The 128,386-nt window shown below is 41.9% G+C and overlaps 1 protein-coding gene across 2 annotated transcripts; it reads right to left on the reverse strand.

Annotated features, from left to right (window-relative positions):
• Window positions 1-545: 545 nt before the first annotated feature.
• Window positions 546-51,461, reverse strand: CDC42EP3 (CDC42 effector protein 3). 2 transcript variants are annotated; one of them, XM_089529715.1, is made up of 3 exons: window positions 51,298-51,461; window positions 7,710-7,760; window positions 546-2,988 (listed from the first exon to the last, which is right to left on the reverse strand). In XM_089529715.1, exon 3 carries the CDS (start codon window positions 2,690-2,692, stop codon window positions 1,916-1,918), a length of 777 nt encoding a protein of 258 aa, XP_089385841.1. In that variant the 5' UTR covers window positions 2,693-2,988; window positions 7,710-7,760; window positions 51,298-51,461; the 3' UTR covers window positions 546-1,915. The 2 variants fall into 2 exon arrangements, with proteins under 2 accessions (XP_089385841.1, XP_089385842.1); XM_089529716.1 differs by lacking the exon at window positions 51,298-51,461 and adding an exon at window positions 9,514-9,613.
• Window positions 51,462-128,386: the final 76,925 nt, after the last annotated feature.

The following is a 128,386-nucleotide window of genomic DNA, read 5'->3' on the forward strand; positions in this document are numbered from 1 at the left end:
CAGAGTCATAGTCCAGTGCTCAAACCACTACACCATGCTGGCTTAACACCATGTTAAGACCTCCTAGATTGACTTCTCTTTTTGAAACACCATGAAGGAAAGAATCTTAAACCAAGATGGTTTTATGAAACTATCTGCTTTAATGTCTAATAGGGATGCGACACTTTATTTCAATAGAGGAAGAAGTAGATTTGTATGTTTCTATGTATGTGTACGAAGGTCTGCTTATGTCGTTGATAGCAAAACTTCTTGCCTACATTAGGAAGGGACAGCCTTTTCATGTAAAAATTCAATATTTTCATTGCAATGCATGTTGGGCTCCGAAAGAAGGAATTTTGCAATCTGTTGTCTTTCAAGCACAACTCTAGTATATACAGTTTGTGGCACAATGCAATAATCTTAATTAAAGTATGATGGTTATGCTCCTCTTGGCACCACTGAAGCATAAAGGCAAGTAAAATGAAAAAGTATGTGACCTTCAACTTCTTGAACTAAGTCTCTCTTTACAGTGTGCAATTCAATCACATAAACACAAGTTTCCACATTTATTTCTTTATTGTATTGCACAAAGTATCTACGCAATGCAGGAACATCTTTATAGTCCCTGAAATACCAACTGCTGCAGCACAATCTCCTATGAGCATTGAGAGTGCTGGGTACTTTCTCTTAAACCATAAAACCATAAAAACAATCCATTGCAAAATTTTAAGCATTTGTGTGTATGTCTGAATGAACAAAGCTAAGAGAACAAATACATAATTCTGCAAACACGCACAAATATACAGTTTATACAAAGGCTTTCCAAAAAATGGTCAAACAATAGCTTTCTGGTACAATCCTGTGTGTGTATGTGTGTGTGTGTGTGTGTTTAATGTATTTGATGTGCATAAAAACAAACAAGTTTGCCTTTCCATCTTTTTTAAACGGGGTTGTCCAAGACAGAATACATGTGAGAGGATTGAGCTTGAAAAAATTACTTTTTTGAATTACAACACCCAGAATCTCACTGGCCATGATGACTGGAACATCCAGGACATATAGTCCAAGGAAGCATTGTTTTCAAGCTTAAGGTAAAACCTCATACATGAAGCTCAAGTAACCTCAGTGGCATCAGTTTATATTGACCATGTATACTTCTCATAACAAATCATCATCAACAACAACAACAAAAAGCCATTCCCATCTGGGTACAGAGCTAAGCATTAATACTTATCAATAACAGTGCAGCCAGAATGAAGAATACTGCTTCTATTTTTTTAAAAAAACCAAAACCAACACACTATCATTCTGGGAAAGAGAGCAGTTCCAGATTAAGTAATATTGAACTAATTAACATTTAACCTTCACTTCATAAATCTGCTGCCTGGAACATATGGGATCCTTGAGAACCAAAAGATTTTTAAAAAATGAATTGAGTTACTGATCCTATCTTGCAGAATCTATCCAGATATTACAGTGGCAACATCCTCTTGGCTTCTATAAAACATTTAAATTAAGCTGAAAATTATGATGTTAAAATATGTCCTCATTATGAGACGTTTGCCATATTAAAAAACCATGGAAATTGTGTACAAAAATAGTTTTAAGTTATTTGTTTTTAGAAAACCTGTCAACTGCAAAGAGAGTTGATACACACACACACACAAAACATAATCCATCCAAAGTCAAGTGTATTTAAATCTCATTTGTTTTCAGTGGGTGAGGTTTAAACATTTACTTAGATCTCCCATTGAAACCAATGGACGTGCACCAATGTATCCCGAGAAGGAAGGCCTTCTGAGTTTATTCAGCCTTATTCCGTATGGAGTGTGTGTTAGATTACAGTCGCAATTGTTGTAGCTTTAGATGGAGGATGCCCATACATTTTCAGTTGTGTTTATGTTAATAACTGAGGTTATTTAAAGAGCAGTAAGTTCTATGATTTGTTTTTGTCCATTACACTGAGCACTTCATCCAAAAGTGAAGGTCCAAGATCAAGTTTCAAAGAAAGGAGAGGCTCTGCCAGATCTGAAAGGGAGTCATCTGGTTTAGGCTGAGACTGCTGAGTCTTGGTGAAATCACATGAAAGATGGCTGTGGTCAAATAATTCCTCTGCTTGCCATTCAGTGTATTGTTCTGAAAGGCTAGATGAATGACTGTCTCTTCCGTTAGTATAATGGGATGGTGGGGCATTCCGCTCCCATGTGATGGCATCTTTGTACATTTTCCCATTCTCCAAGTGTTTGCTTTTCTCCTGTAACTTTTCTTCCATTACAGGCTCACAGCTATGCCTGGGATTCCTTAATGGCCCCAAAGAGTCCTGCTTTGAATTAAATGTCACCGGTGACAACAAGGGCAGCATGAGGGCTTGAGAACCACCGATGGCAGGAAGTGATATGGCATTTTTGAGCACTGGAGAAGGCGTTTCGGTAAACACAGAGTCAGAGGTGCTGTTTGCCCGCAGGAATTCACTGTGGCCTTCACACTGGCTGGCAGTTTCTCCTTCATTCCCAGGTAAGAGCTCGTAATTTCCTTGCAAAAATGAGATGTCTCCAAATACATCGTGTTGCCCTTCTTTCCCGATATGGATTGTGTGTCGAAAATCCCCCAGAGGCGGGCTGATCATATCAGGAGACAAAATATCTCTCAGCTTGAATTTCTTCCCTTTCTTATTGTTGTCAGCTTTCAGGTAGATGGGGGTTTTGGCTGGCATACTTTGGCAGAGTTGGTTGGGGGAGAGTCTTTGTAAAAAAGAAAAAGGAGGGGGGGGGTGATCTAAAAATAGTCCAAGTCTGTGTTGTTCTTCTGTCAAAAATCCTTAGGTGTCATCTATGTCACATTATTGCCTCAGGCATCACTTGTAAATTCACACCACTGTGGCTACCTTCTGAGAAACAAAATTTTGCAAAGTAGAGAACTTTTAAACTTGTGTTTCCCCCTTGAAGTAAAGCAGCTGACCCTTTGCCAAGGCTGTGAGAATTGCTCACTTAATTCCAAGACCTTCGAAACCTGCATGACAAATAAAATAAGTTATTATTAACTGGCTGTTCATGGTTCATTCAATCTCATATTTGCAAAAACAATTAATAGTGCACTTGACAGTTCCAGCATGGAGATTAGCTCTATGATGTTGCTTCCCTTCATTAAACAGGATAAAAGGATCCATCCAACAACAGCTAACTAACCTTTTCCCTGACTTGGTACATTTTTGAAGCCAGAGCTCCTTAGACACGGTTGCCAAACACAACTCATTTAATAAGCTTCCTATCTTGGTTTCTTGCTTTCCATATTGTGTCAGTCATTTTCTATCTCAGTGCCAGGCAAAGCCCACACCTTTTGGACATTCCAGACACAGTTCTAAACATCTGTACCAAGAAACCCCTTCAACATTAAAAATAGAGGTTTATAAACATATCTCTGTAGTCCTCTGAAACCTGAAGCTGGAATATTTTTGGATGTGTAGTTTGAAAGATCAAAGCCCAAAATTGTTTTAACAGATGCCTACAAATTTGGGGGCTTATCTGGGCAATCAGTTCAAACAATGCCCTCACTTGCCCTTCCATCTCAGTTACATAATCTGGCAAGCCCTCACTTGCAAGCTGAATAGCGTGATATTCAGTCCACACAGAATGAGTTGGAGTGAGAATTATTTCATTGCAAGAGGAAAACAGTAAGGCTATTTTTAATAATTTCTCACATAGACTGTGTTCATCTTACTGCCACTGTCACCACTCTGATGTCCTCCAGGTGTGTTGGAGAAAATAATAATAATAATAATAATAATAATAATAATAATAATAATGTTTCCCGCCTCTTCTCAAGGCTGGGTATAGGGCATTAAAACACAATTAAAAATACATAAATCCACAGTTAAGATACAATACTATCATAATTCACTCATAAGAGTTCATATACATTCTGTTCCCCATGCTGTTCAACATTTACATGAAGCCGCTGGGTGAGATCATCCAGAGACATGGGGCAGGGTGTTATCAGTACGCTGATATTTGTTTCTCTATGTCTTGGGCTGTTTCAATGACCAAGGAAGGCATCTCCCCTCTGAATGACTGTCTGAGGTCAGTAATGGATTGGATGAGGGAAAATAGATTAATAATAATAATAAATTTATTTATATCCCGCCCCTTTGAGATCAATCGGGGCGGCTAACAGCAATAAAATACAATACATTGTACATCAAAATTCCCTCCCCTCCTTAAAAAATTATTAAATCAATTATAATTAAAACCAAAAAATTAACAATATTAACACATACACATTATTACAAGACAAAAACAAAACAGAACAAAACAAAACAAATAAAACAGAAAACTATGGTAGCATTTCCAGGGAGGACCTTGGAGACTCTCATGAGAAGAGGGTTCCTGAGGCCAGGGTTATCTATCCCGGAAAGGCCTGCTGGAAGAGCTCCGTCTTGACAGCCTTTTTAAAGCTGTCTAAAGATGTCAATTGACGGATCTCGTCCGGCAGGTCGTTCCATAATCTGGGGGCGACAACAGAAAAAGCCCTCTGGGAGGTAGCCGAAAGCCTAGATCTTTGAGGCTGCAGCAAATTCCTCCCAGAGGACCGGAGTGTGCGGGGAGGATTAGATGGGAGGAGGCAGTCCCTGAGATAGTTTGGACCCAAGCCATTTAGGGCTTTAAAGGTAATAACCAACACCTTGTACTGGGCCTGGAAACTAATAAGCAGCCAGTGGAGGGACTTTAATACCAGAGTAATATGGTCCCTCCTCAATGTTCCTGACACTACACTGGCCGCCATGTTCTGCAGTAACTGCAGTTTCTGAATCAAGCACAGGGGTAGCCCCATGTAGAGCGCATTACAGAAATCTAGACGTGAGGTTACCAGCGCGTGTACAACAGTCTCGAGATCCCTTACTTCCAGAAAAGGGCGCAGTTGGCGTATCAGCTGAAGCTGATAACAGGCGCTCTTGACTGTCACATTTACCTGATTTATCATCAGGAGCGACGAGTCAAAGAGCACCCCCAGACTGCGAACACAGTCACTAGAGGAGAGTGTGACCCCATCCAGGACTGGAGGTTGCAACCCAATTCTTGGTTTCGGGGCCGCTACCGTGAGCACCTCCGTCTTGTCTGGATTCAGTTTCAATCTGTTTTTCCTCATCCAGTCCATTATGCTTGGAGACATTCATTGAGAGAGGAGATGCCATTAGAATTCGAGGCCGACGAACAGGACACGGAGAAATAGATCTGGGTGTCATCCGTGTACTGATAACATCCAGCTCCATAACTCCGAATAATCTCACCCAGCAGCTTCATATAGATGTTAAATAACATCGGGGACAGTATAGCACCCTGTGGAACCCCACAGGTGAGCTCCCTTTTACTGGAGCAGCTGTCCCTGAGCAGCACTCTCTGGGATCTGCCCGAGAGGAAGGACCAGAACCACTGTAATGCAGTGCCTCCGATAGCTAACCCCCCCAGGCGGTCCAAGAGGATGCCGTGATCTATTGTGTCGAAAGCCGCTGAGAGGTCTAGGAGCACCAACAGGGTCACACTGCCCCTGTCAATGCTCAGACGCAGATCGTCGGTCAAGGCAACCATGGCAGTCTCAACCCCAAAGCCTGTCCTGAAGCCAGTTTGAAATGGGTCTAGATAATCGGTTTCATCCAAGACAGCTTGGAGTTGAAGAACAACCGCCCTCTCGATCACCTTGCTCAAAAATGGTAGCAAAGAGACTGGCCTGTAATTATTCATATCCAGGGGGTCAAGGGAAGGTTTTTTCAGAAGCGGCCTAACAGCCGCTTCCTTCAAACAAGATGGAATATGTCCTTCCCTGAAGGATGCATTGATGATATCCATAAGGAACGTCCTCAATGCATCCCCCCCCCATGGATTTAAGCTGAATCCAAACAAAACGGAGGTACCTGTGATAGGTAACCCAAATCCGGGTATGGAGATAAGCTCATCAGTCCTGGATGGGGTCACACTTCCCCTAAAGGACTGTGTTCGCAGCTTGTGGGTGCTCCTGGATTAGTTGCTTCAACTGTCGTCTCAGGTGGATGCGACGGCCAGGAGTGCCTGTTATCAGCTTTGGCTGATTCACCAGCTGCGACCCTACCTGGAGTCATGAGACCTAGATACGGTTGTACATGTGCTGGTAATCTATTGTCTCAACTTCTGCAGTGTGCTCTACATGGGACAACCCTTGTACTATGTTCGGAAGCTTCAACTAGTGCCAAATATGGCAGTTAGATTGGTCGCAGGAAAATCTAGGTTCAACCAAATTACACCTATCTTACAATCTTTACACTGGCTGCCTGTCAGCTTCCGGGCATAATATAAGGAGTTGGTTATTACCTATAAAGCCCTACATGGCTTGGGTCCAGCATACTTGAAGGAACGCCTCCTCCCATATAATCCTTCCCACACACTCAGGTCCTCCAGGAGGAACTTACCGCAGTCAGGAAAAAACTAGACTGGTGGTGACTTCCCGGAGGGCCTTTTCAGTTGCTGCTCCAAAAATCTGGAATGACCTACCGGAGGAGGTTCATCAGATCACATCTCTTGAAGCTTTTAAAAAGGTGATAAAACCGACCCTATTCCGGCAGGCCTTTCCAGACTAACCTCTCCTAAAGCAGAATCAACTGCCCATGTTAATCAGCCCCCCCCCATTGCTGTCATATTGCTGTCACTTCTTGCTGAGTTGTTTTAGCTGATGTTATTCCAGTTAAATGTTTTCATTGTTATCGTTTTATTGTTATTATTTTGTATTGATGCGGGGAGAGTAGAAGGGTGGGGGTTTTCGGGGACTGTTTCCTTATTTTTGTCTGTGACTTTGTATTTGAAATTTTCCTTGCTGTTGCTATATTGTTATAGCAACCAGCCAACCTGAATGTGTTTTTAAGAACTATGTGAATTTCAAAATGAAACAGCTACTTTCAAGCAAGGATTTCTGTGAAGTCCATGTATTTCTTAAGCAAAAATACATGCTAAGTTAAAAAAATAGAAGAAAGTGTTTTTCCTGAACTTCTAGGACCCAAGCAACATAATAAACCTACTGCAGACAGCATAAACCTGCTGAAAACAATTAAACGTAAGATAATTGTGACTAAAAAGTCCCAAGGAGTGAGATAAAATTATTCTGTGATGGTTTAGTAAAATATTTCATTTAACTTTTAAAAAAAGTTTGTGAATAAATAAATATATTTATATCAACTCAGGTTTATCTTTAACCTATCTTCTATGAAACAATTAAAACTTGTATTCCATTTAGGAGCATAATCCAAATTTTGCATCACATAGTACACATACTTTTTAAAGGATTGTAGCTCCAAGATGATTTTCTAGTTTCTGGATGCAGTATAAATAGAATTGCCAGACTAAAAACTGAAGAGGCTTTCTATAGTTTTAAGATTGTCCAGAAGAGCACATTTCAGCAGGTGATGCTTGGCAAACTACAGTTAACAATATCTGCTGAAATTTTCTCTTCTACACAACCAGTGAAAGTGCAGGAACTGTCTCCAGTTTTCACTCCTGAAATCCTATGTACAGAGGCCACATCATAAACTGAAGACTGCCTCCTAAATCAGAAATTCCCCCTAATTTGTTTTAAACCAGAAATTATAGAATTAATGCAACTAAAACTGGTGGAAGTCTGCTTAATTTTTTTAAAGATGGTACAGGTATGATATATTAGAAATTGTTCAATTGCAGTAATTTATATTTCACAATTAACAAAGAAAAACGTACCTTCTGTATCTTTGTAATCTAGCAGAAGATTCTGCAGAACAACACAGTTCTCTGAAAGAGAAGAGCAGAACAAACTAGATGTTACCTAGAAGATCATCTCTTTTATATTATATCCCTTCCCCTGAATAATCCAGACACTGGCTAATTTGAAATAATTTCATGTTAATCCTGAAACAACAGCCCTGAAGACACATGCATTGGAGTTACTGAATTTAATTGTATTAAAAAGGCTTCTTTCTCCCTTCAGTATCTTCTTTTACTCTAGTGAACACTAACACTGAATTTGTTTTTCTATTAAGCATTATTGTTATTCTACTGAATATTATTTGTTATTCTATTGTTTGGATTATTGAAGAAATGAACAATTCATACCTCAGTTCAACTGATTCTACTGACAGCAAAAAATCAACTGTTATCACAGATTTTTGGCTTATCTAAAATCATTTGATATGAATCCTAAAACTGTGACCCCCTTCCCACAAAGCTTGTATGTTGTTGTTGTGTACCTTCAAGAAAGATCGCACTTATGGTGACCCTAAGGTGAGCCTATCACTGGGTTTTCTGAGGCAGAGAGTGTGTGACTTGTCAAAGGTCACCCAATGAGTTTCCATTGCCAAACAAGGAATTGAACCCTGATCTCCAGAGTTGTAGTTCAATGCTGAAACATTCCGCTCCACACATCAATTAAATTGGATTTAAAAACCTTCCCAGTCCCAAGAATCTTTGTTACTATAAGAAGTAAAATGTTATAGAGAGAGCAAATCAACACTACAGTTCAGTTCAACTGATATCAGAATTTGTTCAATACAGAATTTGTCCCATCTGATATGCTTGAGTTAAATTTGGAGTGGTGGGCACTGATATTTGTTTATGTGCACTAAACCGACTGTATGTATTCCATCTAACTGGGGGCTTGCAATTGTTATCACAATTTGTAATAAAGATAAAATATTGGATTCTGCCACTTACAGACCAATTAGCCTTTCAAGCATCATTGGTAAATTATACAGTCCCCATCTGCTAGAGAAAATATCAAGCTGAATGGAGGAGGAAACTTTTTTGGAGGAGAAGCAATCAGGTTTTAGGTCAGGGTATTCTTCAGCTGAGGCAAAGGCAAACCCCCTCTGAACAAATCTTGCTAAAAACACCCCATAATTGGGTTGCCTTACAGTTATCATAAGTTGAAAATGACTTGAAAGCACACAACAACAACAAATTCACCAGTTAATCAGGGATGAATATTACAACATCTAGTAGAAATATACTCTTCCCTTGCTGTGGGGAGAGACTTTACAAAATTTTCACTGACTTCAAGTCTACATTTGACTACATTATGGTACAAATAAGAGGGCATCAACACTGAGTCGTGCCTGCTGATTCTTATTCTTATGACAAAATCTACCTACAAGTGAGATATAACAATAAAGGCCATTTTACTAGATCAGGGGTTGCCCAAATGCAGCCAGAGGCCCTTAGGACACCTATGTGTATCCTGTGGGACCCCCCAGATCCCCCTCAGACCCACCAGAACCCCCCCCCATTTTTTCCAGGCTGATTTTGGGGTGATTCTTTGCCCCCAAACAACTCCCATTTCCCCCAAATGCATAAAAAGACAACAGTTTGCACCCCTAACTTCCCACCCCTCCAAACCACTTCAGAACATAAAACAAAAGAAAAATTGGCTGGAAATGTTTCAGAAAATCTTGAATTCTTTGTGTATGCCACAAAATACTACCAAAGCAAATACAGCACAAAAAAGGTAAATTTTGAGACAGGCTCTATGTGTATTCAAAGAACTATTTACCTTGTTTTTCAAATCAACATATTTGAGCACTCCTGACTGTGTCAATGACTAAGGGTTTGTTTGTTTGCTCAATGCTCATTCTTCTCGTTTTAGTTTCAGCACGTTCCATGTTCCAGCGGATGCTTCTATGACCGAAAATTTTACTACTCCACCCACCCTTGGTGTATCTTTTGTTACTTCATGGATTGGATGAGAGTAGGAATTGTCAGTTCACAGCTCAGATTAGTTTAGTTAAACTGAAATCAAAGCTTGTGGGTTGATTTGAAAGCATCCCCTGGGAGTCATGAAACAATGATCCTAAAGATATACATCAGTCAATTAGATTAAAAAGGTTTCCCCACCTCACTTCAGTATATTTGTTAATCTGCAGATGGGACTGGTATTCAGCTGACATCACAGACTGTCAACTTTCCCCCTTAGTGTCATAATCAAAATGTTTAAAATCTAATGTCCAACTACAGGATACGTTGAGAAAGGAAAACATATTACAGTGGGCCCTTGGTATCCACTGAGGTTTGGCTATAAAAATCCATGAATGTTCAACTCCTATTAAATACAATGGAGAGTAAAATGGCGACGCTTATATAAAATGGCAAAACCAAGGTTGGCTTTTGGGAACTTATATATGTATTTGAATATTTTCAAGCTGTGGATGCTTGAATCCCTGGATAAAGAACCCGTGGATATAGAGGGCTGACTGTAATTCAATTTAGTTCAGTTTTTAGGTCCACATCTGTCCTCCTCTCAAGGCTATAAACAGAAATGGGATATTAAAATATCGAAAGGTTACCAAGAAAACAAATGGGTTTGATGGAAGAATTCAGTCTCAATAATGATGAAACTTCAGACAATCTTGATCAAAGATGGAAGAAACTGTGGCCTTTTAATATATAAAGTAAGAAGATGAATATCTGCTCTATTATGTAACTTGCTTTCGTTATCAAGAGAGAGCTTCTTAAATTTCTCAAATTTGCTAACATTCAAGTACAGCAGATACTTCCTTTTTGTATTCTGATAAGAAGCCAAAATGGTGTAGTGATTTGAGCATTGGACTATTAATCTGGAGAACAGGACTCGAATCTCTGCTTTGCTATGAAAACCCGCTGGGTGACACTGGACAAGTCATACTCTCTCAGCCTCAGAGGATGGCAATGAGAAAGCTCATCTGAAGAAACCTGCCAAGAAAATCCTGTGAAAGGTTAGCTTTAGGTTCACCAGAAGTCGGAATGACTTGAAGGCCCACAACAACAACAAACAACAACAACAACAACAACAACAAACCTATACTTTCTATTTTCTTGTGGCCATGACTAAAGAGAGGTGTGGTCCTTATTCTTCCAGTTACAATTTTGATATTTTTCATCAGTTGCTTCTTTGAGCTCACATGGTAAACTTACTATAAATACTGCATAAATTATACACCTGAACTTAATACATCATGCATCTGATGAAATAAACTGAAGATGATAAAAGCTCATGCTATTATACATGGTGCCATAGAATTTTTTGTTGGTTTTGCTGCTTGGGCTACCTCTTTAGAAACTGTAACCATAAGTTGATATTCCAGCACACACTGATAGTACAAATGGGCATTTCCTAGAAAACAGAGCCAAATATTATGAGTCACAATGATGTTATCAGAATGTTTGTACGATAGAAAGGATTTCATATATCATATAGCAGCTGACAGAATGAGCTATGAGCAGAAGAAACAAATTCTAATCTGGATTCAGCCATGAACCTCCTTGTTGTTGCCAGGCTGGCCTTCACATTAGGTTGAATGAGGTAAATGTTTCAGGCAACAGATTTTGGGTGACCATGAACATGCATTATATTTTTAGTTATTTAAGTTTTAAAAATTATATGGGATTTTTTACTGCCAAATGGGGAGAGTTGTTGTGGGATATTCTGCCTAACATGTCAAAATAACTTGGATGGATTTGGGTATGATGCAAATTGACTTGGGTGAATGGAGCCATTTGCAAACCTGCCTGAGGCAGCAAAATGTCTTGGGTCAGCCCAAGATGGCTATAAGTATAAAAGTAACAATACTAGTTCCCCCTGATATCTCTATTGCCTGTTTATTGGATTTATTACTTGATTTGATTGGATTATTGCAGAAATGGCCAGTTCAAACCTCAGTTCAATTCAGCCGATACCCACAATATTTTATCTTATTTGATATAATTTCATGTGAATCCTAAAACAATAACCCTGAAGACATGTGCACAAGTCACTTCATTTAAATGGATTAAAAAGGCTGCCCCTCTTCTCCAAGTACCATTGCTACCCTGTGGATTTGATTGTTGCTGGAATGACTAATTGACTTCTCAATTCCATTCATTGATAATACAAATGGTTTGCTGTTTTGAAATTATACCAAGTGAATCCCTGCAGGGCACATGCCTCATAGACACTTAATTTCACATCGTTTCAAAGGCTGCCCCCCTCCCCTGTGCATCTTTCTTGCTTTGTGGACTGGATTTATTGTTGTGTTCCTTCAAGTTGTTTCTAACCCTAAGGCAAATTTATCAGAAGGTTTTCTTGGACAAATTTGTTCAGATAGAGTCTGGTCTCCAGAGTCATAGTCCAACACTCAAACCACTACACCATTACATTTTTATAGATATGACCAATTCTCACCTCAGTTCCATTCAACTAGTATCACAAAAGGTTCAACATTTGGTTCACTTTGTAACCAGTGCTAAGGTTGATGCTTTTATTCTATTCTTCTTTGTGTAAATTAATAAAAACGTCTAACTCCCCTGTGAAGATGGTGGAACTGAGATGAAGCCCTCCTCTGCAAATACTAGAGCTTGCACTGGTTTATATATACGCAGAGAGATGACTTTTACACAGTCTTTCAGATAGCCTGGACTTAAACTGTGTAGGGATTTAAAGGTCAAAACCAGCACTTTGAATTCTGCCCAAATGGCCTAGCCTACAATGTATCTGTTTCAACACGGGAATCATATGATCCCTATACTCAGCCCCAGTCAACAAACTGGCTGCAACATTTTGCACCATTGAAGTTTCCGAATAGTTTCCAAAGGCAGCCTCAGGTAGAGCATGTTACATCAGCCCATATGGGATGTTTTAAGCATTCATATTCTTCTAATTGAAATGATACAGGATGTGATCACTTAATATTATAACTGATACAACACCAACAGCTTCAGATATTAATCAGGCACGCACATGCTACATTCCCTCTCCACCAGTCCCATTCTTTAATTTCAGATCAAAGAACCAACATTCTGAACCAAATTTCAGTAAAGTATTATTTCTAATTTAAATACTTTCACCCTAAAAAATTCGAGAAAAGAGATAATATTTACTTCATTAGATGCAATCGTAAAAGAATCAACATGCCTCAAATAGACCTTGGAGATAAGCAACATTCTGAGCATTTCATACTTTGCTGGAATTGAAAATCAGATTAGGATGCAATAGCATTGCTTCAGAACCTCAAAGGTGACAAATTGAAAGGTGTGAAATACCGGGATCAGTTATCACAGAGATAATTTCATTTTTATTAGGTGGCCTTAAAATCTTCAGAACAAAAGGAGGCATGGACACAGAAAGAGTCACAGATTAGCAGGTGAGTCACATTGTATTAGGAGTCATCAATTGTGTTAGGTTAAGCATGAAAGGAAGGAGGTTTCATCTGAAACACAGATCAGTTTTGGATTTCACATTTGAAGAAGGATATTGACAAGTTAATAGGATTAAGAACAGTGTCATAAAAAACATAATGTATTCATGGCTGTTAGTTGAACTGTATTGCTCTCCATTTCAGAACTTTTCCAAGGTAATCTTACAAAGATAAGGCAAACACATAGTACTAAGGCAGGCCATAACCTAGAAAATACATCTAAAAGAGGTCATGTTTGGCCAGTTTAAAATATTTATTACATGCTCCAGGCAAGGTTCAGCATTGGGAAATTCTAATGATTTCAGTGGGACTTGCTTCCAAGTAGCAATGCTTAAAATAGCTTTTAGTACTTTCTCAGATCTCCCTCGTTGTAATCCACAGGGTTGAGAAATCATTAACCCTCACTTATACCATAGCTTTAAAATGATGTTAGAAAGAAGAGGAAACATGATTATTCAGTGGAGCCATTCAAAGGTGTTTTATGGAGCACAGAGGTGGAATGATAAATACATTTACGTTAAGTGATTTAGGAAAACTTCTTAATGTTCCATCAGTTCAAGAAAGTGCAAATGGAAGCTCACAAGATCTCCTTCAAGCACATAGTTGAATCAGATGACCTGCTATATGCCCTCTTGCTCTGTATTTCTATTCTAAGTTAAATATATATTATAAGGGAAGCTTTATGGTGTAGTGGTTTGAGTGTTATAATAATAATAATAAATAAAAGTTTTATTTATATACCGCAGCCTTCCATAGATCAGGGCGGTGTACAACAGTGAAGAATACATAAATCAACAAATCGCGCGCAAACAGTGCATCAAAGAAACCATAAAAACAATGAAAAAGATAAAACCCCAGTTAGCCCTTCCTCATGGCCACGGAAGAGGAGGGAGGCCCTAAAAGATGTTCATGGGGGGAATGCTTGATGAAATAAGAAGGTCTTTAAATCCTTCTTAAATTGGGCCAGGGAGGTAGTCGAGCGGAGCTCAGCGGGCAGCGTATTCCAGAGGGCCGGGGCGGCGATGGAAAACGTCCGCTTAGTGACGGAAGAAAGCCTAGCCCCTGGCACCTTCAGGAGTTGCTGCCCAGATGTTCTGAGGGTGCGGGACGGAATATATGGGGAGAGGCGGTCCTTCAGGTATCCTGGACCCAAGCCATTTAGGGCTTTATAGGTAATTACCAACGCCTTATATTGAGCTCGGAAGCGAATAGGCAGCCAGTGAAGGTCTTTTAAAATCGGTGTTATATGGCTGGTCCTGGAAGCACCAGTGACCAGCCGGGCTGCCATATTCTGCACCAATTGTAGCTTCCGAGTTTGGTATAAGGGTTGCCCCATGTAGAGTACATTGCAAAAATCCAGTCTTGAGGTTACCAGAGCATGTACGATCGTTTCAAGGTCCCTCTGGGCCAGGTATGGGCGCAGCTGGCGAATCAGCCGAAGCTGATAACATGTGCTCCTGACCGTCGCACTCACCTGAGCAGTCAGGTGAAGCGACGAATCCAGAAGCACCCCCAGACTGCGCACGGAGTCCTTCACAGGGAGCGTGACCCCGTTCAGGACAGGTGGAACCACCACCATTCCTGGACCAGGGGAACCTATCACTAGTACCTCCGTTTTCTCTGGATTCAGCTTGAGTCGATTTTCCCTCATCCAGCCCATTACTGACTCAAGACAGGCCACGAGAGGAGAGACACCATCCCCAGTCACTGCATCAGTCGGAGACATAGAGAAAATAATTTGGGTGTCATCAGCGTACTGATAACCCCGCGCCCCATGTCTCCGGATGACCTCTCCCAGCGGTTTCATGTAAATGTTAAATAGCATGGGAGACAGAATGGCCCCTTGAGGGACCCCGGTTTTAAGGGGCCTCTCGTCGGAGCACACGTCTCCCAGCTGCACCATCTGGGACCTCCCAGAGAGGTAGGACCGGAACCACTGGAGCGCAGTGCCCCCGATTCCTACCTCCGCTAGGCGCCCCAGAAGGATACCATGGTCTATGGTATCGAAAGCCGCTGAGATGTCCAAGAGCACCAGCAGGGACACGCTTCCCCTGTCGATACCCAGACGGAGATCATCGACCAAGGCGACCATGGCCGTCTCAACCCCGTAACCCGCCCGGAAGCCAGTTTGAAATGGGTCTAGATAATCCGTTTCATCCAAGACCGCCTGAAGTTGGATTGCAACCGCCCTCTCGATCACCTTCCCCAAAAATGGCAGCAGCGAAACTGGCCGATAATTGTTATATACCAGGGGGTCGAGGGAGGGCTTTTTCAGAATAGGTTTTACAATGGCCAATTTGAGTTCTGATGGAAATTGGCCCTCCCTCAAAGATGTATTAATGATCCGGCGTAACAACGAAGTTACCGCCGGTCCCCCCTGGGCCGCTAGCCACGAGGGACAGGGATCGAGAGAGCAGGTCGTCTTCCGAACTCTTCCGAGGATCTTGTCCACATCATCGGTACTCACCAACTCAAATCGATCCAGTACAATAGAGTCCACGGAGGCTCTGGACACCTCTACCCTAGGTTTTGCTTGAATGTCGGCGTTAAGACCTTCGCTTATCCGAGAGGTTTTATCCGCAAAAAAGTCGTTAAATTGGTCACAGCAGGCCTTAGAAGGTTCAAGGATCTGGTTCAGGGAGGGGGGGAGCTGAGTTAGCTCCCTAACCACCCTGAACAACTCTGCTGGACGCGACTCTGCGGACGCAATGCGAGCACCATAGAACGAATTCTTTGCTGCTCGAATTGCCTCTCCGTAGTCCTCTAACAGTTGGTCTAGGAGAGCCTTGTCGTCTAAGCAAAGGTATTTCCGCCAACGGTACTCTAGCCGTCGCAGTACCCGCTTCCTTGCCCGGAGGTCTTCCGTATACCAAGGCTTACATTTGGAGGCGGGCCTGAGAGGGCGCTTAGGAGCGATACTGTGTATAGCCCTTGAAAGACCGGTATTCCAAATACCGGTGAGGGCATCAACAGAATCGCCGTCGCTACCAACCACGAGCCCCTCTAAGGCCTCTTGGAACCTTCCAGGTTCCATCAGCCTTCGAGGGTGGACCATCCGAATAGGTCCACCACCCCCGGGGGGGATCTGGGTAGAGACCTTGATTTTTGCCTCTACCAGGAAATGATCCGTCCATGACAAGGGGGAAATATTAACTATTTCCGCCCACGGATTTTCCGCATCCGAACAGAAGACCAAATCGAGAGTATTACCTGCACAATGTGTGGGACCCTGTATCAGCTGGGACAGGCCCATGGCTGCCATGGTTTCCATGAATTCCCGAGCCGCACCGGATGGAACATAGCTGGCCGCAAGAGGGATGTTGAGGTCGCCCAGGACAAGAAGCCTGGGCGTCTCCAACATCAGCTCTGCGACCAACTGTGTCAGCTCGTTAAGGGAGTCCGCTAATGCACGGGGTGGCCGATACACTAACAGAATCCCTAGACTGTCCCTAGCCTTTAGGGTCAGGTAGATACACTCAATATAGGACGTCTGTCGGATGTGGTTCCTGATGAGGGACACGGTGTTCCTATGTATCAAGGCCACACCCCCCCCGCCCACCTAACCTGCGCTGGTCCTTCACCGAGAACCCGGCAGGCAGGGCCTGAGCCCACACAGCATCCCCTTCAGGCCCTAGCCAGGTCTCGGTAATGCAAGCCAGGTCACATTTTGAGTCCTCCACAAGGTCGTGGAGGATGTGGGTCTTGTTGTTGATTGACCTGGCATTGCACAGGAGCAGTGACAGGGTTTGTGGCACGGTTGGAGCGACCCTCAGGTTCCTTTGGTTGGGAGGGGGACCGGAAGGAGGGATAGATATAATGCATCGATCCCTCCTTCCCCTGGAACGTAAGCCCCTTCTCCCACCGCCATACCTCCCCTTGCCCCACACTACCTCGATAGGAGCTCCGCTCAACACGATGTTATCCCTTCCCTCCCCAGCCTGTGCATTCCCCGCCACCAGTTCCTCCCCCCGTCCCACCGTGGCAATATAAAGAGCAGGGGTTAGCCACCCCAGGCATCCCCTGCTCTAAGGGCTCGAACCCAGCCTCCCTAACCCACCTAAAAAACGCAGCTACGCAGTTGCGCAGCTGCGCGCTTGCTCTCTGGGGAGCCGCAGATGGTAAGTCCTGGGCGGCTCCTCCGCGTGGGTGCGCAGCTGCGCAGTGTCCTCCAAACACGGAGGGCCGTCCGGCGGCACGGCGGTGGCCCCAGCAGCAGCAACACAGTCCTTGGGGGCGGGCAGAGGCGGGACGGAGGAGGAGGGCCAGACGCGTTGGATTTATCTAAGTCGCTCTCACCGACACGCCCCCTCCTCCGCCTTCCTCCAGGTGTTCCTGGCCCCCGGGAAGGGCGCTTGCTCTCTGGGGAGCCGCAGATGGTAAGTCCTGGGCGGCTCCTCCGCGTGGGTGCGCAGCTGCGCAGTGTCCTCCAAACACGGAGGGCCGTCCGGCGGCACGGCGGTGGCCCCAGCAGCAGCAACACAGTCCTTGGGGGCGGGCAGAGGCGGGACGGAGGAGGAGGGCCAGACGCGTTGGCTTTATCTAAGTCGCTCTCACCGACACGCCCCCTCCTCCGCCTTCCTCCAGGTGTTCCTGGCCCCCGGGAAGGGCGCTTGCTCTCTGGGGAGCCGCAGATGGTAAGTCCTGGGCGGCTCCTCCGCGTGGGTGCGCAGCTGCGCAGTGTCCTCCAAACACGGAGGGCCGTCCGGCGGCACGGCGGTGGCCCCAGCAGCAGCAACACAGTCCTTGGGGGCGGGCAGAGGCGGGACGGAGGAGGAGGGCCAGACGCGTTGGATTTATCTAAGTCGCTCTCACCGACACGCCCCCCTCCTCCGCCTTCCTCCAGGTGTTCCTGGCCCCCGGGAAGGGCGCTTGCTCTCTGGGGAGCCGCAGATGGTAAGTCCTGGGCGGCTCCTCCGCGTGGGTGCGCAGCTGCGCAGTGTCCTCCAAACACGGAGGGCCGTCCGGCGGCACGGCGGTGGCCCCAGCAGCAGCAACACAGTCCTTGGGGGCGGGCAGAGGCGGGACGGAGGAGGAGGGCCAGACGCGTTGGATTTATCTAAGTCGCTCTCACCGACACGCCCCCTCCTCCGCCTTCCTCCAGGTGTTCCTGGCCCCCGGGAAGGGCGCTTGCTCTCTGGGGAGCCGCAGATGGTAAGTCCTGGGCGGCTCCTCCGCGTGGGTGCGCAGCTGCGCAGTGTCCTCCAAACACGGAGGGCCGTCCGGCGGCACGGCGGTGGCCCCAGCAGCAGCAACACAGTCCTTGGGGGCGGGCAGAGGCGGGACGGAGGAGGAGGGCCAGACGCGTTGGATTTATCTAAGTCGCTCTCACCGACACGCCCCCTCCTCCGCCTTCCTCCAGGTGTTCCTGGCCCCCGGGAAGGGCGCTTGCTCTCTGGGGAGCCGCAGATGGTAAGTCCTGGGCGGCTCCTCCGCGTGGGTGCGCAGCTGCGCAGTGTCCTCCAAACACGGAGGGCCGTCCGGCGGCACGGCGGTGGCCCCAGCAGCAGCAACACAGTCCTTGGGGGCGGGCAGAGGCGGGACGGAGGAGGAGGGCCAGACGCGTTGGATTTATCTAAGTCGCTCTCACCGACACGCCCCCTCCTCCGCCTTCCTCCAGGTGTTCCTGGCCCCCGGGAAGGGCGCTTGCTCTCTGGGGAGCCGCAGATGGTATGTCCTGGGCGGCTCCTCCGCGTGGGTGCGCAGCTGCGCAGTGTCCTCCAAACACGGAGGGCCGTCCGGCGGCACGGCGGTGGCCCCAGCAGCAGCAACACAGTCCTTGGGGGCGGGCAGAGGCGGGACTATGACTCTGGAGGCTAGGGTACATGGCCATGGAATCGCATTGGGTGACGTAGGTTGAGCCACCCTCTCTCAGCCTCAGAGGATGGCAATGTCAAACCACCTCTGAAAACAACTTGACAAGAAAATCCCGTGATAGGTTCGCCTTAGGGCTGCCATAAATCAGAGACGGCCTGAAGGCATAGAGCAACAAATATATTTTAAAACATCAGTTTTTCAGACTCTTGTCCTTAAATAGGGCTGAGGCCAAAAATATATGGCATAAAGAAATATGAACTATTAATTTGATAGTGCAGACATTGGCTAATCGAGTATAGGAGATGGTGTTTTATACTAAAATCCTAAAATCTACCATCTGGAGCCTGGTGCAAAAGACACACACTTCATTCTAAAATCTTGATTCCAGTTGTTGATGAAAGGCTCCCTCCCCATATCAACTGCCATTGCTTTGGCCTCTGAGGAAGAGAAAAGTAGCCAGTATTTGCTGGACTTAATTCACTCCTCCACTGCCATCCCTTTTTCCTTGTGTTTCATATCTTTTTAGATTTTAAGGCTGAGGACAAGGAATTGTCAAATTAAAAGTCTGTAAGCCACTCTGGGAGCCTTTTTTGGCTGAGAGTGGGCTATAAATGTTCTAAATAAATAAAATAAATACATACACTAAGACTGAAAGAATTATATCTCCAGGAACAAGACTAGCGCTTGCTGTTTTTCCACACATCTATTTCTGGTTAATGCAAACTTAGCTTTCCTCACTGTAACAGTATAATGGAGATGGGAGTAATTTTGTTGCTGCCATTGCTTGTTAAACAATTGTGGATCATAAACCTTTGAGAGTATGTTTTTGGATAGTTTATATTATCCCTTGCTGTTTTAAATTGACTGAATCGTACGGAGATCTTTCAGTTAAACCAAATGTCCCATCTGGTTATCCCTGAGCTCATGTCCCACATACTGGTATACTGTCTTGCTCAAATAGCACTGAAAGATTTCTGTGCAACTTATTCTACTATGTGAGCTATTTTAAAACATGGTGAATGGAATATCAGTGTTGAGCCTTTTTGTTTCATTTGGACTTGTTTTGTTTTATTGGGAGGAAGATTCAAGCTCCACAGAGGACTTAAGTTTCATTCATTTATTCAGATTCAAATCCTGTCTTAAATTTGGAAAAATATGATTTTGTGGTACTTACTGATCCAACAGAAATATTTGTTCCACAACAAAATCCACTCTAAATATTTGCATAATAGTTACCAGCAACCCATTTGCCATGATGGACAGGAGGCTAAGACTGTAGGAGTTTTGTTTAAATCACTTTGGATGTAACCTTGTGTGGCAATGGCCAGTAACAGGACACCAATGTAGCATGAAATGGGTCTTTGTACTGTTATAAAAAACACCTGGACAATCTACATTTTGGACTACAAATCCCAGAATCTTCTGAGCAGTTCTCAAAAGTCATTCTTCTTCATGCCCCAGCTGAAACTACTAGAAGAAATAAACATCCAGTAGATTCAGGACACTGTTTATATATGTAGGAAAAGCCTAACAACTGGTTCACACATGCATACATGCTGGTGACTGGCAACAAAATGTGTGAGTTGCCTTCCTTAAAAATATTGCCTTTAAGCCGATTGTGATTTTTTCCTGTAGGGTTTGATCTGTAATGGTCATTTGATGATGCATATGAGGCCCTTTCTTAAGTTCAAGGCGTTGGAAACAACCATTTCAATACGAGACAGTATTATTAATGTGTATCTAGCTGATAAAGACACCACTGGAGTGTATAGGGCTTTCTAAAAACACACACACAGCAGGGAACATTACATATGGGAATTATTCTCTTTATGCATTAATTGTTATCATTCTAAACTAGGAGACAGCCATACAGGTTTTGTTGTAAAGTGACATGTGGTGCTTCAACATATTTCATCTCTGCTTGCAATGGTATATGCTTCTGCACCTTAGAAAAATTATATTAGCTGTATGGACCACATAGAAGGAAACAGAATAATAATAATAATAATAATAATAATAATAATAATTTACTTGTATCCCGCCTCTCCCTGTATTGGATCGAGGCGGGTAACAACATAAGAACAATAAAAATAAAACACAACAAACCACAAGTAAAAGCATAAGAAAACATATAAAATCCAATTCCCTATCTCCCTCCTACCTTAAAATAGCATTAAAAACGACAATTCCCAACTGGAGAATGAACATTCTGAGGAGGTCAATTTGGGAAGGCCTGCTGGAAGAGATCCGTTTTTATTGCCTTCTTAAAGGCCTCCAAAGATGTTAGATGGCAGATCTCTTCCAGCAGGTCATTCCAGACTTCTGGAACTGATGCATGTGGTGGTGTGGTGATGCGTGTGTGCCATTACTCCTTATGGGGCACACTGCCCCTTTTCCCAGCATGGTTTTCAGTGTATGCTGAAAGCCGCATAAGGCACACCCATGTATAAGGTGGGTGCACTGTAACACGTGGTGCTGGAAAGTACTTATCATAGAATCATAGAGCTGGAAGAGAACACAAGGGCCATCCAGTCCAACCCCTGCCAAGCACAACCAAAACATTCTCAACATGGAGCCCTGGTGGCGCAGTGGTTAAATGCCTGTACTGCAGCCATTCACTCAAAACCACAAGGTTGCGAGTTCAAGACCAGCAAAAGGGCCCAAGCTCGACTCAGGCTTGCATCCTTCCGAGGTCGCTAAAATGAGTACCCAGACTGTTGGGGGCAAATTAACTTACTTGCTAATTAGCTTACTTGCTGTTCACCGCTATGATCTTTGGAATAGCGGTATATAAATAAAACAAATTATTATTAATTATTATTAACAGATGGCCATCCAGCCCTTGTTTAAAAACCTCCAAAGGAGACTCCACCACACAGCCTCCTAAGTATTTCAATTAGTCCTCCTGTCTTTCTAACATTAATTTTATTTCATGTGTTTCTTGAGTGATCCTCTTGATGTTGAGAAACACATCCAAAAGGAAAGATGTGCCCAGAAAAACTAAATCTATCAAAATTTAAATGCATTAACCCCAGTGCTTGAAAACGTTACTTTTTTGCATCAGAACCCATCTACTTGAATTAAGTGTTGTTGTTGCTGTTGCTATTATGTGCTTTTAAATCAGGGTTGACCTATGGTTACTGTATGAATAAAAGGCCTCCAGCAAATTCTGTTAATAAAAGCTCAGTTCAGGTCTTGCAAACCCAGTATTGTAGCTTCTTTGCCTGAGTTGATCCACCTGTAACAGAGTCTTCCTCTTTTCCTACTGCCTTGTGATTTAACCAGTATTGTTGTCTTTTTCAAGGAGTCATGTTGTCTCATGAGACCTCCAAAGTACAATAGTCTTAGCTTAGTCATTTTGGCTTCTAGTGAGAGTTCAGGTTTGCTTTACCCTCTGGCACCATTCATTTGTCTTTTTGTCAGCCCATGCTATCCATAAAACTCTCCCCCAGCATCATATTTCAAATGAGTTGATCTTTTCCCCTGCTATCTTTCTTCACTATCCAGATGTCACATCCCTACACAGAAATCAGAAAGGCTGGGATATGGCATTCAATGATATATCTTTACACTTGAGCATCCTATCTAGTTCCTTCACAGCTTCCCTTCCAAGTCACAGTCTTCTTCCATACCTTAATCTTCTTAAGTAACCTGGCACAGCCCAAATCAGAGCTGCAGAACTGAATATGACTATAACACCCAGACTCCCAGCCAGCAATACCAGTTGTTATATACTGTAGTTATAATTACTATCATCAAATCATATTCATAACAAAGGAACAAGAATAGTTTTGTTTTTTGTTTTTGCTGTGGCATTTTCTTATCTGGATGTCAAAGGCAAATCATTAGGTGATGGGGACATTCTGCAGTACTTGACATAGCTTTCACCTTTGAGTACAGTGAGTGGCATGCCAAGAATTGCGTCAATCTCCCTTCTAGAACTCTCCTTCAGATTTAATCTTCTCTGAGGCCATCTATAGTATTTTATACTATTGTCTTGGATGCTGCCTACACTAATAGGAAAGCATTGATTGTCTGCAGTGTCAAATTGTACATGGCTTTAGATACAAAGAAAAATCCATGGAAACATCACCATTCCAGAAAATGGCAGGCCAGTAATATTAAAACAAAAATTAATAATCCAAGCAGGTGTTATTATTGTTCTTTGGGGCCTGACATGGGGACCCCTGGCTGCTTTTCTAAAGCAACAGACACGAGAATAGTTATGTTAAGTCAATAGGACAATTTTGAAATAGACTGAGCTGCATTGTGTCTTCTGTTATATTTAAACATAAGGGATTCTCAGCAGTTGCAACTCGTTTGGGATAAATGCACTATATCTATAAACAAGTTGGAAATAATAAAAATATCTGCCTACTTATTAGAAGCTTTGACTGTGTGTTGTTATGTGCACCAAAAGGAAGGAAGAGCAGATGGACACATACAATGGCAGCACTAATACCAGAGACAGGGATCCTGAACACATTTACTTGGAAGCAAGTGCCATTAATTTCAGTTAATTTCAGTTAATTTCAAATAAATATTTACAAATCTGTTCAGAACTCCCTGCAAGTATTTAATACACCACATTACTATCCTAGGGATAAAAACTAGTTTATTTAGTCTTGCAGATCATAGAACCCTCTTTGTCTTTATGGTACAATCACTCACTCACTGAGGAGGGGGACTTCTGTTCTAATTTACACAAGTTTCCCTTTACAACCAATTGCCTGGAAAGGTTATTTCCAAGGATGACCAAGTGACTGGTTATTTACAAGATGGGCCTTACAGCTACTACCAGTTAATAAGCACACTTTCCACTTTTAAGTATAATGTTTTCAACAAAAGTCCATTTTTGGAACAGAAGAAGGAAAAGGGATTGAGTAATAAATTCATTAAATTTCCACACTTTTCTAAACTTTAAGTGGTGGTTGAATTAGGAGTAGTGGTTTGTGTTCAACAACACTGTGTTTTAAAACAGATGATTCATACTGTTTCATCTGTCTTGCCTGGCACCAATTCTTCACAGCATTTCCATGCCAGACAAAGATCTTTTCATTTGCTTGGGTTTCTTATCTGTAAGCTGGCAATGGCTTTGGCTTTATGCATTTGTTTTTCATTGGTTTTGACATGTTGCTTTCTGATTGCTAGTTATTATTGTGTTTTATCTTTGTGCTGAGCTGTACGTGTTTGTGTGTGCATGTGTGTGATCATTCTGTTAAGTCAGTGTGCAAGTTTTATTGAAAGTCAGCATAGAAATATTTTATATCAAACTCAACACATGCATATGCAAAGCAGCAGATTGTGGCCTCCCTAAACCTAGTACCTTCTAGATATGCTGAACTACAACCTCCATCAACTGCAGCAAGTAGTATGATCAAATGCCAAGCTGACTGGAGTTGATGGGAACTGTAGTCAAATCTATGGTGTGGGGTGCCAAGCTGGGGAAGGCTAGATACTGTGACGTTTCCTTACACAAGGATAAAATAACCCCTTTCCTGCTTTTCATCCCTACAGAGATTGCATCACTACCCAGAAGGATGACATGTGTTTTCCCTTTGAGGCATGTGTGAGTTAATCTCTCTTTTTTTTTCTGTGGTCAGAATAACCTGTAACAAGAGCTGTGCGAGGATATGAGATGATATGGGTATGGCTATGTCTCAAGAGGGCCTGATTACATACATTCCTGAAGTGTTCACAATAACTGGGAGAGAAAAGCTCTAGCAAACCTGGAAAACTATTTCCAGCATAACACCATTTTCTTAGCTATTTGGGCTGAAGGTACTACTTTTCAAAGGGTTAAGTACAGTGGACCTTTGTTATATGCTGGAGTTTGGTTCCAAGATCCCCCATGGATAACAAAATCCGTGTATGCTCAAGTCTCATTAAATATAATGACTTAGCAAAATGGTGTCTCTTATAAAAAATGGAAAATCAAGGTTTGATATTTGAAATTTATACTTTTTTTGAACATTTTCAAACCATGGATGCTTGAATCCATGTGTAAGAAATCTGTGTATAAGAAGGGCCAACTGTAGGTGAAAGAAGTTAGATAACCTATAAGCTAGTTATGGGTTTTTAATGGTTATGCTATATCTTAAATATGATCCAAACAGTATACAAAGGTATATATCCAATCAACAACCAATTATAGTTATTAATGGTTTTGGTGTATATTGAATTGGTTTGTTAAATATTTGTAGGGCACTGAGCCCAGGGAAGTGAATATAATTTACTTGCTATCTTGCAACTTGTAGGCAATGTCAGTAGGTAGCATAACTGCATACTGTTTTCCATAAATTAAGCCACAGAAAGAGAATAAGTTGTAATTGGTTTACATTTAATACTTTTAAGGAAGAAAAATCCTTGAACAGTCCTTGAAAATAAAACAAAAGAACATGAATCAGCAGTAATAATTTCATTTATTTTGATTCTGTTCTTCCAACAACTCAGAGTAGCATATAGAGTTTTTCTGCTACATCATACCCTCCACATTTTATTCTCACATCACCCTGGTGTGTGCCTTCATGGACCATTACACCATGCTGGCTCCAGAGTTAGGCTGAGAATTAACTGATGGAAAATTAAAAAGCTACCTTGACTTCATCCATCCTTTGCCTCCCTCTGAGGCTGACTGAGTGTAACTTGCCTAAAGTCACCCAGTGGGTTTCCATGGCCAAGCAGGGATTCAAACCCTGGTCTCCAGAATCTTAGTCCAACACTCAAACCACTGTATCACACTGGTTTCAAGGCTAAAAATATCCAGTTCCTTCAACCATTCCTCATAGGCCTTGGTCTCCAAAGCTCTGATTATCCATCCCTGGACAAATTCTAGCATGCCAATATCCTTATTAAACTGTGATCCCCAAAAGTAGACACAATATTCCATGTAATCCAGAACAGAGTGATATTATTACTTCATTTGATCTGGACACTACAGTCATATTTATGCATCCTAGATCTGCGTTGGCTTTTCCCAACAAACCTAGAACATCTCCCAACAACCCTGCAACACAGGTTAGATTGACAGAATACAACAGCCCTGGGAACTGTAGTAGTCTGAATTTCTGTGAGGCAGAGAACAATGTGGACTAAATCCCAAAGGGTGCCTGTAGTGAAGCAATTGCAAAGCAGGCAAGCTCCACCACATTCTTGAATGAATTGGGTGTTGGATAGGTATTGCTAATGCAGTATGAGCTTTGAGTCTGGCATCTGGTGACCCTATCATTGGGTTTTCTCAACAAGATTTATCCAGAGTAAGTTTGTCCTTGCCTTCATCATAGGGTGAGACAATATGGCTTGCCAAATGTTACCCAGTGGGTTTCCATGGCTAAATGGGGATTTGAAAAACCCTGGACTACCAGAGCCACAATCCAACTCTCAAACCACTACACCACACTGATTCTCAACATGACAATGCTACATATTTACTCAGATAGCCAGGGGATGAAGCAGCAGTTGGGTATGTTACTATAAATGGTCAAAAATGTAAGTTAAGTAATACAGGCCCGTACATACGTGCCTTTTAGGCACCCTCATCACGTGCTAGGGGTTGGCTGAGGGCGGAGCGCACACATGCCCTGCAACCCTCACACGTGATGAGGGTGTAACAATGGTGGCGCCCTGCATACATGGGTGCTGCCACTGTTACGCAAGTGCCGTGTGGTACCCGCACGGCGCCACATGGCACTTATGTAATGAGTGCGCCAGTGGTGCACTTGGTACGCCGCCGCTGTGGCTTCAAAAGAACCCACTTTTAGTGGGTTCTTTCTCTATACTTATCTATGCTGGTCCTAGAACAACTAGGAGAGTCTCTGTGCCTCAATAAGGTAACCAAGTAGGACTATGTGGAACTGTAAAATATGTAAATTCAAACAGAATTTAAATTGCATGCCTCCATGCTTAGCGGTAGTAAAAGTTCATAACAGATTTAAGATTGTAACTGTGGCACGGTACAGACCACCCAAAAACGATGTGCAGGGATGCTAATTCGAATTCTAGACTACGAAGGGAATGTACTCATATGATAATTTCTTTTGCATTTACACTACTTTGGCTTTGGGATGGGCACTGTGTTCTGTGTGTTTGATAACTATTCGCATAATAGCGTTCAGTTTCAAATTGGCCCTACTTTCCTCCCATGTGATATCGTCCCAAGAACACTAACAGAGAAATATTAAGGAGAAGGTATAAAGAGTAAGAAATAATAAAAACATGATTTATGGATAGTTCAGTCATACAGTGAGAAATCTGAAGCAAAATAGTATGGAAAAGAAATAGAAAATAAAATAAAAAATAATTACTTTCGGAGAAACCTCCTTCCCCCCTGAAAGAATTCATTTGTTTAGTGCAGCAACATTCAAAGACAGCCACTACAAAGTTCAACCTCCAGGAGAAATGGAACAAGAAACATAATTTAACTGATCTGTTGCACACTCATGAATTTTTATTGCTGCAGACTCAGAAATGACAACACCAAATAAACAATAAAAATGATTAATCCACCTCTGAAGTAAGTTAATACCTTCAGAAACTGAATACACAGTTACCATTATTAAATAACATTTAATTTTACATTTGTTCCAGCTTATCTGTCTTAAACAGGAGAATTAAGAGAACAATCAGGGAGCACTGTCTCAGAATAACATAGGACCGCACCAAGGCCTTGCTTTTCCTAACTTGGTTGCTGATATGCTGGACTACAACACGTATCAGCCCCAGCCAGGGCTCTAATCCAACACTTCTAGAGGACAACATGTAGTTTTTCCACTAGCGTTGTGGTAGTACCATCAGATACATACAATTTTAAATGTAAAGAAGAAAACAGATATGTTTCTTTTTTATTTACAGTAATTTATATTCCACCTTTCTCCCAACATAGGATCCAAGGAAGATTTCTGAGAATGTGTCTCTGGTTGGATCCAATACTGACATAATAACGGTTGAACTTCCAGTTATAGTACAACCCCTGTACCCATGGGGGATATGTTCCCAGACTTACCGTGGAAACAAGAAACCACGGATAATAGAGAACTCTATTGAAATGAATTACTTCTGCCAGACGTTGATCGCAGAGTTTCTCCTAGAGAGAACACATCTCTAGGCATTTTTAGGTCTTTGAGAGCAACTCTAAGGTCAACTTCCACTGGAAGCATATCATAGAAATGTGCTGGAGGACCTTGAAAATATATAGAGAGAACATATGTTTTCAGTAGTGGGTAAGTGAAAGTATGGAAAGTCCCGCAGATATAGGGTTCATACTGTTAATAAAATGTTTTATGTTTTGCAAGCTTGCACAAAGAGACACCTGATACTTCACTCTGTAAGCAGTTATTGCTATTCATTCATGCAACACCAAATGCCAGGCAATATGTGCTTAGCTGAAGGCTTAGGCATAGTTCACCCCCCCACACACAAGCCAAGATGGCCAATGACTGGCCCAAGGAGGAGGTTGGAAGTTTCCAGCTGGCTTTGCAGGTTTACTGCATGCTAGAACTCTTTGCCCAACCTGCAGCAAGGGGAGACTGATCTTCTTTCCTTCCTGGGCCCTTCACCATTATTACTCTGGATCTCAGTCTTTGTGTTATAATAATAATAATTTAATAATAATTTGTTTTATTTATATACCGCTATTCCAAAGATCATAGCGGTGAACAGCAAGTAAGCTAATTAGCAAGTAAGCTAATTTGCCCCCAACAGTCTGGGTACTCATTTTAGCGACCTCGGAAGGATGCAAGCCTGAGTCGAGCTTGGGCCCTTTTGCTGGTCTTGAACTCGCAACCTTGTGGTTTTGAGTGAATGGCTGCAGTACAGGCATTTAACCACTGCGCCACCAGGGCTCATTTGCAACACTTGGAATTTCAGTGCAGGATGTGGTCTTTTTATGGAAACCACAAATACTGTTAATTCTTGGTAATGATGCTTCACCCTATTGAAAGCTGTTAGCTGAAACCTGAGCGTTTAGCCTTATTTTGAACTATGAGAGGATTCCTTTCTCCCCATTTTAGGGTGGCAATATATCCTGCTTTGCAAATGACAACCCTCTATTTGAAATCATTCTCTCAGTTGATACACTGTCTAGTCCTCAAGCCTAGTTTAAAGATAAAGAATCATAAGCAGTGATAGCAAATGCTTTGAATTTGCTCATCATCAATGGTTAGGGCCTGGATAGCAGACTGAGCAGGTGTATAGGTCACAGACAGGTTTCATGCTGGCATCTACCGTATTTCTATTTCTATTATAATAAATATTTATAAATTTGCAATCATACCCCTGAGTTATGCATAACATGCAAATGTAACTCTATATCCTCTTTCATGGTGGTATGTAACTGCTTCACCTAGGCTTGTCATATCCCGCCTGGGGGCGGGACTTTCCCAGTTTGGGGCGGGTCCGCATGGTCCCGCCCCGGTTTGCCCCCGCCCCCGGGCTGAGGGGAGGATTCCCTTCCCCGCTTGGGCTCTGCCGCTGCTGCGGCGATAACAGGGCCAAGGCAGGGAAGGGAAGCCTCCGTGAAGGGAGGATTCCCTTCCCTGCTTGGGCTCTGCCGCCGCCATGGCGAGAACAGGGCCCAGGTGGGGAAGGAAAGCCTCCCCTCAGCGAGGCTCCTTTTCAAATGTAGGACACACAAAAATGTGTCCTACATTTGAAAATTTTGTCCTACATTTGTCCCGGTTTGGAGGTCCTCACATATGGCAACCCTAGCTTCACCCCACCCTACATTCTAACAGAGCTTTGTCTGAACGTTCAGCTCAGAAACCTATAATGCTGTTCGTTCATTTAGCATGCACTGGACAGTTGCAGCCTATCAGAGGAAACAGCATGTGCTATTTTTCTCTCTGAGGCATAAATACCATATTTTCTGCTAGATGAACTGCTTTACTTACTCTGGGTGTGCTTCCTACATACCTATGACAAATGCAATCCATCCAAAAGGCTTCTCAATTTTTAAGCAAACATTAAAAGGGTTGGTAAAACATGAAAAGGATTAAAAGGATCAAGGCATTGCTTTCCCTAATACCAAACAATTTAGGATTTAAGATCAGCTAGAACAGTTTTGCATATGGTAGATAAGTGAGGCCTGTAGAGCAAACTTGTCTAACGGTGCCTTTTTGGTGGTGGTATCCCAAGCTGTGGAGTTCCTTCCTGTTGGTGAGCTGGAGTCCCTCTCACTGGAGGGATAGGCATGTACTATATTTGTTTAGTTGCTGATCCTTACTGATGGCATTCCTGTGCTGTGTTTTTAAGAGAGGGAGGTAACAGAACTGGGCCTTCCTTTCCCTCTCACAGTATAACAATACCCTGTCTTGACATCTCTGTGTTCTGCCCAACATTTGAAAAGTGAATCTACATGCATAGAGTTGAAATCTGAATTACACAGGGAGTAATTTTGTAAAGAGAAGACATAGATGAGGGGAAGGTGAGCAGGTTAAGTGAACAGCACAGTATTAGGCAAACACTTCAGTCATTATGTATATTCCAAATGGGATTTAAAATGACTTACTGAAGAGTGATAAGTAAGGAGGAGAAATGTCCTAGTGTCACTCCTTCCATCATAATTTCTATCACTCTCTTACACATGACTTTCTGAATTGGAGATTCTCCTGTGTCTGTGGAGGTTCTTGATTTGAATTAGAATCCCTTCTGAAGAGGGTCATATGTCATGTGGAGAGCTTCTACAGATACAGGAGGCTCTCCTTTTCAGACCCATCAACCTCCATGTGTAGAGGATGACATAACTAGAGGCAGAGGTGAAAGAGTATGCTAGCATGCTGTTCCTTCTGGCATGTTTCTTTAACATGCTTCAGTAACAAAGAATAGGGCTATGGTTAAGTGTTTCATTATAGTCAAAAGACGATCTTGTAAGACTGCAGCTCTAAAAACACAACTTATGAGAAAGTCCCATGAACTCACTAATTCTAATGTCCAAGTCAACATGCAGAAGATTGGGCTCCCATGTCAATGGTAGTCTACAGACATCCTGAGAACTGCCAATTTTCTCATGTATTTTGATAAAACTGCAGATGAAGCAGGGGGGATTCTGGTCTGACAATCAGAAGTGTTTTTACATCTTTCTGATCCCATCTTCAAACTATTTTCCTTTTGATTTGTTTAATTTTATGTACAGACCTTTCAAACAATGCAATGTGAACAGAACATTTATTTTCTAATGTTGAAAACATAATTACTTTCAAGAAAACAACAAGGTGTTTCTGCTCTATTCAGTTTTGGGAGTGTCAGGCCAGGGATTCCATGGCAAATACTTGTAACTGCCTAATTTTAACATTCTCCCTCCTACATGCAAAAAGATTTTGCTTTTGTCTCAAGCCAAACTAAATAAAAGAGCAAAAGGCATTGCAGGGTTTTTATGCTCAGACAGTATCAACTGACAAAATACCAAATTGATTTGGCATGTAATTCCCATAGCTAATGTCTCAGGACTGGATTTATGCTGGTTAACTGAGTCAATTTACTATGGTAAATTAAGAAAAAGCTCCTCCCAAATTTTTGTCTGCTGTCTATATGCAGACTGTTGCAGAAAAAAGGCTGAGTGAAAGCATATGATTTAAACATTTTTAATGTATTTTAAATTAGCTGAGGTTAAGTGAGTTGAAATTAAAGCTCTTTCAGTGACCCCAGTGGATCTGCTATTTATCTTGATGCCAATATTCCCATACATTTAACTCTAGAAACTTTATTTTAAAAAAAGAAAAGAAAAAAGAAAGTATTTGAGACATTAATTTCATCAAATATTTACAATGTAGGCCTTGAGAAAGTATCAACTGACAGACTACCTATGGGGCACAATTCATCAAGATGTTCTTCCATGACGGCTCCACTAAAAAGATTCGGAGAACTGCAAAAGCACTGCTGCAAATCTACAGTTTCACAGATTATGCCAGTGTGGGACAGGGTTTAGAGAGGGTGTAGGACTTGGGAGATCCTGGCTGTAACCCAACTGAACCATGAAGCTCACCAGGTGAACTTGGTCAAGGTACTCTCTTTCAGCCTAACCTACCTTATGGTTTTATCTTTATATATGTATTTGATTTATATACCATATTTCTCCAAACAGGGGACCCAAAATGGGTTACAATATAAATTAAAACAAAATAGTTAAAGCAGTATGCGATACAAAGGTTTTTTTAAAAAGCATTAATCAATCCAGTTTAAACACATTCAATACATATTGAATATTAAAAAAAACAAAAAACAGCACACCCATAGCACATTATTCTACCCCAACCACTTAAAGACAGAAGGCCTATTTGAATAAGACGATCTTTGCTTGCTGGTGAAGAGAGAGCTGAGAAGGGACCAATTGAGTTTCCCTTAGGTTGGATTCCACAGAATAGGAGCAGCTACCAAGAAGGCTCCCTCCAGTGTCTTCACCAGATGAGCCTGTTAGGGAGCTGGGTAGGAAGCATAAGTCCTCCTTTGAAGATCGCAAGACGTGGACAGTCTCATATAGACTAAGCTTTCAGTTAGTCTAGATCTAAGCTATATGAAGCTTTATAAATGATAACTATCACTTTGAATTGTGCCTGGAAATGGACTTGTAGCCCGTGAAGTTTTCTCAACAAGGGAATTATATGCTCCCTATTACCAGCTCTGGGGAAAATAGGAAACCATGTGTGCTACCTTCATCACACCAGATGAAATGCAGCATATTAGTGTAAAAAGTAAATAAAGTAAAAAAGTAATGCGTCAGAACAGGACCCACACCCTCGGAATGTGGTGGAGTTTCCCTCCTTGGAAGTCTGTAAACAGAGGCTGGAGGGCCATCTGTTGGGGGATGCTTTGGTTGAGAGTTCCTGCATGGCAGGGGATTGGACTGGATGGCCCTTGTGGTCTCTTCCAACTCTATGATTCTATGATTTTATATGCCTTAAAAACCTCTTCCTCCATTCAGCACCAGGAATGCCTTCCCAAGAAGATCACAGGCCACTACACCTAAGAGGCCCCTGTTTATAATTACCATCCTTTTAAACTCTGAAGGCAGGGGCATCAGGAGAAACAACTCAAAGTCACCTTCCTTAACTTAGAATCCTCTGGATGAGTGGGACTACAGCACCCAATAACCCTAGCCAGCATGGTCTTAAGGGAAGGGGAAGAGAATCTCAGAAACTGACTTTAGCATCTGGAAAGTAAGAATCTGTATGTATGTATGTATGTATGTATGTCTATACCTTCAAGCCACCTGTCAAGCTGTGATGACCCTATGCATTTAACAGGGCTTTCTTAGACAAGAAATACAGGTGGTTTTGCCATTTTCTTCATCTGAAATATAGTCTATAGCTTTTGGCATTCTTTGGTGGTCCCCCATTCAAGTACTAAACAGACTTTACCCTAGATCAGGATCACAAAGGATCTGGTACATTTAGGACATGTAGATAGTCCCATTAAGCTGTATGAGTAATGCAACACTAGAAATATCTGCCATAAGAAAACTATTTCTCAGAAAACTTTGCAACTCATACCCCTGTCCCTAGGAGACTTTCATTTATTATTTGATGAAAATATTCATATCCCACCTTATACTCACGAATCTCAGGGCGGCAAAGAACTTAACCAGTTTAGCACAATTTAAAACAGGAAGAGTAATTTAAACAGACATATTAAACAACCTGACAGGTTAAAACAAAACATTTTTATAACCAACCAAAACAGTTTTAGATAGTTTAAAACGATGCATATGTCCAGATTTTTAGGAAATTAATTAGGCCACAAAGGCCTTTTTTTTTACTTAGCATCAGAACACAACCATGAGTGACATCAATATTCTAAGGGAAGAATAGTCCACCAATGAGTTGCTACAGCAGAGAAGGCCCTCTCCCATGTTGTCTCACATTTAGTGCCTTCAGGCAAGTATATATAGAGATAGCTGTTCCTTCAAGTATCAAGGTCCTAAGCCATTTAGTGCTTTAAATGCAATCATCACCACTTTGAATTCAGACTGGGAGTGTATTGGCAGCCAGTGCAATTGCCTTCAAATCAAATCAATATATGGCTCCTATGGTGTTCCAGTCAACAGACTAGCTGGAGCTTCCAAATTGTGTTCAAAGGGAGTCCTACATAAGGTGTATTGCAGTAGTCTAACTGGAAGATAACCAGTGCATGGACTACTAAACTATTCCTGACAGGAAAGACCACAACTGTTGGATCATTTGAAGTTGGTCCCACATGCTCCAAGCAACTGAGTTTTCCTGGGCCTCAAGTGACACATTGCCTCAAGGGGCATACAGCCCCATCCAGGACGTTTTCCTTACCCAAAATCTTGGACCCAAGAACCAGCAGTCCGCAGCGACTCCATCTTATCAGGACTCAGGACTTCAGTTCGTTGGCCCTCATCCATCCCACTACAGCATCCAGATATTCATCCAGCACCTGCACAGTCTTAGCTAACCCTTACAACAAGGGCGGCTACCACAGCAGTTTGACATCACTTTACTTCCATGGCTCAATGCTATGGAATTTTGGGATTTGTATTTTTGTGAGATACTTAGCCTTCTCTGTCAGAGAGCTCTAGTGTCCCACGAAATTAAAAATTCCAGAATTCCACAGCATTGAGGTATGGAAGTAGTACCAAACTGCTTTATTTCTGTAGTGTGGCAACAGCCTCAGAGAAACAGAGCAGAGTTTCATCAGCATACTGATGGCAACAGTTTGGTCATCCTTTATGGAATGCCCTCCTTGGTACTGAGGCAGCGTTGTCATTTTACACAGAATTTTTTGGCCTAAATTCAATTGCTAATTCCAATTGGAACAGACCCATTAAAGCAGAATGATAGGTCAACATTTATGTAAATCCCATTGATTTAATGGGTCCACTTTTAGTTGGGACTAGCAATTGGATTTAGGCTGTATAGAAAGAAAGCCTTGTAAGCCCAATTCTGCTGATGCTCCTCTTTAAATTGCATATCTCACTCCAAAAAGGACTGAAATGGGATTAATTCCATGAATTATTCAAATAAAACAAAATGCCGAAGAGCTTCAGCGGATGCACTTTTGCACAGCACTGAAAAATACCTGGCACTGTTAGATTTTATATCTGTCAATGGAGAATTTATTCTCTTAGCTTTGTTACATATCTCAGTTATGATATTACAATGTCAACATAAACATTATTAATATCTGCAATAGTAGAACTCCCAAGGAAGGCTAAAAAGTTATAGGGGTATAGTAAATAAAGGAAGACCTTTTTAATCTCTCTGCAAAATTGGAAACATGGATCCCTTCTTAAATAACAAGTGTTTTTAATCCACTTTCCTGTTTGTATTATTAATAATATATATATATATATATATATCTCACTTCTTAGTATCCAGAGTAATATAAAAGTGTTATGTTTTGGAATAAACTGGGGCACTGAGGGCTATTTACAGTTTGGAAACTGAGCACTAAATTAAATGTTATGTGAGAGATTTTTTTGACTGAAGCTCCCAGAACTTGCTTTTAGAATTGCCCAGTACGTCTGCTAGGCATATTGGCTGGAGGTGTCTCAAAGCTGAAGCCCTTCCAAAGTAACCTTTCTGAGTTCTGGGAGCTCCCAATGTAATTTTATTCTGCTAGCAGCTGTGGGAGGGCATAATTTGGACTGTGGTCATAGTCCTTCAAGGAGGAACATAACCCTTTCTCCTAAACCAGTTCCCCGATGGAATTTCTTATTTGAGCTGCTACTGGCCGTGGAGGGGAAAAGAAGGGAACAGAACGTACATTGTGCCTTTAAACCAAGGTCCTTCACTTTAAACATGATGCTTTTTCCAAGTGCTACTCTACTGAAAAGGATCTGTGAACAAATATTTTGGAGCGCAGAAGTGCACCTCTGCTCATATATACTCCAGTGTCAGATTATTAAAATGTTGGAGCACACTGAATGGCATTCAATGGCAAATAGTATAAAGTGGAATGAATTCAACAGTAAAGTCAAGTTCTAAATTGTAACAACTGTTATTTCCTTTGAAATACATGCAAGATTAACATTTTAATGTCCTGTTTAGATAAAGCTTTTAAAACAAATTCCCTGCCTTTTTACTGAAACAACTGAGATGGAGATAGATATGCTTAAATGTTTTAAATTCTGCCATTTTCTCTCATCTACAGCTATGCCTTCACAAGGTCAACCGAAATTAGTACCATATGATTTTTGCATCTAATCTGAGGTACAGAGTTCTAATTATTGTCTGTTGTTATTTTGAAGAGTCATTATTAAAGCAAATGCTAAAATCATTCTGGGAACCATTGGGATTTTTTTAATGTTTTGTATTATATATAACACTATGCAACATTATGCATCTTTTACATTGTTAATGTTCTCACAAAGCCCCACGTGCTCACCAGAATTTCCATAAAACAGTACATCTCTTTATGCCAGGGATGGGCAACTGCACACGAGTTGGGAGCCATTTCACATGCACTCCATGAGCTACACCATTATTCCTCAAATGACCAGAAGTGACATCATGCCACTTCCAAATCTGGGATTCTACCAAAAATGAATTAATGGACTCTAGCCACCATGTTTTGTAGACTTTGGGTTGGTCCTAGGGTTTTGGAGCTGAAAATTTAGCTGGAAAAATTAAATGATAGACTTTGAGGACTGCAGAGGCCACGAAATGCCATCCGAGAGGCCAAACTTTCCATACCCTTGCTTTAGACAGAGTGGATAGTTACCTCATAAAGCAGATACTCTGGAGATGGGGAGCAATGGCAACATACAACACAGCTGTATGTGCCACACAATCTAACTAGGGCCTTCTATGTCTGTCTACAGCTCTAGGATTCACCAAAAGATCGGTCTCAGCATGTACCATTGTAGCCCACACTGTAAAATTTGGCATGCTTCAACAATGTTTAATTTCAGATGTATGTTGGAAACATTCCTGGTTGTCCAAACCTTCCCAAAATACTCCAACCTTTTATCTTTTAATTACAATGTAAATGTTCACCAATATCCTGCAACAGCTACTTAACTACAAATGTTGACTCCATCCGCCAAGCCCACCTTTACAGCCAAGCAGCTACATCACGTGAAGGAAGTCTGTACAAATGCCAATCGGGGTGCAAATAGGAGGATGTTCCTCCTCCTTCTCACCAGTAACAGAGGCTGCAACAAAGAATTAGAGGTCCTGTTTTAGATTGTTCTACCTTGCTCACTGGTAGGAGAGGTCTTCACTTGGTGTGGATGCTGGCTAATAAGGTGGATGCTGGCTAATAAGGGGGAGCATTTACAAATGTGGCAGGGGCGCGTTCTGGACGGGCCCTATGAGGCGCCGTCGTTAAGCGCGAGGGGCAGTGCTTCTTGACGCGCCTTGGCCCTTGCACGTAACGACGTCAAAATGGCGACACCGCATAAAGATGGGCGCCGCCATTTTGACGTTGTGGACGCGCAGCATCTGGACGTTGCGCACTGGAAGTGGCGCTGCAAGTGTGTGCCTTGTGCCTTGCGGCGCCTCTTCCAGGGCGCAGGAAGAAGCGCCATTTTGGCGCTTCTTTGTTGCTGCACACGGGAACCGTGTGGTTTGGCTGCTGCGGTTCCCAGACACAGCAACTGGCAGCGGCGCGAGACCGCCCGTTTTGGGTGGTCTGTAACGCGCCAGTAGCACCATAATTATGATTACATACTATTAGTGAATAAGGAGCATTTACAAATCTGTAACTCTAGGTTATGAATCTGCAACTGCAATACAGAATGCCAGCCACTGTGTTTTAATTCTGTGCAGTATGTTACCATTATTTATCTTTTAAATTTTTATATATCACGTTGAGATTTTCAAATCTAAGTAGTTTCTAAATAATCATAAATAGATACAGTGGGCCCTTCCCATTTGTGGGGATTCGGTTCCAGCTGTCCCCCCAGATGTGGGGAAATGTGGATGGTCGAGCCCGATATCATTCATTGGGTGGTGAGGTTTATGTTTCCACGTCTTCATGTCCATGTGCACATGCCACCATTAAATAATATAGGGCATGGCAAACCACAGATGCTCCAACCCTTGGATCACTAGCCAAATAACTAGATTTGGTGGACCCACTGTATAGAAATAAGCACAGGTTTGGTGAGCTTTCAAGCATAGAATGGTATGGATGGTTCCATTTTTGAATGCTGTTTTAGGTGGTAGGAATAGTTCCGAATCATAGTCATTATCTGTGAAGGTGTATGACTGTAATCACGTTTTCGAAAAATGGCTGCACTGCACAGTGATGTTTAGTTGCCAGTTTCATGCATGGTCCATGTCACTATGCATATAACTCTGTGAGCACACTGACGTTGGGTGTGGTTTTTTGTAAGCTACTCAGAGTATTCAAAAGGTTGCATTGCCAGCATCAACATCAGAGAAGATGACATGTGAGATCTACTTTCAAACAACCAAAACAGCATGTGCAAGTCAGCTATGCACTGGCTGCTGTGTTTGAAACGATAGTGCGAATACACCAAAAGAGCAGCTGATTGTTCACCCAGAGCTCATACAGACAGGCCAAAATAAAGCTGCTTCAGGCCACTTTGGAGTACGCGAAGGACTGGAGCACAGCTTTGGTGCATCTTCTGGTCTCTTAAAATGTGTGTTTCATTTAAACAGCATACCCCCAAAGTGACCCGAAGCAGCTTTATTTTGGCCTGTCTGTACGGGCCCTAACTACAACTTTAGAAAGAAGCATTTTTTATGGTGGGAGGCAGAATATTTTCGGAGTGTTGTCCCTGAACTATTGGAACTTGAAAACTCAAACCCAGTTTCAGCTGCTAATCCCAACCAGAATATACCCACTGAGTAAGTGTGGTTTACATAAATGTTGACTTACTATTTTAATGAGTCTTTCCTAGCAATTGGATTTAGGCCATAAATGGTAAACTGACAGCAAAGACAGCTCCCCACTGGGAATTTATCATTAGTAACACTGGCTGTACACTTTCTAGTCATCTTAAAGTTACTCAATTCCTGGTATCTCTAATGAAAAACAGACGTTTCACGGTGAATATGGAATGTGCATCTTGAAAAGCATAGACAAAACAACAGTACATGTCTCTGTCTTCCACAATGTCCCACCTCTAGCTTGTTCACCCCAGAGAATAACTGAACTAAAGGGAGTTTAGGAACCTAAGTTAAACCATATTATCCATGGTAGTTAATTAGCTTTTATGGCAAAGCTGGGGGTTGTAACAAATGCAAAATGATCGTTAACAACTAATTGTGGTAAGCAATTTAAAGTGATTTTACGTGAAATCAACTATGTCCTAGATGAGATCTAGTTACTCCCATACAAACAATATATCAAATATACATGGAGAGAGAGAATTTGCCTCTCCTGTAGAACATAATATAGTTTACAAAATGCATGTAAAATGCCAGTTTTGTTATGGAGTGGTAATGGAGAATGACATTTGAGAATTCCTCTTAAGAGCCAAAAATCCAGATGTGTCTAGATATGTATATAAGATACATGTCAGACTCTGTTCCAACATCAGAATTCTAGTGCTGGTTTGTATCTGAAGTTGAAACAGCACAACTCCCTAAAGTGAGCTGTATTCTTCTATGCCTACTGCCCAAGGGATGGAGGGAGGTATAGTGTGCCATGATTGCCAGTAGGACAAGAAACATAAACTTTGTCAAGCTGTTTGCCACAAGCAGGAATCATACAAAGCTCAATGCAGAAATAACTTTTCAGTACCAGATGGGGAACGCATGAAGTATTAAAAGAGTGCTTAAGAGTGCTTCTGAGCATGTATCACACTCTTTCCCTCACCAAACAAGAAGAAGTCATCTGCATATTTTTAGGATTTAGAAACTGAGTGCCATGGCAGGTGGCTTGTTATACAGGAAAGTTGGATCTCAGTTAACTTATTTTTAAAAATTAAGCCGTGGCCATATGATACAGAAGCAGAGACAGGAAAAGTTACTTGTCTGAAGAATATACCAGAATGCATGCCATTTATGAATTCTGAGAGTTGTAACCCCAAAAGTTGTAACCCCAAAAGTAAATTTTCCAAAATTTGGAAAGAGGGGGCGGAACCCTATGGGGAAACATTTTTTATTTGTATATTTAGCTGAAGTTCTTTTCTCATTCCTAGTACAGCAGACACCAGAAAGATCTCTCTATGTGCTCTTGCTAACTGATGCTTGCACATGGAGGGTACAGTCAAGAAAGTGGTGTTTCTTAGTACAAAAATCATGATGGAAGAAAGGAACTAATGGTATGTTAAGAGCTGAATCCATTAAGGATTTACAGATCAAATACCTTATGCTCAAAAGACAAAAAGGAGCCAATGCAGATGCAGTTCCTCTATTTCCAGACTGCATCTGCTGCAGAATTAATGCAACTTGACACTGATTTAACTGCCATGACTCAAAGCTATGGAAATCTGGGATTCGTATTTTTTTGAGATATTTAGCCTTCTCTGTCAGAGAGCTCTGGTGCCAGAACAAACTACAGATCCCAGGATTCCATAGGATGGAGCCATGATAATTAAAGCTATGTGAAAAGGCTTTAATTCTGCTGTATGGTAGTAGCCTTTGTGATTGATGGCCTTAATCTGGAATGCAACTGTAAGACCTTACCACACAGGGAAAGTCGGGGAGAAACTGGGAGTTTAAACAGAGATTATCTAGTGCAAAACACGATATTGCAATTAAGATTTTCACACACATCACTATTAAACAGGCAATAAACATCAACTAATCATTTTCGGGATTTCCTCATGAATGATTTGTTGTTGTTTACTGCCTGTTTAATAGTGACGTGTGAAAATCTTAACTGTGGTATTGCATTTTGCATGGGATAATATTGCTGTTTAAACCTGATTTTGCCTGATTTCCCCCATGTGATAAAGTCCTATGTCAGGCAGATGAACAGTACTTATATCCAATGCACTGTCATACCTTTCCCCAAGGAATTTTGGGAAATAAAATTATTTGAGACTGCTAGACATTTTGTACACTGTATCTCCATGTGTTGGAAATGACTTGAAGACACAACAACAAACAACAAATAATGGATAAAACATAATATTCTGTCATATTGTATAATTTCCATTTTGGCATCACTTCAGAATAGACAAAAAGACATAGAACTTAAAACGGTAATTACATTCAACATTATAGTGTGTAATGCATGAGACATACTTGTTCCATGTACTAATGGAAGGGAAAATAATCTTGATTAATATGTGCCCTAAGCAGACCACAGCCAAGGCATCAGATTCAGACCTATTATATATTTTGCACTATATTTCCCCTTTGGAGCAAATCCTTCTTACCTTCCATAACTACAGTTAGAAGATATATGGATACTGGCATCAAGCATTTTTAACATTAGCCAGGTTCCCTGCTTAATCAGGATTGAAAAGCTGATCTGAAGCTGGATAATAAGCCTTGGTAAAAGGAGAATCTGGTTAATCTCAACTATGACGAATTTTGATATTATAGCTGTTTCCCTTAACTGTGGTTCAGATGGGATGAAGAGTCTGCTCAACAAAAAAGGGAGGCTAAGGCAGAGTGAGCAGGTTTGAAGGATGCAAGAGTCATTGCCCAGGAGGTGAGGTTGCTTCCATTTTGTAACACAACCAACCAAAGCTTCTGGAAGCACAATTATACTGGGAGGGGTTGAAAAAAGGGGAGTTGATAAGAGCTGCAACAATGGGCTGTGGATTACATGATTCACAGCCTTGGGCTGAGGGAGGAAGCATACCTTTTTCCTTAGCTGTTCCACATCCCATCGCCATGGTGGAGAGAATGCTAGTACTGCATATATCCCATCCCTAAAGCAGAGGTTTTAAATCCACAGTCCAAGGCTTTCCACCCCAATAAAATGCCTTAATCTAAATGAGGACATGGCGTGTTTTTAAAAAGCAGGTAAACTTGGGGAAAGAAGATTAAGCCAGATACTAAGCATAAAACGATCAAAGACTGCCTTCCCAAGCATGCTTATTTTGAAAGGAAGTTCCATTTAAATGACCAAAGCCAGCTTCCAAGTTCATGTTTTTAAGGCTGTGCTAATTACCTTGACTTCATCACTCCTGAATCCAACTACCTCCCAAGCTTTAAAATAATTATAAACTATTTTGCTCATTCATCTCTTATTTCATCTGCTACAGACCATGTCATATGAAAACGATGAAATTGTAGGAGCTACCTAGCACTGAATAAGCAGCTTAGCGAGAATAAAGAAAACATTTTCATCCGTGAAGCTAAAAAACCTACTTCTCTTGGCTGCAGTGAAGGTTTTTAACCCACCCGCCTCTTCTGACTTTCCTATAATTAGCTCTGGAAAATGCTACAGCTATAACAGGATCTTGCAGTTTGCTGCACTGAGGCAGTCAGCAACATACAGGACCAGAGGGGACCGCTAGCTCTTAACTCACTAGAGTAGTGAATCTGCTCCAAGGTTCAGTTTAAACTTTAAAAGAACTATAAAAGATGCTGAATCCATCTGGATGATTGGGTTTTACGTCTTGCAAAGCTCCTTTAAAGTCTGGATTAAAACCTGAAATGGATTCATGACCAGTCACTACAGGGACCTGGGAAAAAGCTCCTTTTTCGTCCTAGTCTCAGTGCAAGGGCTTAATTTGTCTGTTATAACTGGGGCCCGGAGTGACCAGATGTCCTAACTGCAAAGGAGGACAAGACACCACAAAATGTTGGACATTCAAAAAAATGGAGGATAGGAACAAATAATAGCTATAAACACTATTTTAAATATAAATTTAGGCTTCTTTGTCATGCTCAAACTGGAGGACATTTTGGAATTCTCCCAGGACAGATCTGGGGAAAGGAGGGCATCTGCTCACCCTGTAGGGACCCAGTTCTTGCTTGTTCCGCCTGAGCTAAGTTCGACCATGACTAGGCTGGATTGGACCAGAAGCTTTATCTCTGTGGTTCTGGAAAAATACGAGGCAATAGGGAAGGTGATGCAAAACAAGGATGTTCATTAGTCAGGAACGAAAATGATTCTTGCAAGATTCCTGGATACCTCTGAGAAGGGCCTGGGCTAACATCAAGAATTCTAGCAAAAGGGATCTGTAACAAGAACCAGAGCCAGGCCTCTGTGTGCCCCTGTATATGTGTGCATGCTTTGCCTCTCTGCCTCCTCCCTGTCTTGCACAACACAGAATGAGATACACAGTATGTATACATGATATGCACAATTGGCAGAGCTTGAAAAAGTTACTTTTTTCAAGTAGCACACATCTCTCATGGTCAGTAGCCATGCTGGATGGGAACGTCTAAGAACTGTAATTTAAAAAGCGATTTTTGCAAGCTGTAATAGCTGGACATATTTCAATAAGCAGTCTCCTGATGGATTTTTTTTTTACAAGATGAATACTGCTGATCAAAATTATTGTTAAGATTACAGGTTGTGCCTCTCTTATCTGAAATGCTTGGGAGCAGAAGTGTTTTAGATATTGGAATATTTGCATATACATAATGAGATGTCTTGGAGATGAAACCCAAGTCTAAACACAAAATTCATTTATGGTTCATATACTCCCTATACACATAGCCCGAAGGTAATTTTATACACAATATTTTAATAGTTTTGTGCATGAAAAAAAGTTTGTGCACCACCAGAAAGCAAGGGTGTCACTATCTTAGCCACCCCTGTGGACAATTTTGGATTTTGGAGTATTTTAGATTTCCAGATAAAAGATACTCAGCCTGTATTAACATTTTCTTTAGCCTATCTATGCTAAAGACTAGCTGTAGTCAGCTGCTATCTTTGGCCCCATTCCCACTCGCTCATTTGCCCTAGATAGGACTGGGCAGATCTGGGTCCCCCCACATCGAATCTGCCCGGAAAGAAGTTCGACTGCCCTTTACCTCAATTGGGGCAATTTGCCCCTCTGAAGTTCACATTTGCAGTACTGGTTTAAAATGTCAATCAAATTCACTTCTGCTTTCGTCAAAGGTGACGTATCCTACAGCCATTGGCCAACCGGATGGGTGCTTCCCCCCCCCCTTTTTTTTTTTTTAAACTGGCAGCAGTGTGTGCATATTCTGTCAACTTGTCAAATTTAAAAACCTCCAGGTGTCTTGTATGTATTTGGGTCCTTACAGATTATGGCAACCCTAAAATGACCTATCCTGAGGTTTTCTTGGCAAGATTGGTTCCGAGGAGGTTTGCCATTGCCTTTCCCCTGAGGCTGAGAGAGTGTGACTCCCCCAAAGTCATGGGTTTCCACATGCCAGCCTCTAGCCTCCACTTCGCTTCCAGCCCAATGCTACCCTTGAAGCCCTTGCCTCCCCTCATGCCATCCTCGCCCTGTCACAATAATAATAATAATAATAATAATAATAATAATAATTCCTCACCCCAGAATGTCATCTCTGCATCCTCTTGCTTTGCTTACCCTCTGACTGTGACCCCAGAATGCCTTTACATATGTAGCAAAAGCATTCAGATATTGTATCAATTTGCCAAATTGAAAGGAAAATATTTGTAACATTCGCATTATAGCATTCGCATATTACACACAAAAAATAATTTTAAAAATTGCAAAGGGAAATGTAGCACAAGCAGACACATTCTATCAATATGTATCAACCTGTAAAACTATTCGCATAGTCTGTCAAAAATAAAAATTCCAAAAGAGAGAGAGAGAGAGAGAGAGAAGGCTGCCTGCGAGAGGGGAGGCATGTTCCGTTCTTGCCCTCCTCTGACCTAATCCCTCCCCATGAACTTGACCCTTCTTCCTGCTTCTTCCTCCTCCTTCGCCCCGATCCTGCCCTCCATGGCACCCTTCCTCCCCCTCCTCCTCCTTCGCCCTAATCCTGCCCTCCATGGCACCCTTCCTCCTCCTCCTTCGCCCCGATGAAGGGGAGACATGTTCCCTCTCTGCCCTCCCTCTGACCTAATCCCTTCCCTGAACTTCACCCAAACATGACCGATACAGGTAAAACTCCGCTTTCAAAAGACCCACACCAAGGGGCATTTGCCCCTCAATGGGTGTGCAAACCTCAAATTCGGGTTTTAAAGAATCGGGGCCAATATGAACTTCCCACTTTCAATCCGGTTTCTGAACCGGGGTAAAAGGTAGTCTGAATGGCCCCTATAATTTTCAGCAGACACACCAAACTACAACTACTAGGATTATTTGGGGTGGAAGGAATCCTGATAATAAAGAATGAAGTAAAACTGATTCAAGGGTGCAGTGCTCAGGGGTGCCAATTTGCACAAACCTGGGTGGTGGTGATTCTATTCATTTATATTCTGCCTTTCCCCCAATACTGGGACTCAAAGAGGCTTACCAATTATTAAAATCAGTACAGCTAAGAAATAGAGAAAAACATCAGTATGTATCTCTCTGTGTATGTTATTATTTAAATTAATCTACAGAGCTAAAAGCATTTAAAGTTCAATAAAAGAGAATTAAAAAAACCCAACAAAACCTTACATTATTAAAAGGCCATCACATTCACTTCCTAAAAGCCTGGATAAATAAGGAAGTTTTCATTTGTTGGTGGATGGAGTTTAAAGAGGGAGCCTAGCTTTCTAGCTAACAAATCCTAGCTTCCTTGGGGAGGAAGTTCCAAAGTCCAGGAGAAGCCATTGAGAAGGTCCTCTCCCTTGATCCCAACAAATGATCCTGGGAAGACAGTGGGTCAGAGAGATGATCAGTGATCTTAGATCCTGAAGCAGCTCTAATAGAAAAACATGGTCCTTGATTTGGTTTCCAGGATCATTTGTCTATCCTTCCTACCTTTGCAGTTTCTACCTCTCCTATCTTTTACATACTTTGTAGAAAGATATGTGGATAGCTTAGGATTGCTATTGCAACATGTCTTAATAAATGCATAATATATGACTCCATTGGTTTCTTAACAGGCTGGAACTATATTCAAAACTGCAGTATGAGAATACACACAGAATTTTGTGGAGGGTTGGTGATCATCTGAAGCAAACTTGTTTAATATCAAACTGGAAAATAATTTCAATGAAGGTGAGTTGCTAAGAATTCAAATTATCTCACTCTGGATGTTCTATAATGTAAGAGAACGTCACATGGACAATGGAATCCTCCCCTGTTGAACCATGATGCAACTCTTGATCCAAAAAACACATTTGAAGAAAGCTCCTCATTGTTCCTGCTGAACAACATCCTAAAATTGCATTAGTCCCCCTCCCTTTCTCAGGGACACTGATGAATTATGGAAGAGTAGGATTAGTTAATGACTCCACTCTTAATACACACATACACACCCCCTATCTAAAGATTCTTTTAAAATTTCAGAACCATCCATCTGCCAGATATATTATTACTTCCAACACCTTCTTTCAGTTGGCTGCTTCCAACTAAATGCCACTCCCTCATTGCACTGAATATATTTGCCACCTCTCTATAAATGGAAGCCCTACTGCTAAATTGTCAAGCATAGAGAGTGAATGTAGGGAAATTGCCAGAGGGAAAGAACTGAATGAAATTAACACACTCTCTGACAAGATGACACCCTGACAACTTAATTGCTGTATCGCAACCATAATTAACATAGTAAAGCTCACAGCATCTAAAATCAGACAAGAATTTGTCAAGAAGATGGGGTGAAACATGGTTGCAAGGGGCACCATATGATTTTAAGGACGTGGACACTACAAAGGACAGACAGAATCCACCCCATTGCTTCATTTGTGCCATAAATATTATGGAAGTCACTACACTACATGGGGTGGAAAATCTGTGCTACTCCATAAATTGCCTAAGTCCAACTTGCATCAGTCCTAGCCATAGTTACAAATGTTCAGGGAAGATGGGTGATGACATAAAACAACAGCAAACCTCCAATGAATGGTTTGACAGCAGCATACCAGAAAGACTATCTCCATTCCTCCATTTCACCTTATAAATCAAGATCTCTCCCTTAAATGCACCATTTTGGTGTCAAATCAGATCCACATACTTAAGACCAAAGCAGATGTTAAAGAGAATGCATATTCCCTGTGATTAACTCATTTTCCTCCAAAAATGGAATTTCCTCAGAAAGACATGCCTCAGCAATCAGAGGGCTCGAACAGAAAGGCCAAAGTAAAGCTGCTTCGGGTCACTTTGGAGATATGTTGTTTAAATGATGCATGCATCCTAAGAGACTGGAAGCTGCCCCAAAGCCACCCTGCAGCTTTGGTACAGCTTCTGGCCTCTTAAGATGCATGTGTCATTTAAACAGCATACCTCCAAAGAGACCCAAAGCAGCTTTATTTTGGCTTGTCTGTTCAGGCCCAGAGTTATACATTCAGCCCATGTTTACTTTCAAATGACCAATAAAAAAGAACATCAAATGCAAAATACATAGATGGGGACAGTCATACGCTATTGCAGAAGTCTTTTGCCATTTGAGAAGAATTTGTTTTTAAAATGTATTTTAAAATGCTACATGTATTCTTTAGTTTAACCCTCAGTGGCTGTCCTTCAGCTGTAGCAGGAAACTTGTCAAAGCCTCAGCCAAAATATGTTTTATTCAAACTTGCTTTCTAAAGCAAAATATGAGGGCAAATAAAATAGAATAAGCACTATAATTATCCACCTTGAATTACTGGCATTGGGTGGGCCACAGGTCCAAGAAACAAGCAAACAAGAAAGATGAAATGATGGCTTCTACCTGATTAGCTTCAGATGATGAATACACAAAATCACATGGAGCCGATTTATTAACCACTATTAGGTGGACCTTGGTCCATCCATTCCCACTCACTGTCATTATCCAGAATGAGAACCAGATGTTGAAAATGTTGGGATTTTGGATTACACATTTTTTGAACTACAGATCCCAGAAACCCCAACCAACATGTCTAATGACCACACTGGCTGAGGACCCTAGGAACTCCCATCCAAAAATATTTTTTCCAAACACATACTCACTCAATGGAACCTCTCTGTTCAGAAGCAAGGAAGTTCTAACCATCAAAAGAACATTTGTCTGAGGATGCATCCGCATTGCAGAAGTAATCCAGTTTTACCCCACTTTAACTGCCATGGCTGAGTGCTATGGAATTCTGGGAACAGTAGTTTGTTGTGGCACCAGAGCACAGTTGTAGTTTGTAGCATTTGCAGTTTGTAGTATGTTCGTAGATCAAGTTGTAGTTTGTTATGGCACCAGCTGTGGCTCTGTTCTGGTGCCACAACCAGCTACCATTCCCAGAATTCCAGAGCACTGAGCCATGGCAGTTAAAGTAGGGTCAAATCAGATTATTCTGCAGTGTGGATGCAGCTTCAGTCAAGCCCTGGATCTCTAGTCTCTTTCAAAAAGGCATTTCTTATGTCTGACAAGCCTCTTGTAATATTATTTGTACCACCAGACACATTGTCAATCAAAGACAGAATATAAAAAAATAAATCCAAGTTCTTTAAGGTATGACTTGTGTTACTATTGAAGACCATTTAAACTCATCAACTAAGCATCCCATGTGAAACACCCATAAGCTATGGCTGAAAGAACAGCAAACAGAGAACCAAGCGATAAATTAATTAAGGAGCCTCTGGAAAGAGGAGAGTGAGCCCAGCCGAGTGAAGGTAGCACCCCTTTCCCACTGCACATGTCTTTTCAAATTAATGTCTACCTCCCCAGCATGGCTGGAAAAATAAGTGTCAGTGAATTAAACTGAACAAATGTGCCCATGTGTTTAGACTACCTCTAGGCTGTCCTACAGATTTTGGACCTTCTTGTGTTCAGTCTAGAGTTTCTCTTCAGCCTTCGCTCCCCACGGAAGCAGTTAAGGTCACAACTGCTTGACTATACAAAAATTCAGTGTCTGAACAGACCTTTTTTTTAAAAGAAAAAGAACTGGTCAGTCCAGTTAAAAAGAAGAAGAAAAAAATACGGAGCAAGCTGCCAAAATGGATTTTAATGCAGGAAAGGATTTCTGAAATAAAGAGGGTACATTTGCCTGAAAAAGCAAATTGGCAGTGAGATCAGGAGAAGCGTAAAACATGATACCGCAGAGACACCACAACTGTGCAATAAATCTGGGCCAGCAGTTAACACACTCAGTCTTCTCCTTTAACATGTTTTAAGAAATGACAACACTGATGCACACACTCTTCTGGTGCCACAACAAATGACAGTTCCCAGAGTTCCGTAGCACTGAGCCTTGGCAGTTAAAGCGGTGTCAAACATGACATGGTTGCACATGCAGCCATGTTGGCTTTGTGCAAAGGGAAGATCCACAGGTGAGAAGTTTATTTGTTCCTAGAAAGCTGGTGGATGTGGATGCGTATGTGAGAGGGGAAACCTGGTACCTTTATCATCTAAAATTGTAATTGTTATCATTTCCTTTGTTTAAACACAAAAGCAGAACTGGTGTGACAGTGGTCATGGCAATCCAAATGAGAATACGGCTAAGTGTCAAGATTTTTAATCCCTTAACAGCATTATTTCTACCCTGGGGGAAGAGGGGGATTTAGGCGTGGGGTAGTGGTTTCAGGGTCCGACTCTGGAAACCAGGGTGACCAGGCTTGGTCCTCCTTTTCCAGGACAAACCCTACATTTCCACCTTTGGTCCAGGAGGAGTGCCAAAATGTCCTCTATTTGGAAGATGACTAAGAAGCATGGGTTTACAATTATATGAGTGTTTTGAGCTTTCAGTTGGCTGTGTCCTCATTTTTTCTCAAATGTCCTCCATTTGGCAGTGCCTTGCCCTCCTTTGCAGTAAGGACATCTGGCCACTCTGGAGGCCAGGGGTCGATTTCCCCGCATGGCCATGGAAACCCACTGGTTGACCTGGGGCAAGTCACACTCTCTCAGCCTCAGGAGAAGCCCCCCCCCCCCAAAAAAAAAAAACAAATCTTGCCAAGAAAACCCAATTATAGCTTTGTTCGCCTTGAGTTGCCATGAGTCCAAAGGGACTTGAAAGGCACAAAACATGCACACGCTCACACAGAGAGAGAGCTAAGGACATACCTTCCTGGCTTCGTTCAAACACATGCTCTGATTTCTTCTCTCCCCTCCTTTCCTCTCTGGCAAAGTGATCTGTCTGGCATTGGAATTATGAACCGACTGCATCCAATCTGGTACCCAGAGGCCTGTATTGGCAGGACCCTCCCCACCATCCTTGGCGCTGGTCCCTTTTCAAAGGCTGGGCCTCCTTTTTCCCCAGTGGCCCTTGCCCCAACTGGGTGGCCAGCTGTCCTCCAGTTCCAGGACATGTCCTACATGTCAGCCTTCTGTCCAGAAGGGATTCTAAAAGGTCCTCCATTTTGAGCATCGCTAAGGAGCATGGGTTTACATTTACATGCAGGAGAAGCAGACTTGGCCCTGCATTTCCAAGACCTGCTCTACATTTCAACCTTCTGTCCAGGACGAATTATTATTATTATTATTATTATTATTCGATATCTCGCCTTTCTCCCAATATAGGGACTCAAGGAGGTGAACAAGTATCAAACAATACAATTTAGAAACAATACAAAGTGTTACAATGCCTTTTGGAATGCCCTCCATTTGGAACAAGACTGAAGAAGCACGGATTTCTATTTATATGCAGGGTGACCAGACTTGGTCCTCCTTTTCCAGGACATGCCCTACATTTTCACCTCCTGTCTGGAAGAAATACCCCCCCCCAAAAAGGGGGGCCTCCCTTTGAAGCAGGACTAATATATATATATATATATATATATATATATATATATACACATACATACATACACACACACACACATATATATACACACACACACACACACAGATAGATCGATAGATAGCTCGTAAAGGGATGGATATATATATATATATAGAGAGAGAGAGAGAGAGTAAAGAGATATATACTGTATGCAGTACATAGATCAATAGGCAGATATAGTGGTTTATATATATATATATATATATATACACATACTGTCTATGAATATCGTAAAGAGATGGATATATATATATATATATATATCTCGTACAGATTATATATCTATATACATAAATATTATATAGAGAGAGAAAGAGAGGGAGGGAGCTCTTGTTCCAGCAGCTCTTGCCGGGGCCTGGCAGGAACAGTGGCTGAGGCTCCCATGCTCAGGATAGCCAGACCTGGTCCTCCTTTTCCCGGACGCGTCCTCCAGGCCCCCTTCTGCCCAGGAAGGGCCTCCCATTGGAGCATCAGGGCTTTGCTCCTGGGGTCCAGGGGGGGATTCCTACCCTCTCCCTTTGGGGAGCCTAACAATGAAGCCTCTCTGGGGGAGTGTCCTCCTCCTCTCCCCTTCCCTTCCCTTCCCTTCCCTTCCCTTCCCTTCCCTCCTCCCTGCGGTCCTCCTTCGCCTTGCTGCTGTCAGCCGGCCCTTTCCCCTCCGCAAGGGAGAGGCTGCAGCAGCAGCAGCAGCAGCAGCAGAGAAGCCCCTTCCTTACTTGCAGCCGGGGCCAAAGGCGTGGGTCTCCGCTCCGTCTGTGGCTTCGCTGCCTGCCTGGCTCCGCAGGGGCCTCCTGGGCAGACGAGGGACTGGCAGCGGCAGCAGCAGCAGCAGGCGCTGGCCTCCGGGCGCAGAGGCGCCTCTCTGCTGCTCCTGATGCTGCTGCTGCTGCTGGTGACTCAAAGGCGGCGTCGGCTGCAGCAGCAGCACCTGTGTCCGCCTGTCACCCTCCAGCCCCGCCTCCTCCTCTGCCTCCTCCCTCTCCGCTCCGCCTCCTCCCAGCCTCCATTCCCTCCCCCACCCCGCAGTCATTGGCCATAGAGCAACTCCAAGAGCACCCCAGCCACGCATCTCACTCTTTAAGGATGTACTACAACACATGACAGTACTTGCCCATAGAGAATCACTGGGGAATCATTGGGCAAGTATCCCTCTATGCTTTCCTACGGGCAAGTATTCCCCAATGATCCCCTGTGGGCAAGTATGGTTTCTCTATGGGCAAATATTCCTCCTTTGTTTTAGTATGTGTCCCATACCTTCATGGGGCCAGCCACAATCCACAACCCCAGGCTGCAAGCTTTCCAAGTCACACTGGCTTCTCCATCGGGCAAACAGGAGAAAGGAATGGATGATGTCAGTCACAGGGTTGCATTTTGCTGATCCTGGTCTTTTAGTTCAGATGGTAGTGAGAGCTATCTGCAGGCTGGCACCTCCACCCCACCCCTATTTTCTGGCATGTGGTGACTGGTACATTTGCAAAGTCCAGGAAATTTAATGACCCTTTGCAAGTCAAAGGAAATGCTTCCTTGGAATCCAGTTGTCTCCTCCTTTTGGGAAGCCACAGGCTCCTATCTAGAGGTAGAGGACACTGAGACCTCTTTCCCACTTACCTCTTGATTCACTCCCTGCACTGATTCTTGAAACCAGTTCAGCAAACAGCGTGGTTCCCACTATGTTTGCACCGATTTCAAGAATCGGTGCAGGAAGCAAACAAAGCGGCTTCGCTGCCATGCCTCCCTCCATCTTCCTGACCATACTGGGGCGGAGGAGATGCTGGGGTGGAAGGAGAAAGGTAAGCCAGGAGGATGGAGGATGGAACATGGAGGTATGACTGGGAAAGCTGCTGCCAGTGGGAACCAAGGCAGATTTGAATCCAATTCTATTCCACCTGGTACTCACTTGGGCTGAATCAATTTATTTCCAAATGATTCAGCCCCAAAAACACCCCATTTTACCAGTGTCTTTTTGACGCAGGTTAAATAGGTAAAAATCGGTAAAAACCATGCCCCCCCCCTTCCAAATCGCTTCAGGGATTCGAATTAAGTGGGAACCATGGTGGTTTAAACCGGATCGAGATCCCGTTTAAACCGTAGTGGGAACGGTTTAAACCGTTTCCCTAGAAGCATTCATGTTTTGCATCAGGAAAGCTTTAGGCGGTATACAGACCAAGCATGCCAATCAGTCCCAATATTAGGAAAAAATAGCTTTATCTTTGTTGGCGGTATAAGCCTCAGATGGCAAGTTGGTACCGCTTTAGCTGCCCACAGGCTCCAGGCTGTGGAATCCTGGGGGTTGTAGTTATGTGAGGCATTTGAACCTCCCCCTGTCAGAGTAGTGTTTGTGGTGTTTGACAATTATCACACTGCTACACTGCATGATTCATGAGGGGGACCAGATTTTTTCCGACATGTTCTCCGTTTCAGCCTTCAGTCCAGGAGGGATTCCAAAATGTCCTCTGTTTGGAGCATCATCAATAATAATAATAATAATTATTATTATTTATTTTTAGCTCACCTCTCCTATGGATCAAGGTGGGTTACAATAAAAAGATTTTAAAAAAATACATAATACAATAAGTCATAAAATTTCACAGTCCCCAGCCTTCCACCAACATAAAAATAAAGGCACTTAATTACAAATTCAAAAAACACTTAATAACAGGTTCAAGTTAAAATTAATTATTGGAACAGTTAAAAGGATAGGCAGACGATGAAAATAGCTGTGGACAAATGGAGATTTTCGTTTTATGGGAGGTCAGTCGGGGAAGGTCTCCTGGAAGAGATCCGTCTTGACTGCCTTCTTAAAGGCATCAAGGGTGGTAATCTGATGCATCTCCTCCAGCAGGTCGTTCCACATTTTTGGAGCGGCCGATGAAAAGAAGCATGGGTTCACATTTCTAAGAGTGTTTTTAGCTTTTATTTTTTGCTCAGTTCCTGCATTTTTTTTAATGTCCTACAATGCAGGAGCTGACCAAATAAAAGCTAAAAATACTCCTATTACTATAAATCTATGCTTCTTAGTCATACTCCAAATAGAGGACATTTTGAAATTTCTCCCGGACTGAAGGTTGAAATGGAGGACACATCCCGGAAAAGGAGGATGTCTGGTCACCCTGAATGTAGAACATGTGAGAAAAATGCTGGGCCTGACTAAAGAAAAGCTAAAGACACTCCTACAAATATAGATTTATGCTGCTCCAGAGACTGGAATGCAGAACAATGGATTCAAGCTACAGGAAAAGAGATTCCACCTCAACATTAGGAGGAGCTTCCTGGCAGTAAGGGCTGTTCAACAGTTGAACACACTCCTTGGAGTGTAGTGGGGTCTCCTTCCTTGGAGGTCTTTAAGCAGAGGCTGGATGGCCATCTGTCTGGGATGCTTTGATTGAGAGTTCCTGCATGGCAGAGGGTTGGACTGGATGGCCCTTGTGGTCTCTTCCAACTCTGATTCTATGAGGACATTTTGGAATCCTTCAGGGACAGACGGTTGAAAGCAGGGCATGTCCTGGAAAAGGAGGATGCATAGTCACCCTGAATATAGGACATTTGAGAAAAATGCAATGGGGCAGTAAAATAGTGTCCCTTATATCAAATAGCAAAATCAAGATTTGCTTTTTTGAATTTATATCTTTTAAAAAATGTAGCATTCCCTGGCAAGCCCCGGGGATGCGACCCCCTCCCAGGATAGCAATGTTCATCAAGATTGAGATGTCACAGTTCCGCTGGCAAACCACGGAAGGGTGACCCCCTCTCGAGATGACAATGCTTTATCCATAATTAGATAAATAAGCCCATGTTGATTCGGCTGGCTTAGCTGGTCTCCATATCCTGCTTCCTTGCCTCTGAAGCACGCACCTAGCATGCACTGACCTGTCATGCCAGTCAAATGACCTAGGAGCAAGGCTATCATCAATGATTGTAAGGAAAACAATGGACGGAAGTAAGCAAGATGACAATAAAAGGCCCAGCCAAGATATGGCTGAAAAAAGCTTGTGAGGAGGCTTGTGAACCCCACTCTCGTCTCTGCGTCTCCTTGCTGCGACAAAAAAATATTTTCAATCCATGGATGGTTGAATCTGTGGATAAACTGTGCATAAACTGACTGTATACACTTATAACGCTATGATTCCACTTCAATTGTCATGGCTCCTTCCTATGGAATCCTGGGATCTGGAGTTTAGGGAGGGGTATTTGGAACTCTCAGCCAGAGAATTCAGAGCTTCAACAAACTACAAATCCCTGATTTCAGTGGATGTTGCCATAGCTTTTGAAGTGTAATCGTAGTGCCATTACTTTGCTGTGTGAAAGGGCCAGCTTGTGCCACCTCCCTGCTGGCATGGCCAGGGAGCTGCTTGCTGCTGTTTCCTCCTCTTCCTCCTTCCAGCCAGTCTGATAGCTCCTGCTGATGGGAAGGGGGATTGAACTGGTCCAACCATTGGGCATTAAGGTGCCAGACTGGAGTCTCATGAAAGGGCAGCAAATGCATAGTTCAGTGATTCTCAAATGGTGGGGCAGGACCTATAAGGGGGCATGAGAGTTGCGCAAGGAGGGCACAAGACTTGGAGGCCCTGATCCTTCCTCCTCCCCCTCTTCCAAAACTTTTGTGTATACCCAAGAAAAGATAATATGTACCAGAAACATTTCTGTCCCTCTTGACACTTTGTCCACCATTTTTCTTAAAAACATTAGTGAATATTCAACCATTTGAAGATTGGCCCCTGATTTCACTTAATTATTTTGATAAGGATGCTAACTGCCCACTACAAATGACTTATTCTGTATATGCGTTGCTTGGGTCAATTTGAAGGGCTCCTGGTTGCAAGGAATATCAGGAAATCCACAGAAGGCAATCTCCCCCCTAGTGACATACATGCTTTTGTGTGTGTGTGAAATTTGCACATGTATCGAGTTAAATAGTGAATTTACTTAAATAAAACTGTTCTAATTTGAACTGTGTTATTTCCTTATCAAATGTTAAAATATGACTAGACAATGAATGTGCGAATGAACATATGTGTGTGTGTACCTTCAAGCCATTTCTGACTTATGGCAACCCTAAGGCAAAGCTATCATGGTGTTTTCTTGGCAAGATTTGTTCAGAGGAGGTTTGCCATTGCCTTCCACTGAGGCGGAGAAAATGTGACTTGCCCAAGGTCACCCACTGGTTTTCATGGTCAAGCAGTGAATCAAACCTTGGTTTCCAGAATCACAATACAATACTCTCACACTATGCCACAAATGATCATACACCCACTAAATAAACAAAATATTTGTATTTAAATCCTATGTTCAGTTGGGGGCACAACATCCACATATAGATGAAAAGGTGGGCCTCAAGGGTAAAAAAAAATTGAATACTTTTAAGGTCTTTTTAGGCTTAAGTCTTTACATTGTTATTATTGTATTTTTATTGCCAGCCAGGAGCAGTGATTTGTGGGATTTTCTGCCTTGCATGCCAAAAGAATTTGGCTGGCTTTAGCTGTTTTGTACTTTAACGTGGGCAGGTGGGTAGAGGCACCATTTGGCAGGTGGGTGAAACAGATGTGAAACTAGTCTTGATGAGTGTCAAGATGGCACAGCACGCATGACATCCTGACTGCCCTGTTGCAATGTCTGGCCAAAAGGACATCATGAGGATATGCATCTCTGTGCCAATATTGTTCCTTCCTAGAACCAATGGGAGAAGTAAAGCTTTGTACATGGGAACTGCTTTGGAGTGAGGGCAAACATGTCATTAATCTCTGCCAGGGGTAACTATCTTACAGGAGCAATATGCAAGCCATCTTTCTGTCCCTGTATTTGCTGCTTGGCCAAGTTTGACCATTGACATATAACAGTATGTAGTATTTGACATTTCTTGATGGCTGAAATGCACATGGATTTACTGCTTGACACACAAGTAACAGACTTCATGCCTGGTACTTGTTTGAAGAAAAAAAACAAACATGAAATTCTAACATATAAAGCAGCCCCATTAATTGAATTTTATACAGTATATAGAAACTGCCTTCCAGTGGTCCAATTTAAAAATTGTGCATAAAATACGAGTAGCAAATATGGAAGAAATGTAGCAAATTTTTAATATTTGAAATTATTTGTTTCTGTTCTAATCAGTGCCGGCTTGAAACACCTGTAATACCCATCTGTTATGTTTTTCTAATCTTGTACAGTTTGTCTTGTTCTGCAGAAGATTTTTCTAAAAGTAATATTTAGTTTGCATATTGAAACAGATCTAAGTAATAAAGTTTGCAAAATAAAACAGAGTAGAAAGTGTATTGTTTAGGATTGTTGTCCTTGCATATTATTGTTCTAGACTCATGCAAACGTCAGCATGTCCTGATAGGGTGATATCACTGAAAATTGTGATGTTTTGTGTTTGTTTAACTACATTGCCACTGCCCTGCTCTTAGGATGTATTCTTCTTATTCAGTCTTTTGAGCCTTTTCTATTTCCAGGATAAAAATACCTCAAATAATAAATAAATAATGATATGACCCTAGGCATCATTCTTTATTCATAGACCTGACTTGCATAGTGCTATTACTAGGAAAAGGGCAGAAACACAAACACGAGGTGTTTTATGAATTAGATTTTTCCTTGTACAAAGATAATATTCATATTGGTGGAGAAACTGTGTATTTGCTGTAATTTTAAGTGTAGCAAGTGAGGTTTTTGCCTTTTGCTACAAACTTACGGATCAAGGGTTTGCGACTGCCTGCATATTCAGCTTGTGTACTCATAGCAAATACTCCAGAAACATTGTATTACTGTGCATGTTCCTTAATGACACTACAGGCTTGTTCACATGATCACAACTGCAGTCCTCCTTCAGCCGTCATACCCAGATCCAGTGTCAGCATCCAGTCTACTTGGATACCTGTCAAGACCCTAGCAACTCAGACAAGCCCATCACAGATGTCTCCTTAAATCCTCCTTAATATGTTTTCCCTGCCTAGCACTCCTAGCAGTGCTGAGCAGCTGGGTTATTTCATTTCCCACAATGAACAACAACAACAAAAAGGCTACATTGATGATATGAGAACCAAAATGACAGATAGACATCTGGTGCTACCTGTTCCCTCTAAAGTGAAGGCTCAAGGGCCTACTGATAGCAGAGGGCAACCACAAACAACACTTTGCCCAGTGCACACATGGAGTATGACCCTAATTGTACTTATTTATTTTTACTGGACAAAATATAAACTGGAACGTGGTCAACCTTGCCTTCTATCAAAAGCAGCAGAAGAGCACATTTACAGGGGTGGATTATTATTATTATTATTATTGCTGCTGCTGCTGCTGCTGCTACAGTCCATAAAGATAATATACTCTCTTACACTGGAGAACACATACTTTTAAAAAAAAGTTTGAAAGGAAAAGAGAAAAAGATGGAAATTCTACAAAATTCAGGAGTATGGTTGTAGGAGATGGAGGAGGTAGCGTTGCTGGTGTTCCACCAGATTGTTAGTGACCAGATAAACTTCCTTAATGATGGAATATTAGACCACTAAAGATTCAAAATTTAAATCAATAAATAGACTTTTAATAAAGTTCAGAAAATGGTGTAACTAGGGTGGAATGGTGTGTTAATGATTACTAGTGACAAATAGTAATAGATGACAAATCATTCTAATAATGCAAATTAAGAAGTAATTTGGAAATTGAGAAAACTATTGAGAAGGCAAGGTGGTGGGACTACATTGTTTCTGTACCAACTTATTGACATGTAGATCCTGAAAAGTATGTGTTTTGCCTGTGAAACAGAACCGCCCTTTTGACAGAAGACATCTGGATTATCACAGTAGCTGAGCAACAGTGTTGTCGGTTTGAGGACAGATGTTGGATCCTTTCTGCAACTGAATAATGACAGTACATTTTTATTGTTAAAACAGTCACCCAGAAAGACCCAAAGAATGCTTTGTGTGTTAATGATTACTAGTGACAAATAGTAATAGGTGACAAATCATTCTAATAATGCAAATTAAGAAATAATTTGGAAATTGAGAAAACTATTGAGAAGGCAAGGTGGTGGGACTACATACATCTGAAATATGTCATTCGTAAGTGTTGTTTATGTGGTATAGAAAGTGGAGAAAGAAAGTCAGTCCTTAATTTATTAACGTTTCTGTACTGTTCAATAGCTTAAGCTCTCTTGGCGACTTGCAAAATAGTTTTCATGTTGTCCTAGCTGGTTCTCACATTGTTGTCCCCTAGGCTTGCATTATAATGTTCTTTCTGTAGATCTGTTAGCAACTGATCAATCCTGGCAGTCTGTTATCATCTTTTGATTGGTTGCTTATGGGACAGCCCTTTAGTTTTGCTTTGGTAAGAAGATAACCTCTTTTTAATAATAATAATAATAATAATAATAATAATTTGTATACCGCCCTCTGGCAAACCAATCCGGGAGGTTAACAACAGTAAAATATAAAATATGACAATTAAAAACACTTTATCCCTCCCCCCCTTAAGACAGTATTAAACAGTATAACGTATTAAAACACAATATCAATGCATAAAAACAACAACTAAAAACCCTGAAAAGTGGCGGATCGGGGCCTCAGTGGCTGCCGGTGTAGCCGCTGAAGCCCCGATACTCCGGGGAAAGGGGCGGGTCCAGACCGCCCCAAATGGGCGGTCTATAACCCGCCCTTGTTTCACAGGCAAAACACATACTTTTCAGGATCTACAGTTCAAACCAGCTTCCGGGCAGGCTATGGAGTTGAGACTGCCATGGTCGCCTTAATTGATGATCTCCGTCTGGGTATGGACAGGGGAAGCGTGTCCCTGTTAGTGCTTTTGGACATCTCAGCGGCTTTCGATACCATCGACCATGGTATCCTTCTGGAACGCCTGGGGGAGTTAGGTGTCGGGGGCACTGCGCTCCAGTGGTTCCGCTCCTACCTCTCAGGTAGATTCCAGATGGTGCAACTGAGGGACGTGTGCTCCGATAAGAGGGAACTTACATCTGGTGTCCCTCAAGGAGCTATTCTGTCCCCCATGCTATTCAACATTTACATGAAACCGCTGGGAGAGATCATCTGGAGACACGGGGCGCGGTGTTATCAGTACGCTGATGACACCCAAATATGTTTCTCTGTGTCTCTGACTAGTGCAGTAACTAGGGATGGCATCTCTCCTCTAAATGTCTGTCTGGAGTCAGTAATGGGCTGGATGAGGGAAAACAGACTCAGCTTGAATCCAGAGAAAACGGAAGTACTCGTGACAGGTTCTCCTGGCCCGGGAAAGGAGATTTCTCCACCTGTCCTTGAAGGACTTGGTGCACAGCTTAGGAGTGTTCCTAGACTCTTCGCTCCAGTTGTCATCTCAGGTGGATGCGGTGGTCAGGAGCGCTTGTTATCAGCTTCGGCTGATACGCCAGCTGTGCCCCTACTTGGACCGGAGGGACCTTGAAACTGTTGTACATGCTCTGGTAACCTCTCGATTGGATTTCTGTAATGCTCTCTACATGGGGCAACCCTTGTACCAAACCCGGAAGCTACAGTTGGTGCAGAATATGGCAGCGAGATTGGTCGCTGGTTGTTCCAGGTCTGACCATATAACACCTATTTTGAAAGATCTTCACTGGCTGCCTATTCGCTTCCGGGCTCAATACAAGGTGTTGGTAATAACCTATAAATAATAATAATAATATGTTTTATTTATAGACCGCTATTCCGCGATGATCATAGCGGTGTACAGTAAAATCGTAATACCCTAAATGGCTTGGGCCCAGGGTACTTGGAGGACCGCCTCTCCCCATATAATCCACCCCGCACACTCAGGTCGACAGGGATGAAACTGTTGGAGGTCCCTACGACACGCTATGTGAGGACCTCACAGAGGGCATTTTCTATCGTGGCCCCTAAATCTTGGAATAGTCTCCCGGATGAGCTCCGCTCCACCACATCTTTAGTTCTTTTTAAAAAGAACTTGAAGACGTATTTCTTTTCCCAGGCCTTCCCACCGTGAAAAATCATTTTACCCCTACCCCTTTTATTGACGACCCTGGAACTGTGTATTTCGACTCCCCCTTTCATCTGGCCCTTTTGCTGCTATGATCTTTATCCTGTTTTTAATCTTGTTTTTAATTAATTTTACTGGAATGTTTTATATTACAATTGTATGCCGCTTGGATCATACAAGTTGGAAAAGCGGGTTACAAATAAATTTATTATTATTATTATTATTATTATTATAAATCTTTGATCTTTTGAGCTTATTTATGCTTATGCAATTATTGTATTGTATTGTATAAGTTGAAAAGTGGCTTATATGAAAACATTAATTGGACATGAACTTAACTGACTGGACAGAACACAGCCCAATGTGCATCGAAGCCAGAACAACTGGGCCTTAAACCATCAAATAAGAATATAAATACATATAGCATAAATCCCAAAGCAAAACAGACTTTAAAAGAAGTAAACATCTTACCTAAAGCTATAGTTCAGGGGTGGGTGGCATAGAAGGGAAAATCCATGGGAGACCAAGCCCACATCAGTTGGTGGTGATGTGCATGCAGCTGCATGCACCTGCATCAACATGCTTGCAGGCATGCAGCACCATTGGCTAATATGGGAGCTCCAGTCTTTGGATGGCTAGCCCATTGGTATGATGGCCTCATTGTCTTGTTCTGCTAGATTAATGTTAGAGTTAACCTTGACATCAGGTTCTATGGCCAATATCTTATACCTCCATCAGTGTAGTGAGAATAGCAGGAGGATGAAAAGGACTATGGTGAAGAAAGAAGGGAAATGCCAATGGTGGTATCTCTCCCAACTCACCCTCAGAAGCCAGGCATTTGAGAAAAAGGTGGGTTAGAGTTTGCAGCTTTCTCTTTCCATCACTGCTTCCACTTCCTTCATGCAAGAGCACAAAGAACATGGCATCACTCGAATGTCTGACTTCTACATGAGCAGCATGTCAATTTTGGAATCCCAGTCTATGAGTTCTTCAGCCAATTTATGGAGGATACTGCAGGAGAGAAATATTGCATTGCCATTCTGTGCATGGCTGCATCTGCATAACAGAAATAATCCAGGTTGACACCACTTCAACTGCCTTGGCTCAATGTTATAAGATACTGAGAATTGAAGTTTCGGGAGACATTTAATCTTCCCTGTCAGAAAGCTCTTGTGACTCACCAAAGTACAGTTCCAAGAATTCCATAGCATTGAGCCATGGTAGTTGAAGTGGTGTTAACCTGGATTATTTCGCTAGTGTGGACTCAGCCTATGTTGTTTCTTAAACACCTTGGCCTAAAAGGATACATTTTGTTTTATAAAAAGGTTAGCTAGGTCAGAAAAGGATCTAGTACAGTGTTTCTTAAGCCACTTGATGCTGGGGTTTTTCCCCAGTGTGCCAGGGACACATATTTTTGTCCATTGGCTACCATTGTTTCTTTCTGTCCTGAAAATACATCAGGGACCACCAGCAGATGCATGAACTGGTCTATAGATCACCACTCTGAGGTGTTATTCAGACAGTGAAAATAATCCAAGATTAATCTGGGTTGAATCTCCATTGTTCATACACATCCTGAATGCACCCGATTAAGTTGAGGGGAGCTGCCAAAAACAACACTTAAACTGGGATTTTTTTTTTTAAAAGATCCACATCATCGGTAGTGTGAATACCCAATGTGAACAGACCCAGGATAAAACTCTGCATGCCTTGGCTGTGTTCCAAATGCATTCACATCATTGAATCCATCTTTATTCAAATACTTGCATGTGTGAACAACTGAACTTACAAAGATGTGCATCGATACAGTTCCATCGTGTGAATAATAAACCCAGAATACATGAGTGAGATGATTTGCATCATCATGCTAAAAAAACGATATCTGAATGATCCCATAGTACCACTGATCTAGCAAACTTGTCACCTTCTCCCTTGGACTCTGGGGCAGTCTTTGCAGATACTCATTAAATTGCCATTCTTTTCCAATGACATAATTTTCTCAAAAAGCTCTTGTCTCTGCTGTTCCCTAAGTTCTTCTGTTGTTCCCCTCAAGACTGTGTGTCTAAATAATCTACTCCCAACTGCTTCAAAAATTAACTATTTTATGGACAAGTTCTACTGGACATAGCTGCTTGTCTTCCAGGATAAGAGAGACAAGTTGTAGAAATGGTTTAACTAGTATACCTAATAGAAATTCCATTAGTGCACCAGTAATTCATATTCTCAAAGGTAATTTGGTATTCTCAAAGGTATTCTCTAAATAAAGAAAAGTAGTTCACAGACTCTTGAATGTCCCAATTTTATTTGTACATCGCTTGTGAAAACAGCAATGCTGCATATTTTTCCCCCACAAGTGAAATAAATGGGTTTTCTCACACAGTTCCTTACTCTCTACATGTTCTCTTTCAAACACAGCATGTTTTGGGCTTGTCCACAAGACATTCTTGGCTCAGCAAGTAGTATGGCTGGAAAATAGCACCCACTGGGATACTTTTTTTTAAAAAGAATTGAATTTATTAAAGGTGTACTTCATGAAGACACATACAGTGGTGCAACACAGTTAATCCTGAATCAAGCTTTTTACCAATAAAATTCTATAAATGCTGAGTCCATATGGATGTATTTTAGAAAAGTCAAAGATTTTTTTAATGCCAAATAAAGGAAACAGTATGTCAATTTAAGCAGAGAGCAAAAATAGCTTGAGCAGAGGTTAAAGAACAATGGGAAGAGTTGTTGGCTATCTAGCAGGTTACTCAATAGGAAATCCATAAATACTGTTAGAAACTTTTACAAGTAACATGAATCCTTCTAAATCCCACACTGTTCCATTATTTCCAATGACATCCTCTCAGATATTTCTGTTGGCAGTCACAAGGATCTAAAGCTATACTTTTGACAGTTTTATTAAAAACTTATTTTTCAAAATATGTCATATTTGGCAATGACAGGCTAGTACCAAATGTGAAAAGATTGAAAATATGAAATATGTCAGAGGCTTTACTTGGCCTAAGAATTGTCTTGATAAATATTTTACCGTAATGCACTTATGTAAAGGAGATATGAACACATGTACAATTTGCAGACATGGAATTGTATTTTTATACACACCCACACAATTATAGAAAGCTTTATTCACCATTATTTTATTTACATTTTGAATGGATAGTTCATTTCAAGCACACACCCATCCACTCCACAAAAAAACGCTCAGGTGAATAGCAATATATATATATCCCATTTAAGTAATATATAATACAAATAAATAATTCCAAATATTCCAAATTCCCTTCAAACATGTAAAGCCAAGCAGGTGTTAAAACAGCTGAATAACCGTTTAAGCCCTATCCACAAAACTGGTCAAAACAGGAAAGTACTGTGGGCCCTCCACATTCACTGATGTTAGGGGCACAGAACCCTTGCGATAATGGAAAAATCACTGTTTTTGTGCTGGAGGACCTACAAATCCCTGGAGTAGTGTTTTCTCTATGAATCTCTAGGAACTCCACAGTGACTCTATGATCAATGTCTGGTAGAGTTGTGCTGGAAAACTTAGAGATTCCTAAGGAGAACATATTAATCAAATCCATAAATAATCAAATATGCAAAAGTCAAAGTCGCAAATGTGGAAGGCTGACTGTGTAACTGAACATCCAAAAGAAACTCAGACTAAGGAGATTATTATGGGGGGTGGCATAATCCTGGCTAAATAACACAACCGTGTGGAAGATTTTTGCATGACATTGCACTTATCACAGACTTCACCCCTGAATAACCTGGCATGCTCCTGCAACAAACCATTCACAGGGAACTCCCGTGAATGGTTTCTTAATAGCATAATTGAAGTGCGATTGTGAGAGTGCAAAAGTCAGTTGTGCTTCATTAGCACTATATTGCAGAAGCAACTAGGGATACCTGCGGTGGAAGCAATCCGTTCTCATTACCAGGATCAGTTTTGTAGTGGATTTCACTCTTCTTTCAAGGTGTGGGGCACAGTTTTGTTTACAGTGGATCAAAACAATGTGCTGAAGTACTGTATTTTCTGGCGCATAAGACTACTTTTTAACCCAGGAAAATCTTCTCAAAAGTCGGGGGTCATCTTATACACCGGGTGTCGTCTTATAGGGCAGACTGGAGAATCTGCGGTCGCCGCCATATGGTGGGGGGAGCTCAAAAACGGCTGCAGGCACATCCCCACCGTATTCGGCAATCGTATGAAAATAGCTACTGCTCTGACAGTCTTGGAGACAGGGAGAGCTGATCAATCCAAGCAGGCCTTGTATACAACAAGGTTTCCTGCTAAGTACCTGCATGTCATAAGCATTTGAATTAAAATTACCATATTGAAATCAAATCTGATGTTTTTTTAATTTTTATTTGGTGTGCATTGGAAGAGGGGTAGTCTTATACGGCAAGTATATCCCAAACTCTATATTTTAACTGGAAAAGTTGGGGGTCGTCTTATACGCCCAGTCGTCTTATATGCCGGAAAATATGGTAATAAATTTTATTTTGCTGCCTTTATTCTGTGTGGCCTGGGAAAATGATTTGCAGACATGCACCATTGCGCAGAACTGGTGCATGAATGAAATGATCAATTACAGTGGACTAACTATTAATTTATAGATGTGTGTGAAATGCAATTGCGATATTAAATGCTAATCACACAAATGCACAACTGTGTGAAACTACTGAGTGCTATAGTGCTAGCGTTGCTTTTTATTTACATTGCTGAATTGGCTGGGAAGTGATAATTTCCTAAGGCATTGTGGTATGTATGTCAGAGACAAAGCATAGTAACTATGGAGCAGCCACCAGGACTATTTTGTTACATCTTCTACTTGTCCTGAATTAATACAGGTGCCCCCAAAAGACTTTGCTGCCTAAGGTAGACCAACAAATGGTACACCCTTCAGGAGGGCAAGTTAGCTGTCTAGGCCAGCCAAATTATTTTGGCATCTGAAGCAGGAATTTGCACAAGTTAGCCTCTCTCAGCAGCAGAAACTGAACAAAAATAAATCACATAGGTAACAACTTGCTGTCTTTTCCAGTGTCCCAAATGTGCTTGATGCAGCTGCTCATTCTAACTCAGGGGTGAGCAATTGTTGGAATGTAGGGTGGATTAGTTCCCCCTTAGGTCCATTTAGCCTTGCATCCTTCCATAGGTCGCTAAAATGAGTACCCAGCTTCTTGGGGGAAATTAGCTTACACATTGTAAACTGCTTAAGGAGTGCTTAGTTCATTGATAAATCGTACAGAAATGTACTTGCTATTGTTATTGCTATTGCTATAAGGTGCCAAAAGCAGTACTGCACACACTACCTGAAGGGAGGAGGGCCCAATTGGGTGTCACCCCTCCTCTCAGGTGTCACCCAGTGCAAGCCGCATCCCCCACACCCTGAAAGTGACACCACCGGACTAAAGCATGTTGTGTATGTTATGCTGAAACTGCCAATAGGAAATTAATGTACATATGGCCAAACAACATTAGTGTGTGGTTTAGATAGCAAACATTATTAATGAGGATACATACGAGCTAGAACAGCTACAGCAGTTTGCTTTTCCTTGAGTTTATTGGAAAGGGCAAGATTTTGCCCCATCCTCTCCTCTCCCTTCCCCAAGGAGTTAACTGGGTGCAAACTGCTTTTGCACTTTGAACTCAATTTGCAGCAACTGAACTAAGCCGAGGACAAAGGGGGAAAGTGAGAGAAGGAGAGTAGAGATTGGAACATTTTAAAAGCAGCTTAAAAGGTTGGGCTACAGAGGGTTGATCAGGAATGTCCCTAGCAAATCAGAACTGTTGGAAGGCATGAGCAAGGTTCACATTACTATTGGTCCTTCACAGTTGCAGCTTTGACATTTGCAGATTTGATTATCTGTGGATTTAATCAATATGTTCTCTATAGGAATGTCTAGGTCCTCCACCACGACTGTCAGAAGTTGACCATAGAGTCACACTAAAGGACCTAGGGAATTATCACATGGGAGGTTTACCGTGGGTTAAATGCCAGCAAAATATTTTTGAAGTGCAAAGGGGTGATAGCCAGTTGCACTTCTAAATCTTCATTGAGGTGTCCCTGCTTCTCTCCTGTCCTCAAAACATTCATGGAGCAGCCACTTCTTCAATAACGAGAACTTTGAGGATGGGAGAGGAGCAGAGACATCTCAATGATGATTTAGAAATGCAACTGGCTATCACACCTTGGCACTTCAGGAACATTTTGCTGGCATTTAATAAAATAATAATATAATTTAACCCATGGTAAGCCTCCCATATGATAATCCCCCAAGAAATTCCAAGAGAAAACACTTCTCTGGGCATTTGTAGGTCCTCCAGCATGATTCTATGGTCAATGTCTGGCAGCTGTTGACTACAGAATTGCCCTGGAGGACCTAAAGAATCTTAGAAAGCTCAGATAAAAAAAAACAGTGGTTTTATATTTGCAGTTTTTCTACCTTCACAAGGGTCCTGCATTCCTAACCCCAGCAAATGTGGAGGACTCACGGTATATCAGAAACATGATGAAGATGGACATCTCATCAGTGTTTCTAACAGATGATGATGATGCCCTACCTTTCTCATAGTACCTGACTCTACTTTCAGGACCTTCAGAAGACTGCCTGAAATTCTGTAACAATTGAAAAGTCCCCCCTCCCCCCGGACATTTGAACATTTATGATACACAGCATACTGCAATTTCCTTGCCTTGCTTAAGGGAACAAAAACAATGGTGCCTGAATGCAGGGCCATGACTGATAGAAAGGGTTATAGCCTTCTCATCAGATAGAACTGGCTGTTTGGTCTGGCACATATGCAAAAACTATCTGCTCTGATTTTCTTTCACAAGGCCTGGATCATCTGCCCAAATTCCATAAAAAGAGAGCTGAATCTCAAAATGTGCTCTGAAGTTGTTCATGCAGGATATAGGAAATGACTATTGCTGCTGATGAAGAGTTACACAATGCACACAAAATGTATAACCCATTTCCAGAATGTCTTGGTTTTACAGCTCATTGCAAGTTCATGTCATACTGTTTAACATTTCACAGATGAAAATGGGGACATGTGTGGCTGAGCAATATTAGAATGTGCTCAAAAAGGTGTGGCCATGCAATAAGAGGGCTACAGTTAATAATGGGAACAAACACAGAAAACTATGGTTTCAAGCAGACAAAGCCTGTAATTTGATCTTAAGAAAGCCTGAAAAAAAGAAGAAGAAAACTAAAATTTATTTCCTGTACCCAGTTATAACAACCCTGAGTCACACATACTTCCCACAGGAAATTGTATTAGGATATTACTGATAGATACTAAAATCTAACTGCAAGCTGGGGAGGATGTTGCTGCTGTTTGCCTTCAAGTCATTTCCAACTTATGAGAATCGAAAAGTGTTGCTAGCACAGGGTTTTCTTGTGTTTGCCTTTGCCTTTCCTGAGTCTGAGAGAATGTGATTTGCCCAATGTCACCCAGTGGATTTCTATGGCTGAGTGACCTACAAAATTGTAGTCCAGTACGCAATCCACTACACCCTGTTGGTTCTCTAGCTGTAGTAGAGGCTGTTGCACAACCAGAATTTTGAGGTTGTGCATAAAAATTATCATTCATCTGAGAGATAGCCATTCTATTTTTAAAATGAGTAAGATCCTAATCTGGATTTCATCAACATTCTTTTAATACATGAAATCATTAAAATTGACTCCAAATATATGTGTGGTTAGTTCTGACCTTAAAAAAACGCCTCTCTATGGATATCAAACGGAATACCTAGAGTACAGCTTGAAAACTACTTGGAATACTATAAAGCCATTTTTAGAATCTCATTACATTGCCATTGATCCCCTGAGACTTCTTTTTTGGTTTTTGGTAATATTATCTGCTTTTTTGTTACCACAGGGATAAGAAAAAAGAGGAAATGTATAGTTGGCCCAGAAGAATGGAGAATTTGTTTTTTCATGTTCAGCATGCACTTGAATTAAAAAAAAAATAAGGCTGTGTAAATGTTTTGGCATGCTTAGGATGAAATCACCATGTGTTGTATTGTTGCATATTTGCAAATAAAAATGCTAGTTTCCAAGTTATTAGCACTTCAGGACAAATAGGTATTTAGCAGTTTTAGCTTCAGCTTCAAATACTGAGTTCAGTTACACTCCCCTTAAAGACACAGTTCCACAACTTGGGTGTGCCCCTGGATTGAACCCTGAACCTGGAAGCTCAGGTTTTTGTAGTGGCCAGGAGTGCATTTGCACAGTTAAGGCTTGAGGACCAGTTGTGCCTGTTCTAGAAATATCAAATCTGGCTTTAGGCTTGATTGCAACCCATTTGGATTACTCTAATGTTCTCTATGTGGGGCTGCCTTTGAAGAATGTTCAGAAACTTCAGCTAATTCAAAGAGCTGCAGCTAGACTATTAAGTAGCATACTGTGCAGCTGTCAATCTGTTTCAGGCAGTATTCAACGTCCTGGTTATGACCTATAAAATCCTATGTAATTTAGGTTCAGGTTATCTGAAGGACTGTTTTCTCTCATGGGAGCATGCCCAAGTTTTGAGATCTCCAGGGAAGGGCTCTCTGTCCCACCACTATCCCAGGTACATCTACTGGGAAGAAGGCCTTCTTGGTGGCTGCTCCCAAGTGCTGGAACTCCCTTTCTAAAGAGGCTACACTATAGCCCTCCATGCAGGGACGTAGCTAGGATTTTAGGAAGGGGGGGGTCCAGACTGCCACCATTATAATGGGGCTTGAGTGCGGCGGCGCAGCAGCACACACCATTCATTTTTCTAATGGAAGGGGGGTCCGGACCCCAAGAACCCCCCCTTGGCTACGTCCCTGCTCCATGGTGTCCTTCTGACAATAAGCAAATCCCTTTTTGTTTTACAGGCCTCTTGAAACTGATGGCTCATGGCTTTTAATAAAACTTTATCTATATTGGTTGCTGATTTAAGTGGATACGCTTTTAAATTGCTTTTAATGCTATTCATAGCATAATTATATTTTAACTCTTGTATGTTCATTTCTATTTGTTTAAATATTGTAAACCATCGTGAGTCCTGGGGTGGGGAAAAGGCAGGATATAAGTAAATAAATTCATAATAATAAATGTAATTTTCAGAAACTGATTCTGTAACAGAAATTATTACAGACTACATGCATGCAGTTGCATCTGGAAGACATGATTTTCAGGGAGCGAGAAAGCCATAAGACTCACTGTATCCAGAGACCTAAGCCATTCCTCCTCTTGCTTTTACAATTGCTTCTTCCAGAGTCTCTTGCATGCATAATAAGTACCAAACTCTGCATTGTTTTTTGGTTCAAAACCAAACATTACCTTGCAATGACATTTATCACTCAGCTTCTCCTGCTTTAGGAGTTGCTTCATGTGCATTTTTTTGCTGCATGGAGACTATCTCCATGCAGGAGAAAAGGTTGTGTACACTGTCTTCCTGGGAAAGCAGCAGTGGGTTTTACTTTCCCACAAAAACATAAGCCAGAAAGCCAATGTGCATTACACTGTGTGTGGTGTGTGATGAAAACCTGTACTAAAGCTCCCAAATTGTTGTTTCTTGGGGGAATATCACAAATTGGTTTTTCTTTTAATGAATGAGTCAGCTTTTACAATTAGAAATACATTTCCTTCAGGATGATTGAATGACTATAGTAAATTTCATGGTAGGGGATCAGCTATAGCTCTTTCCAGCAAAAAAGATCTGTTTGTGTATCATTGTATTTTTGTTCTACATTCACTTTTAATATTTTACTCACTCCCTCCCCCCATTCTTGGCTCATTGCAAATATTGCCTTCAGATAGAGAATTGACTGCCTCCCCATTATGTCCAATTGATAAAAACGTTCATGACTTAGGGCCAAAACAGACAGCCCTAAAGGGGTTAATGCCACCCCTTTGAGTGCCAGGTCGGGGCCACAGCAACCACACCCACAGCCGCGATCCTGCTTTTTTCCAGTGCAAAAAAAGCGGCAAACAGCCACTCTTTTTTGCTCCAGAAAAATACTGCCTTTTCCACCCCCACCCCTGGGGCTTTGGGGTGCTCCTGCGGCGTGCGGCATCTAAACATCCTGCCACTGGAGCACCATAAAGCTGCTACCATGTAAATGGCAGATTCCTGCTGGCTTGGGAGCATGTGTTATGCATACGCCACACCCCCAAGCTGCCGGAAAGCTGGCTTTTTTTGGTGGTCTGTTCCAGCTTTTAAACACATTTAATTACAACACAGTCATGTATAGTCAACAGCTCACCCTCTCAAAGTGAAAGGACATGCAAGAGGATCTATGCTCAAGATGTTATATTTTCTGGGCAGGCTCATATGAGAAGAGACACTCTTTCAAATAGTGTGGCCCCAAACCATTTAGGGTTTTGTAGATCAAAATCAGCACTTTGAATTGAACCTGGGAGCAAATTAGAAGGCAGTGCCATTCCTATAATATCAGTACCATAGGGTCCATAAAATTAGGACCCAACAGTCTGGCTGGTACTCTTTGCACAGTCAGACCTTGGTATCCGTGGTCCAGATCTTCCCCCCTGCAGATACCAAAAAATGTGAGACCTCAAATCTCATTCTCCCACATGCACATACCACCATTGGGGACAACAGGGGCTTGTTGTCTGTGGATGCTTAAATCTGCAGATGGCAAGCCTGCAGATAAGGAGGCCCCACTGTACTAGCTGTAGTAGTCAAACACTTTTCAAGGGCAACCTCAAGTAGAATGCATTGCAATAGTCTAGTCAGGCAATAATTAAGACACGAACCACTGTAGCCAGATCTGCACCCCCAAGGAAATACTGCACCTGGCATACCAAGCAAAGCTGATCAGAGGTACTCTTGGCCACAGCAACTACAGTACATGGCTTTCCAGGAGCAAATCCAGTTCCAAGAACTACAAATCTGATCTTGCAAGGGAAGTACAGTCCCATCCAGAATTGTTTGTAATTACAAGTTAGCTTTCCTACTGCCTAAGAGAACTTCCTTCTGGCTTGGATGTATCCTCAGTTTATTTACCACATCCAGACTGCTTTCAGAGATCAATTTAGATCTTCCACAGCTGCCTAAAAGACAGGTAGAGCTGGGTATTGTCAATATATAGACAACTCACAATCCAATTCTAAAGTAGGACACATGGCTATCCTATGTCATGATAGCCTTCCTAGGACACATTAACTTCTCAGGAGTATGGCTTCCTTTGCCTATACCCTCCCACTTGATTATATGTATAATCAGCACTGGGGGTGATGGCAAGTGGGTAGTCATAAAGAACCAGCCACATTCCTCATAAAACATTCTTATATGCGTACTGCCTCCCCAAGAATGTTGACATCAGGGGTTCATCAGTCTGCCCACTGTAGATTTAATTATCTCCTCCCCAGCAGAGCATAAAGGAGCAGATCCATTTACTGCAACCTTTCCCAACATGGCACCTTCCAAATGTGTTGAACTACAGCTCCCTTAATCCCAAAGGCTGTGGAATTGTGAGAGCTATAATCCAACATTCATGGAGGGCCCCATCTTGACAAAGGCTGCTTCACAGGGGGAAAAAAGGTTTTGATTTGGAATGCAGGATAGATCACAGAAGATCTTTCCAAATAATAATAAGCAGTCTGTTTAGCTGTGGTTAAGGCTAGAAAACATAATAAAAATGCACTCATCTTTAACAAGCTAAGGCCCCCAGCCCTACAAGGTGTTGAAAGGAACTTTCAATATCAACAGTTTTCATTTCATTGGCAATTGAAAGCACTCTGTATCTGGAATGAATAATAGGTCCCTTTGCTGTCTTTAATTTGGAATGAAAATATTCTTGGGGTTTAGCCCACAATTATTTGTATTAGCTCATTTTTGCTTTCATTATCAAAATGTAAGCGGAAGCCATTCATAACTTCTGACTCTTTACTGCAGCAGGCAATTTCACTTGTTCACTGCCAGAGACCACTATCAGCAGACTTTTAAAGAGCTTTCCAAATATTTTCATTATCAGAGTATCAAAGTGGTGTAGAACTAGTGCTGATGAAGATGATGAATTTTTTTTTAAAGTAACTGCCAGCACCCTCATGACATTGTGGGAGGTGTAGTCCAAAACTAAGTTTTCCAAGCTCTAGTTTATTATTGCCTGGTTGTAAAACATCACAGAGCAAACAATGAAATTGCCACAGACCAGAGAATATAAGGCAGCTGCTTTATTGGTCAGTGTTTCTCTCTCTTCCCATTGTTCTTGAGTCTGAAGTGGCAGAGCAGCTCCTGCCTTACATTCCTGGGAAGTGAATAATATCAACAGAGATTACTCTCCAGTACCACATCTATTACTAACAGGCCATTATAAAGATTGGTTATAACCTAATTAGGAAATGCTGTAGTCAGCTGGGCGTGGATGTTGGGCAGTGAAGAATCATTTTACATGAGCCTTGCTTGTTATAAAAGGGTGTTCAGAAGGAAAGGATTCAGGAAAGGTATCTAATGCGGCTCTCAGTAATTGAGCTCAGATTTCACAGTCACGTCTCACATGCTTCATGTGACCCAGGGGTAGGATGAGCGAGTGAGGATCGGGCCCAACATTTCTGCTGCCTGGAGTTGTTGAAAACTGCACAAGCACAGGGTCTCTCTGAACCTGATCTGGCCATTTGCTTATTTATTTTTAATTCAGATAGATTAACAGCTAGATTCCAAAGTTTAGAATAAAAGGCAGAAGTACACTCCATAGGGACACTCCATAGAGCTGTCCCAGGAATCTGGGCTGGAACAAATATTTGTTATCCTTGTAAAAGGTGAAAAGTTAGCCAATTTCCCACACTTTCTTCTGTGTGAACACTATGGTTAGTTGCTTAACCTTCTGATGGGCCATACTAGCCGTATTATGATGAAATTCATAAGGAACATAATCAAGCATCAGCTAGGAAATGGTCTTGAATGAATAAAGCCTCAGTTTCCTAGTAGAGACATACCATCAATGCAGGCTTTGCTATACTTTTGTAAAGAGATGCCTAATGTCACTTTGGAAAAGCAGTGGCAATGAAGGATTGCCATGTCAGGGATGGGAGTTTGACAAATTTACTCTGTTTTTAGTCCAAACATTAAAGGGACTATCCAAAGTGCCAGCCTGACTTTGGGAATAGGGTTTGGCACCTTGGATAGCTCCTTTAAACTAGATCCTTTGAACCATGAAAATGTGACCCACCAGATGCTTTTAGACTATAACTCCCAGCTTCCCTCACCACTATGATATCTAGGATTGGTGGGAGCTGCAATCCAAACTCTCTGACTTAAATATTCCAGCTAAACCGGTGACCAAAGGCTACTTCTGCCACATCAGAGAGAAAGCAGCACTCAATTGTTTAGAGAACCCAAGTTTAGCTTTTCTGTTGTTTAGCTGCAACTCCTAGCAGGCTAGCCAGCATACCCAATAGTACGGAATACTGGGAGTTGAAGTCCAACAACATTTTCCACTCATGTTGCTATTTGGTCTCTAGCTCAAATAGTGATAGAAAGAATATTCAAAGATATTTTACAATACCTGAAATACATGTGTTTGCAAGTGTTGAGAAACTCTGGGAAGGTTCTTTGCAGTTTGGGACTTATTCTGCACAAAGTTTATATGTAGACAAATTCTTTCTGCATTTTCAGCACAGGAAACAGCATTTTCTTCACATACTGTTTCGGCGCATATTAAACCACATGTGCAACTTTCTTGGGATGGGAAGAAAATTGCTGAAAATTACTTGTTGCTTCCTTTGTGAATAAAATTACCAAAGAATGACATCCCTGAGCTCAAACAATAGTGGAAGGGGTGGGGTGGTAGTGAAGAAAAGCATGGGACTTATCTATGTTGCATATCTTTTGTCTTTTTCAGTAGAATCATTATCTGTCCATTGTTTTTCATATCCATTGTAAAATCAGTGAATGTCAAATTATTATTATTATTATTATTATTATTTATATAGCGCTGTAGATTTGCACAGCGCTGTACATAAAATAATAAATATAAAAGAGTAAACCTGCCTATGGCGTACAATCCAAGAAATAATAGGATAATATGTATAAAATACATAGCAATACAGGAAATGGTTCAATAAAACAGGCAACAAAAAAGAACATCAAATAGCAAATGATAATCATGCAATGCCTGGGAACGCTTCTCTGAACAGGATGGTCTTCAACTCCATTTTGAAGCTGGTTAAAGAAGTGATGGCCCTTGCTTGCGGGGGAAGAAGGTTCCAGGAGTGAGGGCCAGCGAGTGAAAAGGGGCGAATCCGAGATGGGGCAGAGAAAATCCTGGGCTGGGACAGCCGACCTTGACTACCAGAACAGAGGGCCCGAGTGGGAAGGTGAGAAAGAAGGTCTGATAAATAAGGAGGGGCCAACCCATGGAGGGCTTTAAACGTTGACAGCAGAAGCTTATACTGAATACGAAAAGGGAGGAGAGCCAGTGAAGGGATGCCAACAAAGGAGAAATATGGCCAGAGTGGTGGGCAGATGTGATAATGCATGCAGCTGAATGCTGGACAGAAATTAAAGGATGGAGGTGAGAAAGAGGAAGCCCAACCAGGAGGATGTTACAGTAATCAAGTCGTGAGACCACTAGGGCATGGACCAGAATCTTGGCAGTATAGTCAAAGATTTATTTATTTATTTATTTATTTATTTATTTATTTATTTCCTGCCTTCCTCTTGGTACAGGGACTCAAGGCAGCTTGATAACTCTATGATAATAATCACAGAGTTATGTCATAGAGCTGGAAGAGATCACAAGGGCTATCAAGCCCAACCCTTTCTGCCATGCAGAACTCACAATCAAAGCACCACTGACAGATGACCATCCAGCATCTGATTAAAAACCTCCAAAGAAGGAGACTCCACCATGCTCTGAGACAAAGTGTTCCGCTGCAAAACAGTTCTTACCACCAGGAAGCTCTTCCTAATGTCAAGGTGGGATCTCTTTTCCTGTAGTTTGAATCCATTGCTCTGTATCCTAATTTCTGGAGCTGCAGAAAACAAGCTTGCTCCATCATCTTAACCGTTTCTTTTCCAGGCTAAACATAACTAGCTCCCTAAGCCACCCCTCCTAGGACATGGTTTCCAGACCTTTCACCATAATAATAGTATTACCAATAAAAGTATTATCAATAACTTATGCTTGCTTATGATCTAGTCCATCTCTAGACTCCAGTACGTTTATACTGCTTCCAGAGGGTGCCTGTAATGATAGTGGTAGTGATGGAACAGGCAGCGGTTCCTACTGTGTTCTTGAAGCCAGCTCTCCATGCTTTTCTTGCTCTATTACTATACCACATTGCAAAATACTGAAGATTTTAGCCAGCCTGCCCTTGCAGAAAGAGAGAGCAGGACTAGGACCCAGGTGAGGGAGAAGAAGCTACAAGAGAGCAATGGGATGCAATAACACCAGTAAGTTAGTAAAAGGGAACGAGAGAGTCAGGCAGGGTTGGAAAAATGTTGTCCCTTTAATGGTGTTAGTGGAAGCTGGCAACAGAGACCCAGAGATGAACAGCCACCTTTTTTCAGTTCCTCTGTCTCTGAGAGGAGTACCCAAATATCCCCTGGAACTTGTGGAAAAAAAGGGGGGCAGCCTTTGGATACAAGCCAGAGTGAAGTTGGATAGGTGGACAAGGGAGGGTGCTGGTTGCGGGTGGCAGTGATTGTGTGTTCCTCTCTCCCCACAAAGCCTCAAGGGATCTTTAGGGAACAAGAGAACTTCTGGGGCCTGAAAACAAATTTTCACTTGGGCCTAAACTTGGAGGCCCTAGCTCAAACTGCAGTCTGTTATTCTTTCCCCCATGGACACTCTATCCTCTTCCTCTGACTAAAGTGAGGAGAAAAGTTAGATTAGTAATCTCTTCTGAGCATCACCTAGAGGAGACAGATCACTGAACAGAACGGCTATCAACATTCTTTATCAAGTCCCAAACACTGGAAATGTGATTGGCATTCCACAACTCTTACTGTTGTGCCTCAGCCCCAGGACTCAGACTCAGATAGTGAGGCAGAGGGGTCAAGATGAAGCAGAGGTTCAAGATTGTGAGACAAAATGCCAAGCTAGTAAGGTAAAGAGCCAAAAAGGCATGACAGTTTCTGAATAGCAAGACACAGAAATAATAATACCTACCATGGCAGAACAAAGGAAAGAAAAGGAGGGGCTGCAGAGATCACAGTGTTTAAGAACCAAATTCTTATTAATCAGGGAACATGCTAACAACAGACCATAAATTTTGGTACCTTCCTCAGGGAACCTACTGCTCACAACAATTCTATCTGGTGGACCCAACATTCCTGACTCCTTGGTTCTTGATAACCTCAGACCTTGCTCTGTTTAAAGACTACAATTTTGGATCTCCCTTTTGGACTGTTGTTTGATTGTCTGACTGTTTGATTCAGAATGGCCTGACTCCATGATACATCATCCTTGATGAAGAGCCACACATCCCTGAGAATTCTTCCTTGATCTGTTGCCTCCTGTATTTTCTCTTAAGAACCTGGACTCATGTTGGTACCAAAACAGGACTCTTACATAAATAGGTTGGAGGAGGAGGAGAATCCCAAATTGTGGGTAGTTCCTATGAGAGTACTAGCACTCTGGAAGTGACCTGCTGTTACTGGAGGTCAAGAGAAAGCTTCATGTTAAATAAGAATACATTTAGTAACAGCCCAGCTGTTGTTTAAAGAAAAGCAGCCTAGGAGTGCTGGTTTGTTTTTTTGTTTGTTTGTTTGTTTGTTTTGTTTTGTTTTGGGTTTTTTGCATAGAAATGTGTGCTTGTATCTCGGTGTTTGCATGTATGCATGCAGTGTGTGTGTGTGTGTGTGTGTGTGAGAGAGAGAGAGAGAGAGAGAGAGAGAAGTTTACCCTTTCCCCATTGGATAATTTTCCTATCCAAATTGTCCCCAGCTCAGAACTTGGAAAAATTACTGTTTTAAACTACAAAACTTTAATTCTTAAATATTCAAGTTTAGAACTTGATTTTACTCTTGAATTCATTTCATTTTTTACTACTTACTACTGAATGTCTTTTAGCATTCTCCCACATTTTAATAATCTGACATGGGAGTATATGGACAGAGGTGCAGTTTTGCTCTCCCAAATACTTGTTCACAGATTCTGTTTAGCAAAGCAGCACTTGACTAATAGAATCATAGAGTTGGAAGGAAGAGACCACAAGGGCCATAAAGTCCAACCCTCTGCCATACAGGAAGCATCATTTTTTTCAATCATGGATGGTGGTATTAAAAGGTAAATGTCAAGTCATGTTCTACTGTAGGGGGGGGTGCTCATCTCCGTTCTTAAGCCAAGGGAGCCAGCGTTGTCAAAGATGGCTCTGTGGTCATGTTGCCAGTATGACTGCATGGAGTGCTGTTACCTTCCCACTGAAGCGATATCTATTTATCTACTTGCACTTTTACATGCTTTGAACTGCTAGGTTGGCAGAAGCGGGAACTAGTGATAGGAACTTGCCCCATTATGTGGTGCTTGGATCTTGAACTGCCAACCTGCTAATCTTGCAATCATCAGAGTATGTCTTAACCACTGAGCTACCATGTTCCTACATGTGTACATGTATGTTGGTATTACACACCTGTAAATATCCAGGAAATACCCTTCCATCACCCTCACCAAAGGTATTTTAGATTCTTTGTTTCTGCTGAGCTCAGCAACAGATGCGAGCAGACACCCAGAAGTTCACATACTGAAAGAATCTTAGCTGAAGGATTCTTAACTGGCTATAACAGGCTAAAAAAACCTGGCACTGATTCTGGTGCAGATGTCTGGTTTTATGGAAGTATAAATAGAAAAGAATTGCAGAACGTCCACCTGTTGACTGGCCTATGTAGGTTGAGCTACAGACAGGACTGCAAGAAATCAGTTTGGGATTCCCCTGGTAAGCACAGACAGGCAGGGTGGTGCCTTATGCTGTAAAGGCCTGCAGGGCTGTAGCTAGGGGAGGGCAGGTGGGGCGAGGCCCTGGGGCCCCCAGTCAAAGGGGCCCCCGTGCCACCCTCCCTCCCCTGGCCAATCTCTTTCTGTCTTCCCTGCATGGCCCGCCCAGCCTCTCCCTCCCAACAACAGGGAAGTCAGGAAGACTGGAGTCGTGGCCATGTGGGGCCTGAGGGGGAGGTGCCAGGCTAGCAAAAGGGGGCTCTGGAGGAGAGAGAGGGAGGGACGGATGGATGAGAGGCTGCATCAGGTTGCATCCACACTGGAGAAATAACCGGGTTTTTGGCAGCGCTTTAGCTCTTTTTCTGGCTCACAGCTATGGAACTCTGGGAGTTGGAGCATGTTGTGGGGCCCTGATATCAAGGCTTAAGTGTTTTTCTGGCTCAAAGCTATGGAACTCTGGGAGTTGGAGCATGCTGTGGGGCCCAGATCTCAAGGCTTAAGTGTTTTTCTGGCTCAAGGCTATGGAATTCTGGGAGTTGACATATGTTGTGGGGCCCAGAGCTCAAAGCTTAACTCTTTTCTGGCCTCCATTTATAGGAGACGTCCTACATTTCACACTTCTGCCTAGAAGAAATTTCAAAAAATCCTCTATTTTTTTGTAAGATGGCTAAATGTCCTCCTTTTCCAGGACGTGTCCTATGTTTCAACTTTCTGGCCAGGAGGAATGTCAAAATGTCTTCCATTTCTGGTAGGATGACCACATGTCCTCCTTTATCCAGGACACGGCCTACATTTCAGCCCTGCCCAGGAGCAATGTCAAAATGTCCTCCATTTTAGCAGGGTGACCAGACGGCATCCTTTATCCAGGACACGTCCTACATTTCCGTCCAGGAGGAATTTCAAAACATCCTGGTTTGTTCAGAGTTTGCCTTTGCCAGTCTTTCCTTGAGGCTGAGAGTGTGTGACTTACATGCCTAGTGGGTTTTCTTGCTTTGTTCAGAGAGTTTGCCTTTAGTGACTTGGGTGTGTGCGAGTGTGCGCCTTCAAGAGTTTTTCTTGGCAGGTTTGTTCAGAGAGGGTTTGACTTTGCCATCCTCTGAGGCTGAGGGAGTGTGACTTGCCCCAAGGTTTTCTTGGAAGATTTGTTCAGAGGGAATTTCTCTTCACCTTCCCTTAAGGCTGAGAGAGTGTGGCACAAGCCCAGTGAGTTTTTTATGCCCAAAGAAGGGATCGAACCTTGGTTCTCCTCCACCGCTGCCTCCTGCCACACTTCCTCAGATGCATTTAGTCTCAGAGGTGCTCCAAAATATCTATGGCCTGTTACAGACTGCCAAAATAAAGCTGCTTCAGGTCTCTTTGGAGGTATGCTGTTTAAATGATGTATGCATCCTAAGAATCCAGAAGCTGCACCAAAGCTGCACTCCAAGGCTTAGAAATGGAGTGTGGCTTTGGCGTAACCTCCGGACTCTTAGGACCCATGCATCATTTAAATAGCATACCTCCAAAGAGACCTGAAGCAGCTTTATTTTGGCAGTCTGTAACAGGCCTATGTCTTTGAATTCTTTTATTATTATTATTATTATTAACTGAAAGAAAGAAGTTGGCAGCATGAGCTTTCCTAAAGTCTGCTTCCTCAGATGCATTTAGTCCCAGAGGTGCAACAAGATCTCCACAATATAAGCATTTATATTACTTTTTTTAAAAAAATTAATGTTTTTGGCTTTTGGTTATGTCCTCCATTTTTCTTAAATGTCCTATATTTTGGGGTAAATCTTGTCCTACATTTTGGGGTAAATTTTATACTACATTTTTTCTACATTTTGTCCCGGTTTGGTGGTAGAAAATTATGACAACCGAGCCATGACATGCAGCTCCTTTATCCACTGCAACAGAGGCAGCATAAGCACTCTGGAGAGGCGCTGTGACGTCCCTCGTGCACTGCACCATTTGGACATGGTGCATGAACCATGACATCAACACATGCCCCATGTAAATAGCAGTGTGCCAAGATGGCGCCTGTGGCTCGCGGTAGGACTCAGGATATAAAAAAATATAGGGGCCCCAAATGTACTTTCTGCCCCAGGGCCCCTAAAGGTCTAGCTACGGGCCTGAAGGCCTGGCCTACGTCTTGGGAGTGACTATGTTAGCCCACAGTGTAGCAGGAAGAAGGATCAGCTCTACTCTTAGAGAGAGTAAGGCAGCATGCTTGGTTGGAAGATGTTGAAGGCTGTGACTGATACTGAGGTGCTAGAGCTTTCAGTCCCATGCAATATGGAGACTATTGTCCTCCCAAAGTTACGTTTTTGGACTACAGTTCTCCATATAAACCAGCATGGGGATTTTAGAAGATGTGATCCAAATAATACTTCTTATGCAAGCCTACTGCCTTCTGATGTTATACCTGACACAGTTCCATCTCTTGTCATGAAGAAAAATGCCAGTCCAATTATCGTATGTGTAAGGAAGGGGAGTAATGCCATCTTGTCCTTTGACACAGGTGGTAAAATAAGGATAGAGGTCTGCTCAAGGGACTCTCATCTGTGTCTCAGCTGTGGGAGCAATATACTCTGTGAGAACACAGGAGGGGAGAGGGCCTTTGCTGCTGTGACATCCCAGTTGTGGAATACCTTCCCCAATACCAACACTCCAATGCCAAATCAACACTTGACTCTTTATTAAAGCTTTTGAAACATAATGATTTCATCCACATCTGGTCATGGTTTTAGGCTGTTAGTTTAAATTATGCAACTTCTTAAATTATCCAGTGGTTTTAATATGTTTTGGTTTGTTTAAGTAATTTTTATTTTAACATTTCAAATGGTTTAAACCAGTGGTACTCAAAGTGATGCGGTGGCTTAGTGGTTAAGACGCCAGTTCTGATTATCAGAAGATCAGGCGGTTGGCAGTTCAAGGCCTGAATGCTGGATGATGGGGTGAGTTCCTGTCACTAGTCTCAGCTTCTGCCAACATAGAAGTTTGAAATCATGCAAAAACATGTAGATAAATAGGTACCACTTCGGTGGGAAAGTAACAGCATTCAGTACAGTGCAGTGCAGAGCATAACCACCAGAGCAATCCTCAGAAAGCACTGCCTCTTCGGCTTAGTAATGGAGATTAGCACCGCCTCCTACAGTTGCTTACGACTAGACATTCATGTCAAGGGACTATCTTTACCTTTCCTCAAAGTGATGGTCCATTGACATGTCCTAATCCATGAACTATCCATTACTGGTCAGGAGCATGTTTCCAGCAAAAAAAGAAATACAGGTTGTAGTCAGTGGGCACAAATATGCTGTTGGTTACTGGCATATTGGGAAAGCAATTACACCAGTCCCTTATATCACATAGCTTAAGAAGCACTGGTTTAAAATGATTTTATTGGAAGCCATTAAGAGATCTTGTGATATACAGAGAGATATAAATATTTGAAAAATATTTTTAAAATGTCTTGACCAGTTCCTGAAAATAAGAGTTCTGGTCAATCAAGTTAAACCAGCTCTGTTCCAGCTTTTTATTTCTAACTAGGAACAAGAGATGATTCTTGGGATGCACAAAATAGCACAACAGTTTCCCCCCCCCCCCCCCAATCTCATGGTTTTCTAATTATTGTTGTATGCCTTCAAGCCATTTCCAACTTATGGTGACCCAAAGGTGAATCTATCACAGGGTTTTCTTAAGATTTGTTCAGAGGGAGTATCCCGTGAGAGAGTATGACTTGCCCAAGGTAACCCAGTGAGTGTCCATGGCCAAGTGGGGCTTTGCACCCTAGTCTCCTAGTCCTACTCCAACTCTTAAACCACTACACTGGCTCTTTTAGTTTCTCAGTTTTCTTCTTTTGTTTTTTATTGTTTTATTTTTTATTTTTATTTTTTTTAAATTGTTTATTTCATAAAAAAGACATTACAATACAGATACATACCATAATATACACATAACATATACATACAATCTACACAAGTTTTAACCACTTGACACTTATAATCTTTCATAACTTCCATTATGTTCACATCCTTCCATCACCCATATAACATAACAACCACTACAACATAAATCTTCCTGTATCTTCAGGTATCCTTATATCCATTGAACTTCAAATAATGTTATAACTTGATTACTTCATTTCCTTAATTTATATCTTATCATCTATTTCCTTACACAAAGAAATAGATGAAACTACATACAAAATATAAAGAAGAGAGAAAAATCTATGTATTTTAAAGGAAATCTCTTTTCATTTTGTTGGTATTGCCTTTGACTGGTATTTACATAAAATCAAGCTCTGTCAGTACAGAAAAAATTCTAATGCATCTTAATTCAGATGTCCAAATACTTTGAAGTACTATATTTCCCTATCCTGATAGGATAGGTATGAAGGGAAGAAAGGAAGAAGAGCCAAAAAAAAAAAAAAAAGGATCTACACCTGAAGGCTCTTATTATTACCATTCTTTTATGAGATTTAATGTCTTTATGTCCCCTTTTCTCTCAAAGAAATTAAACACTTGTTTCCATGTTTCTAAAAATTGTTCTGATGATTCATAATTCAATTTTCTTGTCAATTTATCTGATTCAAATATCTCATATAGTTTATCAAACCACTCTTTTATTTTTGGAACCTTTTGACTTTTCCATGTTTTCGCATATACCATCCTAGCTGAACAGATCATATAAAAAAGCACACATCCATATTTCTTTTCCAAATTTTCATCAATCATGTTCAGGAGAAATATTTCTGGTTTATCCTCTAATTTTACATTCAGTATTCTATTGACAGTTTTCCGTATGGTTGACCAAAACTTTTTTGCCTTTTTACATTTCCACCAGAGGTGGCATATTGTCCCTTTTTTCTTTTTGCATTTCCAACATTTACTGTTGGAGTTTCCATACATTTTACATAGTTTTACTGGCGTCAGATACCACCTATAACATATTTTGTAGTAATTCTCTCTTATGTCTTGACATAGAGTGTATTTAATTCTTTTTGTCCATGATTTTTCCCATTTAAAGTTTTTTATTGTTTTAACAAAAATGTCTCAGCCTTTATTTGTAGAAGTTTCAAGTGTGCTAATGGATGTTTTAGTTTCCCAGTTTTCTAACGCACCTGATGCCTGTATAGGCAAGTTGCACTTAGCAGTTCTGTTTTGAAGGATGTTTCTATGCCTGTATTCTATGAATTTGTCTTACCCTTTCCTAAAAAGAAATCAAAAGTTATTGAAACCTGTGACTGTTTTTCTGCCTTTGGGAAACAGAATGAGTGAACACTAGGCCTAGTTGGTTGAGTATATGAGCACACAAATAAATATGGTGTCACAGGCCATGATATAACTCTCTGGCATGGTAGATATGCCTGTGTTCCCAGTTCAAGAGACTAAGATGTCAAGAAGCCTTCCAGTGAATTGACCTCAAATTAGTAGAATGTACCATTTCCAGAGAAAGAAAGATGTGATTGTGACAGAGGAGGATCCTGCCAATCTAGACAGTGTTCCATGAAGAGCTTGGGGAAGTTATATTATTCTGGGAGCTATACCCAGAAAAGAACAACTTTTCTAAGCTCTGACTCCATGTGATAGAGAAAAAGAGAGATACTGAAGAAAGAACACAAATTACCTGTCCCTTCCTCATTCTGATTGTATAAGTTCTGATAATTGATGGGACCCATCTGGAAACTCAGTCAAAAACAGATGTGCCTGTCTGTGGCCAACAAATATCCTTTGTCTGTCACTCCCCAGTGTTTAGCTCCATATCGGTGTAGTGATATATCAATACATTAAACCCTGCTTTGATCATGGTGGGGAAAGCTCCCTGCCCAGGTGCTTGATGGATGGACTGTGAGCACTTTCAGTCACTTTGTATTGCCAACAGCAAACATAGGTCTCTTTCACATTGCACAGTTATAACACACTGATACCATCACAACTGCCATGGTTCCATCTGGAATTTGTAGTTTTATGAATTAAGAATTCTTGGCCAGTGAGATCTAATGGCCCACCAAACTACAAATCCCAGGATTCTGTAGGAGGCAGTCATGGCAGGTAAAGTGATATCTAAGTACTATAATTGTATGGTTTGAATGAGATCTACAGTCTGCAGAAACTGCTACAACATTTTACTGAACTTAGATGATTACACTATTTCTTTTTAACATAAATCTAGTCCCAAACCATCAAAAACAGCACATCATGAAGCAAAGCAAAAAGACAAAAATACCCTTCAGTATTTCACAGATGAAAACTAGGACATGTGCAATCAGTCAACAGCAGAATGTGATCAAGACAGCAAAAGTTATTAATGAGGAAAGACACAAACGTTAGGAGAAGCAGCAGTTTGCCTAAGTTTTGTCTAAGCCTACTGGGTAAGGAAAGACTCCATCCTTTTTTCTTCTCTGCTACCTGTTAAGTTAATTGAACGCAAACAACTTTTTCACTTTGGGGGGGGGGGGGCTTATTCATGGATCTATTCTGTATACTTTTTTGGCCTATACTTTGTCAGGGATGATGGGAGTTGTAGCTCTTCACCTCTGGCTCGAACTCACCACCTTGTTACGCACCGGCGCTGACCAGTTTTGGCCAGTGGTTAAAGCTTTGCTCTAAAGCAGCAGAGTTACAGAGAATAGGCTGAAGACCCTGACAAACTCTCCAAGCCTTCTCACTCTTGCTTCCACAGAAGTCTTCCCACTTCTTCAGGATCCAGCTGGCTCTTGTATCTTCACTCAAGACACCAGACAACTCAGTAGTCTTATATAAAAGATCTACTTTATTCTACTATATACAGCTCCAAAACTATCCAATACAACAATACTCCCCACTACTACTACCCACAAAATACATTGGGATTCATAGCCATTATTATAGTCCTTGGATCATACCACCCACTGTTGTCAGTTTCCACCCAGTGGGCGTGTACATCCACTCTCATTGGTTCTCTTGTTTCTACCCAGAATTAATGATTTCATCATCTCAGCCTTGACCACTTAACAATTCTCAGGTGTGTTCAATTATCCACTTTGTATTTCTGTCCTTGGCATTTAGGACTTTCTAATTCCATTACCTTCTACACCTGTGTGGCTCTTAATTGCTTCTGCTGAGTCACCCTGACTCTCACATACATGTTTTATTTCATTCACTGGATATCCCATGTTGCATTTTCCTTAACATCATTATTATTATTATTATTATTATTATTATTATTATTAAAGGTAACAACAAAAACAAAGTTCAACCATATTACATATCTACAGTGCGCCCATGCCATATGTGGCTTTAATCTTACACGGAAGGTTAAGCCGCCGGGGATGAATGGTGCGTGTGCTGCACCGAACGCAAAAGCGCTTCCCCATTGCAACCAATGGGGTTTGAGCTTACATGGTTTTCCCCATACGCATGGGGATCTGGAACGGATCACCACGTATGGAGAGGGCTCACTGTATATTCATACCATTATATTAACATCTGCTATTAAATTTTATATACTCTCTTGTTAGTTTTTCTTTGATATACACCTCTATACATCCATAAAGTATGTTAAGTATTTCTCTTATTGTTTCATCTTTGTTTTCCATAGATGAGCAATTTCCCCCCCATTTGTCTTCATAGGTTTGCAGTGTCTTATTGCTCATGTAACAGAAATTCAATTTTTATCTAGTTCTCCGTCTTCTTCTTTTGTCAGGTTTTCGTCAACAGATTGCTCTTGGACTTATTTATTCTGAGACATGAGGGAGCACCAAACTCTTCTAATATATTTAATAAATTATTTATGCTCTTATTTGGATCATCATGTCATCAATGAAGTCTCATATCTTAATTTGGTGTCCTTGTTAACTTAACTCTTGAATATGTTCATCTTTCCTTATCTTTCTTGCCAATACTTCTAAAACAACTATAAAGAGAAAAGGGGATAGTGGGCATCCTTGATGTGTACCTTTGTAAATATCACAGGGTTTTGTCTTCTCTCCATTGACTAGGATCTGTGCATTCTGATTCTGATATATACTGTTGATCCAATTCAAATATTTACCTAGATTCATTGTTGATAATACTTATTTCACAAAGGCCCATCTAATGTTATCAAATGCTTTTCCCGCATTGAGTAATGCCATCCCTATTTTCCTTTCTTTATGTTTCTCATAGAATTCTATTATATCTAATACTATCCTCACATTTGTCTTTTATATGTCTGTGAGGTAAGAATCTCTCCTGATGATGATGATGATGATGATTAAGCTTTACTTATATCCAGACTTTCAATATAATTTTTTGTCTTTCGGATAGTATTGATGCAAAGATCTTGTAGTCTATCTTCAATAGAGAGATCAGTCTATAGTTGGCTACCTTTTTGGATCTCAATCTTCTTTAGGTATTAACGTGATTACCACATTTTTCCATGTGTTTGGGATTATTCCTTTATCTATTTCTTTAATTGTCTTGTATAGTGATAGACCCAGTTCCGCCTCGCATATTTTGTAGAATTGGGTTGTGAGTCCATCTGGCGCCTGTGCTTTCCCTGGTTTTAGTTTTGCAATTGCTTGATTTATTTCATGCATTGATATTGGATTATTTCATGCACTTTGAACTTGTTTTGCAGCAACTGAAATAAGCTGAAAACAAAGGAGGAAATAAGAAGAGAAGAGAGAAACAGTTATTTTAAAAACAGCTGAAAAAGTGGAACGACAGATAATTAATCAGGACATTTAGAGGGTATGTGGATGCAGAATCCAAGTGAGAGGGGTTCTGAGAGGATTCAGCAAGCTTTTTTTTCCAAATGGGTCACAGAAGGCCACTAAGGATTTCTCCTCTCTGTTTCCAGGGTTCACATATAACCCTTGACTAATAAAAACAGCTTCACTAGCCAACACTAAACTGATTCATTGGTAGATCAAGGTGAGCTTTCTTTGCCACCCTAATGACACTAATCAGATTCCAAAACATGGGTGACAAACTTCTGAACTTCTGGGGATATTTTTATCAGCCTCTAGACCTCAGAAAACTGCACCAATAAACCCATTATGCTGAAAATGATTGGCATAAGAATTCTATTCTCAGAAGCCTCCAGATGGTGTGAATGACCATTTAAATACCTGAAATCAGGGGTGTCAGTAGGAGGTGTGGGGATGTGGCCCACATTGGGTGACACCCTAAGAGGGGTGACACCACTGTTCACCAAATGTCTTCCTTTAGGCAGAAATGGGCTGTGGCATTTGCCCACATTCCTTTAAAACCCTGGAGCTTGGAGGAATAGAAGGCATGGTGGGGCGATGTTCAGTGGGTGGAGAAAGGAGAGACCTCAGTGTGTGTGTGTGTGTGTGTGTGTGTGTGTACATACTGTTTTTAAATTTTGTTTAAAAACATCACATCTTATCAAAGTTACATGGAACTTTGTAAATGTAAATACATTTAGGCTGTTCATATGAAATTCTAATTTTAAAATAAAAGTTTAATTTTGCTAGTTGTTTATGTCACAACTATTGTCATTACATTCAGTTATATATGGGAATTATGATTTACAAGTAACAAAAAACATAAGGATTCTGTATGGTGTGTTATGGAAGGATGTCAATGGTGTCTGTGTGTTTGTGTGTGTGGGGTAACACCATGAGTTATCACACCAAGTGTCACCAACCCTATTTACACTACTGCCTGAAACACCCCAAATAACTATTTTTAAAGAATTAGAAGTGATCATTTTGGCATGGGGTGGACAAGAGGTCCTAGAACAGGGGCCTGGAAACCGCCCCCTGCCTGCTGTTGCTGCGGCCGCCGCCGCGGCCACCACCACCCATCACAGCTTTTCGCCGCTCTGGGCGCCACCATTTTGGGCGGCAAAATGGCGGCGAGGTCGCGCGAGACTTCGCTGCCATTTTGGGTGAAAAAATGGCGGCGCCCATAGCGGCCTCTGGGGTTATGGGCACTGCCATTTTGCCGTCCAAAATGGCGGCGCCCAGAGTGGCGAAAAGCCGCGATGGGCGGCAGCGGTGGCGGGCCTCTAGGAGGCCCGCTGCCATCTCTGGGGCCCTCCAGGAGGGCTCCAAGGGCGGCAGGGGGCCTCTGGGGGGCCCTTTGTCATCACTGGGGCCCTCCAGGAGGGCTCCGATGGCGGCAGGGGGCCTCTGGGGGCCCTTTGTCATCTCTGGGGCCCTCCAGGAGGGCTCCGATGGCGGCAGGGGGCCTCTGGGAGGCCCGGTGCCATCGCTGGGGCCCTCAAGGGGGCCCTCCAGCGCTGGCGGCCCCCCAGCTTTTTTGCCGGTCTCTGACGGGGCCTGGGGCCCCGTCAGGGGCCAGCAAAGATGGGGAGGCCTGGCCCCCGGAGGGTGGAAGCTCCGCCCCCGGCATGTGGCCCCGCCCTGGAGGGTGGAAGCTCCACCCCCTGGCACACGGCCCCGCCCTGGAGGGTGGAAGCTCCACCTCCGGCACTTGGCCCCGCCCCGGAGGGTGGAAGCTCCACCCCCTGGCACACAGCCCCGCCCTGGAGGGTGGAAGCTCCACCCCCGGCACACGGCCCCGCCCCGGAGGGTGGAAGCTCCACCCCTGGCACATGGCCCCGCCCCAGAGGGTTGAAGCTCCACCCCCGGCTTCGGCCCCCCAGTCGCCTGAGGGACAGCAACCCAGCCCCCGGCTCAAAAAGGTTGCCTACCCCTGTCCTAGAGGCTGAAGGCCACCTGGAACTCTGAGAGGTGCCCATTTGGTCTGTGATCTTCATTTTGCCTGCCCCTACTCTAAAATAAACTCTAGGGCGGGGTACATACCGCCACTTTGCGCCGCTCTGCCGCCGCCGCCAGTAGGTCCGCGGGGGAGCCGGAGCCTTCACACGGCCCGACTCCCGCGCGGACCGAAAAAGAAGCTCCAAAATGGAGCTTCTTTTTTCGTCGCGTTTGCGACGTAGCGAGGCGCCAGGGGTGCGCTCGCTACGTCACAAGCGGCACGACACGTCTGGACGCTGTGCGTCCAGTACGTAAAGATGGCGGTGCCCATGTGGAAGGGGCGCCGCCATCTTGTACGTATTCTATACGTACTAGGGTTAGGGGGGTGCGGAAGCACCGCCCCTTCCTAACCCTAGTACGTATAGAAGACGTACTAAATGGCGGTATGTATCCCGCCTAGGTTTTGTTTGGTTAAACTTGCCACAACTCCTCCTTTTGCATCACTGTGTCTGTTTCCACTGCCTTCATATGAATATGGAGTTTCCTGCCTGGTTTCTTGTAGAGCAGTGATGGCGAACCTATGGCACGCGTGCCAGAAGCAGCACTCAGAGCCCTCTCTGTGGGCACATGTGCCATCGCTGCAGCACAGAGTTTGCCAGAGTTTTTTACTAGAAAGCCAGAGGGACACGGCACTTTGCAATAAATAAGTGGGCTTTGGGTTGCAGTTTGGGCACTCGGCCTCTAAAAGGTTCACCATCACTGTTGTAGAGTTTATTAAAGCACACCCCTAAACTCATAGCTTGGATAGAAGAAGGATTTAGGACAGTGCAGTTCTACATGCAAAACTTGGTTGGGAAAGGGAGCTGAATCTTCTCTGAACATAGCCCAAAGGCCTCTTGGCCACTGTGGAAGACCTGTGGCCAGAGAAAAAGGTGATCCCAAGCAGGCACAGAACTGCAGCACTCTCACAATGCTGAGCCCAGGCATATTCAGACAAGGATTTGTGCCTGCATGAGCACCCACACAAATACACAGAGTTGCTAGGTCAGTACTATCTCTGGTCTGGAGATTTCTGGGCCAAAACCAGAGAGTCTTGGAAAAGAAGGCATCTGGTGATATCACAAGGATGATGTTTGAAGGCGCAGTCCCTGAAGTGACATTACACATGATACAATAAGCACCAACCACAGTTGCACAGATATAACATTCAAATCATTCTATTCAGCCTTGTGAATTAGGGAAATATATATTCCAGAGATGGGCAACTCTGCAGCAAGCTAGGCCATATTTACATTCTGTGCCCACCTCTGGCCACTATTTTGGCTGGCTTTTGAGATTTTATTTGAAATTGAGGGCATTTGGGATGCTTTGGAGGGAGGAAGCAAGCTGCTATCATTTCAGCACGTTTTGGGATGTCTAGGAATGGTAAAAAATGGCCTGAAAATTGTCCCCAATTTTTTAGAGAAATGTTTGGGGGCTTTCAGAGGCTTCTGGTATATTTAGGGGATGCACTTGGGGGTCCCAAGGACTGCATGTATCCCGTGGTTCACACTTTGTCCACCCATTACATACACACATATTTTTCAAGGCAGTGTTTGTGCCTTGAGATTTCTTGCACTGTGGAGCTCAGAAGAGGGGTCAGGTATTGAGATCTGGGAACCTGACATACACAGATGCCCAAGATAAGGAAGGAAGCATACAGCATCTCAGCAAAGGCTTGCCTGTATTTCTGAGTGTCCTTGTTAATAGCAAACTAGAAGTGAAATTACTATTTTAGCACAAAGTGCAAGAATGAAAGGGATTTGCATTCATCCCTCAAGCATTAGTCATGCCTCTGAATGATATAATATGCGTTTTCTTAATTGACCACAAAACGTCTCATGCTTAGGCCCTGCAACTGTGAATGCCAGGCATTCTCTTAAATGTGGTTTACTCCTCAGCTATTAGCCTTAAAAGTGACGTCTCTGAAATGAGGGATCCCAGACAGGAGAAAGAGAATGTTAATTAATGCTATTTGCTCAGACTCAGCAGTGCTGACTATACCTAAGTTTCAGATTCCAAAATGGTTGTTCATTGTAACTGCATTGACATGAATGTAACCATCAGAGATCAGTAAATTCAAAAGGACTTGGCTTTATTGTGCCCTTGTAGTATTTCAGATTCACTTTAGTACACTGATTCATTATGTTTAAAACATCTATGGAGAAAGGGAGCCATACGCATATATGCCCATATGCAGTAGGCTACATTCAATTTTCATATGCCATATGCAATAGGCTACATTCAAGTTTCAGTAAAGAATTGATGCTGGTATAGGAATAGCAATAGCAAGTACATTTCTATACCGCTTATCACTGCACTTAAGCACTCCCTAAACACTTTACAATGTGTGAGCTAATTGCCCCCATCAAGCTGAGTATTCATTTTAGCAATCTTGGAAGGATACCAGGCTGAGTCGACCCTGAGCCCCTGGCTGGGATTGAACTCACAATATTGTGGTTTGTGAGTGAGTGGTTGCAGTGCAAGCATTTAACCATTGCACCACCAGGGCTCATCCGTCAGCTGTATCAGGAAACATGAGCTGCTGGTCCTTGGCAAGTTTCCATGGGGAAAAACACAATTGTAGCCAATGGTACTGGCCCCTCACACACTGGAAAAAACATAGCTGGTCCCCGATATCATAACTTGAGATATGTTGAACTGGACTGGATAGTTCTATTCTAGTTGGGACTAACAATTGGATTTAAGTCCTTGCGTGTCAACATAAAACGGCCTATATGGCATAGTGGTTCAAATGCTGGACTAGGACTCTGGAAGATCAGAGGCCAAATACCCACTCAACCATAGAAGCCCACAGGGTGACCTTGAGCAAGTCACACTCTCTTATAAGACAAGGCAATGGCAGGCTTCTCCTGAATAAAACTTGCCAAGAAAGCCTTATGATAAGATAGCCATATGTTTGAGTCAAATTGAGGCGGGTTACAGACCGCCATTTGGGACGTCCTTAGGATGTCCCAGTTTAAAAAAGGGGCGTCTCTTCTAGACGCCTCTACTCCTGTTATGGACTCTGTCCGTAACAAATGGCGGCGGCCATTCCACACAGCCGCCGCCATTTTGACATCTTGGACGCCTAGCGTCCAGACGTGTCGCGACGGAAGTGACGCCGTGAAAGCGCGCCTTGCGCTTTGCGGCGCCACTTCCGGGGCCCAGGAAGGAGTGCGATTTCCGCGCTCCTTCCTCGCAGCATCCGGGAGTCCCACGGTTTAGAAGCTGCGGCTCCCGGACGCTGCAAGCGGCGCCGGCAGCAGACCACCGCAATTCGGCGGTCTGTAACACGCCTGAAAGTATATAACAATAATCTGGATGAAAATAATGGACAACCTCCTAACACACTAACATGCTAACAGGACCTTTTCAGAAGCAGCACCCTGATTGTGGAACTTCATGTTGAGAGAGATGGAATCACTGCCTTCCTTATTTTGCTGTTAGTGAGAGGTAAAGACTGTTCTGTTAGGCTTTAAGTGGTATTTTATGTTCTGTCTGGCTATGTCAAGTTTTCTCTGATAAAGAGAGAATTTTAACCTGTCTAGTACCAAGATAGCATCTCAGATTTATTTTGTATTTTTTTATTATCAATTTAGCAATTTTATTTTAATTATGTTTGAACATGATATTGGATTTTTTTATGCTTGCATGCAAAAGCCTGGTTGGCTAATACAGAATAAACTTGAACTAATGCTCTGTCCTTAAGCCCGAGACAGATAGGAGGGAAGGGGTATGTCCGCGCTGATTCTAGGGTTCAGGAACATGCAGCAACCACACACTCCTGAACCCTAGTCCATATGGGGGCTGCCATGATGATGCAAGCACACCACCGCATCCGCATGTCGAGGCGCTGCGCTTGCATCATTGATGCAACATAGTGCTCTTTTAGCAGGTTCTTTTTGTTGGCGGAGGGAGCCTGCGTGGTTTGGTTGCTGTGGGCTCCCAAAACAAGTAATTTTTAAACAAGCTAAAGCGGTTTCAAAACTGTGCACATCGATAGATTTAGGTGCAATCAATTGGGTCCCCAAAGAGCCATGTTTTTACTGGTGCTGAAAAGAAGCCAGCATTGGCACCAATTGGGCCTCTGAGAAAAGAGTACTCCACAACCAGGGTGCCACAATAGACAAGGCCTCTCTCACAACCTTTCATAGTGTATTGTTCTACTGTAGATACAAGGGAGGATTTTTCCACCAGACCTCAGTCCTCGTAAATAATAGGGAGGTGCTCATTCAAATACTGAGGTCCTAAGCTATTTAGGGATTGGAATATAATCACCAACACCTTGAATATATTGCAGGACTCTAATCATGAAGTTAACACTGGCCAGGTTATCCCTATTCAGGGGTGCATCTACACTGCAGAATTAATTAATATAGTTTGACACCACTTTAACTGCCATGGCACAGTGCTATGAAATTATGGGATTTGTAGATTTCTGAGATATCTAGCCTTCTCTAGTGATGACAAATTGTTCTGGATGCCACCAGGTCAGGGAAAGGTTGTTAAAATTGTTGGAAAAGCAGGCTTGATTACCTTTGAAGGGAAGAGACTACCATATCCAATAAATCTGTTTGTCTGTCCTTTTCTACAGTCATGATTCATTTTTTTCCTTTACTCTGGGCCTGGAAGGAAAAGAGAAGGGGATTAGACATGCCTATAGCTCACACCCCAACCCATGTCACTAGCAGACATCCACAACTGCACAAAATGTTCTACCTTTATGAACTACACTTATGAGGTTTAACCACACTTATGAGGTTTTAAAAAAGAAGTCAGGAGGAAAAAGATTTCAGAAGCAGGGGCCATACCTATAATCCTGCTCTTCAGCCAAAAGGCCCCCAGAGAAGCTTTCAAGGAATGGATGAAAACAAGACAGTTTCTGCTTACACACTTTAAATCTATGGGCAAATTCCTTCTGTACAGTACCTACTTATGAATATGCCTCACTGAAATGAGCAGGTATTATTTTTGTACTGTAAAAGATACAACATAAATGGAATAGGTAATGCAGAGGGAATAAAGCATACTCAGACACCAATAATTCAGTTTATGTAGCAGCTGTTACCATGGCTTAGAGAAGCTACCTCTTTAAAGGGAAGATGATAGATAGATAGATAGATAGATAGATAGATAGATAGATAGATAGATAAGATAGACAGAGTTATAGATATAATTTATAATTTAAATTGTTTTTAAAACGAAGGCCTCTCCTTTCTCCTCCTGCTGATCCTCACCTCACTCACCCCATCTCTCCAGCAGTTTAAAGTGATGCAGGGGAATGCCCACGGCGCTCTGAAGGGAGGGAGGAGTTGAGCCGGTGGGAGCGGCTCTCTCTTTAAAAAGCCGGCCCGCCGGCCCCCAACCCGAGGACGCCGCCACAGACCAGCTGGGCGCGCCCCCGCGCCAGGAGGACTCTTGCCGCCCGCGGCGCTCTGAAGGGAGGGAGGAGTTGAGCCGGTGGGAGCGGCTCTCTCTTTAAAAAGCCGGCCCGCCGGCCCCCAACCCGAGGACGCCGCCACAGACCAGCTGGGCGCGCTATTATATTCGCCAGGTTTTTTTTTTTTTTTTTGGCGAAGGGCTGGCGTTCCTTCCTTAGAAGGGACAGGAATCTATTTGCTCGCCAGTTTGTTATGGTTTGAGCTGGGTTTTTTATAATTTGGGGTAATTTTTTGATTAGCTAGTGTTATTAGGAATGACAACTTCTGCTGTCTTCCTTTGTTGCTGCGGGGTTTTATTGTTATTATTAGACTTTGTCGGTTGTGGGGTGGGAATGGGATATGGGAGGCCAGCTGTGGTGGCGGATGCATATGTAATGGGAGCCCCAATTGAGGTTGTGCGGGGTAAGGGGAGGTATGGCGGTAGGACTGTGGATAGGTGTTTAGACGGAAGGGGAGATCGATGTGTGATACCTATCTCTCCTTCCTTCCACTTTCCTAACCAAAGAGGCCTGAGGGTCAGCCCAGTCGTACCCCAAACCCTGTTTCTGCTCCTATGCAACGCCAGGTCTATAAAAAATAAGACCCACATCGTGTATGATCTTTTGCAAGATAAAAACTGCGACCTGGCGTGCATCACTGAGACCTGGCTGGGGCCTGAGAGTGAGGCAGTGTGGGCCCAGGCCCTTCCAGCCGGGTACTCAGTTAAGGACCAGATCAGGTTAGGTGGGCGGGGGGGCGGTGTTGCCTTGGTCCATAAAAACACTCTTTCCTTAACCAGGATCCCAGTCCGGAAAACAGATCACATCGAATGTATTTACCTGTCCCTGAAGGCCAGTGACAGTCTAGGGATTCTGTTGGTCTACCGGCCACCCCGTGCGCTAACAGACTCCCTGGCCGAGCTGACACAGCTGGTCTCGGAACTGGTGTTGGAGTCCCCTAGGCTTCTTGTCCTGGGGGACCTCAACATCCCTTTCGAGGCCAGTGATATTCCAACAGGTGCGGCTCGGGAGTTCATGACTACCATGGCAGCCATGGGCCTGTCTCAACTGGTCTCAGGGCCAACTCATTGTGCTGGTAATACTCTTGATGTGATCTTCAGTACGGACATGGAGGCTCCGTGGGTAGAGATTTCTAACGTCTCTCCCTTGTCATGGACGGATCATTTCCTGGTTGAGGCTAGAATCAAGGCTCCTACCATTAACCCTCCCGGGGGTGGCGGACCTATTAGGATGGTCCACCCTCGAAGGCTGATGGAACCCATAAGGTTCCAAGAAGCCCTAGGGGGGTATACGACTGGCTCTGACGGCGATTCTGTTGATGCCCTAGTCGACATCTGGGATACTAATCTCTCTAGGGCTATACACAGCATCGCTCCCAAGCGTCCTTTCCGGCCTGCTTCCAATAAACAACCCTGGTACACGGAAGATCTCAGGGCAAGGAAGCGGGTCGCGCAACGACTAGAGCACAAATGGCGAAGACATCAGCGCTTGTCTGACAGGACACTCCTTCGCTCTCATTTAAGAGCCTATGGAGTGGCAATACGTGCAGCGAAGAATTCTTTCTATGCTGCACGTATTGCGTCCGCAGAGTCGCGTCCGGCAGAGCTGTTCAGGGTTGTGAGGGAGCTAACTCGGCTCCCTCCCACCTTGAGCCCTATCCTGGAGCCATCTAAAGCCTGCTGCGACGATTTTAACAACTTCTTTGCGGATAAAATCTCTCGGGTAAGGGCTGATCTCAACACCAGTCTTTGTGCAGATCCTATAGGAGAGGTGTCCGAAGCGTCCGTGGTCCCTGTTATACTGGATCACTTTGAGTTTGTTAGTACCGATGAAGTGGACAAGATCCTCCGAAGTGTTAGGAGGACGACTTGCTCTCTTGATCCCTGTCCCTCATGGTTGGCAGCTCAGGGGGGAGATGTGGTGCGACTAATGTTGCATCACGTAATCAATACATCTCTAAGTGAGGGCCAGTTTCCATCTAAATTAAAATTAGCAGTGGTTAAACCCCTGCTAAAGAAGCCCTCCTTAGACCCCCTGCTTTACAATAATTATAGACCCATCTCGCTGCTACCTTTCTTAGGGAAGGTGATCGAGAGAGCAGTCGCCTTCCAGCTTCAGTCGATCTTGGACGACACCGATTTTCTGGACCCATTTCAAACTGGCTTCCGGGCGGGCTATGGAGTTGAGACTGCCATGGTCGCCTTAGTTGATGATCTCCGTCTGGGCATGGACAGGGGGAGCGTGTCCCTGTTAGTGCTCTTGGACATCTCAGCGGCCTTCGATACCATTGACCATGGTATCCTTCTGGGACGCCTGAGGGAGTTGGGAATTGGGGGCACTGCTCTGCAGTGGTTCCGTTCCTACCTCTCGGGCAGATCCCAGATGGTGGAGCTGGGGGACTGTCGCTCCGACAGGAGGGCCCTGACATCTGGTGTCCCTCAGGGAGCGATTTTGTCCCCTATGCTATTTAACATTTACATGAAGCCGCTGGGAGAGATCATCCGGAGACATGGGGCGCGGTGTTATCAGTACGCTGATGACACCCAGATAATCTTCTCTATGTCTCCGACTGATGCAGTAACTAAGGTTGGCATCTCTCCTCTAGATGCCTGCTTGGCGTCAGTAATGGGCTGGATGAGGGAGAACAAACTCAGTGTGAATCCAGGGAAAACGGAAGTACTGGTGATAGGCTCCCCGGTTCCTGGTGGTGAGATCTGTCACCCGGCCCTGAACGGGGTCACGCTCCCCCTGAAGGACTCGGTGCGCAGCTTGGGAGTACTCCTTGATTCGTCGCTCCAGCTGACTTCTCAGGTGGATGCGACGGTCAGGAGTGCCTGTTATCAGCTTCGGCTGATACGCCAGCTGCGTCCCTACCTGGACCGAAAGGACCTAGAATCTGTTGTACATGCTTTGGTAACCTCTCGATTGGATTTCTGCAATGCGCTCTACATGGGGCAACCCTTGTACCAAACTCGGAAGCTGCAATTAGTGCAGAATATGGCAGCCAGATTGGTCGCTGGTAGCTCCAGGTCGGACCATATAACACCTATCTTAAAAGATCTTCACTGGCTGCCTATTCGCTTCCGGGCTCAATACAAGGTGTTGGTTTTGACCTATAAAGCCCTAAATGGCTTGGGCCCAGGGTACTTGGAGGACCGCCTCTCCCCACATAATCCACCCCGCACACTCAGAACATCTGGGACCAAATTGTTGGAGGTCCCTAGGTCTAATCTTACTCGGACCTCACAGAGGGCTTTTACTACTGCTGCCCCTGTACTTTGGAATAAGCTCCCTGCAGAGCTTCGCTCCGCCGCCTCATTAGATGTTTTTAAAAAACAGCTGAAAACATATCTATTCCGGCTGGCCTTCCCACCTTAATTTGTTTGTCTGTTTTTCCTGCCCCTTTTTTTCCTTTCTGACCCTGGATCGATGAACGTTTTTGCATTTTTCTTCTGCCCCTGATATATGTATTTTTTATCTTATCGTTTCCTGTTCCTGTCTTTGTAATAATGGTTTTAATTGCTGATTGAATTTTTTAACCTGTATTGTAATGTTTTTATAACTTTGTAAGCCGCCCTGATCATTTCTTGGAAGGGCGGGGTAGAAATAAAATTTATTATTATTATTATTATTATTAATGCCACAGCCCATTTCTGCACCCAAGACAGAGGTTTGGGGAGCAGTGTCATCCCCATAGAGTGTTACCTGGTACAGTCCCCAGCCCCCCCCCCCCCCCCCACTCCCCTAATGATGCCCCTGTTTCTAAGTGACAACAGACAACTGATTTTCTTAAAGCCATTTGCTTGGCTATGTTGAGATTTAACCAGCAATGCCCAGTCTCACTGTGTACATACGTGGATTCATGGAAGTGACTGATTTTATGATCAAAGCATGTGGCAAAGTGAAACTACAGGCTTGTGGCAGATAGATCAAGGAAAGATCAGAGATCAAGATCAGAGTCCAGTGAGATGTTTGACTTTTCCCACCCTCCTGGCTTTTCAACAGCAGACCTCTCTGATGTAATCACAAACTGCTTGGGAAAGTCCCTTCAAAAGATACATGACCTCATGTTTGGCTGGGAGCAAAGTCCCTTTCTCCCATTAGTTTTTTGTTTTTTGTTTAATGAGGGCATTCTCTGTTTTTTTTTAGAAAAAGAAGAAACCCAATTTCTTGTTGCCATGGAAACTTATCACCATTCTTTCATTTTTTTCTTTTAAAATTTGTTTACATTCAAAAGGAATCTCAGTTACATACCATAATGTTCCAGTGTAGCAAATGCAAGTAAATTAAAATGCAAAAGGAGCAAAAATAACCACATTAAGTTTCTATAAAAGCTAACCAAATGTCCAAATAGAAGTCTATTTGAAAATAGAGGGCTGTACATACGGGTGGCAAAATGCCACCCCTCTTTGCTACGTATCTTTCTCAGAGCAGCCAAACCGCAGGAGATTGATACACAGCCAGGAAGAAGCTATCTAGAGCAGATTCTTCCTTGCACCGTCATTAGGGTTGCAACGAAGCCCTATGATGCTGCTTCCTGTGTGCGACATGCGGATGATATGTGTCGCGGACGTCATCATGGTGGCCCCCGTGTGGATGGGAGGCTGGCATGATGGTGGCCACAGCAGCACATTCTAGGGTTCTGGAGCATATGGTTGCTGCATGCTCTGGAACTCTAGAATCAGCGCCGCCACGCCACTTCCTGCCTGTGTGTACCGGGCCTTAGACTCTACGTCATTCTTTCAAAGGTTGAAAGCATAGTTAGAGCTATCTTCTGGGTCACAGGTGGAGAAAAATTAGCTTTCGATTAATGAAACATCAGTCTATTAGCAGTCAATAGGGTGCAAAAAATCCACTTCCGTTGGCCATTTGTTAATTTCCAAGAAATGGGTAAATAATTGAAAAGAACATACAACCCATGAATATCATGGAACTTGCCAAAACTGAATTTACTCATGTGATTACTTCCTCCCAAAAAGGCCAGGGGACTTCCCATTTCTCATATTTGCTATAACACTGATAATGATAAAATTCAGGTTCTTCTAACTAAGGGGTGTTTCTGGTCAATTGGTTTGATCAAGTTTAACTCTCTCCTAAAGTGAAAATAAAATTGACAGTTCCAAATGTACCATCGTAATAGTGTGTTTTTGTGTCATGAATATGTTGTTTGGGCAGACATACAGGATCTTAGACTGTTGGTACATGCCAGTAGATCCACTGTGGAAGCAGAAGAGATTGACTGCAAATATTATAAAATGTCTCCATCTGTGATTCTCCCCCCCCCCCCAACTTCCAAAATAATCTTAGGGCTCATTCCCACCTACATTTAAACCAGTTTTTGATGCACCTTCGCTCGGTGTTGGTAGATGGATTCCAAAAAGGTCTGTCATTCCCACTGTGAAAGTGGATCTTTTCATTCTTCCCTTGTAATTGCTTCTTTTTGGCACGATTATTGTCCCCACTAGTTTGTGCCACTTATATATATAATAGAAGATTTGATTTATTGGTTTTGCAACTACTGCAAGTAGTTGCAAAACCAATGAATCAAATCTTCTATGAATTTATTTTAAAATAATTGATAGAAGATTTGATTCATTGGTTTTTGAAACTACTTGCCTCACTGATTGCAAATAGTTGCAAGATCAATTAATCAAATCTTCTATTGATTTTATTTTTTTTTTAAAAAAAATCACACACCCATAAGTCACAGCACAAGCACAAAGGCAGTGCTGAGAGTGGGGGAAATGGTGGATCTACCAAAAACTGAGGAGGGATGTAAACACCCCTCTGCTATTAGTCCCTCCCCTCCAGAATGATGTGATTCACATCCATCGTTCCTGCTTGTTGAATACGCTTTGGAATCAATTCTTTTCAAAAGAACCGCCAAAGAACTAATGTCATGAAAGAGCAGAGTATTTTTGTGTTTGCCTCACTTCATCGCGATTGAAACCAATCACAGTAGGTTTGGAACTGGTTTCAAATGGGAATGATGGTCATATAACCCGATCAGCAATTTGCTTTAAATCATAGTGGGAATGCGGCCTGAATATAGCTAAGCTTTGTCCCAGGAACATCTCATGGCTTGATAAAGTTGACTGAGTACAACAGTAAGTTGATCCATTCTGAAATTCTCCTCCACACAAATGGAAAAGATGGGAAGCTTCCCTCACAGAGGTGTAGCTAAGGGGATGGGGCCAACTGAAGGCATTGCTCTCCCAAATAAAAATTCTGCCATCCTCAATGAAATTTTGCCTCAGACCCCAAATTCCTAGCATTGCAGTAACTTAAAACTTAAACTGAGTACTTAGCAACATAGTTTAAGACATCCAAAGAAAAGGAGTGGGCAAAATTGCCAAAGTTGTGCAAACATAACAAATTCAAGAGTTCTAGATAAGAAAAATTATCAGTATTTTAATCTCTAGAATGCTAGATATCTGGGGAGTGAAGGAAAATTTAATTGGGGAAGGGGAGAATTCTTATTTGGGAGGGCAATGTCCTCATCCTCACCCCCTGTAGCTTCACCCAGTGGTGTCCCTAGTGTTTTGGTATCACCTGGTATGAGTGCCTGTGGCTGCCACTCACCCAAATGCCCACCCTGGGTTGCCAGGGGGCAGCCAGGCACCAAAACCAGAAGATGTGAGTGTGTATTAAACCCTCCTTCCCCAGTGCCTTGGCTCACTTGCCCAAGCCAGCCAAGGTAAGTGGGAATGTGGGATATCTCCTCCTTCTGCAGTGCCTTGGCTTGCTCATCTCAGAGTGCCAGGGCATCGGGGAAGGAGGGGAGTGCACTCCTCTCTCCTTCTTTGCCACCTTAATTCCCCTGAGAGCCATGGCAGCAGAGCAGGTAGCAAGCCCTGGCAGCAGAATCACATCCCCCCCTTCAGTGGAAGGAGGGACTAACCCGGTATCGCTCCTCCTCCGAGGTGTCACCCAGTGCAGTCCACATCCCTTGTTCCTACCAGTGACACCATTCCTTCCCTGGCTTTGCACCCACCTCTTTCCTATTCTTGACCTCTACCAGTTCATCAAAGGCCTAAAATGAGAGTGTAGGCATTCTTGTTCCTCTTTAGACTTAATGTGAAGAGGCTTGGTAAACGATGCCTCTCATTCTGCATCTACCTGCTCACAAAATGAAATGGAAGGATAATTTCTGAAAAAGACTGAATGTGTCTCCTAAGTTATGTTCCAAATGGAGATGAGTATCAACAATATTCTCATTTAATTTTTATACTTATTTTATACAAGATTTATAAGCCATCTCTCAGCAAGGTCACATACAAAAAGATTACACAAAAGCATATAAAATAAGCAAATAAAATCTGTGTTACAGCTACTGAAATATTAACAATAACCCAAAATTAAGGCCCAGCAGAAGGAACTAAGAAAATGCAGGTTGAAATAAAAATGTCTAAACAAATGTCTCTTAAATATGAAGGAGCCTAGAGAGCACATTCTATAAATTCTGGGCCACTACTACAAAGATTCTGTCTCTGATACTCTCAGTTTATCGCTTCTCAATTTGCCAGAAAGCATGGCCTCTGCATCTAATCTTAAAAGGTTGAGCAGTTCATACAAGTGCAGGGAGATCTTTACATGTTGTATATGCCTTCAAGTCATCTGTCGACTTTTGGTTTGTTTTGGCCTCTGAAATATAGCCTATAGCATGAGGTGTTCATTGGTGGGCTAATCCTAATCCCAATACTAACCAGGATTGATCCTGTTTAGTTTCCAAGATCAAATGAGATCTGGTACCTTTAGGGTATTTAGGCCGAGCTAGGCCTTCAGATAAAGGTAAAGGTAGCCCCCTTGGTATGAATGTCTAGTTGTAACTGACTGCAGGGGTCAGTGCTCATCTCCATTAACTAATGGAAAACTAATGGAAAACTTTGTCTTACTATCAGGGCTTCCAGGTCTGCAGGAAGGATGAGCTGCCCACACAACTGGCACCCACAACAGGTTGATACTGGCAGCAGTGTCCACATGCTCCCCTGGGTAAGCGACTTACCTGGTCCAGGGTGCCTCTTCCCAATCTCTTGTGCCTGCTGTCCCCCTGTCCTTGCCCAGAAGATTCTCCAATTTCTGGCCTGATTCAGGGCAAAGGGGGACTCTTTTTTTATCCAGAGAATCAGCCTGGAGTACAGATTGAACCTGTGTCTCACCTGTTTAGCCCCATGCATCATCTAAACAGGTCAGTGCAAGAATGGGGTGGGAATGTTTCTTTTCCTTCATGCAGAAACGACTTAGGTGTGATTTCTCTTGATAGGGGCATAGCTGGTAAAAAGTACTCTTGGCCACTAGTACTATCTGCATCTCTTTTTCATAGCAAGATAGAGCTTGGAAAAGTTAATTTGTGGACTACCACTTCCTGAATCCACCTTAATCTGCCTCACATTTACACCAATTCTAGGTGGTAGCAAACAGCACAAGAAAAGGTTCACAAAGGTTCACTCTTATGATTTGCCCTTTTTATGTGATATTGCACATTTACTAGTGAATTATGTTACACTAGTGAATCACATTCTTAAAAAACAAGCACTGCTTAGTCTTTTCTTTTTATATGCACTTATACTATTGCTGGAAAAGGCTCTTTGTTCGTTTGAGGGGAAAGGAGCATTTAACCACAGCACTTAAATGATCCAAAGTAATTTTTCTTTAAAATACAATATGTCCAGAAGAGCAAAACTCATAAAAGTGACAGGAAATTCCATGAATTCCAGGTGGTAGAGTTTCCAATAAATTTTCCTGTTGGGGATGGACCCAAGACATTGGTGGAGTAGCCAGTCCAAAATGCCTCAGTATACTACGATCATTTTTACAACAGCTTCCCTCAACCTGTTCTCTTTTAAATATTTTGAACTAGTGTTTTCATTCTGCTTAGTAAGCATGGGGGAAAAAAGAGAGAGAGAGACATAATTTATTTATTTTATTTACTTCATTTCAAAGATTTACATACTGCCTTTCTCCCACAATGGGATTTAAGGCAGGTTACGATATTTTAAAAAGACAGAAGTATAAAAGCTAAAAAATGATTAAACATTATTAATATTAAAACATAAGTTAAAACAACAGCAGAGGATTGCCTTCTTAGTGGTGTTACCTGGTAAAGTTTTGTTCATAAAAGTAGTTATTTTATGAGATGAGAACCATATTTTAACTGGTTTCACATAAGGTTTTGTTTTCATACCATAGAATGGAGTTTGTAGTTTGGTGAAGTTCTAGAGCTCTCTGGCTGAGAATTCATGATACTCCCTCCCAAAACTGCCAACCCCAGGATTCCATAGGACAGAACTATGGCAATAAAGTGTAGTGTGTAGTATAAATGTACCATAGTGAATTGCAATATCTCCTGAAATTTCCTCTATTACACAGCCATTAAAGGTGCATGATCCCTCTCCAGTTTTCACTCTAGCAACCCTGTTGTCTACACTCTGTTTATATACTTCTAGTTATTATCTGTCATCTCTTGAAACACCTCTCACTGTTAGCAAGTATCTCCTAACAATCAGCTGAACTCTGCTTCCCTGCAATTTCTGCTCATTTGTTCTAGTCCTGTCCTTTAGAACAACTGAGACCAATTCTCCTGAAAGTATTTTCAGCTATTTTGTGGTCAGCAACTGAAGGATCTTGGACAAATTCTGGCCCCTTAATTACCAAGCAATCCCAGAAATTAAAAAGGAGTGTGGAGGGGAGGAGGTACGACATTTTCATTTCTGGGATTTGTGAGTAGGTTGGTTGAAAGAATGGGAATTGGGGCCTGACACTTTTCCTACCCTTTTGTCATAGTATTCCTGATTATCCTATATGGATGTGAATGCTGGAAAGTGAAGAAAGCTGACAGGAAATATCAACTCATTTGAAATGTGGTACTGGCTGAGACTTCTACAGATAGCATGGACTGACAAAAAGACAAATAAATAGGTCCAAGGGCAAATCAAGCCTCAACTCTTCCTAGATTTCAAAATAACAAAACTGAGGCTTTTATACTGTGGGCACATCATGACATCACATTAAGTTTTTTTCTGACTTATGATGACCTTGTCACAGGGTTTTCTTTGGCAAGATTTGTTCAGAGGGGGTTTGCTTTGGGCTTAGGCTGAGGCTGAGAGAGTATGACTTGCCCAAGGCCACCCAGCAGGATTCCATGGCCAAACGGAGATTCAAACTCTGGTTTCCAGAGTTGCAGTCCAGCACTTATAGCACAGTGACATGGCTAACTGGAAAAGACAACAGTTTGTAAAGCAGTAGGCAGTAGGAAAGGAGGAAGACCACATTACAGTGGATTTACTTAATCAAGGAAGCCACAGCTGTGAGTTTGCACTCCATCTGTTGGGAGTGCTTTGATTATGTATTCCTGCATGGCAGGGGATTGGACTGGATGGCCCTTGTGGTATCTTCCAACTCTCCGATTCTATGAGTCTGCAAGACCTGAACAGAACTGTTGGTGACCCGGAAACATGAAGGTCTCTCTCTCATTCATAGGGTTGCCATAAGCTAAAACTAACCTTGTGGCACATAACAACAGTCAAAGGCATCATTGACCAAAGGACTAGTACTGTATTTTCAAATATTTGTTATTAGAGATCTTCACTTCATAGTAGTGATCATTTTAGGCTGCAAGTATGAGAGACACACATATTTCCATTAATTCAGGAGTAGATCAGAAGCAGAATTGATGATTCATTGCTAATGTGTTGATCCAGCTGCTTTCAGAGGGCTGGAACTGCTTACTGGGATTTCGTGTTAGACTTTGAATTATGGGGATTTCAGCTGTGATGTGCTAAATTAACATTGGGGCTCAAAACATTTGAAGAATTCCAACAACTTTTCAAACTAATCCAGAACGTTTCATTGAAAGTACATGAATAATTATAATGATAACAACAGCCCTCAGATTATGGGTAGGTTTTATTGTTTAATTAGCGTTTCTTCTTCTTCCTCCTCAATTCCACAGTAATCCAAAGCTACTATAGATAGTGCCCTTATTTGCATTCTCTTGTAAATCTCTTTGCATTTCCTGCTATAAATCCATCAACACATTGAAATCTCTCCTATTAATTTCCATTTTAATGGCTTATTCTCATTACTGTCTCAGCTGTGAGAAACTGTAAAGTTTCTGACAGTTCATCTTAGTCATTGGCTCATGTATTGTAACTCACTAGAGCTCCTCCAGGCACGACAGATGTGTCTGGAGGTTGCAGGAGGTTGGAGTAGTTGTTGCTGTAGTTCTCGGGATTTCTGAAATTTCCAAAGAATGTTTCTGCTATTCCACTGTATTTTCTGGCAACTCCCAGCACCATCAGGTAGTAAATTGTTTGTTTCAGAAGAAACAAACAAATAGAATAGCACTTCTAGAGGGTGTGGCTGCATCTACACTGCAGCATCAATGCATTTTGACCCCACTTGAACTATCATGGCTCAATGCTATGGAATCCTGAGATTTGTGAGATATTGGTACCACAACAAAGTACAAACCCCAGGATTCCATAGGATGGAGCTATGACAGTTAAAGCAGTGTCAAATTGTATTAATCCTGCAGTGAGGCAGCAGCCAAAGTCAAATCCTCCAACCTGGAACTTGCCAGATATATACATATCCTACAGTCTGATTAGTACTGTGTATGGTTGAATTTGTAATCCAACATATCTGAAAATTGCCAGGTTGGGGAAAGCTGTTCTAAAGTGTATGATGTAACAACTTTTATTATTTGGTTGTCCCATTGAACTTCTGCCTTCTAGCCTGCTGTCCACTACTACTCATTCCCAGGAACAGGGAATTTACTCTTCAAACGTTACGGTTTGTTTAATATCCATAAATATAACTTGAAAAATTCCTCTCCCCAAGCTGCCAATATGGCCTTTAAAATAATCTGCACAAGTAATTAGAAATGCATTATTCAATATGTCAAAACCTGTAAATGCCACACCCACTTATCACATTAACCTGATTAACCCCACACTTCCAAGAAATAATAATGTTACAGGATACTACACTAGTTTAACTTGTTATGTCCAGTCATTGGTGTTTATCACATGGAGGTTTTTACAGCTCAGATCCAGGGTGACTCCTAGTTCAGCTATGCAAATTCACATTATAACATGAATGTTTTATCACACTTGATTGCCCTTCCGATTCGAGGGAGAATCGAATCCAAGGCAAGTCACATGATGCGGATTCACACAAAGCGGAGTGAGTGCAAATTGTATTACCACACCGGTGCATACCATGTGTATTCACCTATTTGAATCGGCACCCTTGCGCATGCTCAGTGGGGGTCTGAACGCATCGTGACTTGTACATTTCTGGGGTGAAAAGGGGCACAAGTTCTTGTTCCCTGTTTTGCGTAATTGCGTGAATGCGTGAATATTTGCCTCGTTAATATTTCTGTGTCTTCGTCATCCCCCTTTTTTATTTTCCCTTCCATTTCAGCAATTTCAACACAGAGATAGATAGATAGATAGATAGATAGATAGATAGATAGATAGATAGATATGCATACATATCTGTATATTCACATTCACGCACATACACATACATATATATTACAAAAAAACGAGTTGCCCTGGAAGTGAAAGGACCACCAAAAGGAAATGGGGGGAAATTGCAGCGCCACATCATGGGAAATTTGCAACCCAGGGGGTTTGTGGTGGTGTACCAGAGCAGAAGCAAAGTTGCATTCCACACCAGACCAATTCGGAGTGAAATCAAAGTGAGCTAGGAAGCGATTTCTGTGAATTCGCTTGTTACCGATTTCACCAAAATGAGGTGTCACTTTGGAATCACTGCAGAAGCATCATGGAAGGAGCCCCCATAGAAAAGAATACATGTGATAACACATCACGTTATCAGGTGAATTCGCATCGTTGGACCCGCAGTCATGTCAGATCTGAGCTGCAAAAAGCTGCAAAAACCTCCATTGCCTAGGATGTGGTGCAAGGGCTCTTCCCAATTGGTCTAAAGATGCATGAGTTCTTGCAATACAGTTCCTTCCATTTTGGCTGGGTTTGCGATTGTTGTTGCTTCAGTGTCTGCTTGTTCTGTGTCAGTATGCCTTTCGGGGAGGAGTTTTTGTAACTTCAATCTGTAGTAGGAGCCTTCCAAAGGTTTGTATTTTTTTTTAAAAAAACAAACCAACCAACTGGGTATGTGATTTACTGAGGTGGCCCTCTGGCTTGAAGGAAATTTTCTCTACTTTTAAAATTTTACATTTTAAAATATAGAGTTATATTACAAAGATCTCACTTCACTCATGCATTTTATCTACAAAAGCACTCTATAAAAAGTTTATTTAAAAAAAAGGAACACAGAGAAGTATCCCAATATGTCTCAGAAATGAGACAAACATACTTAAGATTGGGAATACAGTGGGCCCTTGGGGTTTAGTGCCAGAACTCCCCATGGATACCAAAATCCGTGGATGCTCGAGTCCCATTAAATACAATGGAGTAATCAAATTGTGTCCCTTAAATAAAATGGCAAAATCAAGGTTTGCTTTTGAAATTTATATATTTTTTGAGTATTTTCAAGCCATGGATGCTTGAATCCATGGATAAAAAATCTGTGCATATGAAGGGCCTACTGTACAATGTTTCACAGTTGCCACTGGGAATTCCTAGAAATTAGTCCAGAATAACCACATTGTTATTTGGATGTTTTAAAAACCACAACAAATACCCCTGCCTCCAGCAACCTCCCAACACATTTACCTGGCATGGAAGTGGTCTACCCAAGCTTCTCATCACAGTACACCACAGATAGCTGACAAGCCCCACATGATAATCGGACTGTCTGAAGGATCCTTGAGGACTAATGGCAACAGAGGCATTGCTGTCAGTACCAATGGGCCTGATGAGGTCCTATGGCACTGTTGTACATGTTTCAATGGAGAGATTCTAGTGATGTGTCCCTATTGTCATTAATTCATTGGTTTCTTCGATGTCATGACTGCAAATGGTCAATGGCATCTCTGACAACATCTTCTCTGATTGACAATGCTTCCTGGAATTGTGTGGGCATACCTGCCTTTGAGAGCCAGCATGACACAGTGGTTTAAGACCAGAGTTCGATTTCCCACTTAGCCATGAAACTCACTGGGAGATCTTGGGCAAACCATGTGCTCTCAGCCTTAGGGGAAGGCAATAGGAAATCTCCACTTAACAAATCTTGCGAAGAACACGCTATGTTAGTTTCACCTTACGGTCATCATAAGTTGGCTCCATAGGACTTGAAGGCACACCTCCACCACCACAACCTGCCATTTTAATGTCATTTTTATATTTTCTGTTTGTGTGCTTTTCCTCTTCCCTATCAGACTGGGCACACACTAATTGGGCAGCTGTTCCATATATATAGCAGTGGTACAGCTCTTGTCCAAACATAATACAAATCTGCAATTGGTTTTCTCATGTTGAAATAGATGTGGCTCTCTTCTGCCTAGCTCAAAACATGTACTTTTCTCATATAGTTCAAGATGTTTGCCTGGTATGCAATGATTTTTAATTAAAAACAAAACAAAGCATAGACATTGCTCCAAAACCTTGAAGAAATGCAACTCTGTGATCAGGTTTATCATATTTTATGTAATTTATTCTACTCTGGTTTTCGAAGAATGTGAATTTTTAGGGGCATGGAGAAGTAGAAGGAGGGAGGGAGAGAGGTTCGCAGAACTGCATTCAGAGGGGTAAAGTGTCAGGCAAAGATGCTAAATCTTCAAGTAATCTTTACTGGTATTTCTGGTATTAAATTGAACTGATTGCCATGCCATTATAATTTCTAGGGCTATTTACAGATGGTTTTCAGCAGAATGATCGAGGCCTGATGACATAATATGACTACTCTGCATCTACCAAAACTCATGATTGATTTTCTGTATTTACAGTTAGGAGTTTATCACACGAAGGAGACTGGGAGTTTATCCTGTGAGTATTCCAGAAAAACTGCGTAATTACGCAAAATGATTTCACACGACATCACACAAAACCCGCCACTAAAGTGGTCACAAAGAAGCATTAACACACATCTTTTTTACTTTCAGGATATTCGCAACAATGCATTTCTGATATCACTTTATTTGCACAATTGTGATAATCATTCGCGCAATTACTCACCATTTTTGCTTTATTTGAGGGATGCTTTAAACGTGCTTTAATCTCTCTTTAATGCTGAAATTAGCCCCAGTGTGATAAATTCCTATGACAGAATGTGCATGAAACTATGCTTTCCTTAACCACTTAATTTTAGGCAAGCAGAAAATGAGCTGACAACACCTATAAGTGTTCGGTAGGCTACAGAGAATAGGAACTGACTTACCAAGGGATAATATATCAGTACTGCTGTGACTGCACTGATCAGAAAGTAATTAGATGTAGAAAAGGCAACATGGACAATTCTAATTAAAGTTACAAGGAGTAATTGCTGTATAACTGAGAAGAAATCTCAGCCATGTGCAAAAAGCATTGTCAGATAATACAACACTAAGAGCCATGTTAACTCTACTACTAGCTGGGTGTAGAAGAGAAATGTCTCAGCTTTGCTTTTCAAAAGTTTTCATGTGGAAGCAAGCTTAGTGAGGGGGAGGGGTTTCCCATAATTACCATGGCACAAAATGCAAACAGCATGATGGTACAGTGATCATAGATGAACCGCAGTAGCCATGGTCCTTCTGAACAGCTGTGTCACAAACTAGATTCTCTAAGCTTCAGTGCATCTTTAGTTAAGAGAAAATATCAATAGCCAGGCTTAAAAGATCCTTGTCAAGATGCATAATCTATTGAGTCCTAGATCAGTTATAATAACAAGCATGGCCTGAATTTTAATACATTTCTCTACATGTTTGAAGCAGATGGAGTTATCTGCAAACATTAACATACAACGTTAAGAAGAGCTATGCTGGACCTTGCAAAAGACTTTTCTAGTCTGAGTTCTGTTCCTGCAGTAGCCTTTCAGGTGCTTACAGCAAGCCCACAATAAGGCATGAGCCCAACAGCACTCGCCTGAATCTAGAATTGAGGGGCATACTGCCACTGATACTGGAGACAGTACATAAGACTTTATCACATGAGGCTTGAAAAGTGGAATTAGACCAAGATAGTAGTGCCTGTGGCCATACCTTATCATACAGTAGCAGGCCTGTAGTTCAGTTGCTGGAGCAACCCTTCTCATTTATGAGCAAAACCTGCTGCTTTCCCACTGTTGATACATGTGTGATAAGTTTCTCCTGAAGCAGTTCTGATATGTGGGCAGTCATGTGATGTAAGTGGGTATGATGCTACTTCTCTCCCCCTCTCCTTCTCCCCCTCGGTATTGTCAAGAAAACTGCCCCCCCCCCATTTCATTTCATTTCATTTCATTTATTTGCCATGATCATGCAATTGTACTAAAAATAAAAATACATACAAACAAATACAGACTAAAAGGCATGCCGGGAAGGGCATAGGGCAGGGAGGCAGGGCTATTGAGGCCAATGTGAGGAAGATAGAGACTGGGACAGAAGCACCACAATGGCAACTTGGAAGAACTGTGCAATAAATTCTAGACCAGTGATTCCCAAACTCCTAGATTAATGTGATTGTGGTGTCTTACAAGCCTGATGTGATAAAGTCCAGTCATAATGTCTATTGGCTACTGATAGCCCATCCTCCATGAAGTAGTCTAATATATTTTAAGGCCATCCAAAATGGTAGCCATCACCACTTCTCATATTAATGAATTCCCGTTCTGCTATGCACTGTGAGAAGAAATACTATTTTTGGTTTGCCTTCCATCTTCCATGAATATGCTTCTTTAGATGACTCTGGGTTCTAGTATTATGAGAAATGGAAAGAAAACCCCTCTCCCTAACTACTTTGTTCACATCATGCATAATTTTATACATCTCTGTCATGTCATGTTTTTAAAGGTGTGGTGAGCAAGCAGAACTTGCCAGTAGTTGTGCCATACATGAATAGAAAGCTATTATGATGACACTGGCAGTTTTCTGGCCAGTTCCTTTCCCAGTGTCTCACAATATACAACTGTCTTTTTCACAGCAACCTGCTAATTGTGGACAATATTCAGAGACCAGTCTTCTATAATTCCTGAAACAAACATGGAATCTGTAGAAAGGTATGACCATTCTGCTTTTCCTGTGGTCAGTTCAATCTTGAATAATAACAGTCAAATCTTCCATCAGATTTTCTACATTTCAGACATATTTTGGGGCCGATAGTGAACTGAGGGTGGAAGTATGAGTAAACAAAAAACCAAGTAATCTATTTTCACATAAGTTTAAAAAACTGGGTTTTTTTTTAGTCTCTGTTTCATCAAGAACAAAAACAAATATATTTCTATAATCTTACAAACTTTAGAAGCCTTGAAGCAAGAGTTTACTGGTTCCATTTTCTCACACCCTAATTTTCAGACTTACTTTGGACTTTATTGCAGTGGCCCTGGAACAGGCCTGTAGCATTCCAAAAGGGAACGTTCTGGGGATAGGAGGCGGCGGGGAACAGATTTTACCACACAGCAGGAATATTGCTGCCGCTGCCAAGCATCCCCATCCTGTTCCAGATGCGTCCCAGAGGGGGCGATTTTCGGGAATTATAATATTATAATTATAATACAGATTGCACAGAAAGATTAGAAACCAAAGTGGGGAGGAAATAACATCCAACCATGTATCTGATAGCAAAAGAGTGTTAGCATTATTGGCTGTAGATCTTTCCTGCCCTTAGGGTGCAAGATTAAATTTGTCCCATAATTTAAAGCATGTGATACATCATTGTATAAAAAAAGAAATGCAGGGTAGGAATATCATATTGTCAGTGTTTTGTTCTTCAGGTTCCTGATTCTATTCTGATTGCTTGATCCCTTGCCTCTTTCTGAAGCATCTGCACTTTTTTAAAAAGGCAGAATCATCATCTACTCACGCACACACAAGCATGTATATGTACCTGAGAAACAGTCTGCAAAAGGAAACTGACCAGGAGAGTTCCTGACATGGGTGGCAGTCTGGTAGCGAAAAAAGTCCTCATCAGGAAAGGTGGGCAAAACAAGAACAGATCACATAGCATCAAAAAGTTGGATGTACTTTATTCATGTGATAAACTGCTCAGATTGAAGAGCTGAGTCAAAATTAGAGGCTTTACAGGGCCAAATAAACCCTCTAGTCTCCACTGTAAACTAGCAATTAATTCATCATTATTATCCCTTTCTCTGCCATTTTCTATGCAACTTCCTAAGGAAGGTTGTTCATGTTTTGGCAAATTTCCTATGTAAGATGAAGTTTCTAGGTGAAAATAAGATGGAAAAAGACAAGATATATTTGTTTTAATAGGCAAAATGAAGCACCATCTGATTTCTTATGAAGAGGTATGCAGACTGATCTTCTGTCTAGTTAGAAGTGGGTCATGATGAATTCAGTGAGGCTTATTTTGCCATTGAAGTCTATGAGAGAAAAGTGCAGTCTCTCAGTAAGATCAATGGAATTTCAATAGGTCAGTGGCCTGAGTTCTATTTGGTGCATTGTGGTTCAGACTCTTCTGGTTACCTATATATTCCGTTGGACAAAAATCTCCTAAAATGTGTTACCTCAGGCAGGGTCACAGTCTCTGAACAGCTCAGTCTGTGCTGCCATCTTATTTGGATTGGGAGTGGCAATGTGACTTTTATATGTTTTATACAGATGCATCTACATCTGTCTCTCTGAAGTGTACCTATCGTCAGCCCAAAGGCAAAATAGAAATATGGTTGTGGAAAGTTTTGTTGGCCTAATACAGATTTTACCACAATATGGAAGATGAACGAATATATCATTTGCTTCTACTTATGTTGTATGCTTTCAAGTTGTTTCCAACTTATGGCAACCCTAAGGTAAACCTATAACAGGGTTTTGCAGGATTCAGTGTGTATGATTCACCTAAGGTGGACTTCCATGGCTGAATGGGAAATTGAACCCTGATCTCAAGACATAGTCCAGCACTCAAACCACTACACCATGTTGGTTCCCAGTCCCACTTCTATCAGTAACTGACAGCAAGTTCAGTGCATGGGGAAATAAATTACTCCCCATTTAAGTATACATAGGACCTGAAATCAATTCATGTCAGAGAGATAAAGAAGGCAGTTATTACTCAAATAAGCTACTCTACAGCTGTCACTTGTAGTTGCAATAATAACCCTAGTGATCAGAGGGCCCCTGTAATTTTCAACCAATTTAATAAAAGAAATCAAATTGGCAATCAGTTATGAAGACATCTTGCATTCGTTTTGCAATTTGACTGAAGTATTTCAGAGTGGGGATGCATCTGATAAAATGGGCAAGTGAAGCCCACAAATGTTTGTGCCATATATCTCATAGTCTGATTTGTAACCTTACATTTTACAATCCTCTCTTAAGGCACCACAAGTCCCTTGGTTATTTTTTGATACATTTACATTGCCATTTGACCCCACTTATTTACAGTTCTTTTATTTAAAAAAAATTGAGAACTTGAGATAAGTCAAGTTTGATCCTGCACCAGTTAAGAGCTATTCTCCTTTCTCTTGCCCAACCCACAGTACTGGCATTACTGTAGGGACCTTAATTTTAAAAGTACAGTATAACATGCACTCTTTACAAACATATTTGGTTTACAGTCTGCTCCTATTGAATGAAATACAGTGGTTGGCATTTCCATTTGAAAACCCAGTAAATGTTTCCAGATTGCATTCCAACTTGTCTGCTAAAGCGTGCCAGACAGAATACAGTATATCTTTGTGTGGCATTAAAGTGTTGAGCTTCTTGGTTAGTGGACATTTTCAGTCAAACGAGCTCTTTCAGCAGAATGCGTATGCTCTTAGATCGACATAAACCAAACTTAAGAAGAGATGGATAATGAGCTAATTATTGCTGATACTATTTCCATTCTGACCCACCAAGGGTAATGTATAGCTGAAAACTGGACATTATCAAAGTTGGTCCCATCAACAGTTTTACTTTAGAATCATAGAAGAGTTGGAAGAGACCTCAAGGGCTATCCAGTCCAACCTTTGCCATGCAGGAACACAGAATCAAAGCACCCCTGACAGATGGACATCCAGCCTTTTTTAAAAACTCCAAAGAAGGAGACTGCTCCACTCCTGGAGGAAGCATGTTCCACTGCCAAACAGCTCTCACTGTCAAGAAGTTCTTCTTAATGTTTAGGGGGGATCTCTTTTCCTGTAGTTTGTATCCATTGCTCTGTGTCTTACTCTCTGGAGCAGCAAAAACAAGTTTGCTCCATCCTCAATATGACACATCTTTAAATATCTAAACATGGCTATTGTGTTACCTCTTAACCTTCTCCCCAGGCTAAACACACCCAGCTCCCTAAGCTGTTTTTCATAGGGCATTGTTTCCAGACCTTTCACCATTTTGGCCACCCCCCCCCCCCGGACATGTTCCAACTTCTCAACATCCTTTTTGAATTGTGGTGCCCAGAACCACACACTAGGGGTGTGTGGAGGGTGCAGCCCGCACCAAGTGACACCCTCAAGGGGGTGACACCACTGCTCCTCAAACACTTACTTTTTGGCAGAAAAGGGTTTTGGCATTCATCTGCCTCCCTTTAAAATGCTTTAAAAGATGGTGGGAGTGGGGTGAAGCTCAGTGGGAGGAGAAAGGAGAGACCTCAGAAGTTTTTTAAAATTAAATTTCAAGATGTTAATTTTTTTTTAAAAAAATGATGTTTTTTAAAAAAATTCTTTTAAAATTTTCTTTAAAAACATCACATTTTAACCAAATCTTCACTATGCTCATGTAAATACATTTAGGGTGTGCATATGATATTGTAATTTGAAGGTATAATTTTAATTTTGCTAGTTGTTTATGTCACAACTATTAGCATTACATTCAGTGCTATATGGGAATTATGATTTATGAATAACATTTGTACAAAAAGCATTGCTAAGGATTCTGTATGGTGTGAAATGGCAAGAGGTCAACGGGGGTGGGTAGGGTGTGACACCATGAGTTACCACACTGGGTGAGACCAACCCTATTGATACCACTTCCCAGAACTGGACATAGTCTACCAGGTGAGGCCTGACCAAAGCAGAATAGAGTAGCATTATTTCTTCCCTCTGTTTAGACACTATACTTCAATTGATACAGCCTAGAATCACATTGGCTTCTTAGCTGCAGCATCACACTCTTGACTCATGTTCAGCCTATGGTCTACTAAGACTCCCAGATCCCCTTTACATTTACAGTTGTCAAGCCTAGTATTGCTCATCCTATATCTTTCATTTTTATTATTATTCATTTATTTATTTTTGGCCTAAATGTAGTATCTTACATTTGTCCCTGCTGAAATTAATTTTGTTAGTTTTGGTCCAACTCTCTAATCTGTTAAGGCCCATTTAACCAGGGGTGGGGTGGGGTGGGGTTCAGACTGCACCAGGGGACACCCCAGAAAGGGAGTTATGTTAATGTATATTGAAGGTAAAAATGTTCAGATGTGGCAATGGCTGCAGAAGCCTAAATTGGCTACAGCTGGAGTCCAGAGCAGCAGCCAAATACTCAAGGTCAACTGAACAGGACTAAATGTAAACATGCTATGTCTTCAGTCTCAAGATGGATTGGTGTCTGTGAGGCATAGCAACTTGTATATGCAGAGGCTGGACTTAGTGGTCGCCTCATGATAATATTGTATATAAGGAGAATGCTGTTCTGGTGGATTGTGGGAGTTTGGGAGTAGTGGGAGTCTGGGAGTTTGGAGTTCTGAGAGTTTGAGATAGTGTGGTGTGACAGTAAGAGTTTTTGTATAGTAGTGACTAGCTCATGTTTATTAGAAACAAAGTAATAAAGCCCTCTAAGGAGTGAACAGCTGGAGTGTGATTCTTTGATTCAGCAGCTGTTTCTCCAGGCATTGTTCCAGCAAGCTGAAAGCCTGTTTGGAGTTTTCGCTCTGATCCTGAGTTGGAGAGAGAGCCAGCATCTTCATCCAGTTGGCACCAGACCAGGACCACGGGCAAGGTTCATCACCCAAAGTATCAACAAGTTACCCTCAGTCAGCCCCCATATCCTCCATGCTCTGTCTGCCACCGCATACACGAGTGCATATCTCCGCTCATGTGCACATCCTTCTCCATGCGTGCAAGTGAGAGCCTCTCTCCCCGTGCATGAGCACTTCTCCATCTATGCACACATGCGCACGCTGCTCCATTCCCCATACACACTTTGTCCCCCAAGCACTGTCCGGCTCAGGGAGAGGAAGCACACGCTGTCCCTGGAAGCCTTGTCCCCCAAACACAACCAGAAGTCTTGCCCCCCAGAAGTCCCACCCCCTGCACTGGGTGACACCTGGTACAGGAATGCCACTGCATTTAACTTGCTCATTTGATACTAATGAACAGAAGGACCACTGAAGTACTCACCTCTGGTGGGCAGTGGCCCTATGTCTCACAAAGTAGGGGTATTTCCTGTTTGCTACCTAAAATGGTTTAATTGGAGACTCTGCAGATTAGGCATAGAATAAGATTATAGCCAAGGCACTTGATAGAGCTATTTGAATTTGAACCTAAGAAAGTTTGGATCTGGTCAATACCTGGATAGGAGAAAATTACAATGTAAAAATCAAAACAGCAAACAAAGTTTCATTCTTTCTGTTATCTAATATTATGTGCAGGATTTTGTTAATTCATGTCGTTGGCCACGTTGGGTCCTGGACATAGAGAAAGAAGGGATATTAAATAAATAAATAACTTTAGTATAATATACTTTTACTATTTTAAAATTATTTTATACATGATATGTTTTTAAAAAGTACCTGGATATTATGTAGAGAGATTTTATAGTACGTTTGAGGCTAACTGAAAGAAAGAAGTTGGCAGCATGAGCTTTCATAGACTTAAGTCTAGTTCCTTAAGTCTAGGAAAGTTCAAGCTGCCAACTTCTTTCTTTCAGTTAGTCTCAAAACTGCTATAAGATCTCTCTACATAGTTATTCTACAGACTATATCTTTGAATTCTACCTGGATAGTGGCTATATCTTTGAATTCTACCTGGATAGGAGATCACCTGGTATCCCCTACTCCAACCCATCTCATGTATGTATGAAGAGTTCTGAACTTGGCAAACTTAAAGGGTCCATTCAGGCCCCATGATTCTGGCAGCTGTAGACCAAAAAATCACTTTCTAGGCTCTACTTGAGTTTCATGAAGAAGAAAGTTTGGATATCAACAAGAAAGCATACCAAAATAACAACAAGAACAACAACCCAACCCAAGCCAAAATAAGCTGGAGATTTTATGGAGGCCCAGCAAGTTACAGGTCTTCCCTGGTGGCGCAGTGGTTAAATGCCAGTACTGCAGCCACGATGTTGTGAGTTTAATCCTAGGGCTCCAAGGTTGGCTCAGCCTTCCATCCCTTCAAAGGTCAGTAAAATGAGTACCCAGTTTGTTGGGGGCAATTGGATAACAAACTGTAAACTGCTTAGAGAGTGCTGAGCTCACTATTAAGCAGTATAGAAATGTAAACGCTATTGCTATTCCCTATATAGTTGTTATTTTATGTCTACTGAGGGTGGAGTTAGGCAGCTTGCCCAGAGCAGTCTGAATTACTGGTTACAATGAGATTTAATTCAGCATAACATTTCCCCCCTAAAGGCGCCAAATAAAGCCACCAGTTCCCATGAGATCTTGGAAGCTGAACAGGGTCAGCCCTGCTTAGTAGTTGGATGGGAGACCACCAATGAATACTAGCTGCTCTAGGTTATTCTTCAGAGGAAGAAACTGCAGGAACCACCACTGAGTAATTCCTTGCCAAAGAAAGTGCTATATGGGGTCATTTTAAGTTGCCAGCAGATGTGAAGGCACACACACACAAGTAATTGTCAAAATAATTTGTCCAATGGACTGACCTAAAAAAAAAAAAAACCTCCCCACACACCTTTTAAAAATTATTATATTTGGTTTGGGAATGCCTTCCTAACATATTTGTTTGTGTTGTTGAAGAATCTCAAATAACCTTGAAGCAACATTTTCCTTTCCAGATGCAGCTCACTGGCCATCAAACAGATGCAGTGCTGTTTCCTTGCAATGGCACAGCTGTTTAGGGATGTTTAGCCGGCTATTACCTGTTTGTCTTTAAAGAAATCTTTCAGCAATAGAGCAAAGAGAAAGTATAGTCTTCAACATCCTTTCAGCTTCTCTCACATGAGGGAAACAGCTGTCAAAGGCCAGGACTGGCATTAACACCCATTGCAGGCATTATTTTCTTCTCATCCTTGAAGCAGTTCCTATTTCATATTTTACTCAATGAAATATTCACATGTAGGAAATAATGATCTGGACCCATAGGAAGTAGGAAATGCGATGATACTATACGCACTACACACACACACACACACACACACACACACGATAAAACCGAGAAAAGCCAGCAACAATAAAATGTATAATTGCCAATCACATCACATAATTCTTCCTTGCAACCTCTTTTCAAGTTACACAAGACTTGAAAATCAAAATATAGGGCACAGTTTTGCTGCTCTGCTTCCTAGGCAAGTTGCCCCAAGGCTATATTGGAGTAAGCAACCTTTGCACCTCTGAATTCATGGATTGCTAGTTTGTATGTTACTGAATGGGAGTTTAGGCACAGCATATATTTGTGATAACTTTTTGCTTGATAGTGTTGTTTTTCCCTAAACCCACTTTCTTCCTGCATCCCTCTAACCTACAGCCATTTTCTCTTCCCTCTCTCTGCTCCAATAGATTTGATTATATAAACATTATTCCTAAATTTTATAAGTTTTACAAAGAAGACATAACTTTATTTCTTTTCTCTGCAAAAACCTGTGAGTGGTTGTAGGACTGGATGTTGTTCAGCTTCTGCCTTGCCAATTGATTATTCTGCTTGAGATTTCTACTAGAACCTCTCACATTTCCCAGCATGCTAGTAGGCTATTCATGCTGTGGTTCTACAACAAGGATAGGCAACTTCCAATACTCTAGGGCTCAATTTTATTATCCCTGGCACCTACTGAAAGCTACACCAGGGCTGGAAGGGTTTAAAAAAATTTCCTCCCCCTCTCATGGCTTAGTGGTTAAGATGCCAGTTCTGATGATTGTAACATCAAAAGATTGGCAGTTCAAGGCTTAAGTGCTGCATGATGACATGAGCTCCCATCACTAGTCCCAGTTTCTGCCAACCTAGCAGTTCAAAAGCATGTACATATAAGTAGATAAATAGGTACCACTTCGGTGGGAATGTAACAGCATTTGGTGCAGTCATGCTAATCACATGATCATCACAGCAGTCTTCAGTCAACACTGGCTCTTCAACTTAGTAACAGATAAGCACCGCCATCTACAGTTGGTTATGACTAGACATTAATATCAAGGGAAAACCTTTACCTGTTTTACATTGTATACAAGGTAAAACAAAAATCCGAGTAGAAGACACAACCACAGTAGTTTCTCATCCTTACCTATTCACACCATGCAGTTCTAGTACTATTATTTGACTTTACCTTCCATGGTTCCATGGGATTTGCAGTACAGGGAGAGGGATTTAGAATTCTTAGCCAGAGTGCTTTAGTGGCTCACCAAACTACAAACCCCAGGACACACCATAGGATGAAACTATGGCAGATCAAGAGGAATAATACCTCTATATCTATGTAGTGTGAATCGGGCCCTGGTTTCTGTCTCTTCTGTACACAAGGGCATCAATTTGCACAGGCTCACCTTAGAATTTATTGGGGTCACCAAACACTTGTTGTAGAGACAGAAAAATTATTGGTTTTGCTGTACCCTCCCCCCAACTGGCACATGCTTTGATTCATTTCCATCCACCTTCTTTAGTAACAGCAGCAAGCCCTGGATCTGCCACAGCAACATATACCACCAGTGAAGGTTAAGGTAGAAGAGACAAAGAAGTCAATTGCCGCCTTGTAGGCAGCTAACATCAGAAGAGAAAAGGCAAGAAAGAAAGAAGAAAGGAGTTAGAGCAAAACAGAGAGAGTGGGGAGGAAGGATAATCTGGAAACTGCTCAGCCTTGATCCCTTTCCTCTGCTGCAGGCATGCTGGCACCCACACACATTTCTCCAGCATCAATTAGCCTTGTGGTTGCTTCTTTGTTTGCCAACGTTTGGTGAGCTTTGACAATAAGGTTTTAAAAAATGCATGCTGGATAAAATTATCATCGCAGTCATTATCATAATTATCATCATAATCATCACATCTTGTAAGTGAAATGATGATTCATGCAACAGTTGAATTTTTTTTATTTAACATGTACACATTGTGGCAAAAAACAGAACTAGTAGTCAATTGTTTTGAATGACATCACTGCCTGAAGCCCCACCTTACTGTTACCATTTTTATGTTTTCCTTGGTGCAGCAGCTTGCTTGTACAACAAAGAGAAGCATATCTCACAAAAGTATGCAAAAGATGTTTCACAGGCAGCATCTCCACTATAGAATTAATGCAGTTGGACACTGCTTTAACTGCCATGGCCCAATGCTATGGAATTCTGGGGTTTGTAGTTTTGTGAGTTATTTAGCCTTCTCTGTCAGAGAGTTGTGGTGCAACACAAACTACTAATCCCAGGAATCCATAGGGTGGTGTCAAACTGCATTAATTCTGCAATGTGGCAGCAGCTTTCATCAATTTACTTGGAATTCCCAGGAAATCCTACTGCAAGAATGGATGGATTTGGAACATATACTCCAATGTATGCTTTTAATTGGTTTTAATTCTATATATTGTTGAATTGCTTTCAAACTAACATTTATGTATTTTAGGCTATTTCATGTTTTTAATCAGTTCTGCTTTTAATATTCTGAAGGCTACCTTGATTTGCAATATTGGAGAAATGTCAGAATATAAATTAAGACAACAACAACAACACTAAATGACTTCTAACTCAACGGCTGAGATCCTACACTGGGAAATCATTGCATAAATCTATTGGAATTAGTGCAGTGCCACAGTCAGAGGTCCAGAGCAAAGATGCCAATGGCTCAGAGAACAAACTAAAATCTTTATTGTAGGAACTCCATTCTAAGATAGGTTGCGATTCTAATCTAGTTACATCTCTGGAAAATCTGAGAGAAATCCTGAGGAGAGACGTGGAAACATCCCTGAGAGCATCAGTTTGCATCACAGGACATGTAGACAGAGTGGAATCTCATTCAGGTCACTCAAACTAAGCAGATTTTCACACGGGAAAAAGTGACAGGAGTATAGCGGGATGCTCCCATCATTATTGCGCAATTGTGCAAAGATTATCAGACGACGTCACATGATTTCATAATAATCATGTAATTATCAAGTGAATAAAAATGAATTCTCCTGTCACTTTTTATTCATGGGACTTTCCCATGAATGAAAAGTGACGCTATAATTCCTCTTTATTCATGGGATAATAATGCAATTATCACAATGTCGTCTGATAATTTTCACACAATTGCATGATAGTGACGGGAGCATCCCGCTATGCTCCTGTCACTTTTGCCCGTGTGAAAATCTTCCAATACTATTATGACTGCCCACTCTGAAGCATTAAGTCCCATTAATCTCCATGTACATAGTTATGCATTGATTGTGTTCTGCAGCCCTTGTGCTGGATGCCAGTGCGGTGATAAAAGAATATTCAACCAAATGCACATCCACATGTGCAATGCTGATGTATGTGGAAATCTTCTTCTTCAATTATGAACAGGATGCAAATGTTCACCTTCATCCATACAGAAATGTATGCATGTGTAGGACATCAACCAAAGGTGTTTTCACACTACACAATTGCACTATTATTCTACTTTAACTGCTATGGTTTCATCCTATGGAATCCTAGGGTTTGTAGTTTGGTGAGGCACTAGAACTCTCTGGTTGAGAATTCTAAATGCCCCTCTGTAAACTGCAAATCCCAGGATTCCACAGGATGGAACCATGGTAGTTGGGAGAATCATAGCACCACTCCCCACCACCACTCCCTTTGTGTCGTGTCTTTTTAGATTGTAAGCCTGAAGGCAGGGAACCGTCCAATTAAAAAGATTGTATGTACAGCGCTGTGTAAATTTACAGCGCTTTATAAATAAAGGTTAATAACAATAACAATAATAATTTGAAGTATGAAAGGACTTCAAATTATGGTTGATGCACTACAGTATTCCATGCCATATCAGTGTGATGATGTGTGCTGAACCCTGAAAGCACCCAACAGACAGATACAAAAGACACATAATATATTAAAAGACCCACAAGTACCAACAGTTTCATTTGTTTCTATATAAACATATTTCTTCATCTATGTGAAAAGCTACAACTATAAACCATGAAAAATTACTTGAAAAGAAACATCAGGGAAGCATAGGACAAAAGCGGGATGAAGATGGCCAGTTCAACTTATAAATAAATGTGTATATCTTGGATTTCACAGCAAACCCTATGAAAACTGCCTTTGAAGTGAAGGAGATTAAGTGATAAACTGTCTTCTAAAAAGAGACAGTTTAAAAAGATATTGGTCAAACATAATAGCTGAACACCCACTGCCAAAATATAGACTTTGGTTTGTTTATAGTTTGGAATTTGATTTTGTTTCAGCTCTTTGGATCTTGCTAAATCTATATTTGGATTATCGGGCTTCTTACTCTGTGGTGGGTGGCAGATGCCTACAGATGGCTGAAGAAATCATTTCAAAAATGAGCTTTTCTCTGAAGCAAGGCATTGACTGACCAGCAGCAGCTGATGACACTGTGATTACCAGTTGGGGAAGAATCCTTCCACATTAAAAACACAAGGAATCTCAACTCTCTTAGACAAACATCTGTTTGTTTCCTGATTTAGACTTAAGTGGGAATCTCAAAAGCAGAGTACAGTAATGTTTTCTTTTGAGATTTTACAAAATCCCTAGTTCTTTTTGCAGTTGTAGCTGGGAAGTGCTCTCCGAGTTTGTTGTAAATTGCAAAAGAAATGCAAAGAAAAGAGAAATGAACAGTATGATCCTAAGCATATTTACTCAGAAGTAAATCTGACTGAGGAGGAGAAGGAAGAGAGGGAAAAACCCCAACCGTTTACAATATAATCCTTGAGACAACAAAACTCATCCACTGTGTCAGCAAACCTTGTCTCACTTGTAAATAATCTTTATAAACAGGAACTGTTTCCAAAAATCTCAAAAAACCTTCCCATCTGAAGATTTTATATTTATAACATCTTGGATTTATACAATCTGTGTAGCCAGTTGCATGCTCCAGTAGACAGGAGGGGGGAAACCATATGGCATGATGTTTAAATCAATATTTGAAGATTTTATTTTCTGGGAAATGTTTTCTTACCTACCCACAGGGCAAAACAGTTTTTGAATGGATCTAGTATGGTGGCCTCCTCCACCTCCAATATCTTCCCCATTTGTCCTTTCCTGATTAAAAGACAAAGAAATCTAGAGATCTGATGTGCATCTGATGCGTTAGCAATTGTTCTCATGATCACCCAGGGCCACATGAAAACTCAGCCACGTTTTCAATGCTTTGTCTCTCATGCTAAAACTCACGTCACAGTCTAGGAGGTGTGCAGCATCTGGTTACAAACTTCAACCACTGAGAAACACAAACTGTGTTTTAGTCCTTTAGTGAACCAAACTCTCTTGGCACTAACAGAAGGGTCTATGTTTAGGGACTCTCATTTAGCTACTCAAAAGAAAAAGTTGGTTTAGAGGCTTGGCTCAGTTTGTGTCCATATGTAAATCTTATCGATGCAACTTCCAAATTTCTGTCAGAAAGACAACTGCCAATGGAGCTTGGGAAAGTGACTTTTGTGAACCAGAACTCCCAGAGTTCCTAGGCCTGTATGGCTATGGTCATGCTGCCTGGAAGATTCTGCAAACCACAGTCTATAAAATTATCTCTTGTAAGCTCTGATGGCAGTTGTGTTTCAGTCAGAAGTTTGGGAGGCTGAATTGATAGGATCTGACCCATAGTAGGGCTATGCCCATCCTTCATTTGGGATATATAATGCACTGCTATTCCAATAAGAATGGATTGGGCTTGAGTGGGAATCTCAGAACCAGAGTAATGTTTTAATTTGAGTTTTTTTAAGCCTCTTGAACTATAGAAACACTGTAGAAATAATGCAGTTTGACACCACTATAAGTGTTGTAGCTCCATTGTATGGAATCCTGTCATTTGTAGTTTTATGAGGTCCTTATTCTTTTCTGCCAAAGAGTGGCGGAGCCATGGCAGGTAAAGTAGGGTCAGAATGCATTATTTCAACAGCGCTGATGCACCCATTTTTCTATTTCTTTTTGCATTTGTAGCTGAGAAGCAATTTCCTAGATTCTCTCATATTAAAAAATGAAATAGAAAGGGAAAGGGGAAAAGGGAAGGGGAGGGGAGGGGAGAAAAGAGAAAAGAGATACCTAAATCAGCTACCTAGACCAATTATTTCTGATTTCCAGTGCACTCTTTCTATCAAAGCTTCTCTCTGGGAAGAAGCTGAAGATTTTAGGATTTCTCTGCACAAACAATCCTTCTACCATCAACTGCATTTTTTCTGTTGTGCAATATTCCTTCATTTCTCTAATATGATTGGTTGATATGGTGAAGTACTTGACAGCCTAAATGGGGGAATTCAGTAAAACTACTTTTTTCCTTTCTTGTTTGAAGAAGGCTTCAGGCTACTTGCGTTAACCATCTGAGAGACAATTAATAGTAAGAATCATTCTGCTCCTACAGGCAGTTTATCTATTAAGACACAATATGGAATAACATCCCTATCTGATCCTCATAACATCAGCCTGGCTGAATCTACACAAGTGCTGAATCCCAGTTTCACTGATAGTATCCTTGCCCCAGTTTGACCACTTGACTGCCACACACACCTGTTTTAATCCAAACTGAAAAGCCACACAGGACCCCCATTACTTAGCCAGAGAGACTACCCCACCAGGTATACACCCTGCTCTGAGGTGTCATTCGGTGCGGCCCACACTCCATGCACCCCTTTAGGGACATCTCCGATTTGATTGCATAATCCTGACCAGGGACAGACCAAGTTGTTCCACTTTTTATTCATATGCTGGATGGGTGAAGTGGTGAACTACAAATGAATCACCCTCCACCTTTGTTTTTACAACTAACATGGATCAGCGAACAACATTCTTAGCTTTTTAAATTCACTTTCAAGACATTATTTTGAATGTTAATCTCAAGTTCAAAGAGACAATAAAATATACAAGTATGCTTGCACAGCTTTTGTTTACATATCCTTGGTATTTATTTTTTTAAAAAAATCTTGGCAGTAAGAACATGATCTTAAAAAAATCTCAAGGAGTATTTTCAAGATCACTTATCACAGATTAGTTAGTCCTTAACATGCTTTAAATCTCCATCTGTTCTCAGAAAGTATGGAATAGGGAGGGAGTCATTGCTTTGAAAGTGTGCTTGAAGTAAAGAGTGAACTTTCTAATCCAATTACTTTTAGAAGGTATCACTCTTTTATGAATTTTGGATTTTATTATACTTTGCTTTATGGCCAACACAGCTACCCCTGAATATGTTTCCATAAATCAGAGTTAGCATGAAGACACATAACAACAACAGTGATTCTTAAGACCACCTGTCTAGTGATGTTTATAGTTTCTGTTTCTAAAAAGGGAGTATTTGATTCTGTTTAATTTCTCAAAATTAATTAATTAATTTTGGTTTTGTTCTATTGCTTAATTGTTGTTAATGCTAGAAGCTAGGCCTGTGGTACAAAACACACTCTCTTCCTGCCCAATACATTATTTAAAACATACCTACAATAAAACATAAGGGACCGTAGAAATCAGTATGTGAACCCTGAGATAGTTTTCACTCAATATTTAGTGTGGCTACACTTCCATAACTATAAAAATAATTTTTATTTACACAGTAAAAGAAGTGACATTGTTCCTTACTAATTTACAGCCTTAATCTGCTGTAGTCATACTTTAGAACCTAGTTATTTGTAACTAGTACTCCCAAGTTGTTTGCCTGATGGAAGTAGCCAAGTACCCTCATTTCTCTGCTACACAAGCAGGATTGATGGCTGGGTGAGCCTACAAATTGTCTCACGTTCAACTCTGCTCCGTTCATGGAAATGCACCCACTTGAACAAACCAAGTATATCTCTAAATAGAAATATTTGCCTTTAATAAGCACCACAATATATATGCTTATAATTTTTGTAATAGACACGCACACAAAAGAAAAAAGAGAAGGCTTTCAAAAGCCTCCAATATGCTTACTCAACAACTTCATGTTAAGAGAAAGACCTGTAAGATGAAAGTTTGCATGGACCAGCTTTTCTGCACTAAAGTTTGCCAAAGCTCCCTGACTTACAACAGGAGAGAGAATTATCTTGAAAGGTGCCCCAGAAAAAAAGAGAAGGGGAGAGTAAGTTTAAATAAAGTACAAGGCTGGGCAGACCCACAAGAAATTTTTAACATTCCTTACTTCCCACAAAGGGCAGGTCAAGGAAAAGGGAATGAGTGGTTAGGATATAGCACATGCCACAGATATTTTAAAAGCACTGCTTAGTACAGTCAGTCTGGTCATGTAAACAGCCACAAGAAATAATATGAGATTGGTTTAGAATGTGGCAAACTGTTTGGATAACTGCATATTGGCAAGATTGGATCAAACAGCAGAAGCTAGAGAAGTTGAAATGACAGATGTTGGTGAAAGCTGTGTGTGTCCTCCTGTGCTCCAGATGTTTCCAAAATGAGTAGTAGCTTTCAAGGTGAAATTCAGTCAAAACAATATAAATCATTTTAGCATGATGTACATGTGAACTCTGGAAGCAGCTAGTTTTCAAGTCTGAATGAAATACTAATGAATTCTGTTCACCATTTATTACGGATAACTTATGCCCGAAGGGAAGCTAAGGGCCACACCAACTAGAATTGGATGGGATGCAGTGAGAGGTGGCATTTCACTGCAAAAGTGCTTCTATTACCAATTTCAGTCCCAAAATGGACTGTGATTTTTTTAAAGAGCAGAATGATATAATACACACAGAATTCGAGCTGAAGAAACAATATTTATGTGATCACATAAATGGGTCCTAAACAGGTCCCAGACAGAGCAGGACAGAGTTGCCAGATTGGAATGGGAGATTTGTAACTTTAATTTTTAAAAGATCACAGAGCAGGATAAAGTGCCATGAAGCTCTGTACAGCAGGATGAAGATGTTTGTCTCCCCACACTTTCCACACCCCAACTGTAGACACAGCCTTTCTGCTGGAGAGTGGAGAGTGGGGAGGATGGTGGCTCTGTTTCCGGCAATAATAGAGCCTGGTGGTCATGGTTGGAAGTGTGAAAAATAAGGTTTGCAAGAGGAAGAACAGGTACCTTCATCCCATTTGATAGAGTTTTACAACTCTTCCTTGTCCAAGATCTTTTAGGGATTAAAATTACAGGAACCCTGCCCCATATCCAACATGATAAACTAGTCTTAAAACAAATCAGGTCACAGCACTTACTAGAAGCCCAAGTGACTAAACTGAAGCTGTCATACTTTGGACATATCTTGAAATGATGTGATATGAATCACTCCAAGATTTCTTAAGTGAAAACCAGGACATACGTAACCAAGGAACTTCAGCATGTGTTCAAAATAGCAGAAGTTATTAATAATAAGGGATACACAAGTTCAGAATGGCTGTAGCAGTTTGCTTTTGTCTGAGCCTATTGTGAAGGGTGATATTCCACCCGCTCATCTCTTCTCCTTCATGAGTTCAAACTACTTTTGCACTTTGAACTCAGTCTGCAGTAACTGAAGTAAGCTGAGAACAAAGAAGGAAAGTGGGAGGATGAGAAAGGAACTGAAGCCATTTTAAAAGAAGCTGAAAAAGTGAGATGGCAGTGGATTAATCAGGACTGTCCCTGCC

This window comes from Sceloporus occidentalis, unplaced genomic scaffold (assembly GCF_023333645.1).
Source record: "Sceloporus occidentalis isolate IW3139 unplaced genomic scaffold, rSceOcc1.0.p SCAF_6, whole genome shotgun sequence".
NCBI classification, from domain to species: Eukaryota; Metazoa; Chordata; class Lepidosauria; order Squamata; family Phrynosomatidae; genus Sceloporus; species Sceloporus occidentalis.

What these genes read in the sequence shown, in the direction of transcription:
- CDC42EP3 (XM_089529715.1), bottom strand. Translation starts at nt 2,692, where the DNA reads ATGCCAGCCAAAACCCCCATCTACCTGAAAGCTGACAACAATAAGAAA.